The sequence below is a fragment of the Cervus canadensis genome, chromosome 10 (assembly GCF_019320065.1).
Source record: "Cervus canadensis isolate Bull #8, Minnesota chromosome 10, ASM1932006v1, whole genome shotgun sequence".
NCBI classification, from domain to species: domain Eukaryota; kingdom Metazoa; phylum Chordata; class Mammalia; order Artiodactyla; family Cervidae; genus Cervus; species Cervus canadensis.
Window position 1 is genome coordinate 65,073,709 of NC_057395.1, and position 129,217 is coordinate 65,202,925.

Genomic DNA, 129,217 nt, shown 5'->3' on the forward strand with positions numbered 1-129,217 from the left:
CCATGAAGAAGGCTAAGTGCCAAAGAATTGAACTGTGGTGCTGGAGAAGACTCTTCAGAGTCCCTTGGAGAGCCAGGAGATCAAACCAGTCAATCCTAAAGGAAATTAACCCTGAATATTCAATAAGGACTGATGTTGAAGCTGAATCTCCAATACTTTGGCCACCTGATGTGAAGAGCCTACTCATTAGAAAAGACCCTGATCTGGGGAAGATTGCGGGCAGAAGGAGAAGGGGGTGACAGAGGATGAGGTGGTTGAATGGCATCATCGACTCAATCGACACGAGTTTGAGCAAGCTCCAGGAGATACTGAAGGACAGGGAAGCCTGGTGTCCTGCGGTCCATGGGGTCACAAAGAGCTGGACACGACTGAGTGACTGACAAGAAGAAGAAGCATGTGTCATGCTAATCGCCAAGAACCAAAGGAAATGTGTACAGTTACCCCTAGTTTACAAGTGAGACCAGTGAGGATGATAGGGTCAGGTGCCTTGCCCAAGGCCACAGAAATATCCAGGCAGGATTCAAAGCCCTGTCTTCATAGTTGCTCTTAATCATGATGTCTGGCCACCTCATAGGCCCCTTTCCCAGGCCCCCATGTCTGTTTCCATCCAGAAATTCCAGTGAACCGAAGCTCTGAGTCTGCCTTTTACCCGTTCCACTCAGAGGGAAGCTTTGTATTGGGGCCGACAGAATGGGGATTGGGTGGGGTGGGGCAACCCTCTCCATCTCCCCTGCCTGTTCCCTTAATTAAGGCTCCCTGGACGTGGCATTGAAACTTTCCCCTCAGCAACTATGGAAACAACGCTGGCCAGACAAGGGAAGGGACTTGCCCAAGATCACACGATGCAGAGGCCGTATCAGACTTCCGGTTCCCCACCCCGGGTGTGGACAGAGCCTGCAGGATGCACGGGACATAGAGCCTAGAGGCCCCCGCTGCAAAGACAGGGCTCGTGCCAGTCTTGCTCGCTGCTGATCTCCCTGCCAGGCAGGAGGCATGAATGGGCAGAGAGGATCCAGGGACCAGGACGGGTCTCTGCGGAAGGCCTCCGGGAGGAGCTTAGGATGGGCTGAGGAGGGCAACTGAGGTTTGGACCAGCGGAGGGGAGAGGGCTGGCAATCACGGGCAGATGAACGGAGGTAGGAAGGAGAAAGTGTACTTTGGAGGGCAGGGGTGGGACATGAGACCAAGTGTCTGAGTCTTGGAGTGACCAGAGCAGACCCCAGGAGGCTCTGGGCCCAGACTTTGGGGCAGTCCCCCCAACCAGCAGAGCCTGGCCCCGGGTAATTCCTGAACAAGAACAGAAGGAGGAAGTTGTATAAGCGACACTCAGCTGGTGAGTGGGAGGCAGGGCTGGGTTTCATTTCCAGACAGTCCTGGAGTTGTTCAGCTCTGGTGGCCGCCCCCGCCCTCGCCCATCCCCACTGCCTTTGCCCTTGACTCAAGGCAGTGGTGAATCCGAAAGCCCAGGGGAGGCCAGGAAGGAGGCATCAAGGCCGAGAAATGGGGAAGTCCCGTCCCGTGGGAATGCCCTCAGAGAGCAGCTCGATGCGTTTCCTTCTCTGCCAGACCAGGCAGTGAACTCTGGTAGCTGGGGCTGCAGTTTCCACATCCTCTCTCCCTGGCAAACTCCTTCCCATACTTCAAGACCCAATCGAAAGGTCCTTCACCTAGGAAGTGCCCCAGGAAAGCCCCACCAAAGCAACTTGCCAAATCGCTCCCTCTCTGAGCTCTCCAGCACTCAGACTGCACTTGAAAATAAGGAATCATTGTTTATTGAGAAATTTCAGCGCCCAAAGTGCCGTATTAGATCCCCCACAGCTCCAAAACCTTATTTCCTCCTGTCAGCATCGCTGAGCATCACGGAGAGAAGGTTCCATTACCAGCTGCTTTCCATGCAGCAGCATCGTGAGGCTTAGCACGATCACGTGGGTTGCAGACGGTGGGGCTGAATCTTCCGGACATGGAAGTTCATGGCTCTCTGGCTCTCCTGCTCAGAGTGTTTCAGGATCTGTTTCCCCTTCTGGTTTGAGAGCCCTCAATGGGCAGAGTCTGCGTCCCTGCACACCCGGCCAGGGGAGGCGCTGACCTGTGGACAAAACCCTGAAACTCTCAAGGACCTAGGCTGGTGTCTTGTGTACATGAGGTATTTGATAAATACCTGTGCCATCCAGAACCCTTGATCCTAGTTCAGGCTGTCATAAACTTGCATATGACCTTGGGAAAATCTCTTCCATTCCCCAGTCCTTGGTTTTCCAAGTTTTAAAAGGAAATGTTTAGTGACAGTTCTCTTGGCTTCCTGTCTATCCTAAAATTCTGTCCTTTGTTATAGAACATAATATGGCATATGGTGGCGGTGGTTTAGTCACTAAGTCGTGTCTGACTCTTGGGACCCCATGGACTGTCGCCCACCAGGCTCCTCTGTCCATGGGATTTCCCAGGCAAGACTATTGGAATGGGTTGCTATTTCCTTCTCCAGGGGATCTTCCCCGCCCAGGGATTGAACCCTCATCTCGTGCATTGCAGGCAGATTATTTTTTACCACTGAGCCACGAGGGAATCCCAACATGGCATATACTCCCTAACTGGTTTCCTCTATAACTGATATCTTCCATCAGGATGGTAGATTTGTTCCAATGGATGAACCAATCTCAGGGTACTATCGTTAACTAATGTCCATAGTTCATTCAGAGTGCTAAGTTTTCCCCTAATGTCCTTTTTCTGTTCCAGAATCCCAACCAGGATGCCACATTACATTTAATCATCATGTCTCCTTAGGCTCCTCTTGGCTGTGAAAATTTCTTGGACTTTGCTTGTTTTCTATGACCTTGACAGTTTCGAGAACTGGTCTGCTGTCTTGTAAAATGTCTTTGGACTGTGTCTGATGTCTTTCTCATGATTACATTGGGACTGTGGGTTCTGGGAAGGAAGACCACAGAGGTGAAGTGTTATGTTCATCATATCATATCAAGGGTACATATTATCATCGTGACCTATCCCTGTTGATGTAGATCTTGACCACCTGGCTGAGGGAGTTTCTCGGGTCTCTCCAAGGTAATGTTGCTGCCTCCTACCCCATGCAGTCCTCTCTCGGAGGAAGGAAGCCACTGTGAGCACCCCCCATCTAATGAAACTGGGAGTCACGCACCCCTCCTTGAGTTACCATTTTTTTCTTCTTTAGTATCTACTTTTCAAAGTACTCCCACAGAACATTGCTACGTTCCATCTACCCAATAGGCCTGGGAAATGTGGGCGATGGAGACGTTCCATGAGATGGAAGCAGAGGCTCAGGGTAGGAGGGGTCGGGGTGGCGTCCAGTGCTGTGGGTCTTGCCTCTCCCCACTGGACGTGAAATATGCCCAAGGTCTGGGTGGGACAGAACCACAGAGCCTGAGTTTCAGACTCAGGAGGGCTTGAGATCGAGGTCCTGCCCTCCCTCCCCCGGGGCGCATCGCCTTGCCTCGCCTCAGCTTTCTCATCTGTGCAATAGGAATAACAATATCTCCTACCCTGTAGTGCTGTGAAGAACACACTGCTATGCACAGACCCCAGAACAGGGCACTGCCCAGGGAGCTCCGGACACGGTCCCTGTGGGCTGTTGCGACGCTGATTATTTTCACAAGCATTCTTTGAAGCTCTCCTGTTGCAGACTGTCTCCTCTCAGCTCAGCAGGTTTCTCACCCCCTCTGATGTCTGGGGTCACAGCTCTGGCTACAGATTTCCGCCCTGCCCTCTGCCCTGCTGCCAGGCCAGGCAGATCAAGGGCCCTGATTCCTTTTATCTTTTCTCACAAACATTCTGAGATTATGGCGGAAGGAGGCTTGGGGTGGAAGAGGGCTGGTTCTGCTGGCCAGTGACTCTCTGTGTGACCTTGGGAGAGTGTCTGTCCCTCTCTGGGCCTCAACTGAGGGGAGTGATCTGATGAATAGCTGGGTTTCTTAGTGGCGGGGCAAGAGTCGCCCCTATTTTCACACGGGCAGCCTCTGTTCTGCCTCCAGACTACAGGCCGAGAATAGAAATTGGAATCACACATTTCCATCTGTGAAGTGATCGTACAGACCCAGAAGGTGGGCCGCAAGGATTCTAAGTGTGCCAGGTGGCATTCAGAGGTCAGCGCCGTCACTTGTAGGTGTTCGTTTGGGCTCTATCTGCTCAGGTGCCCACTGTCTCCATCCCTCCCCGGAGGTGGGCGGATGTTGCAAGAGCCTTGTGTTGCTGACCACCCCTCCAGAGGCCGGCCTCTGAGGACACATACGCTCACTTGCTCCCAGCTCCTTCTGGCTCTCATGGGATCGCGGGCACTTCCCTGGCGTCCTGGGTCTTAGGCCTTTGGTCCAGTTTGGCCTCACTCCCTGGAATACAGGTTACACACCCTGTAAGCCAGGGGTTCCACCTCTGCTGGTCCTCAGCTGTAGTTGCCATCAGCCCAGAGGCTTCCAGACTGCTCCTCCCACCCCTCCATCTGCCCCCTGCTCAGGGACAGCACCTCTCCACCAACCCTCCATGGGTCCCCGTCGCTTCCAGGACAGAAGCCAAGCCTGACATTCAAGCATCTTCAGGGCTCCCCACAGCTTCCCTTCCCACCTCCCTTCCCCCAGCCCAGGCACCCACTGCTCATTACACTATGCTCCTTCAGCACTGCCTGCTCCTGCTTCCAAACAGGGTTTTCAGCCTCTGTGTCTTTGCTCATGCTGGTCCCTCTGCCAGGAATGCCTTCTCTGCCCATCTTTCACCTGCAACTACTTCCTCCGGCTTCTATATTCTCCATAGACAACCTCCTTCCTTCACCCAGACTCCATCACATATGCAGAGTCAGAGCCCCTTCCCTCCAGCCCCCAGTGCTTGCTCATCACTGTGCCAAGCACCACACCGTCACTCTTCCCTGCTCCTCCAGACTGTGAGCATCTCCAAGGCAGAGACCAGACCTGGCTTGTTCACTACTGAATCCCAGAGGTGAATGCACAGAGCACAGATCCTAGCACATAGTAGATGCTTGGTAAATATTAACTGACCAGAGGAAAGAAGAGTAAGGCTTAGCCAGGGGCTGGCGGGTAGAGGGCATTCCAGGCAGACAGACCAGAGCAGACGCTTCAGGGTAGAACAAGCTGCTGTGATAACAGGGAGGCAGGCTTCCCATAGTCAAAGCTATGGTTTTTCCAGTAGTCATGTATGGATGTGAGAGTTGGACTCTAAAGAAAGCTGAGCGCCGAAGAATTGATGCTTTTGAACTGTGGTGTTGGAGGAGACTCTTGAGAGTCCCTTGGACTGCAAGGAGATCCAACCAGTCCATCCTAAAGGAAATCAGTCCTGAATATTCATTGGAAGGACTGATGTTGAAGCTGAAACTCCAATACTTTGGCCACCTCATGCTAAGAACTGACTTACTGGGAAAGACCCTGATGTTGGGAAAGACTGAAGGCAGGAGGAGAAGGGGACGACAGAGGATGAGGTGATTGGATGGCATCACCGACTCAATGGACATGAGTTTGAGTAAACTCCAGGAGTTGGTGATGGACAGGGAGGCCTGGCGTGTTGCAGTCCATGTGGTTGCAAAGAGTCAGACACGACTGAGCGACTGAACTGAACTGAACTGACTGAGGCTTCCTAAGCGAGGCCTGAGCAGTTGGCAAGGCTGATACACTGGACATCTCTGTGTAAACTGTAAATTGTAGTGCCATGAGAGGGGCCAAACCCATTTCATAGCCTCAGGCAAGAGTCTGTCTTCTTTTCCACCTTGTTCTGCAGCCCTGAGCCTGGTTCTTCGAATCTCAGCAGACTATCCAGGGAATGAGAGGGCGGGTCTGGAATTTCCCACCCAGCGCCTGGGATGGGTCAGCTTCCCAGTGGCTTTCCAAGGATGTGCTGGGCTCAGGGTGGGTGAGGCGAATAGCCTGGGGGAGGTGCAGGCAGTGCCCTGATCCCATGGCATGGGAAAACTCTCGCCACAGGTCTGCTGCCAGCTGTGAAGAGCCAGGCCTCACCCCACATGCTCCATCCTGCCCTCGGTTGTGGCTTTGACCCAGGTTGCGGGGAGGAAAAGAGAGGAGGGTTTCCAGAGACAGAGAACTGTATACAGCTGGTGCTCACCATCTCCACAGTGTTGACATCAATAACATCTGTCATCTGCTGGGTGCGTGGGGTTGGGAAATTATTCCTCTTGGCATTCCAGGCCTGGCACGGGGGTGGGTGTATTACCGGTGACCAGTGTTTGCCGTCCATGGACAAAGATGAATGATTGGCAGGTATGAAGCAATGAGCTGCTGTTTTACTAACAATCTTTTAAGCAAAATAATATACAAAGAGTCACTTACCGGTTCCCCAGGTAGACCGGCAAGCAACTCTTGCACCTGCATAATCCTGGTAAAGTTATTGCTCCCAATTTATTGATGAGTAAATTGAGGCTCAGAGAGGGCAGGAACACATAGTCAATGAATGAAAGAGTTAGAACTCTTGTATGTATATCCCTAACCCCAGTGCTCTCTTGGCCAGAGAGTGTCGCTTGGCAGTGCCTACTCTGTGCCGGGGAACAGGCCAGAGTCCCTGCCCTCTGGGTGGGGACAGACACTCCCAAATGGCTCGGGGTGTGCCTCCAGCAGAGGATTGTCAGGAAACTTATCCTGGAGGAGGCCACACTTACTTAGGACCGTGATGGACAGGGAGGGTTGGGAAGCTAGAGAGGTGGGGCGAACATTCCTGGTCGGGGTTACAGCCTGAGTGAAGACCCAGAGGGGTGGTTGAAAATAACGAACTCTTCCAACACTCAATCATGAAACCACCGTGCTGGCCACATCCTCCTGAAAGACCTCCTGAGAACCTCAGCGGCTGAGCCGAGACACTGGTGGCTCCAGGTGGAAGGCCACATATGTGCTCACAGAGCCAAGAGGCGTCCCAGCTGCCCCCCTCCTTCAAGACGGCGGTAGGGTGTGAAAAGGGCTGAGACACACTGAGGGGGCATCGCTTCATTTCACGTTCACGTGAGTCTTCTGAGGGGAGCACTCTCTTTGGCTCCTTTTGGAGGTTGGCATAGTGAGGCTCAGAGAAATTCTGCTCCCCTCAAGTAACCATGAAGTGGCAGAGACGGGACTTGAACTGAGGTCTGTGGGTCCAAAGTCTATGCTTTTAAGCACTCTTGTCATCCAAGCTTTAGAAGCAGCCCAGAACTTTCGACTGAACTCCTGGGGATGAATCTAGTGATGGGCTGGTAAATATTTAACAACTAACTCTCTGGAATTAAAAAAAAAAAAAAAAAAGCCTTGATTTGTCGTGTCTGCTGGTTTCTGCAGTGTTAAAACTTCCACTTCTGCTGACGTCAAGCTACCAACATGATATCACTGAATGTGGAGTTGGGAAGAGACGAACCCAATCTGCTCCTGCACGAGAGAAGAGCCAGCTTCAGCACACGACTGGATGAACTTCCCACCCTCAGCCCAGGCCCCCCAGCAAAGGCCTGCAGGCCTGTCTGAGAAGTGAATGAGGGCTGAGAAACCTGCTCCTCCAGCTAGGGCCCCGCCCAGTATATCCTAGGAAGCTGTGGTTAATCTTTAAGCCAGCCTTGCAAATACCTGCAGCCATTTCACCAGCCTGGGTTGGCTTCTGGTGCTGGCTCTGTTGCTGGCTTGCTGTGGGACTTCAAGCCGCCCCGTCCCCTTCTGGCCTCAGTTTACCAACCATGAGCACTTTACCTTGGTTGAGCACAACCTCAGCCACCCTCTTGTCGGTTCTAACCTTCCCAGAAGTCGTCTGTGGACATGTTTGCTCCGGTTTCATAGGCGAGGGGACCTGGGCTGGGGAAGGTGATGGACTCGTAGAAGGTAGAGCAGCTGGGCAACCAGTCTAGATTTGAACCCAGATCAGTCTGGCTTAAGGCCTTGCTCATTCTTGGTCTCCCGGATACTGTATTGTACCCTGAGGCCCTTGCCTCCCATAGTTTAGAGTTTCCCTCCCTGTTCCTCTCAGGAGAAGTCCAGGCTTCTACCACTTGACCTGGACTGGGCTTTACATTCCCATCTGTGAAATGGGAAAACTTTCAGAGAAGGAAAACCGAGGCAGATGGTGGCATTTAAAGCTGGATTCAGGCCCACCTTCCCCTGTGCAGTAATCCCAGGAAAGTGAAAGAAAAGAAAGTGAAGTTGGTTAGTCGTGTCCGACTCTTTGCGACCCCGTGGACTCTAGCCTACAGGCTCCTCCATCCATGGGATTCTCCAGGCAAGAATACTGGAGTGGGTTACTATTTCCTTTTCCAGGGGATCTTCCCAACCCAGGGATCGAACCCGGGTCTCCCGCATTGGAGGCAGACACTTTAACCTCTGAGCGACCAGGGAAGCCCCAGTAATCCCAGGAGGACCTGTGAAAAGCCAAGGGCGGGACTAGCACATGTGCTCAGTTGTGTTTGACTCTTTGCGATCCCATGGACTGAACCTGCCACCAGGCTCCTCTGTTCATGGAATTTTCCAGGCAAGAATACTGGAGTGGTTTGCCATTCCCTTCTCCAGGGGATCTTCCCGAGCCAGGGATCGAACCCACATCTCTTGCACTTTCAGGCAGGTTCTTTACCACTGAGTATAATTGCCACTAAATACCTGCTTTGGCCTCTCCTAAGGGGCTATGGCAACCCACTCCAGTATTCTTGCCTGGAGAATCCCATGGACAGAGGGGCCTGGTAGGCTACAGTCCACAGGGTTGCAAAGAGTTGGACACAACTGAGCGATTTCACTTTACTTCACTAAGGGGCTTACTGGAAGCCCCTTGTGAGTTCCTTATCTGGAACTTACTGGCTTCTTAGTTACTTTTTTTTTTTCTGATGCACATTAAAATGAATGCATATCTATTAAGATAAAAGTGTTGCTCCTTACCACACTGTCCTGCCTGCCTCAGTCCCCAGTTTGGGAAATTCAGGTCAAGGCCAGGGTCCAAGACCTGGTTCTTGTGAGTCCCTTCTCTGTGCCTCAGTTTCTTCATCTGTAAAATGGGGGTGATCATTGGCCTACCCAGTCCACTTGGTTGGTAGAAATAGATCCTAAAGTTGACCTGAACAGCTTAGCGTGGCACCTAGTAAGGAATGAGTGCTCCATCAGTGCTGCTGTTACTGATTATTAGTAATAATTTCATGAGAGGTAGATTTGGGGTCAGTTGGATGGATGGGTTGGGAGGAGTCGGGGAGGGCATTTTGGCTTGAGAGCTGATGGGTGGGTGCCCCATGGGTAGGGAGCACTCTCAGGGCGGGGTGGGGGGCGGGGCTTCCGTGCCCGGTTCCCCCGCCCTTCCATTCCCTGGCCCCGGGACCCCGGGCGTGGGGAGGCCGCGCGCGGGACTCTCCCAGGTCACCGGCGGGGACCGGTCCCGGCACGCTTCCTCCTTCCTCCCCCTCCCGGCGGCCTGCCGGGCCCCTCCTCCCAGCCCGCGCGCTCCCTCCCTCCTCTTCCCCTCCCCGGGCCGCCGCCTCCTCCTCCTCCTCCGCCTCCCTTTCTCTCTCGATCTGTCTCTCCCGGCCCGGAATCCATTCCGGCCCGGGAGCCGGAGCGGCCAGGCCGCCGTGTGCCCGAACCCCTGGCCGTCCGGCTGTCCGTCCTCCGGTGCGTCTGTCTGCCCGGTGCGTCCGCCTGCCCGCCGGTCCAGGTGAGCGCCCCCCGCCCCTCCGCTGGCCCCGGCTCCCGGCCCGCGTGAGGGAGTCCCCCGGCCGGGGACCACCCTGGCGTCCGATCGCTGGGCCGCGGGGGCTCCTGCCCCCTCCTCCAACCCTCACCCCTCGAGCCGAGCTGCGATCCCGGAGCGCAGGGCGGGCGCACCGGGACTTGTCTGGCGCGGCCTTTTGTTGTGATGCCGCGAGGGGGAGGGGGCTGGGTGGGGGGCGTAGGGGTCTTGTCCGCGCGAGGATCCCCCCTCCCGCTCACCCTCCCTCTGCGGGCCCCCTGAGAGCAGCGAGCCGGGCCTGAGCCCCCAGGCCAGGTCTAGGCCAAATCTGAAATCTGAACCAGTCGGCGCCGCCTCTGGCCGCCGCTACCCAGCCTGGCGCCCCCAGCCTGGGATGGAAGGTGGAGAGGGGCCGGCAGGGTGGGCCTGGGGGGCGCCGGGCAGGGGATGCCTGGCCAGGACACCAGGATCTCCTTGTCCTCGTGGGGCCTTGGGTAGGGCCTGGTGCTGCTGGCCTGGAAAGGACTGGGCCAAACTGTGTTTGGTCCCAGCTGCCCACAGCCCCCAGGCTCGTCTCTGGGCAGGCCCTACCTCTCCTCTTCTCAGAAGTTGGCAAAAGTTTAAGATTTCGCCACCAGGCTGGTCCATCCGCCTGCCTGGGCTGGGGTTGGTGGTGGGTTTGAGTCCCAGCGGGGGCCACCACTTTCTTGCCCTGCTGTGCTTCCTCAAGCAACTGCCTGCCCTCTCTGAGCTGGGGGCCCTCATCAGGTCCAGCGGCGAGCCTGGCTGGGCTGGTGGAAGGACTGGGTGAACAGAGGGGGCCCACCTGTGGGGTAGCAGTTCAGCCTCTGGGGCCTTCAGGCAGACTTGAAAGTGGACAGAGCCGGTGTGGCCTGTGCTGAGGCGTCCCCGGCTTCAGGGACACTGTCCAGCTGGGGCAGTGGTCTCTGGATCACCTGGGGTGACTCCAGGCCTGGCTTCAGTCAGCTGAGATCAGACTTGATTTCAAGAATGGAGCAGGTTGATGCTATTGCTGACCCTTATCTTGGCTTTCTGGCTGGAGAGACAAGACCTAGGCTTCTGGTCACACTGGGTTACCTGGGCCAAAGGACCGCCCCTCTGAGTCCGCTTGTGTGTGTGGTGGGTATCCCCAGGGGAAACCAGTAGGCACTTCTGCAGGTAGGGCCTTGGCATGTAGTAGGTGTTCAATAAATGAGCACGGTGCTGGATGAATGGCCTGAAACAGATGGGCATGAGATGAGATGGCTGGCTCTTGTGGGGCTTATCCCAGAAGAGGGTGGATTTGTGTCCCCAAAGCCACCTCCTAACCCCTTGAGGAGGAACCAGCTTCAGTGCAGTCTTGCCGCCCAGCACTTGAGACAACTCGCTTCTCCTTCTGGCTTCAGTTTTGTTCAGTATAAAATGGGCCCATGAGAATGATAGCTGCTAACATCTACCGAGGACCTCCTAGGAGGTGGGGACTTTTGTGTATCCCCTTTTCGCTGGGGAAGAGACTGAGGCTCTGAGAGCGGAAGTGACTTGACCGAGCCACACAGTTTGAAGTTGGAATGAGAGCCTAGAGCCCAGAGTCCCCCGGTCTGGCTGCCCTTGTTCCCTTCCCGTGATGGAGGAATGGGTGTTTCTCAGTATGGGACCAGGCACTCGACAGTGTTGGAAAAGACTCCGATGAGTGATTGTGTAGAGGCCACGAGGCCCTTTGGGTGAGGTGGTGTGCCGTGGTGATGTGGTCTTTCCACCCAAGGAAATGATTTACAATGTGTCACCTCTCTCAGCTGACTGCCTGCCTGGGCCCTCCTGTGTGACCCCTGGGCCTTTGCTCCTGAAGGTGTCCCCGCAGGGAGTGCCCTCTCCTCTAAGAGTTGCTTGTCTGCTTTTGCTCTTTAAGGCTTCGTTTAAGGCCCACCTCTTCCAGGAAGGCCTCCCGGCTTTCTCCTCTCCCCTAGCCTCTTCCCAGGTGTGAAGTATCCCCAGCTCATAGCCAGTTCCTGCTTTGGCTTCTACCCTGATTGTGACCTGGGAGTGGTGGGGTGGTGGGTGGGGGGAGGTTGTCTGGCTCTCTCAAACCCCAGGAGCCAGGAAGGAGATGGTTCAGTGGCCTGTGACCAACCACCCATTCCCTGAACCTCAACTGACCCCGTTTTCCCAAACCGGCTGAGATACAAGCATCCATGGCCCTGTATTGAGTACCTATGATGTTCTAGGAGCTTTGATCTTGAGCTGAGCAGTGTGTGATGGGTTAGCAGTGGGAGCTGTAGGAGACCTTGGGAGGCTTCCAGGAGGTGGTGACCAGGGGTGGGGGGGAGCAGCATTTTCCTCAACAAGAAGGGGACACAGTTCTCTTTCTTCCTTTCAGTTCAGACATGTCCCAGGGCCCCTGGGGGAGGCTCTGGGACGTGTGTGGGAGTGGTCAGCCTGGGTGGGTCCTTGCTGGGGAATTGTGAACAGTCCTGGCTGCCCAGAAATGTAAGTCTAGAGGGTGAGCCAAGTATAATAGCAAACAAGTTACCAAGTAAATGAATATATAATCACAAAGGTGATAAGGGTTCAGAGAGAGAGATGTGCGGTGCAGAAGAGTCGTGAAAGAAGCATGGAGGAGTCCGCCAGGCACGGAGTTGGGGGTAGGGCTTACCAGGCAGAGGGAACTCATGTGCAAAGGCCCTGAGGCAGGGAATGTGTGCTGTTCTGGAGAAACAATGGGAAAGCCTGTGAGTCTAGAGCACGGAAAATTAAGGCGAGCAGATGAGAGGTGAAACGAGGGGATATTATCAGCCAGGCTGGGCCATGTGGGGCCACATGGGCCTTGGGAAAGAGTTTGGCCTCCGTCTTCACACGAGGCGCTGATTGGTGTCCCCTGTGCGAACAGCTCCATCTTGGAGACCAGGGGGTTCAGAGCTGACCAGGTCACCTGGGAGAAGTAAATATGTGGGCTGGACTCCATGTATTCTGTGGGGGCCTAGATCAGGTGTCAAGAGGAAGAGGCATTGGAGGCTGGGCTTTGAAAGTAGAGTAGGAGTTCGGTAGCAGGAAAGCAGGCTCAGAGGTTGAGAGCCAGGGGTAGGGGCAGTGCCGCGCAGAGTGGCTGGAGGCTGGGAGCAGGAAGGGGTCGGCTGGGGAAATGCAGACTAAGGTACAGTAAGGACTCAGGAGTCAGACACACCTGCATTCAAGTTCTGACCGTGCCTGCTTGCCACGTGTCCTTGGCTCGTTCATCCTATCTTTCTGAGACTTACCTTCCTTGTCTTGAAAATGGGAAGAATAAATATCTCCCTATGGGTTGAGGGTTCAAGGAGGGCTGTAAGCCTAGTGCCTGGAACCAGCTGGTGCTCAGTGGGACCTGCCTTGTGCGGTGTGAACACTGGGTGGGTCAGTTGCCCTGATGAGTTGACCCCTCCCCAGCTGTCCCGTGAAGGCTTCGAGGGGATGAGCTCGCTAATTCTGAAGGTGCTGACCTCAGAAAGGATATTGGTGGTCAAGGCCATCCGTACACTGGGTGACTAGAGTCCTGCCTTGCCCTGTCTGTGTGAGGAGGCTGAGTTGGGGAGAGCTCTGTGGGTCCAGCCTGTCCCAACTTTTGGAAAGCTTGCCTTCAGTGATATTAGCCCATTTTCCACCTGTGAATACTGAGACCCGGAGAGGGAAGGCACTTGGTAGGGTCTCCCAGTTGCCAAGTGACAGGGCTGAACCTGGGCTTGGGGCTCTGGGCTCCTAGTCCAGGGCAGGGCCTCCCGTGCCTCTGTAGGCCTAAGAGACCCTTCAGAGGCCTCCGCCCCCTGCGCTGGGCCTTTTGACCAGAGCCTCATTTCCTGCCTCAGCTGTGTGGCCACTCGGCCTCTATCTCTCTTGGGCTCCCCCAGCCCTTTACTTCCCCTCCGCTGCTCCTCCCCACTTATCTCCCTGGTAAACCACTCTGGTCTCCAGTTGAGCCCCTAGAGGGTTGGGGGCCACTTCCTTTGGGGGCACCTCAATTTCCTCATCTATGAAGTGGAATGGTATGAGTCACGGCTCCTGGGGTGTCCCAAGGGGACTGAAATAAAGTGTTTAGCACACATTAGCTGGATGAATAGGGGCGGGAACAGCTAGACACATGGTCGAGTCCATCGTTTTCTGGCAGCTAACACCCGCTTCCTGTGCCTCAGTTTCTGAAGCTATAAAATGGGCATGGGGCTTGCACTTAGTAGGGCCAAAAGGAGGAGGAGGTGAGGCCATAACCTAGGCTCTCACCTGGTGGCTGGCTCTGCATCTCTATTTCTGGGGAGGGTGACCCCGGAGGTACCTCCCTTGTGTTCAAGGCCCCGTTCCCAGCTGTCTGTCCAAAGGCAGATCACTCAGCCTCTCTGAACCTCAGCTTGTGCACACCTCCCTCCTTAGGATTAAATCAACAAATGTCTCCCAGCAGTTGAAACTACTGGATGTCCAGTAAATGTTACGTCTTTCTTCCTTCCCCTCCCTTACGTGCATGCTAAAGTCACTTTAGTCGTGTCTGAGTCTTTGCAACCCTATGGCTGTAGCCTACCAGGCTCCTCTGTCCATGGGATTCTCCAGGCAAGAATACTGGAGTGGGTTGCCATGCCCTCATCCAGGGGATCTTCCTGACCCAGGGATCGAACCCGTGTCTCTTATGTCTCCTGCACAGACAAGTGGGTTCTTTGCCACTAGCTCCACCTGTGAAGCCCTCCCCTCCCTTGGGGAGGACTCAGATGTTACCCAATCTAGGAATGGCCCGAGGTCTCAGATCCCCCAGACCTGGACTGCTTTGTTAAAAAACATGCTGAGGCCCAGTCTGAGGCTTCATGGGAAAGAGTGCTGTGATAGATTAGTAACGTCAGATATCACTGTGTATGTGCCGTGCGTTTGTCATTCCTGATCTATTCTGAGCTTCTCTTTTCACAGATGGGGGAATTGAGGCCAGAAAGACCCAGGACATAGTATTCAAGCAGGGTGAAAAATGCACATCTATCTTCATCCAGGGTTCTCCCCACCCAGCCAGCTTGTTCGCAATACAGCCCCACAATACACTGCAGGGGGCGGGGAGGCTGAGTCAAGGAGTCGATGCTTGGGGAAGATCCTGGAGCTGGAAGTCAGAACCCCAATTTCCCCGCTCCTTGCTGCAAGACCTTGAGCAAGTGACTTCCCCTCCAACCTGGGCCTCAGTTCCTCTCCTCCTTTTGAAACTGTCCAGCAAAGTTCCAGAATAAAATGAGAAGCCAGAGAGGAGAAGTAGCCCAGTGATCTTGTCCAAGTCTCTTTGTGATCCGTTCCTCAGGTTCCTTATCTGTCTGGTGAGGGCTCTTCCCTCCTGAGGTTCTGAGACAGGGATCCTAGCCGGGATTCTCCAGGGCCTGGCCCCGGCTGTGTCCTTATTGATGCTGGCTGGGCCTGGGGATGTCAGCGGGGCTGGGGGCTGTTGAGAGGTGGAGGGGGGGTGGGTCTTTGGGGTCCTCAGACCTGCTGGGCTGTGAGGCAGATGCAGGCAGACTCCTGCTGCTAGGGGATGGAAATTGGGGTTGGAGTGGCATCTGGAAGCTTGGTCTACTCTCTCAGGGTCTGCTTATCTTCTCTCTGTCTTGTTTTGTTGTTTAGTCGCTCAGTTGTGTCCGACTCTTTGTGACCCTACAGACTGTAGCCCGCCAGGCTCCTCTGTCCGTGGAATTCTTCAGGCAAAAATACTGGAGTGGGTGGCCATTTCCTTCTCCAGGGGATCTTCCCGACCCAGGGATCGAACCCATGTCTCCTGCATTGGCAGCAGATTCTTTACCACTGAACCACCTGGGGAGCTCCTCTTTCTGGCTGCTTTATCCAAATTCTCGGTCTTGACTTTTACTCTATCTGATGTCAATGTCCAGGTCACAGCAAGGTGACTCATTCCATCCTTTGTGTCATCCGGGGGTGGGAGGAATTTTTGTTTCTATTACACAGAAGAGGAAACTGAGGCTCAGAGAGGCCCAGAGCTGGAGCCACAATCACCCATCCGAGTGTGAGCCCAGATTTCTGGCTTCTGGTTGACGTGTAGCATCTGAGTCCCACTGAATGAGCTCAACTTATCTGAAGTCTTGCCCTGGGAATAGCATGGATGTGTGGCTGGGCTGACAGGCGATCCTGCCTCCCTGAGCTTCCAGCTCTGGCTGGTGGATCTCCACTCAGATCTTGAATCCTGGGACTTGCAGGGATCTCCCAGCTCCCAGGATCAGCATAGCATGGGTGTTCTGTGGACGCTACTTCCACTCAGAGTTTTGGAGCGAATGGGTTCTGGGTTCAAGTCCTGGCTGGGCCCCTTGTCTGCCGTGTGTAATTGCGGGGAAATGATGGCTCTGAGCATGAGTCTCCCCATCTCTGATGTGGGGGTGGCAGGGCCAGTGCAGCTTTGAGCAGGTGGCGTGAGGGTCAGGCGAGCCAATGTGTGTCTGCTCTGGCGCAGGGCCCGCATGCAGTCCCTGCTTACGGTTTCTGAGTGCCTGTGATTGTGAAGGTAATTCCGTGATGAGGCGGGAATTCTGGGTCTCTGCAGGCTGGCGGATCCAGGAACCCTGAGGCCTGAGACTGGACGCCCGTGTCCAGGCTTGTCCACTGGGGCGGGGATGGGGGCGGGGAGGTTAACTATAGACAGACGGGTTTGGTGGCCGCACCAATTGGAAGCCGCCAGCATCCTCCAGCCTCCCTGAGCCCACCTCCCGCCTCAGCGCCTGCCCTCCTGTGGCTTGTGAAGGCCTTTGAGTGTCCTGAGCCCTGGTATTCAAGGACTCGCTTACTGAATGGGTCCATTTCTCCAAAAGTGGCTGCTATTTGAGCGCTGCGTGCTTTGCATCTTTGCCCGCTGGGCCTGGAGTCAGGGACTGTCACCGCTCTTGTGATTTGGGGGAGACACGGCTGAAGCTGAGAGAGGCTGGAGGGGCCCAGGGCCCACAGCAAGGGCTCCTGGACGTGGCGGTGGTCTGGACCGCGCTCTTCCCTCCGTTCCGCCCTGTCGCCTCCCAGTTTCCTCTTTCACTCAGGTGACCCGTTAGCCTTTCTCAACCATCGGCTGTCTTCCTGCCGGCCCCAGGCAGTCCAGCGTCCAGGCTTTGACTCTGCGGGTCCTGCTGCCAAGCGTTCCCGCCCTCTCCCGCCATCTCCATGTGGCTGAGATGTCTCTGCCTCTGGAAAGTTCTGGCTGACCACCCTCTGCCCTAACCCAAGTCTACACTTTCCAAGCTCCTCTGTTCCCCTGCCCCCATTCTCTGTCTTCTCTCGTGGCTCTAGCACATTCTACCTTAGATGGCAAGTCACAGGATTCTTCTTGCCTCTGAGGGAGTACAGTGATCGTCATCACTCTCAAGGGTGCCACGCTTTGCGGTTTACCAAGCACTTTTCACCATCACCTTTGATCATCCCCAGCAGGGCTGGGAGGGGGACAGACCATCTAATAATCTTCATTTGGGGAATTCCCTGGTGATCCAGTGGTTCGGACTCTGTCCTTCCATTGCAGGGGTTCAATCTCTGGTCAGGAAATTAAGATCCTATAAGCCTCGCAGCCAAAATAAAAAACCCAGCAGACTTCATTTGGCAGGATGAAGACATGGAGGTCTCAAGGCAGGATCATGCCAGGCACTGCTCTCTCCGCGTAGGCAGGCTGAACTGAGCCGCCCTCCCTGCATACGCTCTCAATCCTTCCAGGGAGGAACTCCTCCCTCAGGGCCCTGTGAAAGCCTTGACTTAGTAGCAAAAGGAGGAGCCAGAAGTTCAGAGAGGTTAAGTGATTTGTCCGCGATCACACAGCCTGGAAAGCTAGCAGGGCTCGGAGGGTTCCCTTTAGGAATTAGAGAAGAGGTAGGCTGTACCCCACTTCCTGCCCCTGCAGAGCAGAGAATCAGATACAACCCAGATCCTGGAGGAGCAGTGAGCTGTCGGCCCAGCCCTGAAGCTTCTTTCCTGATCACAGAGTTGAGCGCTCGCTCAGTGGCAGATGAATGTCCGTGTCCCGTCCCCACAGCGTCCCTGCGAGGCAGCAGTTCTGGCCCCATTTTACCAAAGAGGAAATAGAGGCTCAGAGGAGCAAAAGGACAGTGGCTTGGGTGCGGACCCAGGGCCTCCTGAATACTGCAGGCCTGCCCTGCCCCATCCTCTCTACCTCCTGCCTGACCCCTAACCTCTCATCCAGCCCCTCCCCACTGTTCCTCTCGGGGCAGCGTGAAGGCCAGGAGACTCCTCTGGAAAGCGCCCCCACCGTCCGCAGCCCCACAGGCCTCTCCTCTGCCTCCATGCTAGCTCTGTGACTTTGTGAGTCAGCTCACCATTCCATGCCTCAGTTTCCCCATTTGAAAAACAGGCCTGATGGCAATATCTGTATCACAGACTTGTTCTAAGGATCAAGTGAGGCATTATGCGTGATGCTCTGAGCAATGCCAGCATGTGGGAAATGCTCAATACGTGTTGGCTGTTGCTTTATTATAATTTGTATCAAGCCTTCCCAGGTGGCACTAGTGGTAAAGAACCTGCCTGCCAATGCCGGAGACGTAAGAAATGCAGATTCGATCCCTGGGTCAAGAAGATCCCCTGGAGGAGGGCATGGCAACCTACTCTAATATTCTTGCCTGGAATATCCCACGGACAGAGGAACTTGGCGGGCTATGGCCCATAGGGTTGCAAAGAGTCGGACAAGATTGAAGCAACTTAGAACACATGGGGAGGAATCACAGCTCCAGTCTCCAAATAGGAAATCTGAGACTCAGAGAAAGGAATAGTATCCACCAGGTCAATCCATAGAGGAATGTCACAGCCAGAGAGTTCCGGGGGCACATCACACTTTCCAGATGGGGAAACTGTCTGCTTGTAGGACTCAGTTTTCTCATCTGTACAGAGGGTCTGTGCATATTTGAGGGGAGACAGTTGTATCACATTGCCCCAGGGTGGTTCCTCAGTCCTCAACCGCCCTAAGGGGAAGGTCAGAAGGATGTAGGGGCTCTTGTTCTATCTGGGGTTCTCTGGCCCTGAGCTATGCCAAGTCCCCAAGGCTGGGCTGACCTAGGAAGGTGAACCAGGCCCTGCCAGGCCTCCTGGGTGGTCCTCTGGCTGCCACCACCCAGGTCCCACCACCTTCCATCTGGGCCGCCTGCCTCCCCTGCTCTGTGTCCTGAGCCAATGGCTTCTCTTTTTGAGCCTCAGTTTTCTTATCTGTGAGATGGGGGCAGGAGTCTCTTCCTCATATGACTGTTGGGAAGATTTGATAAGCTCATTCCCCCCAGGGGCCCGCCTGTGTCAGACTTATTCAAAGTGCCCAGTCGATGGCCACAGTGCCAAGGAGGGGCAGAATTCTGACTGACAGCCAGAGCAACAGATTCTGGGCAGAGGATGCAAGTGAGCAAAGACTGGGCGGTGGGGCAGTTTAGGGAGCACGTGGTGGGTAGGTGGGGGCAAGTGGGATTGGATTGGGACTAACCCTGCGGGAGGTGGGCGGGGTGTCTGCACCATCTCCGGCTGCTGTGGTGTTGACCTCCCCACCCGCCAAACTTTAGATCTCCCCTTGCAGCCTTGGGAGCAGCCACCTGCCCTCCCCACCCCCACCCCTGCCAGGTGTTCCCGGAGGCCCTGGAACCAGATGAGCCTCCGTTCTATTTGGGGACAATTCTGCTGTTCCCATTTCTCTCCTGTGCCCTAGTTTTAGAAACAACGTGGGTTTGGTTACCAGTTGGCCGTTGGTGGAAAGCCCCCCTCCCCCACTCCACCCCTACCTTAGACCTGTGGGCAGTGTGGGCAAAATAGGAGTCAGTCCTGCTTCTGGGAGTTGCTCCTGGCTTCTGCCCGTAGGTTCTCCAGGCAGGGAGTTGGCAGCTGGCCTTTGGACTATCTGCTGGTGAGATCTGGGCCTTGGGCTGGGTGCCGGGGACCTCAAAGAGGCACTCTGGGAGCACCCTACACCCCGGGGAGCCAGACACAGCCCCTGATCATGGCCCCACCACCAGGTAGATGCCATATGAACTGGGGCAGCTGTTATGATGCCAGAAGGGCTTTACAGAGGAGGTGATACCTGGCCTGAAGCTTAAAGTGTGAGCAGGAGCTCATGAGGGAAAGAGAAGGGTGAGGACCTGCCAGCAAGGAGAGACAGGGTGAGCAAAGATCTGGGGAAGTGGGGAGGTCAGATCCAAGGCAGTTAGATGGTGATGAGGTTGGTCAGGCAAGGCTTCGGACTGCGACTTCTGGGAGCAGGGCCAGCTTCTTACAGGAGGTGTGAAGGGAGGGTGGAGAGAAGGATCAGACTGGGCTACTGTTGCCAAGTGAAGGCAGCCCACAGAGGCTGGGGTTCAAGATAGGGATCAAGAGTCCCTAGCTGGGACAGAAGGGAGGGGCTGGCCTGGGGTCTTGGAGGAGTGAGTCAGGGAAGACTTCCTGGAGGAAGCGATACATATGACATCCCTGGAAGGATGGAATGGTTCTCTGGGAGCAGGTAGAACTTGTGAAAGGCCTGAAGGTACAGTGTGAGTAGCTCTGCTCTTGTTGGAGCTCAGAGGAACCGCAGAGTTTTCTCCTGGCAGGTGGCTGGTACCAATCAATGGAGGGCTGGGAGTCCCTCCCTGGGGAGTCTACACACTGCCCATGGGCAGCAAGGAGAAGCCACAGAGGAGGGGGTGGCGGTGGTGATGGGCAGGACTGGTTTGCCTGGCCCTGCGGTTAGCGCCCACTGAGGGTAGGCGTCCCGTTGGCACTGTGGCCTTGGTGAAGTGGCCCTGAGGACTGCCCTGAGAGCAGATGGGCCTGGAGAGAAGGTGGGTGCCAGGGAGGCAGATAGCAGGACTAGGATTGACTGGGGAGCGGCGGGTGAGGGGTGGGGGAAGTCTGCCCCCTGGTCTGTCTGCCCGCCCAGCATTTCCCTGTGGACGCCTGCCTGGCAGGAAGTGGTGGAAACGTGTTGGGGCCTGGCCGGCAGATTGCGAAGACACCCTGGGCATGGGCTGGGCATGGAGCGAGGGTTCCGGGTTCAGAGCCCGCCCCCCCCGCCCCTTGTTGGGTAAACCTCGAAAGGGCAGCAGTCTTCTGCTAAGGGTGAAGGACCAGGTGTGGTTGCCCACTTGTACCTCCAAAAAGGCGCCTCCACCCTTCTGAACCCAGAGACAGGGCTAGTTGAGCGCAGGGGCTGAGGATGCTCGTGCCAGGTGGGCTTGGGCCTGAATCCTGGCTTTGCTCTTTGCTGGCTGGGAGACCTTGGCCAAGTGACTTTGCCTCAGTTTCCCCATATGTAAAAATGGGGATCATCCTAGAATCTCCCTCCTAGGGCTCCCAGGGAGGATTAATGAGATTTTAGAAGGCTGTGCCCAGTACCATGCCAGCCCCTGGGATCTGGCTTTGGAGCTGCTAGCTCAGCTGACCGGGGGTGCTGGGACCTGCTGGATGGCTGAGGGGCAGCTTCCGGTCTGCCCCGGGCTCTCAGCACTGAGGACAAAGCCCCTTTGTGGTGGGACAGATGGAGCCTGGGACCACCCCCCTCTTTGGGAACCAGGGGGCCATCTGCCCCTCCTCCTCACCCATTCCCCGGGGTGGGGGGAAAGGAGCTTCCTTAGACCGAGAGGATGGGAAATGAAAGTCAGGCTGTGCAGGAGCAGAGACTCCAGCTGCAGGGCCTGGCTGGTGAGCTTGGGCGGGCCCTTCCCTTTTGTGGGCCACCTTCTCAGAGCCCCGGGCATCTCTGGTAAGTCTCAGGCCTACGGTGTGTTCACTTATTCATCCATCCATCCCTCCATCCATCCATCCATCCATCCATCCATCCATCCATCTATCCATCATCCATCCATTCATCCATCTATCCATCATCCATCTATCTATCATCCATCCATCATCTATCCATTATCCCTCCATCCATCCACCATCCCTCTATCCGTCCATCGTCCCTCCATCCATCCATTTGTGCATTCATCCAGTAATTGCCAAGTACCGACTCCATGCTAGGCCCTATGCTTTGGCCAGTGTCCATTCTGACCAGATGGCCCCCAAGCATCCCAGCTGTGAACTGTTGTGACTGTTACACCCACTGCAGAGAATTCGGCTGCGAGTGAGACAGAAGTGGCCCCGGTCCTCCTCCTCAGACATGTACTCATCCAGCGTGTTATGTCATCACAGCCATGGTCCCCGCTAGAAGGAGAAGTTGAAGGTTCTCACTTGGGGGAGGTCAGAGAGGCCTCCTGTGAGGAGGTGGCTTTTAAAATGAGACTCAAAGAGAGAGCGGAATTGGCTGAGTGTGTTGCTGTTTAAACCGGTAGTTGGGACTGGCCTCTCTGAGCAGGAGACGTTTGAGTAAAGCCCCTGAAGGAAGTAGGCGCTGGTGGAGGGAACATCAAGTGCCAAGGCTCCAAGGCAAGTGTGTATTGGGTTCTTAGGAAAAGGGGAAGTGGCCAGTGTGGGTGGAGCAGGAGAGAGGGGGCGTGGGGCGGGCAGTGTCCACGGGGGCACCTTGGAGGCCCCCCAAGCCCACTCCAAGTCTTTCGTCTTGGAGTGAGGGCTGTGAGGGGCGTTAAGCAGGAATGATGGGTTCAGACAGACGTTTCAGAGACACTCTCTGCAGGCAACCGGCCAGCCTAGGGGGTTGACCTGAGGGATGACTCTGGTGGGAGGGAAGAAGGTGGATTCAGGCTGTGTTTGGAGGTGGGAGTGACAGGGCTTGGAACTGGGTTTCGTGAGGCACAGGAAGAATCACCCTTCCTCTCTTGGGCTGTTGGTGATGCGGGGCTGAGTCTATACCGCACACCACCGGGCTTCCTGTTCCTGTTTACTCCTCTCCCCGCTGATCCATCTGGAGGCACGGAGGCCAAGCAGCTTCTCCGCCTTGTCCTGAGGGCTGGACTGAGTTTTCTGGCTCCTGAAGCTTTATTTATTTTTATTTACTAGAAGAGGAAATTTATTTATTTTTAAATTTTATTTTAGAAAACATTTTGGCCGTACCATGCGGCATCTTAGTTCCCAGACCAGGGATCGAACCCGTGCCACCTGCAGTGGAAGTCTGAAGTCTTAACCACTAGACCACCAGGAAAGTTCCTCCCTTCTGTGGCTTTAAACAATGGTGTACCTTAGGCTTGGAGAAGGAAATGGCAACCCACTCCAGTGTTCTTGCCTGGAGAATCCCAGGGACGGCAGAGCCTGGTGGGCTGGCGTCTGTGGGGTCGCACAGAGTCAGACACGACTGAAGCAACTTAGCAGCAGCAGCAGCAGCAGTACCTTAGGCTAAACTGGCAGGATCCTACCCATTTTATAGATGAGAAAACTGAGACTCAGAGTGATACACCCATGACCTGGGTTACACAGTAGGGGTAGGGTTAGGGCTTGGCCTCTCAGGATTCAGGAAGGCCTATGGATTATGGAAATATGGACCCTGCCCACCTCCTCCAATTCCAGCTATAGATTTCAGGGGGTACCTGAGATTTCTTTCCTACTTTGAGCTGTCTTCTGGAGAGAGAGGCTGCCTGTGTGACCTCAGGGGTGGGGTTGGGGACCTGGACACCAACTTGCCATGTGATCTGGGCCTCAGTTTCCTCTGCTGGGAAATGGGCACAGTGACAGTCCCTACCTCACAGTGTTGTTGGGAGGACCAGATGAAACAGTGCCAGGCACAGAGTAAAGTGTTCAGTAACTACCAGGTATCTTTATTATTGTTGTTTCTGTGGGGAGTAAGGACATGTGTGCAAGTCTAGGCTCTGGCCATGTCCACCCCAGGGGTGGGCTCTGGGGGAGGGCTGGAGTTGACAAGGTGGCCTCTTCTAGATAACTCTGCAGGTTGGGATGGAAGAGAGTCACTGGAACCCATGCCCAGCGCCACTTTCTAGCTGGGGAAATGGTCTGGACCAGCCCGGATTGGCCGAGAGCTGTGCTGCACCTGGGTGCGGAGCAGGGCTTTACACCAGCTTGCCTGCTGCCTTGTTGAGCTCCGACATCGCCTCCTTCCCCGTTTCGGGCTTCCAGGCTGAGGACAGGTCCTAGGGCTTGGAACTGGGTTTCATGGGGCACAGGAAGAATCGTCCTTACTCTTGGGCTGTTGGTGATTCAGGAAGGGACCCCGCCCTTTACAGAGCAGGTCAGGACCTAGGGTCTGGAAAGGGGGTCTCCTTCCTGTCCAGAAAGAAACCTAAAAGCCGCCTGGACTGGAACAGTTCCGTCTCCACGGGGCCGGGGTTAGTGGGAGCAGCACCATCGCTTGCTGAGCCGTCGTCCTCCCGGGCGGGTGGGTCCCCGCTCAGGCCGTGCCCCTCCATCTGCCCGCCGTGCCAGCCCGAGCCTGCAGTGCCCACCCCGCCCCGGCCGCACTGGCAGAGCCGGTTTGAGGCCTGACTGCTCGCGCCGGGAACACAGGATCAGACATGTCCTGGCTGCCCTGGCCGGTGGATGGCCCCTGGCTCACGCTTCACTCACCCTGGCTCATGCAGCAAGCATCCTTGGTACCCAGTCTGTGCCTGAGCCGTGCAGGGCGGGGCTCGGGGCCTAGAGCTGTCTCAGCCTTGCGTGCTGTCCCGAGTAACCAGGGAGGTCAGAGGCTCAGCCACGGGCACAGGCCAGGCAGTGGCAGGAGAGCGCTGTAGTCAGGGCGTAGGTTGTGGGGCTGGGCAAGCCTGGGATGGAGGCCTGTATCCCTTTATCTTAGGGGGCACTGGATAGGACCCATTCATCCCTCCCTCCCTCTGATCCTCCCTCCATCCCTCGTTCCATCTCTCCCTCCTTCCATCCCTCCCTCCATCTACCCCTACCTCCCACAAATATTTACTGGGTGCCAGGGGGCTTCCCTGGTGGCTCAGATACTAAAGAATCTGCCTGCAGTGCAGGAGACACAGGTTCGATCCCTAGGTCGGGAAGATTCCCCTGGAGGAGGAAATGGCAACCCACTCCAGTATTCTTTTTTTTTTTTTCATTTATTTTTATTAGTTGGAGGCTAATTACTTTACAGTATTGTAGTGGTTTTTGCCATACATTGACGTGAATCAGCCATGGATTTACATGTGTTCCCCAACCCGATCCCCCCTCCCGCCTCCCTCCCCATCCCCTCCCTCAGGGTCTTCCCAGTGCACCAGCCCTGAGCACTTGTCTCATGCGTCCAACCTGGGCTGGTGATCTGTTTCATCCTTGATAGTATACTTGTTTCAATGCTATTCTCTCAGAACATCCCACCCTTGCCTTCTCCCACAGAGTCCACTCCAGTATTCTTGCCTGGAGAATCCCATGGACAGAGGAGCCTGGCGGACTATAGTCCACGGGGTCATAAAGAGTCGGACCTGACTGAGCGACTAACACACACTTTGTGCCAGACAATGTTCTAGAAGTGGGAGATTCCACTTCTAGATTCCACTTCTTTGCTTCCGCAAAGAAGCAACAAGGCAAAAATATGTGTTCTCACAAAGCTGACATTCTAGTCGGGGAGATAAAAGCAGAGCAAATAAGGAAAATACGCACATGGTCTGTAAGAACTTGATAGGCTCAGTCGTGTCCGACTCTCTGCGACCCCAGGGACTGCAGCACGCTAGGCTTCCCTGTCCTTCACCATCTCCTGGAGCTTGCTCAAACTCATGTCCATTGAATCGCTGATGCCACCCCACCATCTCGTCCTCTGTCGTCCACTTCTCCTGCTTTCAATCTTTCCCAGCATGTCATGGGTCAAACATAAAGCTGGGAAGACTGGCTGGGATAGAGAATGGGTTGTGATTAGCTGATTAGATAGGATGGTGAGGGATGGGGGCACGTGGGGAAGACTTCTCCCAGAAGCTCACATCCCAGGAGGGGAGGGAGGAGACAGGTCGTTCCCCGAGGCAAGAGAATCCAGGTAGAGGGAACAGACAGTGCAAAGACCATAAGGTAGGGGTGCACTGGAGTGTTGGAGAAACAGCATGGAGGCCAGGGGAACAGAGTGAGCAAGGGGGAGAATGTCAGGAGGAAAGGACAGAGGGATGGAGGTCAGGGAGGGTCTCCGGATCCTTCTGATGTTGACTCTTACTCCCAGTGAAATGGGGCTTCGGGAGGCTTTCTGAGGGCATCTGGTTGCTGTGTGGGAACCAGACCGTTGGGTCTGAGGATGGAGCCCCCAGACCAGAGAGACGACTACTGCGTTGGTCTAGTGAGTGGAGAGTGTGACATGGTTGGCCTAGCCTGGGGGCAGTTCATGGCAAGGGGTAGGGGCTCAAACATTGCTTTGCCTTATTTTCTTTCATATTCCTTTTTGGTTTTTTCTTTTGGCCATGCCCCATAGCATGTGGGATCTTAGTTCCCTGACCAGGGATTGAGCCCATGTCCCCTGCATTGCAAGACACATTCTTAACTACTGGACCACTAGGGAAGTCTTGACAGTGGTTGTTTTTAATATCTTTTTTATAAGTGAGGAAATGGAAGCACAGAGAGGTAGAGTAACTTTTCCAAGGCCACATAGCTAAGAAGGGTCAGAGCTGGGTTTTGAACCCAGGCAGTCCAACTCTTAATCTCTGTGTGATGGAGGCTATGTGAGCCCAGAAAAATAGGGCTATCTCTCTCAGTTGAAGGCGGGCGGGGTCAAGTGTGGCCTCTTTAGAGGGCACTAGAGTTCATGGAGTTGGCTGGGGCCAGGGATGCGCAGCTTCAGGAGGAAACAGCAGTGTGCAAAGGTCTGGGGGCTGGAGCGTAATTCTGAGTCTAGGGAGGGTCAAGGGGTGGGGAGGAGAGAGCTTGCGGGAGCAAACCGCCACACCACCCCCATCCTTGGCCTTGATCCCATGAACAAATCGTAGGAGCTTTAATGGTTTTGGCCATCTTGCTACCTCTGTCCTTGGCCTCAGGCTTGGATGCCCTCTCCCTCAGAGACCTCCCAGAGGTCCGCATTTCATGGATGAGTAAAAGGAGGCCTGGATCTTCCGGAGGTTACATGTCCAGGGTTGCACCTGCGGGCTCTGAGTGTGGGGGGTTGAGTTCAGGGCCGGCCGTGTGGAGGTGCCTGGCCGCCAGCTGCTCCTGCCCACCCGTGTCCCTGCGGGGGCTGGGGCGGGGGTGGGGAGGAAGGGACACTGTGTGTTCCCAGAGCAGGGACGCAGCCAGAGCTGCTGGCAGGAGTAGCGGGTGCCGTGGGCAGGGGCTGGCTGGCAGCTGTCCCCCCTGAAGCCTGTTAGCCTTCAGCCAGCAGGGCTGGGGGTGCCCGGGAGGCATGACCTTGGAGGAGCTGGAACAGAGCAGAACTGGTCCCCTCAGTGTTCCCTGTGGTCACTCTGATACTGGGGGTGGGGGTTTCTGTTAAAGAATCCTCGGCATGCCAGGGCCTCTGCCCAGGTGCAGATGCTAAGGCCTGTGAGTGGGTGGGACTTGCAGAGATCACATGGAGATTCGGAGGGAAGCCTTCTGCTTAGCCACATTGGGGCCAGGCCAGGTGGTACCTGGCTGGGTCCCTGAGACCAGCCTGATGTGTGGTCCTTTGGGCCCAGCATCTCCTCTTCCAGCTCCTCCTCACCCCAGTGCCCTTAGGTCTGGGGCGCCGAGAATCTTCAGTCCAAGCTTAGTCCCACACCATCTTTCGAAGGCCCACCTCCACCTTAATGTGGTCTCCTGGTCTGTCAGCTGCCCTCCCCATCCGCCTGCTGGGCAGCTTGGCCTGGACTGTGGAGTAGAAGGGTAGGGGGCGGTCAGTGAAGCCTCCCAATCCTGCCAGCCTCAAAGATGCTCCCATGGCAGGAGGACTGGGTGCCAGTGCCCTTCCTCTCGGGTAGGGGCCTTGGAGAAGGGAGGTGGTAGGAAGTGGGGATGGAGACACCCACTGTGTGCCCAACTTTCCCCCCATTTTGCTGCTGGAAAAACTGAGGCCACATGACTTACACTGACCTGGCTCTTTGCCTTTCTTTAAATGGTCCCACCTCTGGGCCTTTGGTTAAGCAATTGCTTCTGCCTGGATCACGCTACCCCTTCCTCTTTTCATAAACTGCTTGCCTTTGGACCGCAGGTAAGATGTCCCCTCCTCCTGGAAGTCCACCATGATTTAGGTGCCTCCTTGGGAGCTGGAGATCACTGTGCTCTGACAGGATCGCTGTAGGATGAAGTCTTAGTAATCTGCCCCCATCCCGCTCAGCATGCTCCAGGGCCTGAGAAAATCTTCATGGGCTTCCCTCTCAATTTTTCAGGTCTTTCTGACCTAAATTGCTGGACGTGTCCCACTCGGGACCTCCTTCAGACCTCCTCATGCCTGGGCCTAAAGCCTGCAGCAATCCAGTTAGGCTGGAACCCACTCAGTCTAGACCTCTCACTTAATAACCCCCTGCACATCTGACCTTCCTGCCTCAGGACCTTTGCGCTGTGTCTGCCTCCCGCATGGCCCTTCCCATGCCTCCTTGCAGGTGCAGTGGAGAGAGGGTGGGCTTTGGTATCCTTGGGCCTGGCTTGGCACCCTGGCTCTCCACTTCCTAGCTGGGGCAGCTTCCTGAGCCCCCATGTGCTGAGATGTAAAGTGAGTGATACATAAAGTGGTTCCAGGGCTGTTGGGAGTATGGAAGGAGTACTGTAAACCCCAAGTGGGAGGACATGAACCCCAGGTGGGATGACATGAGGGGGAGTGGTGTAGGTCTCCACATCGCCATCAGCACGCCCCGTTCCACCCCACCAGCCCGCATTGGAACAGCTGATGGCGGGATATTTTTTAAAATTACTTATTTGACTGTGCTGCATGGCAGGTGGGATCCTAGTTCCCTGATCAGGGATTGAACCTGTGTCCCTTGCTTTGGAAATGTGGCGTCTTAACCTCTGGACTGCTACGGAAGTCCCAAGAGGTGGGATTTTTAAAAAAATATATTTATTTGGCTGCACCAGTTCAGTTGTGGCACATGGGAATCTTTAGTTGCAGCATGCAAACTCTTAATTGCAGCATGTGGGATCTAGTTCCCTGACCAGAGGTGGAACCCAGACCCCTGCTTTGGGAGCGCGAGTCCTAGCCACTGGACCACCAAGGAAGTTCCTCCCTCCCTCTTTTTTTTTTCCTTTCTTTAATAAGAGGTGGGATTTTAATCACGTCATTTAACCTTTCTCTGCTTCCACTTCCTCATCTGTAAAATGGGTTGAAAAGCATAGGATACAGTAGGCACTAAATATGTATTAGCTATTGCTTCCCCTGTTATCTTATTAGTGTCATTATTCATATTCCCTTCTCTGAAGCAGGACGTTTTTCTATATTCTGAATCCACTTGTACAAAACACCTCAGGTGAGCAGGTCATTCTTTTGAAAGGCTGAAGGAAAAAAAGAATGAGAAGATTCCTGCTACACGTGGGAGGTCCCTGGGGAGGCAGGAAGGGGTGGCGGCTCCCTTCTGTGAGATCGGCTTGAGAGCTGGCCCCTCTCCCAGGCTCCCCCAGACTCAACTTCCTCCCCTGTGGACACGGCCAATGCTGGTGGTGCCTGCCCCGCCCCTGTAGGGCTGTTGCGAGGAGGCAGGGGGCATCAGCTGGGGACCCAGCCTTGGAGGTTCAGAGGGCTGAGAGGTTCATTCCAAAATAAGGGTTTTTCTTGGGCTGTGTGGACCCACCCACTCCCCGTGTCTTGGCCTCCATTCCCCTAGCTGGAAATGGACTGGCCGAGGGCCCTGCTTAAGTCCCTGGTGTAATAACTCCCTGCGAGAGCCCAGCTGGGACCGGTGCCCTTGGGGAGAGGAGCCACGGTGGCCCGGGGCCAGGAGAGCCAGCGTCCCCAGCTGGTCCTCTGCTGCCTTGGATAGTGGCCTGAGCACCTGGCTTGGCTTTTCTGAGCCTCTCTCTGTTGCCTCGTCTGGGAGACTGGGCTGATCTTCCCTGTAAAGCAGGGTCCCGGTGAGAACTGGAAAACTCAACAGTAACAATGGAAACTGTAAGGTAGCTGTGATGGTTGGAGCCCCGTTTATCCAGCATGGCCCGTGTGCCCAGGGCACATGTGGTTAGCTCCTTTGCCTTTGTTACTGTCCCGGGATCCTTATGGGTTTTCCATGGTACTGAAGAACCAATTCATTAGGAAAGACCCTGATGCTGGGAAAGATTGAAGGTAGGAGAAGGGGATGACAGAGGACGAGGTGGTTGGATGGCATCACTGACTCAATGGACATGAGTTTGAGCAAGCTCTGGGAGATGGTGAAGGACAGGGAAGCCTGGCGTGCGGCAGTCTGGGGTCGCAAAGAGTCGGACACGACTGAGCGACTGAACAATAGCCATGGTTCTGAAGGAGGCTCTGGTTGACTTGTTCGGAGTCCTCCCATGAGGCTCGGCAGGACCCCTCTTAACAAGGATGCTGCAACCCCCGCCTGGCCCCGGTGGGTACCCGATGGGGCTGTTTTTGCTCCCTTCCCTCCAGAAGCACGACTCAGACGGGCTGGGCCCCTCCCCCACTTCCTCCGCCTCCCCGCTCCTCTACCCCCACTTTCCCCACACAACCTCCGCCAGCCACCCCTCCCACCCCTGGTCCTGTTATCAGGACACATTCCTGGGCTGCCTGAGAACAGCTTCCACCCTGGGCCCTTTTGAGAAGGGGTGTGACTGCTGATACAGGCCCTGGCAGTGGCTCCCTTGGGGGATGGGTCCTGGGACCTGAGACTACGGAGCCCAGATAATCTGCCGGCTGATGCGGTCTCTTTTGAGCTCTGTGACCTTAGGCTAGTCACTTGACCTCTCTGGGTCTCAGTTTCCTCATCTGCAAAATGGGACTGACCACGTAGGGCTGCAGAAGGTTCACTTGGGCTTGTGGACTGTATGTACTTCTCAGCCTGGTGCCTGGTACACAGGAGTCTATCCATCAACCAGGTGCTGTTATCATCTGAGAACCAGTTGTCCCTCCTCTTTGTGATGGCATCTGTATCCACCTTTTGCTGAGCACACCATGGGATGGCCCCTGTAGGCTTCCTCTCCTCCGGGCCTCAGAGACACAGGGAGGGTGGAACTGGGAGGGGCCCTTTCCGGAAGTTGAGAAGATGCCGTGTGATCTTAGGTGGCCTCTCTCCTTTTCTGAGCCTCTTTTTCCTGGTCTGCTCTCTGACCACTTGGACCTGGGTGTGGCTCTGCCCCAGCCCCTTGTCTCCACACACTCTGTAATTCCTCTCTCGGCTGGTCCAGCTACTTGGCTTTGTCTGTCTGTCCCATGACAGTGCCTGGTGCATAGTCAGTATCCAGCTGAGCTTGTTGAAGGAGGCAGTGAGTGCACGATTGAGCAAACACCCAGGGCTTTCTTACTTCCAATCCTTTGCCTGCGTGACTCTCTGCCGGATGCATCATCCCCAGTCATCTCTACTTGTGGACCTCCTTCTGGACTTTGAAGTCCTTCTCACATGCGGCCTCTCCCAGGAAGCCCTTCTGGTTTCTCGCAGGCGGAGGGGATTGCTGATGCTCTGAACACTTGGTCTGAGGCTCTCTGGTGGCACCTGTTACAATCCACCTTGGCGTCCATAGTGACATGTTAACAACCAACGCGGACCACGCACCTACCACTAGGCGCCAGACACAAACAGTGGGGGCCCTGTGCATGCCTGTGGGGCCTTGTCTTATTTAATCCTTCACCACAGCCTTGCAAGGTGGAGACTATTATTAGCCCTCCCTTTGCAGAATCCAGAGATTCAGAGAAGAAGTGACTTGCCCAGCTATGAGAGAGAGCGGCACCAGGATCTGAAACCAGGTAAGCCGGTATTTTTTCTTAAAAAGGAAAGAAAAAGCATTAACACACACAGTGAAAAATAATTCAAGCAGTACAGAGGAAGGCAGGGAAAAGCAAAGCCTCTTTGGCACTCAGATCTCTTTGCCGGAGGCAGCCATGGGGAGGCATTTCCAGTATGTCCTTCCAGGGCGTAAATGGAAGCATGTATGTTAAAAAAATAATAAAAAACCACAAATGATCACACATGGTGCAAACTCTAGTCTACACCTGACTGATCTTGACAGGGTGCCTTGGAGATCATTTTGTGTTGCTGCTTTCTTTTCCCTGGTTACATAGTATTCATTGTGTGGATGGAGACAGTGCTTTATTTAATTAGTGAAGATTGCTTTGCTTATTACAGATGATTCTGTGATGCATACCTTCCATTGTGCATTAGTGGCCCTGTGTGAGAAACACTAGATAATCCCAAGTCGCAGGGTCTGAGAATGTGTGCACTTGTAATTTTGGTAAATGTGGCCAGATGGCCCTTCATGGAAGTGATGCTGATGGACCTTTACACCCCACCCTCTGCTTCCCCTAGCTGTCTCCAACACAGGTTGCTCTAGAATTTGGGAACCTGCCAATCTGATAGGTGAATCTTAATCGATGGCCTCTGGTGTAGTGTTTTGTTTTTTTTAATATCACACCTCTATTGGACTTCCTTGTGGCTCAGCTGGTAAAGAATCTGCCTGCAATGTGGGAGACCTGGGTTTGATCCCTGGGTTGGGAAGATGCCCTGGAGAAGGGAAAGGCTACCCACTCTAGTCTTCTGGCCTGGAGAATTTCATGGACTGTATAGTCCGTGGGGTCGCAAAGAGTTGGACACGACTGAGCGACTTTCACTTCACTCTGTTGGTACAGAATTCACATACCAGACAATTCACTTATTTAAACTGTGCAGTTTGTGTATGTATTTAAATTTTTATTGGAGTAGAGTTGATTTGCAAGGTTGTGTTAGTTTCCGCTATACAGCAAAGTGAATCAGTTGTACATATATCAGCTCTTTGTTTTAGCTTCTTTCCTCATATAGGTCATTACAGAGTATTGAATAGGGTTCTCTGTGCTATATAGCAGGTCCTTATTAGTTATCTGTTTTATCTATAGTAGTGTGTATATGTCAGTCCCAATTTGCCAATTTATCCCCGGCTGGAAGTGTACCATTTAATGGTTTTTAATATAGTCACAGAGTTGTACAACCATCACTGCAGTAAATTTTAGAACAATTTCATTACCCCTCCCCCCAAGAAAGAGACTGTGTAACCCATTTAGTCTGTCCCCACTGCCCTTCAAACCTGTCTCCCCCAGCCCTGCTGCTATGTCACTTCAGTTGTGTCCGACTCTGTGCGACCCCATCCCTGGGATTCTCCAGGCAAGAACACTGGAGTGGGTTGCCATTTCCTTCTCCAATGCAATAACTAATCTACTTTATGTTTCTATAGATTTGTTTATTCTGAATCTTTCATGTAAATGGAATTATGTAACATGTGGTCTTTTGGGTCTGACTTCTTTCACTTGGCATATTCTGAAGATTCATCCAAGTTGTAGCGTGTATCAGTACATCATTTCTTTTTCTTCCCAAATAATATTCTGTTATATGGATATACCACATTTTATTTATCCATTCATCAATTGATGGACATATGACTGTTTCCACTTTTTGGCTATTATGAACAATGCTGTTATGGACACATTCACGTTTTTATGTAGATATATGTTTTCTTTTCTCTTGGGTATATACCTAGGAGTGGGACTTCTGGATTATATAGCAACTCTGTTTAACCTTTTGAGGAACTGCCAGACTGTTTTCCAAAACAGCTACACCATTTCATATTCCCACCAGCAATGTATGAAGTTTCCAATTTCTCTACATCCTCTCCAACCACTTGTTGTTTTCTGTCTTTAATTATAGCCATCCTAGTGGGTGTGAAGCTATATCTCATTGTGGTTTTGATTTGCATTTTCCTGGTGAGGAAGATGTTGAGTATCTTTTCATGCAGTTATTGACTATTTGTATATTTTCTTTGGAGAAATGTCTATTTGAATCCTTTGCCTGTTTTAAAATTGGGTCATTTTGATGATCTGAGAGAATGGCATCGAAACATGTTATTATCAAGTGTGAAACAGATCGCCAGTCCAGGTTGGATGCAAGAGACAAGTGCTCAGGGCTGGTGCACTGGGATGACCCAGAGGGATGGGATGGGGAGGGAGGTGGGAGGGGGGATCGGGATGGGGAACACATGTAAATCCATGGCTGATTCATGTCAATGTATGGCAAAACCCACTATAATATTGTAAAGTAATTAGCCTCCAACTAATAAAAATAAATGAAAAAAAAAATTGGGTCATTTCTCTTTTTGTTTGTTGAGTTGTAAAACTTATTTATATATTCTAAACACAAGTCCCTTATCAGATACATGGTTTGCAAATATTTTCTCCCATTTGGTGGATTCTTTTTACTTTCTCTCTCTTTTAAAATTAATTTATTTTTAATTGGAGGATAATTGCCTTACAGTGTTTTTTTGTTGGTTTCTAGCATCCATCAACGTGAGTCAGTCATAGGTATACACATGTCCCTCCCTCTTGAGTCTTCCTCCCACCTCCCACCCCATCCCACCCTCTAGGTCGTCACAGCACCAGGCTGAGCTCCCTGTGCTATATGCAGTTTCCCACTAGCTATCTGTTTTACACATGGTAATATATTTATTTCAATGCTACTCTCTCAATTCATCCCTTCCCCTCCTTCCCCCACAGTGTCCATAAGTCTGTTTCTCTTTTTTTTCCTTTTAAAAATTTTTTGGTCATGCCATGCAGCTTGTGGGATCCCTGACCAGGGATTGAACCCAGGCCCTCAACAGTGAGAGCATGGAGTCCTAACCACTGGACTGCCAGGGAATTCCCATCTTCCTATCTTTCTGGATGGCCCCCCCCTTTTTTTTAATAATTAAATTTATTTATTTTTAATTGGAGGATAATTGCTTTACAATATTGTGTTTGTTTCTGCCAAACATCACCATGAACAGCCATAGTATACCTATGGTTGATGGTGCACTTTGACACACAAAAATTTTAAATTTTGATGAAATCCAGTTTTATCTGTTTTTTCCTTTGGTTGCTTGTGTCATGTTTAAGAAACCATTGTGATCCAAGGTGTTGAAACTTATGCCTGTATTTTCTTATAAGATTTTTAAGGTTTGACCCTGTACATTTAGATTTGTGATCCATTTTGAGTTAATTTTTGTGTAGGGTTTTGAGGAAGGTGCTCAGCCTGAGTGTATCCAGTTGTTCCCGCAGTCTTCACTGAAAAAATTCTTCTTTCTCCATTGAATTGCCAGCCTTGTCAAAAATCAATTGACCATAAATGTGAGTGCTTATTTCTGGGCTCTTAATTCTCTCCCGTTGATTTATAAATCTGTCCTCATACCAGTACCAGACCGTCTTAATTACCAGCGCTTTGCAGCAAGTTTTGAAACAGAGATGTGTGGTCCCTCAGCTTTATTTTTCTTTTTCAAGATTGTTTTGGTTTTTCTGGGTCCCTTGACCGTCCGCATGAATTTTAGGATCAGTTTGTCTGTTTTTGTAAAGAAGCTAGCTAGGATTTTTTTAAGGATTGTGTTGACTCTATAGACTAGTTTGAGGACTATTACCATTTTAAAATGCATAGTCTTCTGATCCATGAATGTGGGCTCTCATTCTGTTTATTTAGTCCTTTAATTTCTTTCAACAATTTTTGTATTTTTCAGAGTATAAGTTGTGCACTTCTTTTGTTAATTTTATTTATAAGTCTTTTTTGATATTATAATTTATTTTCTTAATTTAATTTTTGGATTGTTTATTGTGTTAGTGTATACATTTTAATTTTATACATTAATTTTGTACTTTGCAACTTGCTGAACTTGTTTATTCAGTTCTTCTAATCTTTTTAGTGTACTCAGGAATTTTTATATACAAAATTCTGACATCTATGAATAGTTTTACTTTCTTGTCAATCTGGATGCCATTTTTGTGTAGTTTAAATGTGATTGATCTGGAACTTATAGGCATGTGGTGTGAGATTGAAATCTAATATGTTTCCTGAAGGGAGATCATTGGTTCCAACTCCATCTTAAAAATAGCCTGCCTTTTCCTCACTGTTATGAAATGCCACCTTCGTAATATATTAAATTCCCATATGTTTGGGGACAATTTTTGGACCCTCTGTTCTGCTCCATTAATTTGTCTATTTTTGTACTGATATCACACAGTTTTCCTTATGTAACTTTTCAGTAAGTTGTACTCTCTGGTTGGGCTACTTGTTCTTTGCTACTCTTCTTTTTATGATTTCCTGGCTATTCTTATACCTTTACTCATAAACTTGAAAACTGACCTGCCTGATTAGAAAAATAATCCTGCTGGGATTTTCACTGAGATCACATTCAATGTTTAGATTTACTTAGGAAGAATTGATATCTTTGTAATGCTAAGCTTTCTTTATTTTATCTCCTGATTGCTGTTGATGTGTAGCTACGTCATTGACTTTTGGATATTTACATTTAATTTCCTTCCATTTTACTTAATTTACTTTTTCTTCAATAGTTTTATAGCAGATTCTCTTGGATTTCTCAGATATACGTTGATAACATCTGCAAATGATGATACTCATCTTCTGTTTTCCAATTCTCTTTATTCCTTCCATTTCTTTTTCTTAGCTGATTGCACTGGCAAGCATCTTAGACCTAAGTTAACTAGTAGACATGCTTGTCTTTTCTGGACTCTTTCCCTATGAAGTGGCTTCTGTAAGCCTTGGCTCCAATCAGTTCTCCCAGATACTCTGTCCAGGGTCATGCACAGGGCTTGGCACATAGTAGGAATTTTGGAAGCTGTTGCCTAGTTATAAGAGTGGTTAGAAAAGAGAGCAAGGATATGAAAAGAAATCTTCCACAGTAATGATAATAACAGCAAGTATTCAGGAAGTACTTCCTGTGTTCCAGGCACTGGATGAGTATTACCTCATGTTTTCCTTGCAAGCTTAATCACGTAGGTGCCGTTATAGATTCCCTTTTTTGATAAGGAGTAAACTGAGGCCCCTGACGGCTGTGGGACTAGAAAGTATCAAATCGGCTTCTGAATCTGGCATTCTGGCTCCAGGCCTTCCATAATGCTTCTTCTTCCCTGGAGGATCCAGAGATATGGAGGGTGATGTCAGAGGCTGACCTCTGACCCGAGTTGCCTCTGTGTTAAGGAGGTGGAGTTGGTGGAGTGGTGGGAGCGCCTGGGGTAGTCAGAGCATCAGTGGGGCCCCAGAGGTACCTTCTGACTGCACCGCCCTGAACCTGAGCATCCCAACTCGGCTGCACTCGCTTGCTGTGTGGCCCCAGGCAAAGTTCCGGCTTCTCTGAACTTTGAGCCCATCTGTAAAGAGGGTGTAGTTGTAGTCCCCCCTTCACTGTGCTGCGTGGACCATCGAGTGTGGACTGCAAGCAGAGTTCTCAGTTCTGCGCTCGGCATTCGGGGCCCTGCCATCCCCTCTTGCTCTGTCTTGCTCTGCTCCCGTCGTCGCCCGTAACGGTAATAACAGCAAATGACAGTGAGTGCTGTTTATTGAGCAATTATTCCCTGCCTGGCACGTGGATTCTCTCACTTAATTCTCAGATATTAAGTTTATTACCACCCCCATTTTATTTTATTTTCTAAAAAGTATTTATATCCAGACTCATCGTGCTGCCCTGGTGGCTCAGATCGTAAAGAATCTGCCTGTAATGCGAGAGACCTGGGTTCGATCCCTGGGTTGGGAAGCTTCCCCTGGAGAAGGAAACGGCCACCCACTCCAGTATTCTGGCCTGCAGAATTCCATGGACAGATCCTTGGTGGGCTACAGTTCATGGGGTTGCAGAGAGTCGGACACGACTAAGCGACTTATTGAGCACTTATTCTCTGCCTGGCACATGGACTCTCTCACTTAATTTCAGATGTTAAGTTTATTACTATCCCCATTTGATTTTTAAAAAAGATACTTATCTATTTATTTTATTTTTGCTGTGTTGGGTCTGAGTTGCGGTGCACGGGCCTCTTTTTAGTTGTGGCGTGTGGGCTCAGCCATTGTGGAGCGTGGGCTTAGTTGCCCCATGACATGTGGGATTTTAGTTCGTGGACCAGGGATCGAACCCACGTCCCCTGCATTGGAAGGTGGATTCTTAAGCACTGGAGCACCAGGGAAGTCCTACCCCCCTTTTAAAGATGAGGAAACTGAGAGGTGAAGTGACTTGCCCGAGAAGATTTAGCTAGTAGGTAGTGGAGCTGGCCCCATTGGGATTTGAATCCAGGTCTGACTGGAGTCCTCACTCTCAATTCCTAAGCTTTTGGCCTTCCTTCCACCCTTGGAGGAGGTGGAGGTGACATTCTTCAGTCAGGAAGGAAGGAGTGGGTATGCCCTGACTGAATTACAGTCTATTTTGGACTCTTCTGGATGTTGTGTCTCTATACGTGGCAGAGGGGCCCGGAGGTGAGAGAGTGTGGTGCCCTCCTGCCGGGGGCTGGGGGGCAGGGCCGCAGCCCCGCTTCAAGGGGCCGCGTGGACTCAGGTGAAGGGTTTAGGCCTCATCCAGAGAGGATGATGGGAAACGCTTATATGTTTCTTTAAGTCTCATTGAAAAAAAAAAAAATGATGAGGGAGTAATTTCTAAATGTCATGTCTGACTCTTTGCGACCCCATGGACTGTAGCCCGCCAGGCTCCTCTGCCCATGGGATGCGCCAGGCAAGAATACTGGAGCGGGTTGCCATTCGCTTCTCCCGGGGGTATTCCCAATCCAGAGATTGAACCCAGGTCTCCTGCATTGCAGGCAGATTCTTTACTGACTGAGCCACCAGGGAAGCCCAAGTGATACAACACTTAACATAAAGAAGGGATTTTCCTTTCCCTTTTTCACACCCTTTGGATGAAATTGTGTGAAGAACTTGGACTTCTTCCAGAACTTTCTCTAAACCTCTATAGCACGTGTGTGTGTGTCCGCACATACACATTCACATGGGAATTTTCTTTACAGAAAGAATTGGAGTTTCTGTGTACTACATGCCAGGCACCCCACTAAGCCCTTGCCTGCATTGTGTCTTTAATCCTTCCACCAACCCTCTGACCTAGGTAGCACTATTGTCCCCATTTTCCAGATGAGGAAACTGAGGCCCCTAATGGCTCAGAGGACCTGCTACACTGCCATCTTCCTCTTTTCACTTGATAGTGTGTATCGTGAGCATCTTCCCAGGCCACACAGAGCACTCAGAAATTCTGTTTATTTAGCTGCACAGCTGCACACTCGGTGAATGGACCGTCCCTTATTTATCCAGTCCCCTTCTGATAAACACTTAGGTCGTGTCCGGTTTTCTGTGGACAGTGTTGAACAAAAGCCCCATTTGTTTGTGTGGATTACAGAGATGCCGCTGGCTTTTGGAGGAGGGGTCCCCGCTTCTGACCCAGGTCAGGATGACAAGGGCCTGGCCTCGAGGGAGTGGAGACAGGGTGAGGGGAGGGATGTGTGTGAGGAAGATGGGAAGGAAGGCTGTGTGAACCAGCCCTGAGAAGGAAACATGGTATGCCGGGCAGTCTTAAAAGAGGATGCTAAGTCAGTTCGGGGCCCACTGAGCATGAAGCCCTGGGGACACTGATGGGGAAGTGCCGTAGGGCAGGGGTCCCCAACCTCCCGGATCTAATACCTGATGATCTGAGATGAAGATAATGTAATAATATTAGAAATAAAGTGCACAGTAAATGTAATGGGCTTGAATCATCCCGAAACCATCCTCAACCCCCCACCGCAGTCCATGGAAAAGTTGTCTTCCATGAAACTGTCCCCTGGACAGTGTTTGGGGACCACTGCCGTAGGCATCCTGGGGCTTGTCACGGTTATTGATAGCGCAGGTCCTCTGTCCTGAGCTTGTGGTCAGGAGCAGGTCCCCAGAGGATAGGGACCGCCTTCTTCTGGGAGCCTCACACATCCTCAGTATGGAGCTCTCCCCACTTCCTCTTGAACCCCAGGGATCTATCTCTGCCTGGGAGTGAGCAAGTGGCGGAAGAGATGTGTGGAGCTGGCCCTTCTCAAATGGGCAGCTCATGGTGACTTAGCGTTTGGGCCCTGAGACAGTGTCCTGCCTCAAGAAAGGAGACCATGGTCCAGAAGGGTGGTCGGTCCCAAGGTGACACAGCCCAGCAGGGACTGGACCCCTCCCTAAATGTGCTGTCCTTCTAGCACACTCTGCTGTGTCAGAGCTTGAAATCTTGGGTCTTCCCTGGTGGTCCAGTGGCTAAGACTTTACACTCCCAATGCAGGGGACCTGGGTTCGATCCCTAGTCAGGGAACTAGATCCCACGTGCCACGACTGAGAGCTGCGATGCAGCCAAATAGATAAATAAAATATATTTTAAAAAAATTTGAAATCTTAGTCTTTCTAGAGGAACGGGGCTCGGCTGCCTTATCCAGTCATGCCCCATCCGCCATGGGCATCTATCTGGCTGTTCGTGTGGAGGAGAGGTCCGGAAGGCAGGAGGTGGACCCCATGAGCAGCCCCTGATTCCTACCTGCTCGATGTGGTTTCATGTCCCCTCTTCTTTTCGTTCTCACCCTCGCTGTGTGACCTCAGGCAGGTGCCTCAACCCTTCTGTGCTTCCGCTTCCACATCAAGAATATAGGGACACTATTAATGTCTACCTCCCGATTATCATGGAGATTTGATGAGTCAATATTTGCCAAGTGCTTAGAGCAGGGCCAGTTCAAGGTCCAGGCTCCAGGAGAGTTTGAATGTCTCAGATATTTGGTCTCGACAATGTGGCACTGCAGGAACAAAGCAGGATGCCAAGTGTTTAGTCTTTGCATTTAGTCTTTTGTCTCTTCCGCAAATATTTCAGAACATCTAGTGGGGATACGGAGATGGATCTGACCTGGTCCTGCCTGCAGGGAGCTTGGAGTCAAACACACTAGCTGGGTCCCTGGATTTGGCCTTATGTTTCTATGACCCTGGAAGGAAGTCCACCGCCACGCCCAGGGGCCGGTCCTCTGGCGGCACATTGCCAGTGGGCCACAGTGTCCCCAGCATGTTCTGTGTACTTCCTCATGGATCCTCCCAGTGGCCCCATGACTGGTGTTATCCTCAGTTGGCAGGGGAGGAAGCGGAGGCACAGGGTCCCACACTGGGCTTGTGGGCCTGGAATTCACAGATGGTCTTCTCCAGTGTTCTAGCCCTTGACCTCAACCCGCCCACCTCTCTGCAAACACAGGGTACTTGTATAATCATTTGTATAACAAAAACCCAAACCCTGCCAACCATCAAACATTACAGTCAGAGGCCCCAGGCCACCTTAGTCGAGTCTTGAAGGCCCTCTTATGCTTTTTCTGAATGCCCCAATGGGGAGTGGTCCTCTTGGTCAGTGTAAGAACTTAGAGGCCAGGAGCTTTTTTCCTTGCTCCTTCCCAAGAGGGCACATGCATCCTCTTGGTGCTGGAAGGGCCTCTGAGGTGCAGCCCTGGCTGTCCCTCGCCCTCCATGGCACGTCAGTCAAAGGACCCTTTTTCTTGTCCTTGATTACCTCTAGTGACAGCAAGCTCACTCTTTATCATTTAGTTCCTTCTAAAGAAAGTTTCGGCTTTTAGAAAGTTCTTCATTAAAATTAAAAAATTACTTTTATATTTTTATTTCCTCTCAAAGTCCTGCAGACAAGTCCACTGTTAGACCATGCACCCCCCGAGACGGGACCTGGCCAGTCCATCTCTGTGTCCCCCTGTGGTGACTGGCAGAGGGCTTGCTGCACAGTTGGTGCTGTGAATACTGTCCTGGGGAGCAGGTGAGTGGGAGGTATGGTGGTTGGGGCTCAGCTTCCATCAAGCCGGGGGCTGTAGGCAACTGGGTCAGTAGGTCCCACAGGACGGCAACCATATGAGTGCTGCTGGGCATCATGACCTCAAGGGATTGAGTTGCCATAGAAATCAGCTTTCCCAGGCCCATTGGCATGTTGCTCCCCTGGTGATCTTTTGAGCAGGTCTCCCCAGGGCCTTCCCAGCCCCACATTCTCTGAGCTGGTTTGCCCCCAGGGAGCATGCAGGCCACACCCCTATTGTGTAGATAGGCAGCCTGAGTCCCAGAGGGTTAGAGGCACTGGCTAAGGTTCACCTCGGGAGGGGCATCGCACAGCTGGGCTTAGTGCTCAGGGCAAACAGTCTTGCCCAAGGCCCCAGCCAGTCTTGGGGACTTCTCCCCATTCATGGGTTCCCAGAGGAATCCTGGACTGATTCCAGGACCTGCTGCATCCCCGAGGGAGTAATTGGAGCTCACGCCACCAGTGTGTCCAGAATCAGTGTCAGTGATAGCTGGTGTGGCAGGGTGATCTAATGCATTCCCAGCACTCTGCCTTGCCTTCAGTTGTCAGTCATTTCCTGATGAAGAAACAGGGCACACAGAGAAGTCAAGTCATTTGCCTGAGGTCACACAGCCAGTTAGGGGCAGAGCTGGGATCCAAGAGTGGGGAGTCTGGCTTTGGAGCCCACCATGTCATACCCGGCCTCGCTCTCTTGCTTTGAGAAGAATGAAGGATATTTCAGGTCTGGGAAGCACTTAGCACTGGGCCTGCCAGAGTCAGAGCCAGATAAATCGTGACCCAAGTGTCAGAGTCTTGGCAATTTCTCTTTCTAAAATCGTTATTTATTTTGCTGTGCTGGTTCTTAGTTGTGGCACGAGGACTCTTAGTTGTGGCATGTAGGATCTGAACCTGGGGTCAGATCCCTGACCAGGGATCGAACCCAGGCACCCTGCATTGGGAGCGCAGTGTCTTAGCCACTGACCACCAGGGGAGTTCCTGATTTCTCTTTCTAATCATATCCCCTCAACAGTCCTGAGAAGTCTGCTTTATCCCTACTTTGCAGATGAGGACACTGAGGCCCAGAGAGGGGAAGTGACTTGCCTAGGGTCACACAGCAGGCAGAGGTGGAGCAGGGCCTCTAGTCTACGACCCCTGACTCCATACCTGGTGTTCGTGCTGTGACCTCAGGCTGCTTCCCAGGTCCCTGCCTTCCACCAGGTGAGGCGATGACCCATCGGGGCTGCCAAATGAGGGAGCTGTGAGGGGTGGCCATGGTAGTGGGGAGACTCTGGCCAGGCTTGGTGGGAGTCAGCACCTGTGGATGGGGACATAGGGAGCAAAAGGGGGTGGTGGGGTGATGGTCATCACTGGGGAGTTTGCAACTTGAGTTTCTTTGTGTTTCCTGGTCTCTAGCCCACCCAGATTCTTGGCTTAGACATCTCCTAACTCTTGAATAGTCACACATTCACTCATTCATTCAGCTGTTTATTGAGCACCTACTATGTGCCACTTCTAGGTACTAGGAGTGCAGCAGTGTGTCTAGACAGACAAAAGCCCATAGAAATAATCATGTAATCACACACACACACACATGGTCACGTGACCCCATGGATTGTAGCCCATCAGGCTCCTCTGTCCATGGAATTTTCCAGGCAAGAATACTAGAGTGGGTAGCCATTCCCTTCTCCAGGGGATCTTCCCAACCCAAGGACATAACCTGGGTCTCCTGCATTTTAGGCAGACTCTTTATTGTCTGAGCCAGCAGGGAAGCCTCATGTTATCAAGAAGAGGCACAAAAGAAAGGGGACAATGAAAGTAGTTCGGGAGCACATCCCAAGGAGGTGAATTTTTTTTTTTCCTTAAGAGCATTATTGAAGTATAATTGACATACAGTAAACTGCACATGTTTAAGGTGTGCAGTCTGATAGATTTTGACACATGGGTGCACTCATTAAACCATCCACATAGTCAAGATAATCCATCACCCCTAAACGTTTCCCTCCCACCCCCCACATGCTGCCTTTGGGCTGAGAATTGAACGACACATGAGTTACTCTGCTGAAATAGTCAAAGAAGAGCATTCAGGTGGCAGGAATAGCATGTGCAAAGGCCCTGGGGCTGGAGTGAGCTATCAGACATCTCTCCTTCCAGCTGCCTGCTATATCCCTGCCCTGGTTGCAACTTTTAGCACCTCTTTCCTTGGTGTGTGACAATTTCAGCCATCATGTATTCACTCAACAAACCCTCAGCCCTCTCCTGGGTGCCTGGAACACAGACATGCCTAAGATACTGTCCCTGTCCAGGAGGGATGGACACAGTGTCCATCCCTGATTATGAGGCATATCTTCTGTGCTTGACCCTATACCAAGGAAGCCCTTTATGAGTGCCATCACTATTCCCATTTTGTAGATGGAGTAACTAAGGTTCTGAAAGGTAACTTACCCAAAGATATCTCTTTGGGCCTCAGTTTTCCCATCTGTAGAATGGGTGGAAGTGCAGGCTAAGGGGCCCAGGTAGCCCTGTCTGCTCCCAGAGTCCTTCACCGCAGGGTCCTCTCTAGTCTGCAGGACCATGGGCAGCAACAAGAGCAAGCCCAAGGATGCCAGTCAGCGGCGCCGCAGCCTGGAGCCTGCCGAGAACACCCACGGAGGCGGTGGCGGTGGCGGCGGCGGTGGGGGTGCCTTCCCCTCCTCACAGACCCCCAGCAAGCCAGCCTCCTCTGATGGCCACCGCGGCCCCAACACGGCCTTCGCCCCTGCAGCCGCTGAGCCCAAGCTGTTCGGAGGCTTCAACTCCTCGGACACAGTCACCTCCCCGCAGAGAGCGGGGCCCCTGGCTGGTCAGTGTGCCTGGGAGTGTGAGTGCTGCGTGGCCCTGGCCCCTTGGGCTGTGTGCCCTGGGGGGCAGCGATGCCCGCTTTCTGGGCTGCTGTTTCTTTCTCTCAGTGATGGGGAGGAGTCTGGGGGTCACTTGGTCTTAGGGGCTATTGGGAGTTTTTTGGAGGCTTTATAAACCGGAAAGTGTGCACACGCTATTGCCTTTAGGACTGAATTCTGATGCACAGTATAAAGGGCCCTAGAGAGAAAGGGCTGCAGCTGGAAACCGAGGCCCAGAGAGCCGGGGGCTTCTTGGGGAGACCCGGGGACAAGGTCTGAGGCTTTGCTTTTTACTCTGGTTAGCCTGGAGGTGGATCAGAACTGGAGGCGGTGAGTGGCCAAAGGGGCGGGGCAGGTTTTAGAGGGAGAGAGCGAGCTCCGGTCTTCAGAGGCCTGGACCTACGAGGTGCGCCCCTGCGCCCTCTGCTGGTACTGAGCGGGTATAGCGGCCCTGGGCGAGTGATGCTTAGTAACAGATGTAGATGTGGTTCTGCAGAGGTAAGACCCTCACACAAAATGGGCATTTCTACCGGGACACCTTCAGACAGACACACACACACAGTCGGCAACTCATTCAGAGACACCCATATAGGACACGTGCACATCTTAGGCTTGAAGATGCCATCGTAAACACAGACACACCAGGGACACAGAGACACACTCAGGGACACAGGAATGGGCACCCTCCAGGCACAGACACACACCCAACGCAGATGCACACAAATACAAATGCACATACGCAGAAACGCCTACTACTCCCAGATGGAGACACAGACATGTGCAGTCAGAGCCCTTCAGAAGTGCACACATGCTCAGCTAGAACCCAGGGACTCGCAGATGCACAAACGTGCAGTGAGAACACACAGACACACACCCAGGCGAGACAGACGGACCCACAAACACAGCCATTCATTCGTTCAAGAGACAGTTGTGGCGCCCCTCTTATGTGCCAGGTCCCTTCTGGTGTCAGGAACACAAGCAACATGTAAAACAGACAAAACCCTCCTGGGGAGGAGATGCGAAGAGCGAGTTGTGGAAAGTGTGCGGTGTGTTTGTGGGTGGTAACTGCTCTGAAAGAACACGGAGGACAGGGAGGGGCGTTGGGGGATGTGTGGGTGGAGGTTGTGACTTAAAACGGGGCACAGAGAGGACTTCAGGAGGGACAGTCACCTGCAGCCAGGATCTTCCCTGACGGCCCGAAGCACCCAGAGTCACAGAGAGTAACAGAAGCACCTCCCCAGGAGCAGTTTCCCCTCATTCACTGCTTCATTCACCCCATGGTTGTTTCTTGAACACCTGCTATGCGCCAGACTCTAGGAACAAAATAAAGATGCCTGTTACTGGGAACTTCGGGTTCTGGGGGGAAGACAGATACCAAACAGAAGCCAACACCCAGTGTCACCTAGAGCCCGTTGGGCTCATCACCTGAACCCACTCAGATGCCCGTGAGAGACCCACGTGCTTCCTATGTGCCCTCACAGGTGTGCCAGACACATAGACACGGGACATGCATAGAGGCACACTGTCTGTGAATGAAAGCAGGCCTCTGGGCTGGCAGTGGGGGACACACCCCCACCCCCAGGGGGCAGGGCTCTCCTCCGCCAGCCAGGGCCTTGGCTGTTCTGACACGCCCGTCTTCTGAGCAGGCGGAGTGACCACCTTCGTGGCCCTCTATGACTATGAGTCACGGACAGAGACTGACCTATCTTTCAAGAAAGGGGAGCGGCTTCAGATTGTCAACAACACGTGAGTGCCCCCTGGGACCCCGATCCGGTCTTGGACCAGAGCCACTTCTGAGCATCCCGGAGCCAGCTTGATGGGCAGCGGGCGGGGCTGGATGTCAAGGCAGCCGAGGTCCAAGGAACCTGTCCTGGGCATCCTGGGGTCTGTGAAGGTGATGAGGCGGGCACCCGGATGAGGTGGGTGGGGCTTCGGGAGGGCCCCAGGGACAGGGATCTGGGTTCGGTAACTGGTCCGCAGAGCACAGTGCTCCAGATCCCAGCACCCACAGAGCGGCGTGTGGTCAGCACAGGACTGGGCCCGGACCCGGGACTATAAACAGCAGGGCCTTTGTAGCTGGAGGCTGTGCCCCCAGAGGTGCTGGAGCACCTGGGGCAGCCTGGAAAGCAAGTCTTCAGCTGTAGAGGGAGGGCCCTGCATTGGCAGGGTTGGGGGACCCATATTAGGGACCCAACGTGAGAGGGGGTCAAGATAGGGCATGAGGAGGATGGGGGCATAGGATGTGGAGGGCAGGGCACCCTAGGGTGGCATCCATGTCCCCTTCCAGGGACTCCAGCCTTGGCATGGGGCATCCTAGGGCCAAGCTGATGAATGGGGGTGCTGGGGGCCCTGCCAGACTCTGGGGCCCCTGTGAGTGATGAGCTGATGAGGGGGTGGGGCCTCAGCCAGGGGGTGGGGAGTGCAGGCTGCGGGTGCCATGCCTGGGGGTGGTCACAGTGGGGGCGGGGCTGCCGACAGAGGGCGGGGCACAGCTCCACACCGGGTCCTTCCTGCCCTTGGCCGCCTGCTCTCCCCTCTCTGCCACCTCCCATCCCTCCCCCCAGCCTCGGGACGCCCCTCCCCACTCCTGGCCGGTGCTTGCCCCCTCCAGCTTTCTCTCAGCCTCTCCCTCTCCGCTTCTCTTTCGCTGGCCCTAGGAGGAAGGTGGATGTCAGGTGTGTACACGCTCCCGGGGCGGCGGGCTGGGTGGGGGCGCTTCACTGGTGGGGGCGGGGCTGCATGCGCTTCCACCTGCACCCCCTCCGGCTTCCCCAGCTTCCGTCCTCACACCCTGGAGTTGGACCAGATCCTGACCTGCACCCTCAGGCTGAGAATGGGGAGGGTCCTCCCCTCACCCCTGTCACTCCCCGTCACAGCTCCTCCCCATCCACCTCCTGCTCGCTCAGCTGCCCCCCCGAGTGCCAGCTGCATGCAGGGCCAGCGCTGGGCCCAGGGAGGCCTGGGTGGAGAAGGCCACGTCCTCCTGGGGCCAGAGTGTAGTGGGACTGGCCCTAGTCCGGGCCCTGTGGCCGGCGGAGGGCAGGGCTGGGGTCAGCTTGGGCTTTAGGGGGCTGCGCTTTGTGCCCCGCTCTGGTGGTGAGCAGGAGCTGGGAGGCTCAAGCTGGACCTCCAAGGAAGCACAGTGAAGCCGAGGTGCTGGAGCGGGGTGGTAGATGGCAGCCCCCCTCACAGAAGGGCAGCTCCTGGGAGGGTGCAGTGCTGGAGCGGGCTAGATGCCTTCAGGGCTAAGGAAGGGCGAGAAGCTTCTAGAAGGTAGAGTGGGGTTGATCCCGGAGCATCCTCGAAGGCCTGGCTAAGGAGGTTGGACATCTCCACCGTCTCCAGGCATTTCTTGCTTGTTCGTGCCTGCCTGCCGTTACTGCATGTTGTTCCCTGTGCCCGAAAGGCCCCTTCTCCCATCGGTCTGGCAAACTCCTATTCATCCCTCAAGATCCAGCTCAGAAGTGCCTTCCTTGTGAGGCAAAGGGGAAAAGAGGAGTAGGCATTTCTACCCACGTCCTTTAGTCTGCCGCCATCCCCAAGGCCTGCAGTGATGGGGGAGGGGCCATCGCCATATTGATTCCTCATGTGGAATGAGGAAACTGAGGCTCAGAGACGTAAAGGCCCTTGCCCAAGGTCACACAGCTACCGAGTAGCAAAGCCAGGGTTGGAACTTGGGCAGCAGCTCTCTCTCTTTAAGCTGCTCTCCCAGGGGGAGGGGGCTTTCCCAGCTCCCCCAAACCCCTGCTGTCTGAGTCCCAATGCCACTCCAGTTCTCCTATGGTTCCAGCTGTTTCCATCTGCCTACCCCCAAAATGGGAGCTCGTTGAGGGCTGCTCTTGTACCTGCCGCATTTTGGGGCCCCCTCTCACCCCATGTTGCTCACCCCACTGGGGGTACCCGGGTGGTACTGGCGCACCGTTTCTTGTGCCCTGCTTGTGGGCCTGGGCTCATGCCGAGCGCTTTCAGCTGCCTTGTTTTATTTAAAAGGCACCATAGCCCTGGGAAGTGGAAATGTTTATTGGCTCCATTTTACAGATGAGGAAACTGAGGCCCAGCGGGGTGAAATGACTTTCTCAAGGTCACACAGCTAGTAGTGGCAGAGCTGGGCGGGGGCGGGGGGGTAGGCATGACCCTGAGCCCTTGGAGGAGGGGGCTCTGTGCAGGTGCAGAGGAGCCGGGAGGAGGGAGGGGCCTGAGCTGGGGGGGATGCTGCCTCAGGCTGGAGGAGACTTTGAAGTGCTGGGGGGATCTCAACTGGCAGTGATGGGAAGGGCTTCTCAGGGGGCTCACAGCTTGAGCAAAGGTGTGACCAGAGGAGAGTTCTGGAAACTTTGATTTTGCTCTTTCACTCATCCTTTGCCAGCCGCTTTCCTTCCTTCTTCCTGCCTTCCAGGATGGACTGGGGGCTGCCAGGAGGGCCGGAAGTGATGGAGACCTGTCCATGGGAAGCCCATGGTGGGCAGTGAGGCGCCCCAATTGGAAGGTGGGAGTGGATCTGGAGCCTTTCCTCATATCACAGCACTCAGCTGCTCCTCTGCCTTAGAAGTCGGGTGATGGTGGAGTTGGGTGGACCTGGCATTAGAGGAAGAGGGTAACAGGATCGGGCATGGGGCAGGGGAGTACACCTGTCCTGCTTCCCTTAGTGGAAGATGGTCCACCCACGTGTGAGGTTTCATACCTCACCCCGGGACCACCCCGCATGTCCTTCTACCATTATCGCTTAAGCTCCATTATTGTGAGCCCCCTGCACCCGCCCCGCACCCTGCAGGAGTGAGGGATTTTCTGAGTCTAGCCTGGGGCTGGGCTGGGAGTCGGGGAGGGAGAGCTTAAGGCCGAGCCTGTTGGGGCTGGGCCAGGGCTGGCCGGGCTGGAGTTCTCACAGCAGCTGCCTGCCACGTGGTCCCGGACCTAGAGCTCTGGGTGCTGTGTGGCCTTGGGTCGGAGGAAGCCCATCTGAGGAGTGACCGCCTTGACCCCTGTCCTGGTGTCTCAGTCCCTCTAGGAGCCAGAGCTCCTCGGGTCTGACTCTGGGGTGCTTCCCAAACTGCCGTTTCCTCCCACCTGGGTTATTCCAGCAGCTTCTCCAGCAGGCACTGATCTCTGCCCCCTTGCCCTGGGCTCTTCGGTTCCACTCCCCGCCATGGGGCGAGGGACCCCTTCCTGCCCTCCTCATACGATCTGCTTCGACCTCATCCTGCTCTCTCCCCAAGGACCAAGCAGGGGTCCAGGCCTCAGGGCTCGGAAACTTGACTGTCTGAACTGTACCCAGCTGCCCTGGCTCGCCTGCAACCCCCAAATCGCTTCTCTGGTCACTTCCAACAGCCCAAAAGAGTTAAATAGAAGGATGCAAGCTGCCCTAGTTCCCCAGGTTCCAAAGCTGCCACCCTCCCAATCCACATGCCAGCCTGAATTAGCCACAAGGATTAGGCTCTAAAAAGAGGATCCTGAGCCTCAGAGAGGTGAGGTCAGTAGCCTGAAGTCACACAGCTAGTGACAGCACTTGGGGTGTAAAATCGTAGTGTGGGGATTCCTGGTCCAGTACTTTCTTTTCTGGCCACATGATGGAAGGTGAGGGGTCAGGCAGGGATGTGTGATTCCCTTCCTTCCCTTCTTCCTGCCTATCTGTTGGGACCCAGGCCCCAGAAAAAGTGTGAGATGCAGTAAATGTGCTCAACATGTGAGGTTAACACCACTGTCACTTCTGAGCTCAGATCAGAGTCCCCACCAGACTGGACTGATCTGGGAAGCTATGGGGCCCCTCATTGTGATGGCAGTCCCTGGCCCTCAGCAGAGCCAGCTCACAGCCACCTGAGGCAGGTTTGAACCTCCCAGACCATTGGCAGCGGAAGATGGGGCTTGATATTTCCATTTCACAGGTGGGCACACTGAGGCTCAGATGATAATCACAGTAATCCACTTACCCAAACTTGATGGCTTGATGCTGACTGATTTATACACTTTGCCTGCAAGGGAGATTTTGTGACTATCATCTCCTTTTTATAGAGGTGCTGAGAAGGTAGGGAACTTGCCCTAAATCACACAGCAAATCCTTATCCGAGACTGGAACTGAGCTGCATGCAGGTTTTTAAAACCGTGTTGGAGAGTGGGGAGGGGTACCATAGAGATGCGGATTTCATTCTTTTTCTTTTTTTAGCCAAATCAAGAGACTAACAGCTCATGCACATTGAGCACCTACTGTGTGCCAGGTATAGTACTGGGATTTCACATCCTCAGAGGGAGGCATGAGTATCCCCATCCTGCAGATGAGGAAACCGAGGTAGGGCCAAGGTCATACCTGCAAGTGCTGAGCTGGGCTGGCGCCAGGATGCTTGGATTCTGGCGCTCAGGCTCTTCGAAACCTCTCAAGCCGGGGCCAGGCTGAAGCTGGACGTTGGATCCTTAGTGAGATTTCAGCATACCTACATCCTTGTCCTTGTGAAATAAACCCCCAAATTGGACTGTGAGCCCAAACTCACACATGGGCTGGTATCGGGGAGCTGGAGGCTCAGCTGGCCCAGCCTGGGTAATGTCAGCAGAGCTGAACCCCCACTTCAGGGGCTTCTGGGGCTGTGCTTGGCCAGCCTCTGGGCACATGCTGCTGCCAGCCTTCCACTGTGAGTAGGTGGCTGGGGCCTTTCCCAAGGCCAGCCAGCTCGCAAACTCTGGCTTTGTCAATCTGCCCCATTTCGTAGTCTCTGACCTAGACCTTGACTCAGTCCCCTGCCCCCAGCCCTGCTGCCTCCTCCTCCACCTTCCCCTGGTTTCCCTGAGGGTCTCTGAGTCTGAGGGGCCTGGGGAGGGCACAGGGGTCAAGGGGGCTGGCCAAGACTGGCTGTGGGCCCACAGGGGCCTTGGTTCTCTCCCTTGCTCTGCTGTTGATTTGCTGTGTGTCTTTGGGCAAATCATCGCCCTTCTCTGTGCCTTATTTTCCCCCTTGGTGAAATGAAGGCTTTGGACTGGAAAATCTCTGCTAGCTTTTGGGAAGTCTCTACCCCATTCTGTGCCTCATTTTCACCAACTCTACAAAGAAAGTGCTGGGTTATTCCAACCTGGGTGCTGTGTGTCCTTGGGCTGGTCCCTAGACATCTCTGAGCCATCTTTTCTTCATCCAGGGGCTGAGGCCTGCCTTTTTTGCAGGGTGGTCTTGAGGGTCAGATAGGACAGACAGTGTGGGATCCCCCCATCTACTGTGGGTACACAGAGAGGTAGATGGAAGTCCTGGGCACCTCCAGGCTTCTTTCCTTGAGGTGGGCATCGCCACCGTACTCTGGAGCCCTCCGTCTCCTGCCAAGATTCCCATGTGAGCCTGTGCCCCGGCCTGAGTGTGCGTGTGTGCAGTGATTGTACTGCTGAGTCAGCCCACACAGCACCAACCTCACTCCATCCAGAAGGGACTCACACTCTCTGGTCGAGCCTGGGGCCCACCTGGCTGACTTTGGGATGCTCACCTGTACTCGTCTCTTCTCAGAGAGCTCCTTTAGCCCCACTCTCTCCTGGCCTCAACTTCTCCATCTTCAAAACAGGCTGAAGCGCACAAGTCAGGGGCAACTCAGAAGAACCCGGAGCCAGGGATCCAGGTTCAAGTCCAGACTGTGGCAGTGGGCAAGGGCCTTTTTCTCTTGGGATCCTGATCGTGGGCAGCAGGGAGCACATCCCTTGGCTGTGTGTCTCCTCAGGGTTGTGATGAGGTCAAAGGCAGCCTTGGGGTGAGAAGCTCAGCAAGGTATCAAGCTCGCCAGCTCCCTGCAGGGAAGGATTCCTCCTCATCTGGGAGTTAGGAACCTGGGCCCGGCCGTGTGACCTTGAGCAGAGGCCCTTGCGTCTCTAGCCCTAGTCTTCCCATCTGTGCAGTGGGAATTGGAGGGGGCTGGGCCCTATTTCCCAGGCAGCCCTTCCCATCGGCCTCCCCTCCCTTCCCATCGACCCTCTCCCTGCCTCCATTGATTGCTTTGGATGCAAGGCCCCTGTGGCTGCCGCCTGGCTCCCCCCGCCCCTGGCACCGCCTGGCCCTCCGCTCTCCCCCTCGCTCTCTCTCTCTCTCACCACCCCCATCTCTGCCTCTTCTTTTCTATTGGGCTCTCGCTTTCTCCTCCCTCCTCTGTGTCTCTGGACCCCCGCTCCAGCCAGACCTGGTTCACATTCAGATGGCTGCAAAGGTACTTCTGCCCCTTCCCCACTGCCCCCCAGACCCAGGGGACCCACCCTGCTGGGGCCTTCTCCTGCCCCATCACCCTGTCCCCATCACACTCCCTGCCTCATGGGGAAATCAGTGTAGAAGGGCCCTGGGCACTGGGGCTCTGCCACTTCAGCTCCCTCTGACATGACTCGCTGTGTGATTTTGGGCAAGTCCCAGCCCCCTCTGGCCTCAGTTTCCCCATAGCTGGGTAGGCTGCAGGAGGAGGCCTGTAGTTTTTAGTCAAGGAGCCTGGTGGGTGTGACCCGTGATTTGTGACAAAGGCAAGCATTGCTCCAGCTGCAGTGGCAGCTCTGCAGAGAGTGCCTGGATTGTCACCAAGCCCCCAAAGGACCACCCTTTGCCTCCACTCAGGTCTTGCCAGTTCCCAGGCTTGGGCTTCCAAATCTCAGGGCTTGGGGGGGTTTTGAAGGTCTGATTTGCCATCCATCTTGGGCAGGAAGCTTCTCCTGTTACAACTTGCTTGCTCCCCAGAGACAGGGAGCTCCCTCCCTAAATTGCAAGGCAGGCTCTTGGCATCTTGAGAGGGTTTGGGGTATCTGCAGGGCACCCGATCGCTTCCCGTCTCAGGACTCTGCCCCTGTGAATTTGGGCCTCATTGTCTGAGTCAGCTTTGGCCAGGAGGCTTCTGGGATAGGGAGGGGAGGAGTCCCAGGCCAGCTCAATTTGGCAGGGGGCGAGTGGCCTGATCTCTGTGTTCCCTGCACCTCACTCAGCCTCGTGAGGCCCCACCACAGCACCTCTGAAGACTGCACGCCCCGGGGCCCATTGCTGATGGTTTCCTTCTCCTTTGCTCCCTCCCTCTCCCCCTGCTCAGAGAGGGAGACTGGTGGCTGGCCCACTCACTCAGCACAGGACAGACGGGCTACATCCCCAGCAACTACGTGGCGCCCTCTGACTCCATCCAGGCCGAAGAGTGAGTATTGACTCTGGCCTCCTGCTTGCTCACCATCATCGCTGCTGGTTCAGAGCTTCTCTCCTGGGCTAGAGTGGGGGGGCTGGCTGCCCCAGCCACATCCCAGGAAGAGATATGGTGGGTGGGTGGAATTCTAGACCACCAGCACCATCCCCCTCCCTCCCACCCCAGGTGGTACTTTGGCAAGATCACCAGACGGGAGTCAGAGCGGTTACTGCTCAATGCGGAGAACCCAAGAGGGACCTTCCTAGTGCGAGAAAGCGAGACCACGAAAGGTATGAGTTCTTCTACTGGGAATTGAACCTTTTGTGGGTTATTTGAGCTGGGCATTGAGGAATGAATAGGAGTTTGGTATATGGAGTGGGATGGGAAGAATCCTCCAGCTGGAGAAAAAGCCAGGATCAACAGCAGGGAGGTACATTTGAAGAGCACTAAATTATCTGGGGTGAGCAAAAGATGCTGCAAAAGGTGCAAAAGGTTTCTCAGATAAGGAATGGACACAGATTGTCAGGAGGCCTGAGGGTCAAAGAACCAAAGGCTGTTCCCAGGGAGGGTGCTGATTCAATGGCTCCCTCTTCTTCCCCTTCCCCAGGGGCCTCAGGGGCTGGACTGGGTACTGGGACCTAGCTTTGCCCTTCTCCCAATAGTCCTGGCCTCTGTTCCTCTCCTGTCCTTCCCCTCTGCCAGAGAATGATCACCTCCTTTCTCTCCAGCCCCTCTGCAAATGGGTTGCAGACTCCATCACCATGGTGACAAAGCTCCTGCTTCCTGTGGGCCTGGGGCTCAGTGGGAGATGGGAAAGAGCGTTCATGTCATGTGTGTGCATTTATGAGCGGTCCTATGGCTGTGCATGCCATGTGTGGGTCCAGGCATGTGAGTGTGTGCACCTGGGGTAGAGTTGTCTGTGTGATGCTGTGTGGGAGTGAATTGTTATGGGTTTGTCCTTGTGCCTGGGGGCCTGGAGAGCGTGAGCCTGTGTGAGCATATGGCCACCGGACATGGGCATGTTTGTGGTGTGTGCACACGTGATCAGGGCTTGGCCTTAGATTTAGGGCTGTGGCTTCCATATGCACATGGCTGGGCCATCTGCAGAAAGTCATGGTTGTCCAGTGCAGGCTTTAGAGACCCAGGCACAGGTTCTGTGTGTGTCTGAATTGCTGGGTGGGTGAACTGAGGCTAGCTGCTTTCCCTCTCTGAGCCTCATTTTCCCTTTTTGACACTGGATATTGTAAACCCCACCTAAGGATTGTCCAGAGGTTGTGGGGGCTGTGGGGGCTTGGGCTTCTAGAATGATGCCTGTATGCTGTTTCCTTAGAAGGGCTTTCCCTGGCCACTGGAGCCTTCTCTCCCACCTCTGGGGCTCAGTCTTTTTCCCTGATGCCACCCCAGGCATCTTTTAGGCTCAGGTTAACAGGCCTGTTGGGCAGAAGGAAACTTTTCGAGTCCAAAGCTTTTCTAGGCTCCAGGGAAGCAGGGAGGGGGCCTCCCGGACTGGCCCAGCTGAGCCTTGGCAACTTTCAGGCCACGCCCAGTATGTGGTCTCCTGCCCAGGGCAGTGGAGAAGGCAATGGCACCCCACTCCAGTACTCTTGCCTGGAAAATCCCCTGGATGGAGGAGCCTGGTGGGCTACAGTCCATGGGGTCGCGAAGAGTCGGACATGACTGAGTGACTTCACTTTCGCTTTTCACTTTCATGCATTGGAGAAGGAAATGGCAACCCACTCCAGTGTTCTTGCCTGGAGAATCCCAGGGACAAGGGAGCCTGGTGGGCTGCCGTCTATGGGGTCGCACAGAGTTGGACACAACTGAAGCGACTTAGCAGCAGCAGCAGCAACCCAGGGCAGCCCAGCCTTAGCCAACCACTGACTCCTGCCTGAGCCTGGAGTCTTCAGGGAGGAGCAGGGCCTGGACCCCAGTGCAGTGGGCAGACCCAGAGAGGAGAGGCAGTTAGGCCAGGGACACACAGCTACCTGTGAGGCTCCCTGCAAACATTTACTGAGTGCCTATTGTGTACCCAGCCTTCTTATATGTGGTCTCTCTGAATCTGCCCAGCTGCCTGGGGAGTAGCCCACTTGTGCAGAGAAGGAAACTGAGGCCCAAAGAGGGCAAGTCACTTGCTCAGGTCACAGAGTGGGGATCATATCTGGGCTTCACAGGTCAAAGGTGCATGAGAGATTCTTGAGTCAGGTGCCCTTTGTCACTTGACTGCCCCAGTGGCCGCCTGGGCGCTGGGTGCTCAGAGACAGCTTGGACCAGACCTGGCTCCGTCCGTGCCTGCTGTCCGTCCTGTGTCGGGGAGGTGTGCTCAGCGCTGCGGCCATGGGCGAGCGGGGTGGTGGTCATGCCCCTCTCCGGCCTGTCCTGCAGGCGCCTACTGCCTCTCGGTGTCCGACTTCGACAATGCCAAGGGCCTCAACGTGAAGCACTACAAGATCCGCAAGCTGGACAGCGGCGGCTTCTACATCACCTCCCGCACCCAGTTCAACAGCCTGCAGCAGCTGGTGGCCTACTACTCCAGTGAGTGCCGGCCGGCTGGCCGCAGGGGAGGGTAGGCCCCGGGAGGGGGTGGGAGGTGGGGGTTTCCATCCATATTGCAGACCCTGAGCTGGGGGCTTTGGAGCCAACCAGGCCCAAGACTCCCGTCACCCTGAGGATGAAGGCTCCTGTTCCCCTCCCCCTTCTTCCTTTCCCCTTTCTCCCTCCTTCCACTCCCCTCCTCTCGTGCCCCTTTTCCCACTTCCCTCCTCCCATGCCCTCCTCCCTGGTTTCCCTCTGCCCTCCCCACCCCCTCCCACCCCTCCAATCTTATTTCGCCTCCTCCGAAGCTGCCTGATGAGGAGGGGGCTGCCTGGAGAAGTGAGCCGGGAAGGAGCGGGGCATAGACTGGTGTCATTTGTCCCTGCAGCCTTAGGACCGGTTAGAACCGGTTACTGGGAGACAAGAAGGGGGCGGCTAGATCGATCGCAGCAGGGAGGAGGAGAGCGAGTGGCAGGCGGGGCGCTCACACACGCAGGTTGTGGGCGTGGGCTAGGCCGTGTGTGCAAGGCTGTGGCCAGTCCGTCTGGATGTCCAGGGCTGCCTGGGGGGACTCCAGTGGTCATGGCCTATGTGCTCCCAGGTGGACAGGTCCTGTGGGCACCTGGGTGTCTGTGGCATGTGGCCATGGCCTTTCACGTGTGGCCTTTCCTGAGAGCACCAGCTCCTTCTCCTCTGTCAGCTGAGCCTCTTGGCTCCCTCAAGGATCTACCACTGTCCACCTCCATCCCTTTGGCAACCACTGCATTTATTCTGAACCCAGTTCCCCCAGATCAAAATGCTCCAGGGGTTACCTTGGAATTTTAGGAGAAAGACACCCATGTGGCCTCAGGTTTTGGGTGGTCTAAACCCAATTGGCCTCCATGCCTTACCTGGGGCCCTCCTTCCCCTACTCACTCCTTGGCAGCTCTCCCCAACCCCCTTGGCCTCCTTTCGGCTTCTCCAACCCACTGGCTTGTTCCTCCCTCAGGGCCTTTGCACATGCATGAGGCAATGTGCCCTCTGCCCAGAGGGCTGTTCCCTAGTTGAGCACTCACCTTCCTGCAGATACAAGCCCAGGTGCCACCTCTTCCAGGAAGCCTTCCAGGATTCCACCCAACCCACCTGCTACTGCATGTACAACTCTCCTCTGTCACACTCGTGGTCCTGGGAGGTGATATGGGAAAGTTGGGTACCCCCCTGGACTGGGAGCTCCATGAGGGCAGGCTTCCAGTGACTCCCTGGCACCCCCTTAAAGTCAGATGAATGAATGAATGAATGACTTGGGGAGCAGATGCTTGAGGCAGTGTGGACCCATGTTGAGGGCAGTGCATACACACAGGTATGGACGCCTGGCCTCGAGGGTGTCCTGTGTGGCCCCGAAGCCTGTGTGCATACAGTGTGTGAGTCTACACACACACACACACACACCGTGGGACACAGCGACCCTGCGCAGATGCCAGGCCTGAACCCCACCACCCTGTCTCTGTCTTCAGAACATGCTGACGGCCTCTGCCACCGCCTCACCACTGTGTGCCCCACGTCCAAGCCGCAGACTCAAGGTCTGGCCAAGGATGCCTGGGAGATCCCCCGGGAGTCACTGCGGCTGGAGGTCAAGCTGGGCCAGGGCTGCTTCGGAGAGGTGTGGATGGGTAAGGCCGTGCCCCCGGCGCCCCCATCCCTGCCTTGTCCCCACTTGAGAACCAGGCAGATGTCTGTCCCATGTGGCTGCTCCAGGCCCCACAAGTTCCCCAACCTTTGCTTCCACGATCTCATCACCTCTGTGAACTGTGGGCCCTACTCTCAACACGGAACTCCTCCATTGGTGGGCAGCGGCAAGCTAGGGCCCCAGCAAGCCACACCTCCGTCTGCCATGGTACCTGTTTTCCGAGAACTGCTTGGGGCTGGGCATCGTGACTCCCCAGTGATGTGGCCTGTGGTCTGGGCTGGGTGGCTTCCTTCTGAGCCTTGATCTTCCCACCTGTAAAATGGGGCTGGGGGACTGAGAGAATGCCGGCCCCATGTGCATCCCCATGTTAACTTTAGCCGTGGGAAGAGAAACCTCAACTCCTAGATGGAGCTCCGGGAGGTGCAGGGTCTAGAGCACTCCTGGCCTGTTAACGATCTGTTTAACTCTGGAGAAATGGCCAAACCGTCCTTGAGAACAAATGCCATGCACCCCTGACAAAACCCAGGCCCCCTTCTGCTGACTGGTTTCTGCAGACATGGGTCGTGGAGGTCGTGGTGTGGGAAGCCTGGCCATTGTGAACCCGCACGTCCGGTGGGGAGATGACCATGTGTGGTTTTCAAGGTGGTTCCATCTGAGCTCCGGTGTATCACTGCCTCCACTTCCTTCCCTTCAGAGGAAGAGATAATGGAGGAGAGCAGAGGGGCTTCCTGGGCGGCTTACTGCAGGGACAGAGGCCTGCAGGCTGGAGGTCAGGCCAGCTCAGGAAAGGGGAGCTGCTGACTTTGAGCTGGGGAGAGGGGGCGGGGATGCGAAGCACAGGCACAAAGAGAGGACCTGATGGGACTTCCCTGGCAGTCCAGTGGCTGAGACTCCATGCTGCCAACACAGGGGCCCAGGTTCAATCCCTAATCAGGGAACTAGATCCCACGAGCCACAACTAAGAGTTCACATGCTTCAACAAAGATCAAAGATCCTGTGTGCCACAACTAAGACCTAGCGCAGCTAAATGCATAAATAAATATTAAAAAAAAAAAAGAGGACCTGAGTAACACCAAGAAATCCACAGCATCAGCCGTTCTCGTGGCTGCAAAGCTCATCCCTGGCTTGGCTGTGCAGTGAAGTCAGTGGGGGAAGGCTCTTGTTCCTCTCTGGATGATCCAGGCAGACTTCTGAAGACCCTGGTACATATCTCCAGAGGGCCTGTGCTGGCGGACTGCAGACATGGGCCTGAGCCCCAGCCCTCAGATGGAGACCCAGAAATGGTGAGGCATGGGCCTAAGGCCACTCATCAAAGGAGCCTCAGGCCTGGCTGGGACCAAACTGGGATTAAACACACTGGTTTAAAACATAGCTTTTCCTGAGCCATCACAGTTTGAAAAGCCATATAATAATAAAATGACAGCTGCAGCTGTTAACTGTGTGCTCACAGTGGGCTTAGCAGCCCTAGCAGCCGCATAGGTGTATATTATAGCATCCCCATTTTCCAGATGAGAAAATCGAGGTTTAGAGGGGCACTGACTCGCCTGTGGTCTCACTGCTGACAGTGGGCAGAGGTGGGAGCCAAACTCCTGCTAGTCTGACCTCTGAGTCTTTGTACTCCGTGTGAGGCTTTAATTACTTTTTGGCGAGTGTGGCTTGAGACAGGTTCTTGTTCTGGTGGCCTTGTTCTGAGGCCAGCTGTCTCACCCCCAGCCCCCACCACGCACACGCGCCATCTGTGAACACCTAGGCCACCTTTCGGTGTGTTACCCAGAAGGAACATGACCACCCCGAGGAGGGCAGTTGAATTGACGAATGGGCTGCTTTTGGAGACATTTCTCATCATAAAGCGTCCTAAGAACAGCTACTGTTTCTTGAGCATGCCCTGTGAGGAGCGTCCTGCCCATTTTGCAGATGGTGACACTGAGGCTCAGAAAGGGGCTGGGCCTTGGCTGAGCTTGTCACCTGGCCTGGGAGCCCAGAGCTGACACTGGTATCCAGACAGGCAGATCCTGCATCCCTGTGGGATGGGAATGGGGGTCCACCCCTGAGGCAACCTGCATGCCTGTCCACACAGGGACCTGGAACGGCACCACCAGGGTGGCCATCAAAACCCTGAAGCCTGGTACGATGTCTCCGGAGGCCTTCCTGCAGGAGGCCCAGGTCATGAAGAAGCTGAGGCATGAGAAACTCGTGCAGCTGTATGCCGTGGTGTCCGAAGAGCCCATCTACATTGTCACGGAGTACATGAGCAAGGGTGAGGGAAGCCGGGACGGCCCTGGTGGGGGTCCTTACAACAGGGCAGGTGGGATGTGCTTAACTTCCCACCACATCTAGAGTGTGTGCCTTTATTTTTTAAAATTTTTATTTATTTATTTTTAACACCAAAAACACTTTGTGTTGGGGTATAGCCGATGAGCAATGTTGTGACAGTTTCAGGTGAAAGGCAAAGAGGTTCAACCATACATAGGCATGTATCCCTTTTCCCCTAGGCCTCCCTCCGTTAAGCTCTCCCATCCACCTGGTTCCAGGTTGGCACATAACACTGAGCAAAGCTCCCTGTTCTATCCAATATGTCTCTGTTGGTTATCCATCTAAAATATAGCAGTGTGTACATGTCCTTCCCCAAGTCCCTAACTATCCCTTTCCCCCAGCAACCATAAGTTTGTTTTCTAGGTCTATGAGTTAGAGCGCATGCCTTTAAAGGTGAAACGAATGAAAAGAATCAACTTCCCATGTCCATGGAACATTAAACTGCAGGTTGCCTTTCTCGGTTCATTTTTCTTTTTTTAGTGATGTCCCACAATGCATCAGTGTCCCCCTATCTGCTGCTTTTTTAAAGCTGTTTGCCATTTCTAGGGCTGGCAGGAAAACTCCCCAAGTCCTCCAAGCTGAGCCACATCTGGGTCAAGTTTCTGGCCTGACTTTTACTAGTTTTGAAAATAATTATTTTTTAAATTTCCACTTTTGGAGGTATAACTTACCACTGGTGGTTCAGTGGTTAAGACTTTGCTTTCCAGTGCAGGGGATGTGGGTTTGATCCCTTGTTGGGGAGCTAAAAATCCCACATGCCTCATGGCCAAAAAGCCAAAACATAAAACAGAAGCAATTGTAACAAATTCAATAAGGACTTTAAAAATAGTCCACATTAAAAAAAAAATCTTTGGAAAAAAAACAACACCCATTTTAAATGTATAGTTCAGTGAGTTTTAATGAATGGATATGCTGTGTATCTCTTAGCATAGTCGAGATAAACACCTCCATCACCCCAGAAAACACCTTTGTATTCCTTTGCAGATAGTATCCTACAGTCCCAAACCCATTCAGCCACTGATGTGCTTTCTGTCTTCACAGATTTCTTTCTTCTAGAACTTCATGTATGAAATCTTTTACATCCAAGAGTTTTCTTTCTTGTTGTGTATGTCAGTAGTCTCTTCCTTTTTTATTGCTTAGTAGTATTCCATTATAGTATGGCTATGCCATTATAGTATGCCTGTACCACAGTTCTGTTCTCGTAGAGGTGAACGTCTGGTTGTTTCCCATCCTGCTTGCCTTTTGAGTGACAAACACAGACTTTATTCAGAGATGGGTTTACATAAAATCTGCTGTATGGTTAAAGCAAGACTGGCCTGCCCCAGTGGACAAGATCTTGGAATCACTGCTTTCTGGCCCAGGGAGGACAGAGCAGGAGCTAGAGCTACTTTCTCTCTGCCCAGGAAGTTTGCTGGACTTTCTCAAGGGGGAGACAGGCAAGTACCTGAGGCTGCCTCAGCTGGTGGACATGGCTGCACAGGTGAGTCAGCCCCTCCCATCTCCTACATCTGGCCTTGAGCTCTCCCGCCCACCTGGCTCTGCCACATCTGGCTCTTGAGTGCCCCCTCCCAAGAAACTTGCCTTGATTGCCCTCACCCTCACTGATCTCATCCCATGAGATTACTGGAACCACTTACAGATGCTGTTGAGTGGTGGTTCGGGGCAGAGGAAAGAGCTCTTACCTGGGCATCAAGAGTCGCTGACTTGCTATGGGAACTTAGACCTCAGTTTTCTTCTCTGTCAAGGTCATTCAGTCACTCAACAAACATGTGTTAGTACTTGCTTGTAGGTGGTGCTCAACAGCCACTTTTTAATCCTTATCACAATCAGGGGAGGTAGGGATGGCTATTATTCCATTTGACAGATGAGAAAACTGAGGCTCAGAAAGGGGACTTGAGACAGCTGGCAGGATCTGGCAGTCATCTGTGTCTCAGGGAGCATCTGGGGTCTCTTTTCATGGTCACCCCACTTCCCTGGCTGCATCTTGTCTTGTGGCACCCTCTTGCCCTATGCTCCCTCCTTAGGCCAGGCACTGGTTCCCCTTTTTGGGTCAATAGGGTTTACTGTAAACTGCTTTCATTGCCTGCAAAACTGGTAAGGGCAGGGCATTTGGTTGGCTGTCCACTCCTGGGGATGACCCTATCCCTGGGCATGTGCCCTGTGGTCTGGGAAGGGCACAGGGTGGCCTCTGAATCAGGCTCCTGGGTTCTGCCTGCAGATCGCCTCGGGCATGGCTTACGTGGAGCGGATGAACTATGTCCACCGAGACCTCCGGGCTGCCAACATCCTGGTGGGAGAGAGCCTCGTGTGCAAAGTGGCTGACTTCGGGCTGGCTCGACTCATTGAAGACAACGAGTACACAGCCCGGCAAGGTGGGCAGACTCCCAGCAGATGCCGTGGGGAGTCACGCCCCTTCTCTGAGCCTCAGTTTCCTCCTCTGTCAAGTGGGGACCAGAACGGTGCCCGACAGAGAGGTCATGATGTTCTCCTGAACTCCCCCGACCGTTCTTGTTCCTACAGGTGCCAAATTCCCCATCAAGTGGACGGCTCCGGAAGCTGCCCTCTATGGCCGGTTCACCATCAAATCAGATGTGTGGTCCTTTGGGATCCTGCTGACGGAGCTCACGACAAAGGGACGAGTGCCCTACCCTGGTAAGAGAACTCCCCGCCGCCCATCTTTAGTCCTTCTGCCCCTGCCCTGGTGACCCCCCTGCTCAGGAGATCTTGGGCACGTAAAAGCCCCTCTTGGGCCTCAGTTTCCCCATCTGCATAACAAAGAGGTGACCCTCTGACCCTAGGCTCTGTCATTGTTCAGGGCTCCCAGGCTTGGGGAGGGCCTTACCTATTGTCACAGCAACTCTGCCCCGAAGCAGGAACCCCTCTTGGTTGTCCCCATCAACGTCCCTCTGCTCCACTTGCCTCCCCTAGCGCCTCACGCCTCCCTCTGCCCGCAGGGATGGTGAACCGCGAGGTGCTGGACCAGGTGGAGCGGGGCTACCGGATGCCCTGCCCGCCTGAGTGTCCCGAGTCCTTGCATGACCTGATGTGCCAGTGCTGGCGGAAGGACCCAGAGGAACGGCCCACCTTCGAGTACCTGCAGGCCTTCCTGGAGGACTATTTCACGTCCACCGAGCCCCAGTACCAGCCCGGAGAGAACCTATAGGGCGGGGCTACCGGGCCAGACTGCCTTCTCGGCTTGGGTCCTGGGCTGGGTGGCCCCTGACGCGGGGTCTTGCCTGCCTCAGCCTGCCCGCGTTCCCTGGAATTGCCAGTGACGAGGCTCCGCCCTCTTCCGTGGCGGGGCGGGGCTTGGGGCCGCCCTGGGGGCGGGGCCTAAGGCTGCCAGTGACTGTGTCCTGGCTCCGCCCACCAACACACCCCCTCCCTGCGTTCTCCCCTGGAGCTCTGCGTGTCTCAGCGGGAGGCCCTGGGAAGAAAGGCTGGGGCTGAGGGTGCCCTTTTCTTAGCCTCAGCCCACCCCGCGCACTGGCTCCTTCCCACTTCCACGCCACCCCAGGTCTGTCTGCAGAGCTGGCCAAAGAGCCTTTCCAAAGAGGAGTGATGGGCCCCTGGCCCCCGGCCTGCCTGCCGCCCTGGCCCATGCCGTCCGTTTCTGAATCGCCTGTTTGCGGAAGGCTCCTGGGTTCAGCCCTCTCCGTTGTGGCTCTCAGGCTGGTGAGGCCTAGCTTGACTTGATGCTCGTGGGTGGGGGTGGACACCCTCCTCAAACCCTGCCCTTCTTAGGCTTGAGGAATCCTCAGAGATCATTAATTCCTTGTCCCCGTATTATCCATGGGGACACTGAGTCCAGAGAGAGGATGTGACTTGCCCGAGGCAGCAGAGCACTGCAGGGTTGAGGTGGGATTGGAACCCGGTGCTCCCTTTGTCTTCCTCAGGAACCAACGCAATTGTCCTTGGACGCATTGTGGACAGACTGGGGCAGCCCAGGGGACAAGGGGCCTGAGAATGGCTCAGAGATAGCAGACAGAGTCCTGCTGCCCCTGCTCGCTCAGTGGGGCTATTGTGGGGGGAGAAAGTGGAGGTGGATGTGGGGCTGAGCTAAAAATGAAGGGTATAAGGGTAGGGAGGCAGGTTTCAATCAGAGTGTGGTTGGTTTTTTATCTTTGGCACTAGCCAATCATGAAAGGGAGCTCACAGGCTCTGGAGGCAATCAAGCAGAAGTAGAAGATCCAAGTGGTTGCGAGACCCTGGCCTCAGGACGGAACCCCAGGTCCTCCTTCCCCCAGTTGGTCCTGTGTCATTTCAATGCCTGGCCTCTGCTCTCCTCTCCAAGTTGGCACCCTTAAACCCATGAGTAGGGAAAGGAGTGCGTAGGCTGGGGTGAGAGAGGACAGATTGTCTATTGCCACATACCAGGACTGGCTGTGTGACCTCGGGCAGCCCCTGCTGCTTCTCTGGGCTTCAGTGTCTGCCTCCATATGTGGCCATGGCCTCTGCAACTGCTCCACGCCTGTCCAGACCCTATGGCCTGGCATCACGTGGTGATTGGTGAGTCTAGCCCATGGCATCAAGAAACCGTGTTTTGGCCCTTGGGTTCTGTGGTGGCTTTTCCCTGGGCCTCATCATGCCCTTCTTAAATGGGGCAGCTGACAGTTTCGTAGGCATTCTGCCAAGGGCCCCTGTGTGTGTGTGTATGTGTGTGTGTGCACGTGTGTGTTCCTCCATGTGTGTTCATATTTAACATGTAAAAATGTCCCCTCCTCTGTCCCCCAGCCATGTACATTTCACCCCCAGCCCCCCATCATAGCAATAACGTTCCTGCTGCCAGGGGTTCTTGAGCCAGCCAGGCCCTGCCAGTGGGGAAGGAGGCCAAGTGGTGCCTGCCTATGAAATTTCAATTTTTCCTTTCATACATGTGTATTACCCAAGTCTTCTCCTGTCTGTCCCAGTCAAAATCTGGGTTCAGTCCAGCGTGCTCTCAAATCCCCTTCCAACTGCCCAGCGCCCTTTGTATAAGGTATCCTAATACTGTCCTTTTGTTTTTTTTTTTTAAACAAACAGTGTTTTGTAGATTTCAGATGACTATGCAGAGGCCTAGGGGACCCCCCGGCTCTGGGCAGGGCCAGGGGGTCCCGCATTCCATGGCCCAGGCCTGGGGGGGGAGGGGGGAATTTGGAATTGGTTGTAAATACTTTGCATATTGTCTGATTAAACACAAACAGACCTCAGAGTTTGGCCAGTGGTTTCTTGAGTATCTATTGTGTGCTGGAGCATGACAGGGGGTGGGATGGGAGGACAGGCTGTGTCAGAGGGGCCTTTGTGCAGGCAGCATCTGTGGCTTGACGGCTTCAGGCCAGGGAGGGACATAATCAGATTGGAGACCTCTGGAGTGTGGCTGTGTGTGAACATCTGTTCCTGTGTTTGGGGACTGACCATGCCTTGCAGCAACCTTGCTTGTGTCTGGGTGAAGCCCAGGACTCTCCCAAGTGTGAGCAGTTGAGGACTCAGATGCCCTGGGTGGATGGTGGCTGTTGACACTCTGGGGGCCCCATGGGGCTGTCATGCACTTGGGGAGTTGTGGATGTCCCCACGGGGAGCTGTGGCTGTGTGTATGCTGTGTGTTTCTCAGGAGTGCCTGGGAGGGTGGGGGTGGTGAGACTGGGTCAGCAAAAGCCCTGGGTATTCTGGAGAAAACTCCAAAGACTCCTCCTCTGTTCCCTTGTCCCCTCCACCAGGGCACACAGCCTGGAAATTCATTTGCAACAGTTTATAGGAAGAAATGTACTTTTTATCAGATCACACACCTATCCATGTGAGTTACCTCTGGCCTAATGAAACTGTTTAATCTGTTTAATTAAAATCAGATTTCAAAATTGGGATGTTTCTCTGTTTGCTCTTATGTTCACAAGCCAAACACTACAATGTCCGGATCTGAATGGACATCTGGAGACTCCATGGGTGTGCGTGTGTCTTGGGAGCAGAGGTAGGAGCATGGGTGTGAGTGTGTGCTCCTGGGAGTGTGTCTTTGTGCTCATGTGGGCCCGCCTGTGGGCCTGTTTGCTCATGAATGCCTGTGCTGGTATATGGACATGTGTCCAGGTGGCCTGTGAGTCTGGGCTCCTGGGGTTGTGTTCGCAAATGTATGAACCTGCTTTTTTTTCCGGCCGTGAGGGTGCGATTTTTGAGTACTGTGTGGCTATCACTTCAGGAGGTTTTGCCTCAATCTGTGGGCTCCTGGAGCCAGGACCCCGAATTGAATGGCGGGGTTCCTCTTGCCTGCATGGTGCATCGTGTGTGTTCACATAGATGCTTGTGGGCTCAGGACGTGCACAGAATGTCGGCCGCTTGGCCAGGGCCCACACACACGGTGGTGGGGGGGTGGGTGCAGTGCAGGGACACGTGCAAGCAGCCCGGGATGTGCCCCAGCCCCCAGTGGGGACAAAGCGCCTGTCCTTGGCATCCTCAGTGGAATGAGGGTTGGGAGTGCGCCTGTGCGGCGCGGCACTGGGCAGAGTGTCGAACCCGGGAGAAGCCCCAGCCCCTATTCTCTCCATGTGATTCAGTGGCCTGTGTTTCTTTCTTTATCTGTGTCTCCCCAGCTCTCTCTCTGGCTCTCTATCCTGACAGTTTTCTGTGCTTCTTTTCCTTCCTTAACCCCCCACCCTCCCCGCACACCACCATGCGCTCTTCTTGGTGTCTGTGTGTCTATATGTGTCTGTCTCTCCTGTTGCTAGTTGCTCTTTTTCTCTGTGCCTCGAGGCCATCTCTATTCCTCTAGTCTCTCTATGTGTTTTTCTGTCTTGGATTTTTTTTTTTTTAACCAATCTCTCAAAGCCTCTGGTTGTTCCCCCAAGCCCTCCCGCCACTCCGTTCTTCTGTCCAGGCTGTTTCCACGACTGAGAATGCTCTTTCTTGCCTCTCTGCAACCTGGCAAACTTCTATTCATCCTTCGAAACACATCTCAGAGGCCACAGGTCACCTCCGGAAGCTCTCTTTGACGCCCCTGGAACTTGCAGAGGTTGTCACAGTGGTTCACACAACTCCCTCAAGAGAATGAAAACAGGGCTGGGGAAATTCTGGCCGAGGCACCCAAATCTGGCAGATAGCAGAGGTGCTATCTGCTCAGGGAAGTGAGGTAGAGGTTCAGTCTGTCTCTCCCACCTATTATCTCTGCTTCCTGCTCCGGTTTTGACTTTCTCACTCCAGGCTTCTGTTCAGTTTGCTTTTTCTCTACCATTCAAGAGAGAGACAGTGAAAAGGCTCAGGACGTCCACTCTGCTGGGACCACCGTCTCCCCTCCTCCTGCCTTCTCCTCCTCTGATGCCGTCTTCAGGGGATTGGAGACCCTGGGACCTCCTCACCCCTCCGCCTTCCCCTCCAGTTTTCAGGGGTTTTTCTTGTTCCACATGCGTTTTCCTCTTTTTGAGGAAAATAAGATGTTTGCAGAAAAAAAAAAATTCCTCACAGCAGGGTAGGGAAGATACAGAAAAGCACATACAAAAAAAAAGGTGGTAATTGGGACTTCCCTGGTGATCCAATGGTTAAGACTCTGTGCTTCCACTGCAGGGGGCGTGGGTTCTATCCCTGGTCAGGGACCTGAGATCCTGCTTGCCATGTGGCAGGAAAACAAAACAAAACAATACGGTAATTTGTGCTATGTACCCCCTCCCACCACCTAGAAAGGATGGAACATGTTTCTGGGTATGTGTCCATCTGCGACTGTCGCTTGTCCTCTACCCACTGGCTTCAGGATCTCCTTGTCTCTTTCTCTCTGTTTCTTCATCCTTTGGCCTATTGTTACTGGCTGTCACTCTGGGCTCTTGGCCTATGGATTCTTTCAGACATTCATATGTAAAACTTACATTAAAGATGGACCCTGAGCCCAGTCCTACCAGGCAGCCTTGGGAGTGTAGGCACTCCCCTGTGTATCTGTCTCAGCTCCACACACCGCCTCTTTTTCTCTATTTTCATTGACCTCCTTCCCACCAATTGCACTTCCAATGTGTGCAGTGTGTGTGTGGTGTGTGAGGTATGTGGTGTGTTATGAAGCTTGTGTGTTCCTGATCCTTCCAGGCTGCACCCCGCCCCCCAATCTGCTGTTGATCCTTTTGCTCATCTTCTGCTCCTTTCATCCCCTCTCTCCTGAAAGTCCAACCAGCCCTTGTGCTGGAAACACACACATACAGACACACACAAGGTCCCTCATCTTTTTCTCCCATCTCTGTCTTCTTTTCCCATTTTTCTCTCCGGGGCTTCAAAAAGCTCTGGTTTGCAGAGAGGAAGGCAGAGAGAAACCTGCAGGGAGAGATGGGAGATGGAGGTAGAGGGTGGTGTGGTAGTGGGGGATCTGGATGGGAGATGAGGCTGTGTCCATCTGTCTGTCCATCCCACTCTCCCCAGCCCTCTCTCGCTGGGGCTTTTACCACCCACTGCCAGACCTGTGCTTCCCTCAGAGTATGTCCAGTGGGACCCAGGGCTCTACCTTCTGCCCATCTGTCCATCCGTCTGTGTGTCTACCTTTGTTGCCCTGCCTCCCCCTTGCTGTGGTCATTAAATGCCTATCTCCTTCTCTGATTGTCCTGTCCCCATGTATGTGTCTGTATATGTGTGTCTATCCGTGTGTCCACGGCTGGGTCTCTGTGCCAATGGGTCTGTCTTTCTCTACCTCCCACCTCCATCTCCCTGCAGATTTATTAAATATCCTTCTCTTCTTCCCTTGCTGGCCGTTCTCTCGATGTATATGCCTCTGTGTGTGTGTGTATGAATGAACCTCCCCCGCCCCCTTTCCCCTTTCCCATTTCTGGGGCTCCTAGGACTTGGTTTTGAGGGTCACTTTCTGCTTGCTCCCCATCCTGGCCCCAGACTCAACCCCTGCTCCCTCCAGCCTCCATCTCAAGGCCTCCCTCCCTGATGGTTTCCCTGGCAACCATCCCCAGGACACTGCACCCTCCACTCCAAACTCAACTCAACTCATATCTGCTCCCTCCCTGGTCCTGGGCCCCACTCAGCCATCACTCAGCCTTGCTCTGCTGTGGTCTTTCATTTTCTCTTCCCACTTCTGGCCCTGCTCAGAAGAATCCTGTCTCTGGTGGAGGAAGCCTCATCTCCCTCACGATTGCCTGACATGTCTTTCCTTCCTGCAGCCTGGACGTCCACATCCTCTGGCAAGGCCTCCTGATCGCCCCTTCCCTGGGTTCCCTAGGCTCCAGCACTCCTTCTGTAGGGTCTTTCTTAGCCTTTGCCTCATGTTACCCCATCCCAGGCTGGTCACCCAACCAGGGCTCCATGATGACTTTCATGGGCCCTGATCAATTTTGCCTTCGTGGACCCTTTGCTCCACAAAAATACCAAAAAATGGTATTTTACAACATTGATATAAAGTGGAATATGTTAACATTATATATGAAAACATTTTCTTTGAGTTAAAGTTCATTTTTTTCTCCTGATTTTGAAAGAAATTAAAACATTTTTCATGGGCCCCTAAAGGGATTGTGGGCTGTAGGTGTACTGAGCGCTTCTCTGTGCTGACCCTGGGCAAAGGCTGTTGCTGGCAGGCTATATGTCCTCTGCACCTTCTACTCCCTCTGGATCTTATGGGCTCCACCCTGCCCCCTGAGGTCTGCCCCTGACTTCCATATGAGAGCATCAAAGCCACATGGTATGTGTAGCACCCCCGCCCCCTGAGTCTCTATTCTTCCCTGTCCATTTCTCTCACCCTGACAGGTTTGTCTTTTGCTCTGGGGTCCCCTGTTCATTAATTCATTCCCCCAACACACATGTGTGGCCCTGGCGTCTGTGTGAGTCCAGGGAGCAGGGGTCTAGCTCCCTGTCTGTCCCCCAGGCCACCTGCCTCCCAGATCTGCTTATTGAATTTCCAGTGTGGGCTGTCTCCCTGCAGCCCCCCTCTTGCTGAGTGCTGGGGGTGGGTGTTTCATTTCATTCCCTGGGCTCTTCAGGCTCTGCATAAAGCACTTGTCATGAAGCAGCTGCCCTCCCAGGTGTGTGTCTGTGTGCGTGCGTGTATTAGCCTGTACCCACCAAGTGCTTCACCCCTCACCCACTGCCCGCCAGCTTCCAGGGCTCCACCCCACCCCCGTACCTCCTTCTAGATTATTCCAGATGTGCCTGCCACATCTTTCCATCCCCCGCCCAGGGCTCTGCCCTCCCCTTTTGCCTGTGGCTTTTCCCTTCCACATTCATCCTAACGCCTTCCAGGTCTGCTGTCACTCAGGTGTGTAAGCATTCATTGTACACGTGGCCACTGAACACCTACTGTGTGCCTGATCCTGGTTGGGGTTCAAGGGTGAGAAAAATCTGCTGGGGAGCAGCCATCGACCAGGCATTTAGTGTCCAGAAGGACAGATGAGCAGAACAGATGCAGAAAGGCCCGCGGTCTGCGGAGAGTAGAGCCGGGGCCCTGAGCTTGAATGGAGGGTCCGGAGGGCCCCCCCCAGAAGGGGGCTGAGTGAGGCCCCAGGGCAGCAGGTGGAGAAGCTAGGGCGGAGATGCGGGAAGGGGAAGCGCTCCTGTAGGCAGGAGGTGGGAGCTGGCGGGCCGGGGTGGGACAGTCACCAAGCCCCTCTTTTCTCTGCCCCTGGTTCGCCCCTTTTCTGGAGAGTGTGATTGTGTGCTGTGGGGGAGGGGCCGAGAGCGAGTGAGAGGGAGACAGACAGACTTACATACCGATCCCGAAGCGGGGAGAGAGGCACCTGGAACCCTGCACTCCCCGCTCCTTGCCTGCTCTCTCCTTCCCCCTTCTCTGGGACTTCTTGAAACCTTGTCTTTTCCCTGGGCTTCCTGCAATTGTTCATGTATTCACACGCCCATGTGGTGTGTATGGGCCATGCGTGTGTTGTGTATGTAGTTCAGCATGTGATGTGTTGTATGGTGTAGTATTTGTGAGGTGTGGGGGTTGTGGTGTGTGTGGTGTGGTATGTGTGGTATGTTACGTGTTATGTGTTGTATGGTTTGGTATATGTGTGTGTGTGGTATGGCGTGTGTTACATGTGATGTGTGTTGTATGTGTGGCATGGTGTGTGTGTGGTATGGTGTGTGTTGTGTGATGTGTGTTGTATGTGTGGTGTGGTGTGTGTGGTGTGGTGTGTATGTGGTGTGTGTGTGGTATGGTGTGTGTTATGTGTGATGTGTGTTGTATGTGTGGTGTAGTGTATGTGTGGTGTGTGTGGTATGGTGTTATGTGTGATATGTGTTGTATGTGTGGTATGGTGTGTGTGTGGTGTGTGTGGTATGGTGTGTGTTATGTGTGATGTGTGTTGTATGTGTGGCATGGTGTGTGTGTGGTATGGTGTGTGTTGTGTGATGTGTATTGTATGTGTGGTGTGGTGTGTATGTCATATGGTGTTATGTGTGATGTGTGTGGTGTGTGTGTGGTATGGTATGTGTTATGTGTGATGTGTGTGTGTGTGGTGTGTGTGTGGTATGGTGTGTGTGATGTGTGATGTGTGTGTGTGTGGTATGGTGTTATGTGTGATGTGTGTGTGTGTGGTGTGTGTGTGGTATGGTGTGTGTGATGTGTGTGTGTGTGTGGTATGGTGTTATATGTGGTGTGTGTGTGGTATGGTGTGTGTTATGTGTGATGTATGTGTGTGTGGTATGGTGTTATGTGTGATGTGTGTTGTATGTGGTGTGTGTGTGTGGTGTGTGTGGTATGGTGTTATATGTGGTGTGTGTGTGGTATGGTGTGTGTTATGTGTGATGTGTGGTATGGTGTTTTGTGTGATGTGTGTTGTATATGTGTGTGTGGTGTGTGTGTGGTATGGTGTGTGTTGTGTGTGATGTGTGTGACGTGTGTGATGTGTGTGTGTGTGTGTGTGGTGTGTCGTACTTGCTTCCCTTGCTGACCCCCTGGCTGCCCGCTGAAGCCAGCCCGGGCTGTGCTGAGGGTCCCTGCCCTCCATTCAGGCATCTCTCTTTCACTTATCCCTTTGCTCATCCTGCCGCTCTGGTGGCCCGGTGCCTCTCCGTCTTCCGCTGACCTTCCTCTCCTCCATTCAGCCTCCATCTCCGTTTGCTCTTTCCAGATTCCCCTCTCTGAGTCTCCCCTCTAGTTCCAGCCATCTGTGTCCCTCCCGCGTCTGTGTCTGTCTCCTCTCCATCCACACCCGCCTCAGCGCCTTTCTCCTTTTCTCTGTTTTCCTGACTTCATCTCTGTGTCTCTGGCTTTCTGTTTGCTTTCTTCTTTCTTTGTCTCTCTCTGTCTCTGCCTCTCAGTTTTAGGTTAGCTCTACGTGTTACCCGGGCTTCTCCGGTGGCTCAATGGTAAAAGAATCTGCCTCCAACGCAGGAGACACAGGTTTGATCCCTGGGTCAGGAAGATCCCCTGGAGGAGGGCATGGCAACCCACTCCAGTATTCTTGCCTGGAGATCCATGGACAGAGGAGCCTGCTGGGCTACAGTCCACAGGGCTGCAAAGAGTCAGACACACCTGAAGTGACCGAGCACGCGTTCACTGTGTTACCTGCATCCTCGTAGTTTTAGGTTAACTCTCTGTGTTATCCACATTAATTCATTTTTTCTGCCAAGATGTGACTTCACGGTTGTCTGTGTGCATGTGTGTTTGGGTCCCAAAACATGTCCCCCCACTCACTTACCCACCACCCCACCGCAAACACTTGTGCGGGGCCCTCAGGCTTGTGCGTGTGTCCGTGTGGCCGAGCCGGGCTCTGACTCATCTGACCCCTGAGCCTCTTGTGGAATTCCCAGTGTGGGCGGACGCCTCCCTCACTGGACTCTGGGGGTCCCTGCTGTCAGAGGGGGCTTTGTTTCCTTTCGCATCTAGGCTCTTCCTAGATCACTCATAGTAAAGCGGCTGCTCCTTTCCTGGCAGGTATGTGTGTGTGTGTGTGAGAGAGAGAGAGAGACACAGAGTGACTAACGGGCCCAGTAGCCCCCTGCCCTGGCCCCTCTCGTTCGGGTCCTTGGCTTTTGTGCTCATTCTCTGAGCGGTGTGCATTTGTCCCTCTGTTCAGTCAGCACTCTGCTGGGTGTGAATGTGTAGCTGCCCAGTCTCTAAGGCGGTTCTGAAAGCTGCCCTGGTCCTGCGTGTGGATTCACAGAGAGAGGTTGTGTGTGTGTGTGTGGATCTGTGTGTGACAAGCCAGCTGTCACTGTGTCCCCTCGGCCACTTTACCTAAATCCTCTGCTCCCACGCTGAGGGGTAGTTCCTTTGTATTTTCTTTCAGTCAGCACACACTGAACACCTCCCGTGAGTGTGAGTGTGTGTGTCAGTGAATGTGTGTGACAGATTCCCCTGCACCCCTTGCTCTCTGCTCCCCCTCCTTTTCTCCAGCTCCGTTTTGCTCTTTCCACACATGCCAACCTGTTTCTCTCCCCACTCCCCTCTCTCTCTCTTTCTCCTTCTCCACCCATTTCTGAGACTCTGTCCAGCGTTTCCTTGCGCTCTGGGCCTGAGCACACCCCTCTATCCATCTGCCTGTCTGTCCGAGCGTTACTTCTGGGCCCTTTTCCTACCTACCCCCTGCCTGGCTCTACTGTGGTCCTCGTCCTGCTGGGCTGTCTCAAGGCCGCCTCGCTCTCAAGCCCCAGAATTGTGAGCTCCAGACCTGATCTCACTGCTGCTCCCGGGCCCCTCTGCAAGCCCGGCCCCGGCACCTCTCAAGTCCACCCCAGACTCAGCACCTTCCTCGCCCCCTTCTCCCCCACATGCTTGCTTCACCCCCACTTCCGATGACCCGTCCTGGCCAGGCTGTTTCACAGCCGGTGGTGGACACCTGCCCTGGGAGCCCCCACCCCTGGTGCCTCCAGCTCAAAGGGCCAAAGTTGGCGATTTCTTTCCTGCCCTGTGGACCCTGCTCCCAATTCAGGTCTCTCTGGGGTCTCTCTCCCTTTCCATGTGGGTTTAGGCATTAGGCTTTCTCTCTCCGTCACATTAGCTTTTTAATTTCTTTCTCTTCAGACTTTGTCAGGGTTTGTTCTTACCTGGACATTGTTACATAGCGCGCGCTCGCGCGTGTGTGTGTGTGTGTGTGTGTGTGTGTGTGTGTGTGTGCGCGCACACGCATGTGCATCTGTTCCTCTCTTGTTGTCTGACATTCATCTTTCCTTCCCTCCCCTATCAACTCTTTCTCTCATTAGAAAAAATTGAGGTGTAACTTGCATACCATAAATGTACAAATCTTAAGTGAAAAACCTTGATGAATTTTACATGGGTCTGCACCTGTGGATCCACATCCTGGAGCAAAAAACAAATCATCTCAGCCCCCAGCAACCCCCTTCTCCCTCAGGACCATCGCCAACCGCCAAGCGAACTGGTTATTCTGATTCTCTTACTGTTTATTCTCATTATTTTAAATACAAAACGCGATCGGGAATTTATTTTTTCTCACTGTGTATACGTGTGACATTCTGTCTATCCGCTTCGGAACTTTCTCAGGCGTAGCTTTCCTTCTGAGAGTCCCTCATCTTTGTTCCTTCATTCGATCAACAATTATTGAATACCTCCTGAGACGGGCTGTGTGTGTCTAACCCACTCCCTCCCTCCCTCCCTCGCTGTTCCCTCCCCGCTCGCTCCGCTCTAAGTCATTATTGAATTCTGCTTCTATTCTGTGCGTGTCACTGCAGGAGTGTATGTGTGCATGAGAGTGTGTTTGTGTGTGTCCTGCTTGCTTCCCCCACCTCTGCCTCTCTCTCCTCCTCTCCCACTCCTGGGGGCTCCATCTAGAATTTTCCAGGTGCGCCTGGCTCTGTTTCTCCCTCCCTCTCTCCTCCTTTCTTCCCTTGCTGTCTCGGAGGGTGGGTGAGCACTGGCTGGTGCTGTGCGTGTGTGTGTGTGTGTGTGTGTGTGTGTGTGTGTGTGTGTGTGCCGGGCCTGACTCCCTCACCTCCTGCCCCTCGAAGCTCTCCAGACCTCTTTGCAAACTCTACTAGCTCCACAGACAACTAGCTGCCATCGGGGTCTCTAGCCGAGCTGAGCCCCAGATCCGTCCACCCACCACTGGTCTGTCTCCCCCATCCTGCAGAGCACCCCTCCTGTTTTCGGCCGTCCCAGAGCTGTCTCTCCGTGCCCCTCCCTCTCATTCCCTGGCTGTCAGCATTGTGTTCCTGACCCCCTGAAATGGCTTCGCTGTGGCCTCTCCCACTCTCCAGCCAACTCGGGTCTGACTCTGCAGACAAGTCCATTCTCTGAACCCCGAGACCACCGGGTCGCTTGACACTACCCCTCCCTGCCTGCTGACTCCTCCTCCGTGTCTGGCCCTGTCACCTGTCACCTGTCGCCATGCTCCAGCCTGCATTTGACTGCAGGAGAATTTGGTCAACAAACACGGTTGCTGTTCCACGACGGGGTGGTGGTGGGGGGCGTGAGGGAGACAAAGGAGCCCTCCACCCCTCAGTCCCCCTGCTGTGGGGTAGAGCTTAGAGTCCAAAGGGTATCCGTGGCCGGGCTCCCTGGTCTGGAGGGGAGCCCCTGAGCCTGGTTGGGCTGCGGTTCAGGCACCTGGCCTCATCTCCCTCTTCTCATCTCCACCGGCTTCCCTGTCCTTCCGTCTTGCCCTTGTGGGTGTCCCTCCCGTCTCTCTCCACATGTCAGTGTGTGTGTGTGTTCCCATCTGACTCAGGTTGAGGGTCTGTGTGTCTCTGTCCCTGTGAGGTCTGTCTGTTTGTCCCCGTGCACTGGAGCGTGTGAGTATCTGGTCATCCAGTCTATGTGTCTGTGGATGCGTTTGTGTATTTATTTGACTGTCTGGTGTCCGTATTTGTGTGTATATGTATATCTGTTTCTCTGGGTTTGTGTGTTTATCTGACGGTCTGTGAGTCCTGACCTGGGATTCTGAAAGTCTCTGCCCCCGAGAATGGGAGTGTGTGCTGGTCTCCTTGTGTGTGTGCGTCTGTGTCTCCTGTCTGTGTGCGGTGTTGCATGTGTGTGTGATGTCCATCCGTGTGTCTCAGGGACAGTCCTTCCTGGTTGTGTCTCCATGTGTTGTGAGAATCACTGTGTCTCTGGCTGTGTCTCTCTGAGTGGAGGGGTCTGTCTGGATGATTTTGTCCATGTGTCCTTTCCTCCCTGTCTGGGGGCTCCTTGTCTGTCTGTCTGGCCCCAGATCCCCCCAGCGCCAGGCTATCCAGCTCACGTGTCTCCCTTCCCTTCCTCTCCCTTCTCTATGTCCACCCTCCTGGGGGCTTTGTCGGGGTATCACGTCACGGTCTGTGCCTGGTGGCTTGAGCGTGGGCTGTGTGTCACATCTCACGCCGCGTGGGCCAACAGCGTGCGTCATCCCGAGCCCCTGGTGGAGTGGGGGTCTCGCCTGGCCGCTTCCGCTTTCCCTCTGCCTCCCTGCTCTCCCTTGGAGCCTTTCTCGAGCTTTCTTCTCCTCTTTCTGCATCTGGCCTGTGTCTCTGTGAGTCTCTCCAAAGCACCTTGCTCTCGTCCCTCCTGTTGCTTTTCTGTTGCTGAGGGAGTCTGTTGGGGAAACTTCCAGGGTTTAACCAAGTCTTAATCAACCAACCCTGCGGGGGGGCAGAGCCAGCAAGGCTGGGGCCTGACCGGTCCTCCTTGTCCTTCTTATTCCTCCTGTCTCATTAGGGTCCGTCTCCCTGAGGGACACTCCCCTTCAGAACCAAGGCACCCTCTGGCACCCACAGGAATGGCCCTTGGCTGCAGACAGGGCTCCGCTACCCCCTACTCCCCCCAGCCCCTGCCCGCTGCCTCTCTGCTCCAGCCACCCTGCCCTTGCCTTTCCTTGAGTGAGATGTGCCACCCCACCCCAGGGCCTTTGCACGTGCTGTTCCAGATGCTCGGGGTGCGCGCTTCTGAGATCTGTGTGCTTGCTCAACTCTCAGATCTCTGCTCCATCGTTCCCTCTTCGGAGAGACCTCCCTGATGACTGAATCTCACACCTCCATTTTAGCTTTCCTTACCTTATTTTGCTGTCTTTGTCTTCAGAGCACTCTTCACTGCAGCTGTCATCTTTTGAAAAGTTTTTATTTATTTTAAACCTTTTATATATATGGGAGTATAGCCAACTAGGAGCTTCCCTGGTGGTTCAGATGGCAAAGAATCTGCCTGCCTTGCGGGAGACCCAGATTCGATCCCTGGGTCAGGAAGATCCCCTGGAGAAGGGCATGGCAACCCACTCCAGTGTACTTGCCTAGAGAATTCCATGGACAGAGGCAGCTGATGAGCTACAGTCCACGAGGTCGCCAAGAGTTGGACACGACTGAGCAACTAACACACACACACACACACACACACAGCCAATTAACCAACAATGTTGTGAGAGTTTCAGGTGAACGGGAAAGGGACTCAGCCATGCATATACATGTATCCCTTCTCCCCCAAACCCCCGCCCATCCAGGCTGTCATCGAGCAGAGTTCCATGTACTATACTGTAGGTCCTTGTTGGTTATCCATTTTAAATATAGCAGTATGTACATGCCCATCCCAAACACCCCAACTGTCCCTCCCCTCCAGGCAACCATAAGCTCATTCTTGAAGTCCTGCAGCTATCATCTTATCCATGAATTTCTTGGTTTATTTTCTTTTTCTCACACCATCCTCTCTGACACTGTGCTGTAGGCCCCCAGAAGAGGCAGGGAGTGTCTGTTCGTTGCTGTGTCTGCAGGTTCAATGTAACAGGGAATGTTATGCCCGGCCCGGGGAAGGCCTTCAGTAGCTGTTCTCTGACTCATCGAACAACCTAATGTATAAGCCCTGCCTGGTTGGGATGCGGGGAAGTGCCTCTTCTTGTCCATCCAGTTCCAGGGAGGCAGCCCCCAGCTCCAGCTTTGGGGACCCCATCAGCTGTCACCTGTGCCCAACTGGTCCCCAAGTCCCGGGACCTTGGCTGAGTCCTCCCTCCACCCCAGTGCCCTCTGCTCACAGCTCATCAGCCCCACTTGAGTGACTGATGCCCGCGTCCTCTCTGGTCTCCTCTGATCTGGACTCCCCAGGCTGTGTCTCCCTTCCTCCCTACCTGAGCTACCTACCATGGCCACCTCTTGAATCTCACTGCCTTTCCCCTTTGCCAGCCTGTCCCCTGCTGCCCCTTGGCTGGCCAACCATCCCCGGTTCCCCAAGATCAAACTTTCTAGACACCAGCTCTTTCTCCAACACGCCTCTGACCACATCTGTCCTACCACGTCTGTCCAGCATCATTCACCCCCCCCCACCCCATCAAAATCCAGGCGTCGGCTCCCACTGTCTCTCTAGCTTTGTCGCTCTTCCAGCTCCCCCACGCCAGCTGCCCAGACCCCTCCCGTGGGGTTCTCACTGCTCGTCCCCAGTGTTGCTTCCTGACCTGCCTCAGAGCTCCAGGAATCAGATCTAAGTCATCTCCCCCACGGCACCCCCACCCCCGGTGGAGTGAGTGTCTTCAGGAAAGAAGGGGCTTCCTGAATAGCTCCTGCCCCACTGTGTGCTGATGGCGTCCTTTTGTCAGTTCAGGCTCTGGGTTGCCTGTGCCCAGGATGGTTCCTCCCCCTGGGGGGACCCTTGCCTACTCCTCTGAGAGCCTCCCGCCCTATGTTCTCTCCTACCTTCCTCTCTGAAGCATTAGGTGGCTTTATGCTCCTTTCATGCATCAGATGATTTGTTGTGTGTGTGTGTGTGTGTGTATGTGTTTTGTGTGTGTGTATGTGTTGGTCTGTCTGTCCATCTGACTGCCCGCCACACTGTACTCCTTGCTTCCTGTCTGCTTCAGCTCCGGGGGTCATTGTCATTCTTTGAACGTGTCTCTCTCTCTCTCTCTCTCACACACACACACACAGCAAGAGAGGGAGAGAGAGACAGACAGAGGAGCCCCCTGCTCGGCCCGGCCCCCCTCTCTGCAGGGTTCTTGCTTTTGTGTTCATTCTGTGAGTCTCCGTCATTCAGCCCTCTATTCAATCAACACGGCTCGAGTCTGTCGCGCTGGGCTGTGTGTGTGTGTGTGTGTGTGTGTGAGAGAGAGACTCTCTTCCCCTCCCTCCAGCCGCTCCCCTCTCTGTCTCTAAGGCGTTAGTGAAGTCTGCCTGGGCTCTGGGAGAAGGAGGTGGAAGGAGTAGGGGCGCCCCTCCCCGCTTCCCTCCCCTCTCTGGTCTGTCTGTCCCCACTGTCCATCTCTCAGCCTCCGGTAACTCAGGCTCTCTCCCGCATCGCTGGCTCTTCATCCCTCTTTCCCTGTCTGCCCAGCACGGTCTACCTCTCTGTCTCTCTGCTCCCTCCACACTCGGCCTTTCGTCTGTCTCTTGGCCTCCCTCTCCTTCCTCCTCGACTTTTCCAGATGTGCCCATGTCTGCCTCTGCCTCATGCCACGTGTTTCCCTCGGCCCCTCCTCCTCTCTCGGGCTCCCCTTCCTCCGGGGCTCTATGTTTCTGTGTGTGAACGGATGTGTGTCTGTGAGTGTGTCTTCACACCCGGGTTTCCTATTCCCTCCACCTGCCCCTAACCTGCTGGAACTCCCAGGGGCGCGCTGCCTGGGGACCAGTGTCTTCCCGATGGCACCCCCAGCTGTGACTTCACTGCCTCCTGGGGCGTCATGCTTGATGGGGTCCTCACGCCCTCACATCTGGCAGGTGCCACCAATCTAACTCCTCCCTCCCAAGCCCTCTTGGAGTTGGGGCTCTCCATCATTCCTCTAGCTGTCCAGGTCAGCTGGGCCCCTCTCCCCCCATAGCAACCCACCCTGCAGACACTGTCCCCCAAGCAGCTCTCAATTCTCAAGGAGAAGGTGCCCTTCTCCTTCCCTGGTCAGGGCACCTCGTCTCTCTTTGGATGGCTCCCCTGGCTTCCTTTCTGTCCTTCCTGCTTCTGCTCCCATCAAGGATCAGAAGCAACCCCCAACCCCTAGACCCCAAATCCCTTCACTCTCATCATGCAAAGAACAAAGCCAGCTTCCGAGGTTTTCCAGGCCCTCCGCCTAGGCTGCGGGGGCCCTGCCGCCTCCTTCTGGTCTCTGCCTCTCTCTCCCTCTGTTTTTTGCTGTCTCTGCCTCTCTCTCTCTCACCAGGCACTTGTGCTCCTCCAAGCCTTTGCCCTGTGCTCAAGTGTTCCCCCTGCCTGCTAAGCGAGGCCCCCTTTTGCCCCAGGCCTTCTGCCCCCTCTGTTTGGCAAACTCTGCTTCCTACCCCCCACCCCACCCCGGACTCTGCTTTGAGCTCTTGGGCTCTGGGACCCTTCTCTGGGAGATGTTCCCTGCCCAGCCTCGGGGTCAGCCCAGACTTGCCCCCCAAGAGTGCAGCAGGCTTGAGGGGACCAGTCTAGCCCTGGGCACACAGTAAGTGATTGATAAATGCGCCCCAGACTCCTCCAGGAGCTTGTTCTCCCTGTGTGACTGCAGGTATGTGTGGAGGTCTGGGGCTCAGAGCCTCAGTTTGCCTATTTGTCCTATTTGCACTGCTCCCTGCTCCTCTTGGTCGGGGGGCTGCCCTCAGTCCCAGGGCTGGGAGGGATGGTGTGTGTGTATGTGTGTGTGTGTGTGCACGCGCACACGTGGATATGTCTGATCACTCCCCTGCTTGTTTTCTGTAGCTTCATCTCCATTCAATCTCTGTACCATTTTTCTTTTGTTTCTTTTTCTTTCAAGGAACATGTTTTCTCCTGATCCCCCAAGTCATACATCCATCTTCATGATTGAGTGATTAGAAAATACAGAGAAGCCTGGAGAAAACAACAGAATTCTCCTATTGATCCCATTTACCGGAGGCGGGGCCCTGGCCCCAGGGCTGAATTGTAGCCCCCCAACACCCCTTCCTCTGTCCCCCCTTCTGTCTCACACTCCCTGCCCCTCTCAGTCCACGCTGCTATCTCTGGGCTGACTCGGAGCCTCTCTCTGGGTCTCTCCCTGTCCGCCCCTCTGTCTCTGGGTGCCTGTCTCTGTCTGCAGGGGCTCTGCTTTCCCCATGGGGGCAGGTCTCTCCCACATCCACACTCATCCATTCAGAAAGCCCGTCCTGCGTGTCTGTGGGATTGCAGGTCCCCTCCCACCGCTCAGGTCTCCCTGCATTTTACCCCTAGTCTCTGTGAGCTCGGGGGCGGGAGGCATGTCGTGCTTGTGTCCGTGTGTCTGGCTCCCTGGACACCCATCTGCCTGACTGTCTGCATGCCACCTCCCTCTCTCCACAGCCTGTTGAAATTGCCATCTTGTTCTTGCCCTGTTACATGCGTGCGCTCGTGGACGTGTGTGTCCCCTCTGCAGGCTCTCGCCTCTCTGACTTCCTCTTGTGATTTCCTCACAGTTTGCTCTCCCTGTGTCTCCGTTGGTCACTCCCATTCATAAGTTCTTTTGCTCATTCAAAAAATAGAGCATCATTTTTTTCTGAATTGTCTGCCAGCAACACAAATTACGTTATTACCATTGTGCTAAAATCTCATGGAAGTTATAACCACAACCACCATCAGAGCAATGAAGGTGTTAGGGGCCTGTTGTCAGTGGCCGTGCTGAGTCATGTCCTGGGCTAGAGGGTCGTGTGTGTGTGTGTGTGTGTGTGTGTGTGTGTGTGTCTGCCTGTCCATCTCTGGCCTTCCCTGGCTGCCTCTCCTTCCTTCTCTTCTCCATCCTTTTCCTTCCTTGGAGACTTCTGGAATTTCACTCTGGTTGTTCACGCTGTGAGCATAAAAAATATGCCTGTGTGTGTGCCTGTTGGGGGCAGTACATGTGAATGTGGAGCGGTGTGTGAGCCCGTGAGTGTGCAGGAGGGTGTGGAGTATATGTGTTTGCGTGTGGTCCACGGTCTCGCTTCTCTGCAGCTTTGGCAGGCTTTGTTCCTCCCCCCACCCTGAGGACATTTTCTCTCTCTCAGAAATGACATTTATTGTTTTCCTTTGGTTTCAGAAGTAATATGTGTTCACCGCAGAGAAGGTGGAAAATACCGGAAAGAACGCGCAGAAGAATATGAAATAAAAATCCCCTGTAATCCCAGCTCCTAGAGAGAAAGGAACCACTATTAACATTTGGATCTTTTCACAATCTTCCTTGTATCTGTGAACCTTTTTTTTTCTCTGTGTGTGTCTTTCTCTGCAGATTCAGTTTCACTCTGTCCTTACTTACCTGTTCCTTCGGAAGCATTTGGGGGTCCCCACTTGGGACACCACTCTGTGTCTTTGTCAGCTGATCTGCATGGTCTGAATGTCTTTGTCTGGGAAGGTCTGTCTGTCTGACAGTCTCCTCCCTCCGTTCCTTCCTCCTTCTGGGGCTTTATCAGATGTGTGTCTCTCTGTGTGTGTGTTTGTATACAAGATGGAGGAGGAGAGGAAGCTAGACAGAGAAACCCAGAGAAAAAAATAGCGGGGGGCATTGATTAGAGACAGAGAAAGACCCACCCTCCCTTCCTCTCCCTTCTCTCTCTTCTGCTGCCTCCATCAGGATGCTGGGGGCCTTCTGTGTCCCACCAACCCTTTTCCTGCCCTGTCCCTTTGTTCTCGGGTTTCTTAAGTTAAAAATCCTCCTGCAATGCGGGAGACCTGGGTTCGATCCCTGGGTTGGGAAGATCCCCTGGAGAAGGGAAAGGCTACCCACTCCAGTATTCTGGCCTGGAGAATTCCATGGACTATACAGTCCATGGGGTCGCAAAGAGTCGGACACGACTGAGCGACTTTCACTTTCAGTAAGAATGTAGGAGAGCTGGTGGGTGGGGGTAGGGGTTGGGTGGATGCTGCAGTTGGAGGGCAGAGCTTCCACCAGCCAGTGGAGCTGGGAAATGGGATGGAGTTTCTAGAAGCTTTCCTTGTGCAGCTGGGGAGAGGAGGCTGGCAGAGGACCAGGGCCCTGGGCATGGAGGGGCTTCACTCTTGTTTCAGCCTCGCAGGGGCTGGGGGCCGGACAGTGGGATGAGGGCAGCAGACGTGGGGCGGTCTGAACCCTCCCAGCCTCTTCTTGCAGCTGGCTCAGAGAACTCAGCCATCTCTTCTCCCTTGGGCTCTGCCTCTGTCTCCTGCCTCTCATCAAGACCCAGTAGGTAAACAAGCCTCTGGACTTTGGTGCCTGACACCTGTTCACATCTCACGCTGGTCCTCAGAGCTCAGTGTCCACACCTGCGAAATGGGGGTAATAAGAGTTCGGAGGCTCCACGCGACGGCTCATGCCAAGGAGGCCCAGCCCGGGGCGGGCGTGTGTTAGAGCCCAGTGCGTGCTGGTCAGCTCTGCTGCTGCTGTGCTGACAGCCCGTCTCTTCTCTGGGGCAGTCCACCCCACCCTGTGGGTCCCTTCTATCTGTTCTTTCCTTCACTCCCTCCTGCCCTCCCACCCAGGAGTGGCTCTTCTGAGTTGTCCAATAGATACTCAAGGAATTAGGGAGCGAGCGGAATCACGGAGGCCTGTGGGCAGCAGGGACGGTGGAGGGAAGGCTGGGGACACGAGTGACCTTCATAACACAGGTGCCCACCTTGAAGGCTTTGGCTGTGACTGCGCCCCGCCTGGGTTGCAGTTCTCCTTCTCTTGTCTTTCCCTCTACCTGGCTCCCTCCTCTGCTCCTTTTTGGTGTCCCTCCCATAACCTTCTGGCCACATCCCTGTGGCTGCTGGTACCACATTCTCCGATCACTATCTGTTTCTCCCATGCTTGCCTTCCCCGTGAGACTGGGGGTGATGTGAAGAGGAACTGGTCTGGTACTCAGGCCCTCTCTGGAGCTTTGGCCGCCAACATTCACACAAGGGCAGGCATGAGTGAGGCACTTAGGGACTGCTGGAGAGTGGCTAGAAGAATGAATAGACCTTTCTTCTCCATCTGCAGACTTGTATGCATCCTTCAAGGCCCAGCTCAAATGATCCTTCCTCACTAACCTCTTTTCTGATGCCCTATCAGTCAGTGGCTTCCTGGGCTCTCTCGCCAGTGTGGCTGTTAAAACAAATCTCAGGTCACATCACTTTTTGTGATGTGTTCTCTTTTTGTATATCTGCCTTCCTAAGGGCTGTGGGTACTCAGGGGCAGAGTGAGACAGAATATAACCACCCCTGAAGGAATAACAGCTCATCTTGTACAGTTACTACATGCTTAAAACTGTCCTAAATGCCTCACATGTGTTTTGCATTTAATCCTTACAATATGATTCTTGATACTATTCTTATCCCCACTTTACAGATGGGGAAACCAAGACTCAGAGAGGTTAAGTGACTTGTCCCAGCTCACGCAGCAAGTAAGTAGTGGAGGTGGGATTTGAACCAGGCTACCTGGGTCCAGAGTCAGCCTCTAAGTGATACAAGGTGGTATGTGTTCAGCACTTTTTCTCTCAGCAATTTTCTCCAGGGCCCTGAAATCCTTCTCTTTTCAGCTTCTCCTGTCTTACCCAGGGCCTGCTGTCTCTTCGCTCTGCCCCCTGTGGCTGGGCAGTACGTCCCCTGCTTCTGTAGTCCACAAGGGTAAAGACATGATGCCAGGGCTGGCCAGGCCTCTCCATGGATGCCTGAAACTCACCACCTTGTCTCTGCAGCCCCCAAACATGTTTTTCTCCTGTTCTCATCAGTGCCCACCTGGGGCTGCAGCCAAGAGTCCAGAGTCATCTCTGATTCCTCAGCTCCCTCCGCCTACAGCCATCTGCCGACTTCCTGCTGCCTCTCCCTCCGGGAGCCCCTCCTGCAGCGCAGCCCCCTCCCCAGCCCCCTACCTCTGCGCTCACCCCTCCACTTCTTGCTCCAACAACTGTCACCTTTCCAAGTCCCTTCTTCTGCCAGTGAAGCCGCTGACAGCACGTTCCTCGTGGGGTGTCACGAGGATTAGATGAATTTTGAAAAGCTGTTACGGCAGGGCCAGGCTCACCATCCGCAGCTGTTATTAAGGATTAAGCGGATAGCTGTTATTAGAGATTTTCTGAATGAATGAATGAATGACCCGGTGGCTGCACCTTCCTTCTCTTGTCCTGCTCTCAGTAACATCTTCCACCTCCTTGTCTCACAGGCTGTACTTTTGGAAGGATGAATACTCTTTCAATTTTGGATCCCTCCAGCCAGCATGCACGTCTCTCCCATCCTAGAAAAGACCTTGGCCCGCATCTCTCCCCCAGTTACAGCTCTATCTCTCTCCTCTCTTCTCAGCAAAGCTTGGGGGAAAGTGTTGACCCCACCCCAGCCAGCCCTTTCCTCCACCCCCACTGGAATCAGCAGTCCCCCCACCCAGTACAGTCACTAGTGTGACCTCCTTGTTGCCAGATTTAATGGACATTTTAATTTTAGTCTTTGCCACATCTCTTCACTGTTCTCAGTTCGCAGGACATTCAACGCCAATCGCCCCCTGCCCCCTCCTGTCCTTCTGGACTAGTTGCTGGAGAAAGCTGGAGAACCCCTTGTAAGTGAAATATTGGCGAGCCCATGGCTCAGTCTTTGGAGATTTTCTCTTTCTGTCTCTCTCTCTCCCTGCTTCCTTAGGAATCTTGATTCATCCAGTCCTATCCTATCCAGTCCCAGCAAGCCTTATGCTCATGACTTCCAGCCAGAGCCCAAATCCCAGACCACCAAATCCACATCTCCATGTGGGAATCTATGGGCAACTCAACTCTAACACACTCCAAATGAGACTTTGACATCCATTCCTCCAGCCTGACCCCCTTCCCCACCTTGCCTCCCTCACTTTAGTAACTGACGCACCCACCACCTGAGCCGAAAACGACGACGTGTTGCCCTCCCTCATTGCCAAGACTGTGTCTCTTCTCATTTCTCCTCTTACCTATTTCTCTGCCCCTTATCTCAGTAACCACCCAAACGCTATGACTCTCAAGTTTTAATTTCCTGCCTCATCATTATCTTGAGCCTCAGATCAGTGTGATTAGCCATTTTCTAGATGCTTCCACCTGGATGTTCTTCCAAGCACATGCCATTCCACGTGTCCCAAAGTGGACTCAGCATCTTCCCCACACGTCCTTCTCCGGCCGGGGTCCCTGGGTCTGCAAACAGGATGTGTCCTGTCATGGAGGGTGGTACCTCCACATCACTCTCAATCCTGCTTTGCTCACTCCACAGCATTTCTCATTGGGGTGGTCATTTTCCAGTGTCCCATTGTACCCACTCAATCACTGAAAATTCTATTTCCTGGTTCTTCTCTCTGTTCCCAGTCCTGTGGTCATCCTTCATGACTTCACCACCCACATGGATGGTGTGTGTATTAGTTGCTCAAATCATGTCCAACTGTTTGAGACCCCATGGACTGTAGCTCACCAGGCTCCTCTGTCCATGGAATTCTCTAGGCAAGAATACTGGAGTGGGTAGCCATTCCCTTCTCCAGAGGATCTTCCTGACCCTGGAATTGAATCCAGTTCTCCTGCATTGCAGGTGGATTCTTTACCACTGAACCATTAAGGAAGCCCATGGTTGGTGCAGCCATTACCAGGGTCTCCCAAGTGCCAACAATCTTGTCCTCAACTCGACCTTAACCATGGTCTCTCTTTGACCTGGCAACAATAGCTCCAGTCCCAAAATCCCAACTTCAAGCCATTCTTTTCCCAAGCTTTCATCACCTGTTGTCATTCCACCTCATTTACTCGAGCATGTCTTGGATCTCAACGAGACTTTGGAAGTCAGCCCCCACCATTCTTTCTCTGACCTCTCTAGTTAGCTTTTCACTCCCACCTTGCTCTTGACATTACTCTTGACAGTGTCCACAGTGACCTCCATCTTCAGATCCAGTGGTCAGTTCTCAGTCTTCATCTTCCTGTCCCATCAGCGGTATTGGATATGGTTGAACACTTTCTCAGTCTTGAAACACTTTCCTTGGCTCTCCTGATATGACATCCTTTTGATTTCTTGGTTTCTTGGTCTCTTTTGCTGGGTTCTCCCACTTCCCCCAACCTCTAAATGGCTCGCTTCTCATCTTCATTTACACAGTCTCTCCAGTTCAACAGTTTCACATACTCTCTGTTCTCTGATGACTCCCAAACTCTACCTTTCCCTTAACTTCAGACCCTACTGCCCATTCAACACCTCTGCAAGGATGGCCAACATACATTTCAAACTCACTGTCCCCAAAGCTGAAACCACCCCATCTTCCCCGAAAACCTGTTCCTGACTCAGTTTCTCCCCCAGATCAATAGATGACAGCACCCTGAAACCCTATAAGTTCTCCAGGAGTCCCTTGTTACCCTCATCATTCATACATACTCATGGTCAGTTCACTGGTTTAAGTCTCACAGACTGAACTTCCAGAGGACCCACAATCATGGGCTTTCTTCACCCCATCTGTTCCAACCTAACTCAAGCACCCACTGTTTCTCTGAGACAATAATAGCCCTGCCTCCTTCCTGGGCTTGCTGCTTCTACTCCTGAATCCAGAACTTGAGGAATCTTATAAGTCAGATCGGGCCACAGCTTGATTAGACCCCTCCAATGGCTTCCCATTGCATTGACTGTAAAACCCAAGCTTTGAGCTGGAGTCTAACATGATCTGGCCCTGATCATGTTAGACTTAGTAGTTAGTTACTAGGGCTTCCCTGATGGCTCAGGTGGTAAAGGATCTGCTTGCCATGTGGGAGACCCAGGTTCAATCCCTGGGTCAGGAAGACCCCCTGGAGAAGGGAACAGCCACCCACTCCAGTGTTCTTGCCTGGAGAATTCCATGGACAGAGGAGCCTGGCAGGCTACAGGCCATGGGGTTGCAAAGAGTCAGACACAACTGAGCAACTAACACTTTCACATCTCACTGACTTACTTGGCTTTTTTCTGTCTTCTGTACTAGAAGATCAGTTCTAGGAGAAGAGGAGCTGTATCTCCTACAGTAGAAATTCCCTGTTTTAATCTACTCATTCAACAGTGTCTGGCACATAGTAGGTGCTCTATAAATGTTCATGGATCACATGCATGAACCCGATTGGTGACCACATCCCTGTCAAGTCTGCTGATTCTCAGTTCTCCTCCTGTACCCTCCACTCCAGCTTACCCCTCGGTGTCCCTGCTTGGCTCTGCAATGTTTGTCCTGCTCTCCTAGCTTCTGAGTTCTCTCTCCAGGCCCCCACAGGTTTGGCCCTCCACTGTGAGTGGATCATCCTCTGTGTGTGTGTGTGTGTGTGTGTGAACTCACACCCATGTCTGGGTATGCCTGTCTCACCATGGTTTATCCTTGAGTCTTACTTACTGAGTTTTAATCTGATTTCTGGTTTGCTTCATTCATTCATTCATTCCTTTGTTAGTTTACTACTTTATTTAGTTATTCCATCTTTAAATACCTTGTGGTGGATGCTATGTGAGGCAATGTATTTGTGTGATATGGGTGTGTAGACATATATGAATCACTCCTATTCAGGGTCCTTTATTAAATTTTGTTCTCATCTCTGGATTACCCATCCATTCATCTATCCACTTACGTATCCATCCACTTATTGATCCCATCCATCCATCCATCCATCCATCCATCCATCAGTTCATTCATCCATCCATCCACCCATTCGTCCATCCAGCCATTCATCATCTAACAAGTGCTGGATTCTGTGCCAATCAGTGAGAATGTGAGTGTGTGTGCAGTGCGCCTATAACTGTGTCCCTGCTGTCTGAGGGTCCCTTTCCCCTCCTTCACGGCCTCTCTTTTTATCTCACTCCAAAGACACATTTCCTTTCTCTCTACAGAGGAGCTTTGTTGAATTTTTGCTCTGAGTCTGTGAGCAGTTCTGTGTATATGTGTGTGTGTGTGCAAGCACCTGCTGACCTTCCCTCTCTGCTCCCTCTCTCTCTGGAGCTTGTGTAGTTTTGTCATTTCTTTGTGACACTCTCACTGTGTGTGTATGTGTGTGTGTGTGTGAACATCTGTTGGTCTCTCACATCTTTTCCCTTGGGGCTTGGGCTTAGGTGGTTCCCAGTCTTTAGGTCACTGTCATTCACAGTTTGTCCAACTATTTATTGATTCATCCACAAGAGGTTTATTAAACACCTGCTTCATGCCAGGGGTGTGTGTCTGTGTGGTGTAAGCTCATGGCTGTCTGCTGTCCACTGCCCCACCTCCCCCTCTCCTGTCCCTCCACCTGCCTTCACAATCAGGGCCCCCAGGTGTGTGTACTGGGCCCCACCCACTCCTCATCATGGGCTCCTGCCCTTGGGACGACAGCCCTGCAGGCCAGACTCCAATTGTGCTCACACGTTGAAAACTCAAAGCCAACTCCCAGCTGGCTTTGGTACCTCAAACCTAGAATATGACAAGCTCACCGCATCATTTCCGCACCTCTAATGGGTTTCTCTCCCTGTTCTCATTAGCACTGAGTGTCATTGCCTGCCTGGGTCCGCAGCCAGGAGCCCCGAGTCATCTCCGAGTCCTCACTCTCCCGCCACCCACAGCCCATCTGTTCTCTTTCCTGTAGCATCTTACTCCAAAAGCTGCTCAGCACCCACCCTCCAATGTCTGATCAGCCCCTCCCTCAGCCGGGCCCAGAAAACTGAAGCCTGGACCACTGCCTTCATACATCCAACCAACAAACTAACCCCAAGCACCTCTGGGTCTCTGATGAGGACACAGACCCCAAAGCCCCAGCCCAAGTCCTGCAGGAGCTCATCAGAGTCCAGGGAAAAAACAGACCATTCATCATTGCTCTATGAGACGTGTGATGGAGCATCCCAAGATTTTCTGTCACTTTAGTCACTACACTCTGTGTTTTGTGGGTGACATCTGTCTTTTTTGCCTTGGCCACTTTTTCAGACCTTCTTCTTCCTTCCAGCCCTCCAGACTAGGCTCTAGGTGCTCCCCAGGGCTGTGTCCTCCTGCTCCTCTCTTTCCAAGAGCTCTCCATGCCCAGGGCTTCTGAGACCCTCCTCCGTACAGAAACTCCCTTTCTGCATACTGGCTGTTCCTTCCTCAGTCCCACTTGGATGCCCCGGCAACATCACAGACTTACCAAGACAAGATCAAGCTCCTCAGTATCCCCACCCTCTCCCTTGTTCAAGATCAGAAATCTAAACGTCACCTTCTCTTTTCCTTTGCCCTCCATTTCCAATTTAGTTCCCATTTCCTGCCAAAATGTTGACTCTTCCTCCAACATCTCTCTCCAGCCTTTCCCCTTGTTCCTGCCCATTCTCATGGCCAATATGGTTGCCCTAGCAACGGCCATGCTCTCTTTCTCTCCAGGCTGCTCTCAGCAGGGGAACGTGCTCACTTTCCTCAAACTTGTGGAGAAATACTCCATCTTGTCCTGTCTCACTCCTGGCTGCTCTCTCCTTCCATCTTCAGAAGCCTTGGCTTCAGCATGTGTGCATGTGTGCTAAGTCACTTCAGTCGTGTCTGACTCTTTGTGATCCTATGGACTATAGTCCACCAGGCTCTCTGCCCACAGGATTCTCCAGGCAAGAATACTGGAGTGGGTTGCCATTTCCTTCTCCAGGGGATCTTCCTGCCCCAGGATCAAACTCGCATTTCTTCCATCTCCTGCTCGTGCAGGCAGATTCTTTACCACTGGCGCCACCTGGGAAGCCCTGGCTTTAGCATAGCCACCTCCAGTTCCTCTGGGTCTGCCATGATGCTCGGCAGATCTCTCTACTGACCTCCTGTCCACCAGATTGGCGGTCTCTATTCTACTGCAAAAAGAAAATCCATCTGCCCAATGGAGAGGCTCCCATGGATGTTCCCCCCTCACTGTCAGCAAGGCTGCAATGGCCTCTTTCCTTTCCCCTCTCAAGCCCATCTTTCAAGAATAAGACACCATATTCTCTTTGATGAAGACCCTGACAGCCTCCTTCCCAATATCCCATCATATCCCAGGAATATTCAGGCATGCCTTTGGTTTGGGTGCCTTTCTCCCCACCAGACTGAGCCTGTGTCTGATTTCTTCTCTGGATGTCAGCACAGAGGTGGGGCTAGGGAACGTTAGGCCTGGGGAAAGAGGAGGGATGGACAGATAGGAGATGTACCTGTGAGTTTCCTCTTTCTCCTTGTTCTTCATCAGTTTCCTTCTCCCCTCTCAGCCACCCTTCACTCTATTCTTTAATAAAAATCACTCTTTGCTCTCTTCTGTGATATACAAATATATTATCTTAAAATATTAAAGCATTACACATGAAACTAAATTCTCTTCTCTCTTTCTCATTAGCTTACATCTTGGTTCTCAATTCCCTTTCCAAGAGGAAAGTAACAATCAAACCAGTGCAAAAAAAATTAATCTCTCTCTCTCTCTCTCTCACACACACACACACACACACACACACGCACACACACATAGAGTATCAAAGCAGCCAAAATAATACCCAGTGGTGAAAGACTTCTTTCCTCCTAAGATCAGAACATGGCAAGGACATCCTCTTTTTATCACTCTTATCACCTCTTTTATCACTCTTATCACCTCCCATTGGAGGTCTTGCTGTTGCTGCTGCTAAGTCACATCAGTCGTGTCCGACTCTGTACGACCCCATAGATGGCAGCCCACCAGGCTCCCGTCCCTGGGATTCTCCAGGCAAGAATACTGGAGTGGGTTGCCATTTCCTTCTCCAGTGCATGGAAGTGAAAAGTGAAAGTGAAGTCGCTCAGTCGTGTCTGACTTAGCGACCCTATGGACTGTAGCCTACCAGGCTCCTCTGTCCATGGAGTTTCCCAGGCAAGAGTACTGGAGTGGGTTGCCATTGCCTTCTCCATTGGAAGTCTTAGCCAGTGCAATATGGCAAGAAAAAAGAAGTAAAAGAACATACAGATGGGAAAGGAAGAAATAAAACTCTCTCTCAGCAGATGACGTTATTGTCTACATAAGAACTTTTAAAGAACATACAAAAGAGACTCCTAGAACTGTTAAGTGAGTTTAGCAAGGCCACAAGATACAAAGTCAATCTACAAAAATCAGTGAATAACTGGAAATGGAAGCATATATATTCCTTTAGAAAATTCAGAGAATAGTTTGGTAAACAGTATTCAAAATACTGTCGCTGTTCTTATTTTTAAAAGAAATTGTTTCGTACTGCGTATATGATTCTCTTGTGGGCTTTTACATTCAACTGTTCTCGGAGGGCTCCTTTTCCTTATTAGAGCGTATATTGCAGTCAATTCTCTTCCTCTGCTCACAGGATTTCTGAGAAGAGCTGCACTGAAGTTTATTTAGCTCTTCCCCACCAAGGATGGACATTTTGGTTATTTTTACCTTCTCATCATTACAGATAAGATGGTACTGAACACGTGCTGTCTCTTCCTGGCTCCTACTTCTCCAGGTCCTAGGGGCACTCCAAACCTTGTCTGTGCGTTCGTCTGTCTCCTGGCTCCCTGAGAGGTCTATGTATCTTCTTCCTTGCTTCATTCTTTCTTAGTTCCTTCTTTATCTTTCTTTATCTTTATCTTTTATCTTCTTTATCTTTTTCGGACTAGTTTGTGTGTGTGTGTGTGTGTGTGTGTGTGTGTGTGTGTATGTGTGTGTGAGTATTTCCATGTTTCCATTCCTCACTCTGTATGTGGATCAGTAAAGGTCCCATCAGGAAATTGATGTCACAATCAAATTAGGATAATCTGAGGAATTTTCCCGTCTCTGGCGACTTTCTCGGGTTTTGTTCTCACCCCCTGGGATACTCAATCCTCTCATCCATCCAGAAAGACACATGGAGGCTGTTCTAGGCCCAGATCTTAGAGAGAGAGTGTGTGTGTATTAGGGGATGTGTGCTGGCGCATGTGCTCACTTCTCTACCTGCTTGCCTGTGGGTCCCCTGAAGGTTTCACCTTCCTTCTTTTTCTTTTCTGTCTAACTTACACATCATCTTGTTCCTCTTGCTTCTGTCTTGATCTGTCTCAGCCATGCTCTTCCCCACTTTCCTGAGAAAATGTTATTCAATTTTGCTCTGCATTTGTGCGTCATTCCTACTGTGAGTATGTGTGTGCGCGCGTGTGCACACAGCCCGCCCCCTCAACTCCGTCTCTTTTTCCTCAAGCTTGTAAAGTTTTTTTACTTTCTCCCTGCCTTACCGTGGGTATGCAGCAGGCACATGTGTACACGTGTTTGGGTCCTGCTTCTCTCTCTGAGGCAGGGTCACCATCGGCTCCCACCCTCTCTGCCATCCTCCACCAGTGTTTGTTCGTCTGCCTGTCCATCTGTCCACAACATTGCTGTTGAGCGTATTAAGGTCTGTCTGTCCTGACCATCTTTCCTCCCTGGGTCCTCCTGCTTCACACGCCCTCACATGGCAGACCCCCAGGTTCCTGTCCTGGATCTTTTGCTCTCCTACTTTTCACCCGCTTCCTGGATGAGTTCGCAGAGTTCTTCTTGGCATGGGCACCCCAGTGTTCTTCCTGCAGCCCCCTCCCTGCTCATCCTCTCCCCCCTCCTGCCGCTGACTCTGGGCTCGCATGCAAACCCAGTGCATCATCTCCCAGTCCTCCAAATGTGCTCATTGCCCCGCTCTCATTAGCACTGTGCATCACACCACCTGGGGCTTCACAGCCGGGAGTTGGAGTCATCTCTGACTCGCTCATTACTGCCGTCCACCCCCATCTGTCCCCTCTTCCTGTCAAGTCTCCCTCTGAGGGGCTGCTCAGTGCTTCCCTCCCCCCACATCCCTTCAGCCTCTCAGAGCTACAGTCATCAGCTCTTTGCTGCCTGGACCATTCATCCATCCATCCACCCATCCTTCCACCTATAACATTAACTTGCCTTAAGTGCCCACTGGGGCTCTACTGAGGACCCGGGTCCTAAAGCCCACATCCTCCAGGAACTCTCAGACAACGTGGGTGACAGGGGCTTCCCACGACTCTGTGTCACTCTCAGCATTGTTGTGTGTGTATGTCTGTGTGTCTGTCTTGGCCACTTTTCCAGACCCTTCTCCCTCCTCCTCATGTGGTTCCAGCATTGATGTTCCTCGAAGCTGCACCCTCTTCCTTCCTGGCCTTGTTGTCCACTCCTGGGGGTTCAAGGGCCCCCTCCACAAGATGCTGCCGCACCTCATGTCTCCTCCCTATCCCCAACCCAGGTTCTCTGTTCAGCTTAACCTCCAGACCCTAAATATCCACAGTTCCCTCCTTGGCTCCAAGTGTATCTACCAACATCACAGATTTATCAAAACAGGACCAAATTCTTCATTCCCCCCATTTTCAAAGCCAGAAATCTGACCATCCAGACCCTCTGATCATCCAGCCCCTCTCTCTGCCCCCACCTCTAATCGGCCCCCAATTCTTCACTGTTCTTTCCCCAAAGGCTTTCTCCCATTTCTCCTTGCTCTTCCCCATATTCAGGGCCCGTGTTGTTGCCCTGGCAATGGTCGTCCTCTGCCCCTCCTCCCAGGTCCTCTTGGTAGGTGGGTTTGCTTGCCTCCATCCCACCTAGGAGAGAAGTCCCTGTCCGCCTCCTGTCTTCTCTCTCTTTCCATCTGCAGATGAGCTGGTGGCGGAACGTCAGGCCCTGCTCGTTTTCTCTCCCGTCCTCTGCAGTTAGACCCCCACTTATGAACCCTGCAGCCCCCCAGCAAGGCCTCCTCCACCTGCTCGTGGATGACCAGCCAGCCGGTTTCACGCGTTACCCCCTCAGCCCTCCAGAAGCCTCTGATGCCGGAAGCCAGCATTGCCCACACTGAGGACACCTGTTTTCTCCCCACCTCTCAGGCCGTGTCCCTGTTGTTTCCTGTGGATGGTTCCCCTCCTACCCTGCCGGCCTCTGCGGGGTCTCAGTGCTCCCCAGGGCCCTCTTCTGGCTCCTGCCTCTCCGGGGCTGTGCTGAGCTCTGCCCAGCCTGCACCCCCATGCTGGCTGATGGAGGCTCCCTTTGGAGTGGGTTACAGGCCCTCTACTCCTTTCAACTTCTACCTTGCGCAGAGAAAAAGGCCTTGGGTTCGGTGTCCTCCCCAGAGAGGCCCCTGCTGACTCCCCCCAGGGCCCTGTGGGACTCAATGAGTGCTCCCAGGGCAGCACCAAGCCCCGCGCTTGCAGTCATCTTTCTCCTGCTGGGTGGCCAGCTCCTTGGGCTGGGCCGGCTTTCTCTTGGGGTCTGCTCTGAAGGGAGGCTGGACAGATAGGTGTCTGTGGGTCTCCTCTTCCACTCTTGTTCTGTCTCCTCTCTGGCTTCATCTCTCCTTTTCAAAAATAATTTTAAAATTCCACAGGTGATAAAAGAACTGATTTGTAGCTGTAAAAAAAAAAAAAATTTAAAGCTTCCTATACAAGAGTGGGGTTTCCCTGGTAGCTCAGCTGGTAAAGAATCTGGCTGCAATGCAGGAGACCTGGGTTCGATCCCTGGGTTGGGAAGATCCCCTGGGTTGGGAAGAACCCACTCCAGTATTCTTGCCTGGAGAATCCCATGGACTGAGGAGCCTGGTGGGCTACAGTCCATGGGGTGGCGAAGAGTCTGACATGACTGAGCGAATAAGCACAGCACAGAACAGCATACAAGACTGAAGTCTCCTTTGACCCCTGTTCCCATTCTGGCCTCAGTCAGGTCCCTACAGGCCTCTCCGCAATGAAGGGAATTGGAGGAGGCTCTGTTGACAAAGGTACCAAGGTATGGATTAGGGGACCGCCGGGCAGGAAGTTAGGGATGGTGGCAGTGAATTGTTACTATCACTGGGAGAAGTTTCCAGAATCGTGTAGAGAGAGCTGCCTCGAGAGGAGGAGGACACAGCAGCCTGAGGTCCAGGGGACCGAACACAATGACCTCCCCAGATGGCCCCACTGGCCAAGCCCAGAGGGAAGCTGGGGGCTCAGGCCAGGAGGCACGGCCCAGCCTCCTGGTGGCTGAGAGCCGGGAGGAGGCTGAGGGCGGCGAGCGGAGGTTTGGGGAGCTGCTCTGCGCCCTGCGGTGCCACAGGGTCTTCCTCTGTCTGGGGTCCTCCTTAGGCTTGGTTCTCGCCCCTTTGGGTTCATCTCTCCCCTTGCAGGCACAAGTGAGCATCTCCTTGGAGGAGGTTTTGGATCAGGCGTGTCTGTGCTGGACTGTGTGTGCCCCACACCTTTACTGCCTCACCTCCCTGGGGGTTCTGCTCCCCTTCTTCGAATTTTGAAACGTTGACGTGCCACTCCCTCTCTTGCTGCTTCTAGCTTCATCTCCTTCAGCTCTCCAGAGGAGCCTGATTGAATTTTCCTCTGTTTGTGCATCATTTCTGCTGTGTGTGTGTGTGTGTGCGCGCGTGCGTGCACGTGTAGCTGCTGCTTCCCCCACAGCTTTCTCTCTCTTGTTTCTGAGGCTCGGGGAGTCTTTCTTTCTCTGTGTCTCACTGTGTGTGTGTGTGTGTGTGTGTGTACATGTGTATTCGTGGTCTGAGTTGATGCCCACCTTTTCTGTCCAGCTTCATCTGTCTCCCTGTCTGTCCATCATCCATCCATCCACTCATCTATCCATTCATCCACTCATTCATTCATTCATCCATCCATCCACTAACCCATCCATCCACTAACCCATCCATCCATCCATCCACTCATCCATCCATCTACTCACCTATCCATTCATCCATCCATCCAGTCATCCATCCATCCATCCACTTGCCCATCCATTCATGGGGTTCTTGGAGAGCTCTGAGCCAGGGTGTCCTGAGTCTCGCCATGTTCTTCTCTAACTCTTGCTCATCCTCCACCCACTTTTCCACCTTGGGGTGCGTCGGTCCACTCCTGTGGCTCCTCTCTCTACTCCATACATATTCCATGGACCATCTTGTCATGTCTTCCCTGTGTGCATCCCCTGTTGTGCTCCTGGAGATGTGATCCTCTCTGAGCCAACACTGGCTGGGACACCCCTCGGGTGTCTAAAATCCAGAGCATCACGACACCCCCACAGCATCTCCAAACCCCACATGGGCATTGCTTTCTGTTCTTATCAGCGCTGAATGTCACTCCACTGCTTGGAATCCCAAATAATCTCTGTCTCTCTCTCTTACCACTCATGACCCACATGGTCCCCTTTCTTTTCAAGTGATCCTTCAGGAGACTGCTCAAGAACCCCTGCCTGATTCTTCAGCCCTGACTCAGCAAGGACACAGGATCTTGGATGACACTCATCCACCCATTTACCTGCCCACCAGTCTACCCACCCATCCACCCGCCTACCCACATACCCAGTAGATATTCAACAAATGCCATTGGGACACCTACCATGTGCGTTGTTGAGAGCAAAGAGCTAAAAGTCCCAAGCTGTGACCTGAGGAGACTCAAGAGTCCAGGGGAAGAAAAAACAGTTATTCCATCAAGAGAAAATGAGGAGGGGAATAAAGGCTCCCTCAGTTTGGTCTCTGAGTCTCACACTTGGGGTGTAGTGGGATCTTTCTGGGTGTCTACTTCTCCAGACAGTATCCCTCCTTATCCCTCTAGTATCACTGTCCCCAGGCTGTGTTTTCTTCTTTCTGTTCATCTCCAGTTACTGCCTGTCCCTGGTCCACACCATCCACATTGGGGGCCACTAACATCCCCTCATTCATGTCTGTGTCCACCCAGGTCCATGTATCTAAATTTTCACCCCCACGTGGGTGTCCCACCAGCATCACAAACTCACCAAAGTCTGGGAGGAAATCCTTGATTTTCCAAACTCCATCCCGCACCGCTCCCTGCCACCCCACCCCAATCTCCGGGAACAGAAATCGAAGTCCCCTTCTCCCATCCTGCCTCCAACCTTTACGTTTGGCTGATTCTTCCTCAGAACCCCCACTCCCATCTTCCCCTTCACTTTTCTCCATCACCCCTGGTCAGTGCGGTTGCCTTGGCAACACCGTGTTTCCTCTCTCCTGGGTTTTTCCGAGACAAACACATTCACCTCCCTCCATTGACCTTTTGTTCCCAATACCTCCTGTCTGCTCTCTCCTTAAGTCCACAAAAGAGCTTGGTTTGGGAAAACACTAGGCTCTCTCTCCCCGTCCTCCCCACCGCCTCCCCGTAACCACCTGCAGCTGAACTTGAGCCCGTCATGGTGCTCCATCGAGGCTTCCACTGACCTTTAAACAGAATCTGATTTTTTCTCCCCACTCCCACCAGTCCAGAGGGACGGTGCCTCTGGAGACTGTTTTTGCCATTTGGACCCTTGTTCTTCCCTCAGCTCCCAGAACAACGAGGGTCCTGATTTTTCTCCCACCTCTCGAGCTGTCTCTGCTCCATTTCTGATGGAAGGTTCTCTTCCTCCCTGGGCTGCAGCATCTCTGCTTTCCACGACCCTTCCCCGTCTTCCTCGCCTGGTTTGCCTGCTTCCTCCAGGTCAGTTCCCCGCCTCCCAGTGTCTGGTGACCGTTCCCACCTTGGCCACATCCGACTGCGTCTGTGGTCCAGCCTCATCCTGCTGAGCCGGGCCCCCAAAATCCATTGACTGGAGGGAATGGCTCCCCTTGGCATGGCCACCACGGGCCTCCCCTTCCCCTCCCAATGTCTATCCAGAGGAAGACCTGTGTTCTTCCCAGAAATGCCTGCTGACCTTTCCCAGGGGGAAGCACCCCCTGGACATCTGGAGCACCCAGACACCCAATCTGGGCTTGGATGTCTTGGGGCAAGGTCCCCATGTCTCAGCACAGAGGAGGGGCTGACCGATAGCTGTGGCAGGAGGGGAGGATGAGGGGGCAGACAGATGGAAGTTGTGTCTGTCTAGAGGTCTCTTCTCTTCTTTCAGCTTTCTTGTTCTCTTGATCCCCTTGCTTCTTCCTCTCCTGTTAAAATCAGTATTTAATTACTTAAGCGACACACAAACACATCATCTTCATATGAACAATGAAGTATCACAGATAAGACCAAGGGGTCCCTTTGAACTTCCTCCCATCCTGTTCTCCAAGCACTTCCTCTGGGGGAGACCACAGGTCCTTACTTTCGCAGGAATTATTCCATCCTAGATACACACACATACATACATATACACACATACCTAGATCCATACACACATACATATATATATGATACTTACATATGTATGTGTACAGATCTTTTTTCCTATGTCTGTGGATGCTTTTTTCCTATGGAAATGGAAAATGTTTTTGGTAGGTTTTAGTTTAGGTTACTTTTCCCAATAGAAATTATTTTGAGCTATGCATATTGTTCAGTGAGATTTTTTTGTGGCTAGGGGGCTTACTGCCTGGCTTGCAGGATCTTAGCTCCCCAGACCAAGGATCAAACGTTCACCCCCTGCAGTGGAAGTGCAGAGTTATAACTGCTGGACCTCCAAGGAATTTCCCAGTGAGATTTTTTTAAAAAATAATTTTAATTATTTATTTCTGGCTGTGCTGGGTCTTCACTGCTGTGCGGGCTTTTCTCTCGTTGTGGCAAGTGGGGGCTACTCTCTAGTAGCAGTGCCGTGGGCTTCTCATTGCGGAGGCTTCTCTTGTTGCAGAGCTTGGGCTGTAGGGCATGCGGGCTTCAGTAGTTGCAGCTTGCAGGGCTCTGGATTACAGGCTCAGTAGTTGTGGAGCATGGGCTTAGTTCCTCCAAGGCATGCGGTATCTTCCTGAATCAGGGATCAAACACGTGTCTCCTGCATTGGCATGTGGATTCTTTATCATTGAGCCACGAGGGAAGACCTCCCCCTCACCAGCTGTGAGATTTTTGACTAAGCAATTTCGGGGGGTCTCTTTCCCTCTCAATACATAAGGATGTACACCAGCCTTTTTACTGGCTGCGTGGTTTCCCAGAGAACAGCCATGAAAGTGAAAGTGAAAGCCGCTCAGTCACGTCCGACTCTTTGCGACCCCGTGGACTGTAGTCCATGGAATTCTCCAGGCCAGAATACTGGAGTGGGTAACCTTTCCCTTCTCCAAAGGATCTTCCCAACTCAGGGATTGAACCCAGGTCTCCCGCATTGCAGGCAGGTTCTTTACCAACTGGGCCACAGAGGAAGCCCAGAGAACAGCCATATCATTGTTTATTTAGCCTTTCTTCTGGTAAAAGACATTTAGATGATTTAGACTTTTTTGCCATTAAAACAAGATTACCATGGACATCCGTGTCCCCACGTGCCTTCTCTGTCTGCCTCCTGGGTCTCTGAGTCACTGTCTCTCCTTGCCTTCCTCATGTACTCAGCTTCTCCAATCTCCCTATTCCTTCTGGATGTGTCATTACTTTGTGTCCCTGGGGGTGAGGATGCGTGTGAGTGTTCACATATATACACATTTATGTTGTCTGCTCTCATTGTGGGTTTGTATTAGTCAGGGTCCCAACAGGAAGGAAATGGAACATTCACAGTTAGGAGCATTCGAGGAGAGTTTGTTTACAGAGACTCTATGTTGCCAAGTGTGGTCATAGAAAAGACTTGAGGGATTTTACAGAGACCCGGAGACAACAGCAGTGAGGCTGAGACCAGCTCTCCTCTTTAGGGGATGAGGGGTGGGTGCAATGACCAGAACCTGTAGGCAATAGTTTTGAAGAGGGGCTGCCCGAGAGGAGCTGCGACATCAGTCTAGGGACTGGCAGGCAGGAGGTGACCCAGGGAATCTCTCTCCTCCTCCACTAGTCTCCTGCCAGGGCAGCCCAGGGGCCAAACCCAACTGGAACCCAGAGAGCAGGGAGGCCACTGGTGGTAGTCAGGGTGGTCAGCCTCCTGGAGCAGAGGAGCAGCGTGGAGCGGGGAACCGAAGGAGCCAACAGGAGACATCTAAATTTTTCTCTGTCCGGGCCTTTTGTCAGCTTTTGTTTCTGGCCTCTGGGTTGCTCCATCCATTCATCTGCCCATCCTCCTCCACTCATCCATCCATTCATCCACCCACCATGGGGCATGTCTCCCCGTGTCCTGAGCGGGGTGGGGTGCCTGGTGAGGTGCGTGTGCGCACACGTGAGCCCTCGCCTCGGTCTCTGCCTGCTCCCCCTCTGTCTGCCCGCGTGTCTTGCCGCCCCTGCTTCTTTTCAACTTTCTTATTGACGTCTAATCCCCCTTCTCTTCCTGTATCTGACTGAGTCTTGCTCATCTCTGCTCTTTCCCTCTCTCCAGAGGAGAATTATTGAATTTTGCTCTGAGGCTGTGCGTCATTCTTGCTGTGTATATGTGTGTGTGTGCTTGGGCTGCCTGCCCTTCCCCCGCAGCTCTCTCTCTCTCTTCTGGGGGCTTGTGGAGTTTTGTTCTAAAGCCCTGAAATTCTCCTTGATCCCCCCATCCTGTTTCCCACCCCTACTTTCCCCGCAGGAAATCTGTTATCAGGAAAGTGACCAGCAGAGTGGCCATGCATGAGTCTTTTTCTTTCGGGTTCCATTATCTGATTTCATTCTTACTCCCTGAGTTACTCCATCTATCTATCCATCCATCCACCCGCCCGTATCCACCCATCCATCATCCACAAGCACACTGCAGCAGGTGCCAGTACCCATGTCCTTGCTCTGCTCCATCTCACCGTGTGTGAACACGTATGGGTCTCATCTTTTCCTCTGAGACATGACTGGAGTTGGCTCTTACCCTCTTTGTCTCTTTCCTTGCCTGTTTATCAGCTGGCTCCTCTACATGTCCATAAACTGCTTAATTAGTGCAGTGTCCGTCTGTCCTGTCCTTCCCTACCTCCTGCTCTCTCACCTCCCAGGTTCTCTGCTCACTACACTTACAATCCTGGACTCACTTGTCCACTGTCCTCTGTGTGGAGTCCCCCCACTGGCAGCCCAGGCCTTCTTTTTCTTTCCCTCCAGCCACAAACTTGAGCTTGAGGAAGCCCTTACCCAGCTCCTCAACCCCATGCACTGTTTCTACACCTCCTTGATGACCTCTGTTCTCATTAGCACTGGGCATCACCATCATCCAGGGCTCCACAGCCAGGAACCCCAAGTCATCTCTGACTGTTCCTATTCTTATCTCCATGGCCCACCTGTTCCCCTCTTCCTGCCAAGTCTCCCCCCAAAGCACAGGTTAAGACTCCCTTTTCATCCCCTGAGCCCCTGCCTCAGCTCAGATGGAAGAATTTTATGCTTGGGTCATATCCATCCATCCATCCATCCATCCTTCCTTCCTTCCTTCTAACCTAACTGAGCATCCACTGGGTTCTTTGCTGAGGACCTCAGAGCCCCGGAGGACACGCGTAAGTTAACACACCATGAGAAGACAGTGATAAAGCAGTTTCAAATCTTTTTGTCACCCTGAGCTGCAGGGGTGTGTTTGTGTGTGTGTGTGTGTGTGTGTGTATACATATGTGGGGAAGGGGAGAGAGAGAAAGAGAGAAAAGGTGGAATCTGCCTGTTTCCTGTCTTGCTCCCTTCTTCACTGGATTCTTCCACGTCTTCCCATTATACTCCCATTACACTGTGCTCCCCAGAACTGTGCGCTCCTGCCTCCTCTCTCTCCGTGACCACATCGTCCAGCTCCAGGGCTTTCAGAGCCCCTCCCCCCAGGGATGGCTGCCTGATTTCTGCGTGCACTCCAGCCCCTGCCGAGGAAGCACTAGACCCACACATCCACGGAGCCTTCCTCAGCCCCAGCAATGCAAGCCAGTGCAGAGTCAGCCTCCTCACCTTCCCATCCCGTGTGCAGGCTCTCTGTGGCCCCAGCTCTGGGTTAAGAAATCCCAAGACCCTCCCCCCGCTACACCTTTACCTCCCACCTCCAGTCTTCCTGCCAACTCCTCCTTTGACTGTCTCTCCCAGAGTTCTTTTCTCTTCTCTGTCCCCAAGGCAACATCCAACATCCAGATGAACACTCAACTCTCTCCTGGAGAAACAGAATCTTTCTCCCCAGCACCTGTCCCCCTCCCCTCCCCTTTCCCCCACCCCACCCCCAGTCCCAGAGGATCTGGGGAGGACCACCCTCCCCTCAGCCTTCCCACTGTGCACCCAGTCAGCCCTGAGCCCACCCCAGTGTGGGAGGATAACCCCACTGGCCTCTCGTTTCTGGGGTCCTGTGGCCCTGCTTCCCCACTCACCTTCCTGCCCACTGAGGGCCTCTGCCTTCGCAACCTCACATCCGGATGCCCTTCCTATTTTGCCTCCTTCTCTCCTCATGGGACACCCTCTACTCACGATTTTCGCCCCACCTCTTGGGCACTCCCTCTTATGGTTTTATTTTTTTAATTAATTAATTAACTAATTATTTTGGGCTGCGCTGGGTCTTTGCTGCTGTGTGAGGGCTTTCTCTAGCTGTGGCGAGCAGAGGCTACTCTCTAGTTGCAGTGCGTGGGCTTCTCATTGCAGTGGCTTTTCTTGTTGCAGAGCATAGGCTCTAGGAGCGCAGACTTCGATAGCTGTGTTCCGTGGGCTCTAGAGCTCAGGCTTGGTAGTTGTGGCGTGTGGGCTTAGTTGCCCCGTGGTATGCAGGATCTTAGTTCCAGGACCAGGGATTGAACCCATATCCCCGGCACTGCACTTCCCTCCATGTTCCCTAGTAGCTCAGTTGGTAAAGAATCTGCCTGCGATGCAGGAGACCCGGGTTTGACCCCTGCATTGGGAAGATCCCCTGGAGAAGGGAACGGCAACCCACTCCAGTAATGTTGCCTGGAGAATTCCATGGACAGAGGACCTGGCGGGCTACAGTCCATGAGATTGCAAAGAGTCAGACACAACTGTGCGATTAACTTTCCTTTCCTTTCCCCTGCCCTGCATGGTAGACTCTTAACTACCCGACCACCAGGGAAGTCCTTACCTCTTATTGTTTTTTAAACAACTTTATTGAGGCTAATTTACATACCCATTAAAGTGATACAATTCAATGGTTTTTAGTATGTTTACATAACTGTGCATCCTTCATCACAATTAACTTCAGGACATTTTCATTATTGCAAAAATGACACCCTCCCACCCTTCAACCATCACCTCCATTCCTTCCCCATTCCCTCCAGCTTGAGGCAAGCATCAGTCTACTTTCTGTCTCTATGAATTTACCTATTCTGGACATTTCATAGAAGTGTAATCATACAATGTATAGTCCTTTGTGACTGGCTCTTTTCACTTAACATCATGTTTTCAGGGTTCATCCGTGGTGTAGCATGTGCCAGACACTCCATTCCTTTCCTTGCCAAATACTATTGCATTGCATGGATAGACCACATACAATTTTTCCATTCACCAGTTGAAAGACATTTCGCTTGTCTCCACTTCTTGGCTCTTAATGAATAATGCTGCTATGAACATCCACGTACAAGTTTTTGTGTGGGCATGTCATGTAGTATTTCATTTCTCTTGGGTATAGACCAATAATTGAATTGCTGGGCCATATGATAACTCTATGTTTGATCTTTTGAGGAACTACCAGACTGTTTTCCAAAGCAACACTCCTTCTGGTGCTGAGGATTCCAATACCTTCACTGAGATTGGTCATTTCTCCACAGCCTCACCAACACTTGTTGTTATATATCTTTCTGACTATAGTTATTTTAGTGGGTGTGAAGTGGTATCATATTGTGGCTTTGATTTGCATTTTCCTGATGACTGATGATGTCGAGCATCTCGCCATGTCCTTACTGGCCGTTTGTATGACTGACTTATTTGGAGAAATGTCTCTTCAGATCCTTTGCTTATCTCTTAAACTGGGCTACTTGACTTTTTAAAATAATTGAATTGTAATAATTTTTTAAAATATATTCTAGACGCAAGTCCCTTATGAGATATATAATTTGCAAAAGATACATTTTCATTCTGTTGGTTGTCTTTCACTTTTTGGTGGTGACTTTTAAAGCACAAAATATTAAATTTTGATGATGTCCAATTTATCTCTTTTCTTTCATTGCTTGTGCTTTTGGTGCTTTGGTATCATATCTAAGAAAACCATTGTGGTTTCATGAAGATTTATGCCTATGTTTCCTTCTGAGAGTTTCATAGCCTCTTTCATGAGCTATGGTCTACGATCTATTTTAAATTAATTTTTGGATATGGCGTGAGATAGGGGTCCAAGTTCCTTCTATTGCCTGTGGATGTCAGGTTGTTCCAGCACCATTTGTTGAAGAGCCTAATCTTTCCCGAAATGTCTTGGCACCCATGTTGACCACCAGGTGACCACATTTGGGCAGTCCCTCCTAGGTTTCCTTTTTGTTTGTTTCTGCATCCATCCACTCCTCATTGTGTTGCTCTCCAGGACTTGATTCTCTTCTTTCTGCACCTCCTGCACTGCCTGATCCCCTGGAGGACATTCCCGCCCCCTAGGTGGCACTACCTGTCCACATGCTAACCTCCCAGTGAGCGCACACACTCTCTCTCTCGGCTCCAGATGCTCTGCAGAGCCCCAGCGGCACATGGAAGAATGCTGTGGACATCCACACGCACCTTCTCACACTTGGTGTGACCACCACAGACCTCATCCTTTCCTTTCCCCAAATCCATGTGCTCCTGCCCCTTCTCACCTGCCCACCTGCCTGGTCAGAACCTATGTTAATCTCCTAGGGCTGCTATAGTAGAGTACCACAAACTGGGTGACTTAAAACAACAGAGATGTGTCCCCTTTTAGTTCTGGAGATTAGAAGTCTAAGATCAAGTTGTGTGCAGGGTTGGTTTTTTTCCTGGGGGTTCAAAGGGAGAGTCGCTTGGACTGCAAGGAGATCCAACCAGTCAATCCTAAAGGAAATCAACCCTGAATACTCATGGGAAGGACTGATGCTGAAGCTGAAGCTCCAATACTTTGGCCACCTGATGCAAAGAGCCTCCTCACTGGAGAAGACCTTGATGCTGGGAAAGATGGAGGGCAGGAGGAGAAGGGGGCAACAGAGGATGAGATGGTTGGATGGCATCACCCAACTCAATGGACACGAATCTGAGCAAACTCCGAGAGACAAGAGGACAGAGGAGCCTGGAGTGCTGTAGTTCATGGGGTTGCAAAGAGTCCGACACAACTTAGTGAATGAACAGCAACAGAGGGAGAATCTGTCCCATGCCTCTCTCCTAGCTTCTGGTGGCTGAGTTATCAGACTCCAATCTCTGCCTCTGCCATCGCATGGCCAACTTCCCTCTTTGTGATAAGGTCCTGTTCTGAGGTTCTGGGAAGGATGTGGATTTGGGGGAACACTATCCAACTTGGTCCAGAATCCCAGGCTACTCCTCCCCTCACACCATCCATCCCATTGCAGCTCAGCCTCTCTACCTCCTGGGTAACTCAAAGCTCTCCCAGTTCTCCTGGCACTGCCTCCCATCAGGCAGCAAGCCTGATCCCTAAACTCAAAGGTCAGTTTCTTCCTGCCATGCCCACTCAAATGCCTGAGTACTCTTTCTAGAAAACTTTTTTCTAATTGAAGTATAGTTGATTTACAACGTTGTGCTTAGTTTCTGGTGTACAACAAAGCGATTCAGTTATACATATATGTATATTTTTTCATATTCTTTTCCATTATGGTGTATCATAGAATACTGAATGTAGTTCCCTGTGCTAGACTGTAGGACCTTGCTGTTTATCCATCCTATATATAATAGTTTGCATCTGCTAATGAAAGTGAAAAAGTGAAAGTGTTATTTGCTCAGTCATGTCCGACTCCACACCAGGCTCCTCTGTCCATGGAATTCTCCATGCAAGAATACTGGAGTGGGTAGCCATTCCCTTCTTCAAGGGATCTTCCTGACCCAGAGACTGAACCCAGGTCTCCTACATTACAGGCAGATGCTTAACCCTCTGAGCCACCGGTGTGCTGTGTTGGGCTATGTCGCTTCAGTGGTGTCTGACTCTTTGTGACCCTATGTACTCTTATCCTCCAGGCTCCTCTGTCCATGGGGATTCTCTAGGCAAGAATACTGGAGTGGGTTGCCATGCCCTCTTCCAGGGGATCTTCCTGACCCAGGGATCAAACCCACATCTCTTACATCTCCTGCACTGGCAGATGGGTTCTTTACCACTAGCTCCACCAGGGAAGCCCCAATATGTAACTCCGATTTCATCACCCCCCACCCACCCCTTCCCCTTGGCAAACACAAGTCTGTTTTCTGTGTTGGTGAGTCTGTCTCTGTTTTGTAGATACATTCATTTGTGTCATATTTTAGATTCCCTGTACAAGTTATATCATATGGCATTTATCTTTCTCTTTCTCATTTGCTTCATCAGTATGATAATTTCTAGTTGTGGCCGTGTTGCTTCAGTGGCATGAATTCGTTCTTTTTCATGGCTAAGTAATATTCCACTGTGTGTTTGGTACCAGGTCTTCTTTATCCATTCATCTGCCAGTGGACATTGAGGTTGTTTTCATGTCTTGGCTACTGTGAATAGTGGGCACCCTTTCTAAGACTTATGGCTGGCCAGCTTGCGCCTCCCAAGCCTGGTCATTACCCAGGGTCTTTCCACCACACGCAGGCCCTTGGCCCAGCTCCAAGGTCTCCCTTGACCAGGTGTCAGTTCCCTTATCCCTGAGTCTCTTGGAGGCACTTCTCTCTTAGCCCAGCTCCCTGAACCACCTATAGTCCTTAGAAAACCTATTTCCCATCTCCAGGCCTTTCCTCATGCTGGATCTTGGCCAGGAATGCCTTTCCCTTGGGTCTGACTTACAGTCTAGCATCCCTGGGGACCCAGCACTCTGTTGTCCCTGAAGGAGCCTTGCCGACCCCTTTCCTCTGGGGACATCCCCAGCCCACATGATCAACACCTAGGGGAGGCCAGATAGCTGCGTGGGGAGGTCTTGCCCGGAACTGGACTGTGAACTCTTGAGGGCAGGGTGTGATTCTTTCCACAAGGCTGTGGGATGTTTGGGCAGAAGGATAAACAGACAGATTGACACAGAAGTTCTGTTTGCCTGCGGTTCTCCATCTTTCTATGTTAGTTTCTCCCTCTTGCCCTCTCTTTCTCTCGCTTTTTCTAAAAAATAATTAACTTTTCTTTACAGAAATAACAAAACTGAACGATTTTTTTTTTACATATTAACATGTTACAGACGAGGGTATGTTTTCTTTGAACATCCAGGGTATGGAGGGGATCGTTGGGTGGGGGTAAAGTCCTCTGACCCTTTTTCTTAGGTGCACATAGAAATGCAGTGTTTTTAGTTCTCCTTCCCCCAAAATCTAAATGCGACTGTAAGTGTGTATGGTTCTGTATGGGGTTTTCACTCTATGACCAGCTGCAATTACTTTCCCTGGCAGCTCATGGGGAGGCTCTGCTGTTCTTAGATCCAAAGCAAAGTGTCCCGAGGACTCTGACAAGAGCGTTTGCTTGGCTGATCCCTCGTTGATGGATGTTTAATTTGTTTCCACTCTTTTCACTTTATCACCATTCCATACAAGGTTGACACCAACTTCCAGGCCCCTTGCCTCCTCTTCTGTCTCCCTCTTCAAGGTTCTGGCCCAGCCTTGTCCAGTAGGAATATGATGCAAGCTATGTATAGAACTTTGCATTTTCTAATAACCATGTGGAAAAGTAAAAAGAGGGACTTCTCTGGTGGACCAGTGGCTCCACACTCCCCATGCAGGGTGCCTGGGTTCAACCCTGGTCGGGGAACTAGATAGATCCCATATGCCACCACAAAGATGGTCAAATAAGACCTGGCACAGCCAAGTAAATAAATAAAAATATTTTTTAAAAGTAAAAAGAAATAGATTACACTAGTTTTAATAAATATTTTATTTAATCCAAAGCATTTAAAACATCACTGTACCCGCATGCAATCAATGTAAATATTTATTAATGAATTATTTTACCTTTTTAAGGTGCAGAGTCTTTGAAATCCAGTGTGTATTTTGCACTTACATCAGATCTCGATTCGGACTAGTCACATTTCAAGTGTTTAAGAACCATGCATGGCTACTGACTCCCATGCTAGCATAGTTCTAGAGGGTTCTCAGCATTTGTCTTTAGCCTACTGTACATGTGTCCCTTTTTGTCTGTCTGTCTGGGCACCACATGTCAGCACTTGTGTCTCTAAGTCACTCTGTCTCTCCTGTCACCCCAAGTGTCCATCCATCCATCCGCCCTGCTTCCAGTCATCACCTCCTATGTGCCACCACGTGTGTGCACCCCCAAGGCTCCTACATCCATGCCTCCTCCTTCCTCTTTGCCTCCCCAAGGATTCTGCCCTCCATCCTTTCTCTGCCCTGTCTTCATCTCTATCAGCCAGGCTCCCTCCTTCTCTCCAAAGGGATCTTGAATTTTGCTCTGAGTCTGCACATCCTCCCAGCTGTGTGACTGTCCGCACGTGCCACCCGCCCCCTCAGCCCACTTTCTGGATCTGTGGCATTTTCTCTAACTTCACGTCAGTCTCACTGTGTGTATGTGGTATATGTATGTGTCCATACCCATTCTCTCCCTAGGATGTGGCCAAGGCCCCTTGTATAAGCTCCATCTGTCCTTCCACTTTCCTGTCTGCACACACAGTGCTCACTGAGCTCCAGGCTCGGTCAGTCCTTGTCCTTTCATCTCCTTGGCCACCTCCCCGCTCTGCCCTTGGATGGGGCCCCTGCTCCCTGTCCTGGCCCTGCTCCTCTGGCTGACACCCTTGTTTCTTTCCCACAGCCTGGACTCTGCCCCAGATGCAGCTTCATATGTGAAACCAATGCAGACCTAGAGCATCTCAAGGCATCTCCACACTTTCTTGTATCCATCCACTCATCTGTTTTTCTCCCTTCCTTCCCTCCCTCTCTCTTTCCCCGCTTCTTTCCTCCCATCCATCCATCCATTCATTATCCATCTATCCAATAAGCATGCACTGAACCTCTACTGGATGCTCTGCTGAAGACACAGATCTCTCACAACCCAGGTTACATCCTGGTGGAGCTGAGTCCATGAGGAAGCAGTTATCTGTAATAAGAATATGGAGGGGGGGTAAGTGCATCAGACTTAGAGAAAGAACCTATGTTTACTGGGGGAAGATTGGACAGAAGGGATAGTTAGGGAGTTTGGGATGGACAGGTACACACTGCTACATTTTAGATGGGGCCTACCATATAGCACAGGGAACTCTGCTACATGTCACTCTGAGGATCAGTGTGTGTGGTTTTATATGTGAAAGAGACGCCCCCATGTCTCTGAGTCCACTCCAGGCCCCTCTTCTGAAGTATCATGCATTGAAGTCCCCACCAGCCTCATCGACTCACCGTCTGCTACCAACTCTCTGTCCCCTGCATGTCCCAAAACGTAGATTAACCCATTCCCTTCTATCTGCCTCCCACGTCCAACTTATGGCTGATTCTGACCCAAAGTCCCATCTTCAGCCTTCTGGTAAATGTGGCTGCCCTGGTAACTGTTGTCCCCTTCTCTCATCCTCCCCAGGCTCTCTCTGTAGGTGGACATGCTCATATCTCTCCCACCTGGGGGTCACATTGTCCCTTGACATTGCGCTCCCCACTCCCTCCTGCCCTTTCTCTTTTCATCCACAGAACAGCTGAGGAGGGGCTCTCAGCTCTGGCCATGTCCCCCACTCCTTCCGCAGCCCTGGGTCCTCTGCAGCCTCCATGGCAGCCTCTCTGTGCTCACTGGGGTGGCTGAGGGAGCCTCTTCTATTTCTTTTGCTGCCTCCTCAGTTTCATCCACCCCTCTGTGCCCGTTCTCCTAGGACCCATCATCCCTCTTCCCTCTGTCTGCTCCCCTGGGTGGTCTCTCTGGAGGGCCTGGGTGACAGCCTCCTGCTGACCCCTCCTTCTCTCTGGAGCTCTGCTGAGCAGAGTCTTGGGTGCTCTCCAGGAGGCCCACATCCTCCTTAAAGAAGTCTTTGCCAGCTTCTCCCTGGGGACCCCACCTTATTGACTGAGGATTCCACACGCCCAGGGCACACAGGAGTATGTGTGTGGCCACCTGGGCGTCTCCCCCAATCTACCCACCACCCTCACCCACCACCTCCCTGGGCTGTGAGCTCCTTGAGGGCAAGGCCTGCATCTGTGTCTCAGCACAGGGGAGGGGATTGAGGAATGTGGTTGGATAGACAGACACATCAAAGATCTAAAGACCTCCTCCTCCTCCTCCTTCCTCTCATTCTCCCCTTTCCCCTCTCCAGTTTTCTTCTATTTCTGATTAAAACAATGCTGAGTTGGCCAAAAAAGTTTGTTCGAGTTTTTGGTAACATCTTAAGGAAAAACCTGAATGGACTTCTTGGTCAACCTAGTAGTTTTTAATTGTACATATGATATGTGAAGGTGTCTTCTTTGCAAAAATTTAAAGCATGATGGGAAAGACTGAAGTCTCTTTGCCCCTCCACCACCCCCAGCCTAGAGGAGTCACTGGGACCCAGTCTATGTCCATTTCATCTTACTTACATAAAATGGAATTGCTCTGTGGGGCAGGGGTAGAGTGTTTTAAATACACATGGTACTTACCATTCCCAGGTTTTGCCAGCAAGCTTTCTTAACCAATGGCGAGTCTTCGAGCTCTTTCGTGAACACGCTGACCCATGACCCCCGTGCTGGAGCTGGCTTGTTCTGGCTGCAACAGCCAACACCAGCCATCTCTTCCCAACTCTGTCCAGTCATGGTTCTTTGGTAGCTTGAAATTGGCCTTGGTAGTTGTACTTACACCACAGAAATCAACAAAAGCTACAAACTGGGAATGCTCTACCCCTCCACCCAGAGAGCCAGCCCAGGATGCACCCTCTTTTAAAAATCTGCTCCAGAGCACAATCCAGAATATAAGTTACCTGTGTTTGCTAAGCTCCCCTTCTGTGGATGGATAGGTAGGCTGTTTTCTCTTTTTCACTGTGACAGATAGAGTTGCCACGAAAGTTTGTGCTCAGACATCCCTTCCTGCTGTTTTCTCTTTTGGTTTCGGGGTTGTCCTCCAGGGTGTGTCCGTATGACCCCAGTACGTGGGTTCTTTTCTGTCTGTCTGAGTTTTCACATGGCTGCCTGTCTGGAGGTCCGCGGGCCTGCCTCTCTCCTTCCCTCCTCCACCTGCCCTATTTCTTCTTCCCTCCAGATCTGGTCCTTGCCCCGAGGGTCACAAGTGGTGTCCGTTTCAGTGTGGACCAAGGATTATGGGGGTCCCTCTCTCTGAGGCTCCATGGCAGGTTTTTCCTCCCACTCCTCCCTCCCTCAACTGCTCATCTGTGTGGGTGTGGGCACACATGTGTCTGTATCTCTGCATCGGCCTGCCTCTGTCTCCCTGAGGGTCCCACCTCCCCCTCTTCATCTTAGTTTTTCACTTTGTTACTGATGTGTCCCACCCCCACCTCCATCTTCATCTCGCTCCCCCGCGCTCCTCCGCCCTCGTGAGCCTCATTGAATGTGGCTTCGAGAGTGTCTGTCATTCCTGCTCTGTGTGTGTGTGTGTGCATGTGGCTGTGTGTACGCTCGTGTGCACCCGCTGCTTTCCCCTCCAGCTCCCTCTCTGTCTTTCTGGAAGCTTGTGGAGTTTTGCTCTTTCTCTGTGTTTCTCAGTATGTGTGTGTGTATGTGCGTGTGTGTACACATTTGTGAATCCTGTCTCTCCAGGGATGGTCAGGGCTGGTCCCCACCCCCTCCATCACCCCTATGGACTTGTCATCTGATGGCACATCCACCCATCTGTCCGCAGAACGTCAGGTGAGCTCTGGACCGGGATCTGTCTGTCTGTCTGGTCTCTCCTCTTCTCCTTCCCTGATGCCCCTCCTCTCACACCACCTGGCCTGTGTCCAAACTTACCTACTACCCGCTGGAAGGACACCCCAATCTCCTCCTGCACCCCAGGACTGCCCCATTCCCTTCTCTTTCTCGAGCCACAGATTGGAGCCAGTGTGGACTGGTCCCCGCCATAGATGCCTCACACTCATCTCATCATCTCCACGCCCCCCAACCAGCCTCTTTCCTGTTCTCATTAACACAGAATGTCACTGCTTCTCTGGTGCCATCCTGCAGCCAGGAGCCCTGAGTTGTCTCTGAATACTCCTGTTTAGCTACCCACGGCCCATCTGTTCCCACTCCCTGCCAACTCTCCATCTAAGGGGCTCCTCAAGCCCCCCATCCTCTCAGCCTCTACTGTGACATCGTGTGGCTGGATGATTGGATGACTGTACCATCCAGGCAGCCAGCCAGTCATCCATCCATCCATCATCCATCTATCCACCAGCAGACATCCATCAGGCACCTGAGCACTCTGAGGATGGGAGTTCCAAAGCCCCAGGATGAGTTCTAAGGAATCCAGGGGGAAGAAAGACCAGTGATGAAATGCTAGATGATGGGGAGATGGGGAATTCTGAAGTCTCTAGGTCACTCTTAGCATCACTCTTGTGTGTGTGTGCATGCTAGTGTATGGTCTGCCTTGGCCATCTCTTCAGACCAGTCTCTCTCCTCCCTCCTCCTGACCTTCCCTAGTAGTGCTCCCGGGGACTGCATCTCTCCAGGCTTGAGCCTTCCCAGGGCTGTGTGTTCCCCTCCAAGTGCTCTCATGTACCGCACTGTCCACTCCATGACTTCAGAGACTTCTACACAAATGCCCCACGTTTCTGTGCTGGCCTCCCCTTCTCCCAGATCTTTCAGCTCCAGCCGCATACACCTGCAGTCCCCTGCCCAGCCCCACTGAGTCATACCGCCAGCATCACAGGCTCACCAAGCCAGACCAGACTTTATCCTCTCCACTGCTCGTCTATGCTCCCCATCCTCCATCTCTAGGAACAAGAATCCAAGCCTTACTGTCTCTCTGCTTCCATCCTTCAAGTCTGGTTGCTTCTTCCTCCAGAGTCTCTCAGCTTTCCTTGGCTCCTCTTCCTTTCCATGGCCCATACGGTTGGCCTGGCAACAGCCATCCTTTCCCCTCTTTCAGGGTCCACTTTCCTCCAACACAAGGAGAGACCTTGTCCACTGTTTCCCTCTCTTGCCCCATGCTCTCTTTCTCCAGCCATACAAGAGCCAGGAAAGGAGCCCTCGGATCTGATTGCCTCTATTTCTGCCCCCACCCCACTCAGTCCTTGGCACTTGACCACAGCGGCCCTGAGTCCTTCGTGGTACTTAAGCGAGCCCTCACAGACTCCTGCTTGCCACGCCCCATGTCCCCTTTGTCTATTCACTTTCGCTGGCCCATCAGTAGCCCAGACTGTGGTGCCTAGCTTTGCTTCCAGACACTCTGTCTTTCTTCAGGACACTGGATGCGCCTGGCTTTTTTCCCATCCCTTGGGCCACTTCTCTGCTGTTTCTCCTCCACCTCCCCCTACCCTCCCACCCCCAGTGCCGATGCTCTCCAGAGCTCCCTGTTCCCTGAACAGGGACATGCTCATCCATGTACCCGAGCAGGGGAGTACGCGATGAAGACTCTTCCCTGCCATTCCCACACTGGTTCTCTCAGCCCCGAGTAAGTCACAGGAGTCTTCTTGAGTCCTGGCCACACCCAGTCCTGCCATAGGGGTGTCAGGAACTTTCTATTACAAACGGGGACCCTCCTCTGTCCCCAGGAGTCCCTCGCTGCCTTACCTGAATGCTCACCTCCAGTCTTGCCCCTTCCATCCACACCGGATGCAGCTGCCCCAGCCACCTCCCTAAATCTCTCATTTGGCAAAATTCTCCCTTTACTGGCCTGACCCCTGCTGGGTCAGTACCCGCCCCCTCCCCCTGCTGCCCTTCTGGGCAAGTTCCCTCTTGCAATGGCAGGAAAGCATGGGCTGTTTCCCTCCTCCCCATCTCTGCTCAAGCGGGCCCTCTGCACAGATGCCCTTTCTCTTGGTCTGCCAGACAAACAGCAAAGCTGCTTTTGACTCGGGCATCTCATCCTTCTTAATGAAGTCCAGCGTCCCCTCTCCCCTGAGAGCCCGCATGGTGCAGTATCACAGGCATCTCCGGGAACGACAGGGCACCTGGGTGTGTTGGAGGCACGTGTTTCTTTCCCATCAGACCATGAACAGCTGGAGGGCAGGACTGACTGAGTTCTCACTGCTCTCAGCACAGAGGAGAGGCTGAGGAATGTTTGTAGCTGGAGGGGAGGATGGATGGACAAATAGGAGACGTATCTGTCTGTGGGTATCTCCTCTCTCTGACTCTGCCTTTGTTTCCTCTTTCATTCACCTTCCTCGGAAAATTAATTTTTAATTATCCAAGTGATGGTGTGAATACATTCAACTTGAAAAATGAGTAAAACATTGCAGGAAGAATTACCCTAAATCCTGGTTTCTAACATATTCTCCTATGTGGATCCGCATTATCAGATTGCTGTGAATTATTCTGGTAGCTAGATGGAAGGAAGGAAGGAAGGAGGAGGAAAGAAAGGAGAGAAGGAAGGAGGAGGGAGCAAGGAAGGGAAGGAGGCAGGCAGGCTTCTACGCACAGCCTCCTTCTGCGTCTCGCTTGTCTGGGGTCCCCATGTCGGGCTGCGGCCCACCTGTTCATCTGCCGTCTGTGTGCAGGCATCCAGCTCTCTGAGTCTCTGACTCTGAGTCTCCTTCCTTTTCCCACTGTCTCTCTTACTGTCTCATTGTCCTTCTAGATTTGGTCCTCATGCCGTGTCGCAATTGTGGCTGTGTGTCTCACAGATCACACTTACGGGTTTTTCTCATTCTAATTCTCATTTGCTCAGTGACTTCAAACCCACTTCCCCTCCCATGAGTTCATCCACTGGCCTCAGACACGGAGCATCTTCCAGGTGCTGGAGCCTGGGCGGGCTTGCCTGTGTGGGTCTCTGTGTGTGTGTGCCCTTCCCGTGGGCTATGTCAGAATCTCACCTGTCCGTGTGTCTGTCTGAGCCCCTCTCCCCCCTCCTTCCCCTCCTCTTGCTGTATCTGGCTTCACCTCGCTCAGCTGCTCGCTCTCCTTCCCGCTTTCCAGAGGAGCCTTATTGAATTTCTGTTTGTGAGTCAATCCTGCTGTGTGTGTGTGTGTGTGTGTGTGTGTGTGTGTGTGTGTGTCTGGGGCCCCTGCTTCACTCCTTCTCTCTTTCTGGAGTTTGTAGAGTTTTGCTCTGTGTGTTTCACCGTGTGTCTCTGTGCATCATATGTGTACCCACCAGTGGGTCACGTCTCTCCGAGGCCCTGGTCTGGGTTGGCTCCTACCCACAGCCACTCTCGCAAGACACTTCATCTGTCTGCCCATCTATCCTTCCACCAACAGCATGTATCAGCTCTGGGTAGGATCTGTCTGTCTGTCTGTCTGTCCTGTGTCTTCCTTTCCTCCCCCTCCTCTAATCCTTACACACTCCCGGGGTGAACTGACTCCCTGCTCTCAGTGCTGGCATCTCCCAGCCTTCAGGGTCTTCAAAATCATGATTCATCTACCCAAACAATAAATAAAACAATTGAAAAACCATGAAGTACATATAAGGTCCGCAGAGTTCTAATTTTTTGCATGTTGACAATTTAAATAATACTTTGAAGTATAATTTTTATCTTGTAAGAAAATTATTATAATATATAAATATATAAAATTTATATAGTATAATAAAGAATAATAAAATATTGAGGTATAACATATATAATGAAATGCCTCCATTTTAAGTGTACATTTTGATGAGTTTTGACAAAGTATTACAGCAGTGTAACCATCACTATAATCAAGATATAGAATTTTCCATCCCTCCAGAAATTCCTCTCAATGCCGCTTGACAGTCACTCTCCCACCACTCCCCACCTCAAGTAATCACTCATCTGTTTTCCATCATTTATAGATTAGATTTTCAGTTTCCTGAGTTTTATATGAATCATGTAGTGTGTATTATTTTGTGTCTGACTGATTTTGCTCAGCATTGCCGGTTCAATGGACCTGAGTTTGAGTAAACTCCGGCAGTTGGTGTTGGACAGGGAAGCCTGGCATGCTGCAGTCCATGGGGTCGTAAAGAGTCAGACACAACTGAGCAACTGAACTGAACTGAATGTTTTTGAGATTTTATCCATTGTTGGATGTATAAGTTTCCTTTCTATTGCTGAGTAGTATTCCCATGTGTAAACAGATAAAATTTTGCTTAACCTTTTGCGTGTTGATGAATGTTTGTTTTTCCCTCTTAGTTTTAGGCTATTACAAATAAAGCTACTGTGATGTTTGTGAGCTGGTCATTGTGTGTTTTATTGTATTCACAAGTTTTTCATTTCTCTTGGGTGACTGTATAGGAGTGGAATTGCTTGACTATAGAAGTGGAATTGCTTGATTGAGTGGTTTGTGCATATTTAACTTTATAAGAAATTGACAAAATGTTTCCCACTAGCTATGCATGAGAATTCTGGTTGTTTCACGGTCTTGCAAACTTTGATATTGTCAGTCTTTTTAACTTTAGCCTTTTAGTGGGTGTGTAGTGGTATCTCCTTGTGGTTTTAATTTACATCTTTAGAATAACCAGTGATGTTGTGCATCTTATCACATGCTTATCTGCCACTCATATATCTCCTTTGGTGAAGTATCTGATCAGATCTTCGCCAATTTAAAAAAAGCTCGACAATCTTATTATTGAGTTGTTGAAGTTCTTTATGTATTCTGAACATAGTGTGAGGTAAGAGTTGAGGTTAATTTTTTTTCACATGGGTTTCCAATTGTTCCCAAACCGTTTGAGAAAAATCATCCTTTCCCCATTGTCTCAGCACTCTTGTCCAAACATCAATAGACTATGTATGTGTGGTTCTATTCCATTTGATCGAATAGAACCACACATAGTCAATTCTGTATATTTATAGTAAGCCTCAGAATCAGGTAGTACAAGTTCTCCTGCATGCGTGCTGTGTGCTCAGTCACTTCAGGGTGTCTGGTTCTTTGCGAGGCTGTGGACTGTAGCCTGCTGGGTTCTTTTGTCCATGAGCTTCTCCAGGCAATATACTGGAGTGGGTTGCCATGCCCGCCTCCAGGGGATCTTCCCCACCCAGGGCGCTGAGAAACGGGGGGAAGCCCCACAAGTCCTCCTACTTTGTTCTTTTATTCATAAAATTGTTTAGATATTCTATGTTCTTTACATTCTTTATCTTCTTTATAATCAGCCTGTCAATGTCTACAAAAAGCCTACTAAGATTTTGATTGCAGTTGTGTTGAATTTATACATCAATTTGGGGAGACATCTTAATGATGTTGAGTCACATACTGTGTGACCCTGGACTAATCACGTGCCATCTCTGAGCCTCTGTTTCCTCCTGATCCCTGGCAGAGAGGCTTCAGGGAGCCCGCAAAGCTGAGCTGAGCAGTTCTGAGCGTGCAAGGGGGTAGGCTCAGTATTTGGGTGATGGGAGGGGCAAGGAGCTGCAAACCAGCAGAACCCAAATAGAGGGTCCAGGTCCCCAGGCTGGGCTCGATCTTACTTCCTTGTTGCAACACCCTGGGTACGTGGTCCCCTCTTCCCGGGCCTTAGTTTCCCCATCTGCAAATCAGAGGCGGCCAAGGTTGCCAGCAGATTGAACTAGACGTGGCTGAGCAGGAGCTCAGAAAACCATCTGTTTTCTCCATTCCACCTCTGGGCTGCCAAGTACGGCAGGCGAAAATCACATCACCATGCTGATTGGCGCCAACATAGATTCATTTTCTCCAACCTCAGCTAGGTCTTAAACGCAGCTCAGCACCCCCTCAAGTGGTCCCCAAACTCCTTCCCTTTCCACCCTTGCAACAGCTGTTCTGCCTGAACCACTCCCACCCCGGCGCCCCTTACTTCCCCAGGCTCCCTCTCTGTGGAGTAAACAGAGGCCTTTTTGTGGGGGCCCCGGTCCCCCCCACTCCCCTCCCAATTGTCTCTAGAGTGCTCTGCCAGCACCTTTTGCAGCTGTCCCCTGCCCTTCTCTTCTTGGCCTTCACACCCACTTTCTTCTTCTTCCTCCATTTCCTCCCTCTCTGCCCATAAAAATTCTCAACAGCCCCCAGGCCGCCTCCTGGGCCTCCCCCAGATCCCTCTCCAGCCGCTGCCATCCTGCCTACTGTCCTCACCTTCTCCCCCTCAGGTTGGTGTTCCCAAGGGCTCCCAGGGACTCGCTGGCCCACTCGCCCACTTGGGGGGCTTCCAACCATGGCCACAATTAAGTGGAGACCCCCAGGCAGGATGCAACTCCCCTTCCCTGGGAGGATTCAGGACCCCAGGAAGTTCACCCAGGACACGGGGATAAAGTTTCCTGCTGAGGACTTAATTAATTCACCTCAGGCAGCTCAGCTTAACACTGAGGTATTGTTTAAAACTAATCCTGCCACCTGGCCTGGATCCTGTCAACATCCCGCCCCCGCCCCCCTCCCCCGCCTACTTCTTCCCTCTTACAACAGCCTCCCTCTCTCCTGCCCCTTCTGCCCTCAGTTCCCCTCCTTCTCAGGCCTGTCTCTGGCTGCCCCTTCTGGGCTTGCTCCAGGTCCTCCGGGCAAGTGAAACCTTCTTGGCCAACGTCATCAGCCCGGTCCATGGGGGCCCAGCCAGGGGCTTCAACCCCGCAGCATCTGAGATGGCCGACAACCTTTACTTCCTCACATCCGTCGCCCCTGGGTTTCCTCAGCATCAACACCTCTCCTGGTCCCTCTCTGGCCACCTTCTCACCGTCTCACCTTCACCTCTCTGGCCACCTTCTCACCGTCTGTGGCTCTTCTTCCTTGCACTCCCGGTGGCTACGTCCTCCTTCTGCCCCCTCTCCACGCCCCTTCCCGTGCCCAGCTCCGAGCACCAGTGTGTGCGTGCTCAATTGCTTCAATCATGTCCGACTCGTTGTGACCCCGTGGACTGTAGCCTGCCAGGCTCCTCTGTCCATGAGATTCTTCCAGGCAAGAATACTGGAGTGGGTTGCCATGCCCTCCTCCAGGGGATCTTCCTGACCCAGGGATCGAACTCATATCTCCTGCGTCTCCTGCATTGCTGGCGGATTCTTTACCCACTGAGACACCTGGTTAGCAAATTGAAATAAAGAGAATTCCAACCATTTGGAATTCCAACTGAGCACCAGGCCCTTAGTTAAAAGCACCCACTGCTCCCTCGCTGCCTCAGGGGCATCAGGCCTCAAACCAAACCCTTCCTTTTTCCTCTTGAATCGGCCCTTCTTCTTGAGTGTCCATCTCACTCAGTCTGAAGGGTTTGTTGAGCATTGGCGAGGTGCCTGCCTTGATCTCGGTGCTATGATGCGCCATTGGGACTGGTCAGTGTGGATACTCTGTCGGCATCCTTCCTGATCCCTTTTGACCAGTTTTTTTGTGCCCTTCAATCCTCACCTTTGGTGTGTCTGGTTTCCCACAACTCACACCTGCAGTTGCTTTTAGGGAGTGATTATTCTTAGGCATCTGTCAGGAGCTATTCACCCCACAGGCATTAAGAACCAAAAGTGCATGGGGATTTAGGGCTCCATCCTCCAGCCCCGCTCTGCACCCCCAAATCCCTCAGCCGATGCCTGACTGGAGCAGGAGTGTGTAAGTCCAGCTGCCTTCCTTGTAAAAGTGATAACTTGGACGTGTGCCTAACCCTGCTCAGCTCCCCAGGGGATCAGGCTGGGTCTCTGCTATGCAGGACCTATCTGAGATGAGTCTGCTTCCCTTTCCTGTCCCATTCCCTTACCAGTTTGTCTTGAGATCACTTCTTTAATAAGCCATTTGTCTCTAAATGTTTGTCCTATGTTTTGCTTCTGGGGACCCTGATCTAGGTCAGTGGGCATCACAACAGCCAAGGCTTACCAGCCCCTCCTGAATACATTCACACCCCTTTCAGATTCTCTCCTTCTCCCATCCTCATAGTCATCCCCGGTGTGGCCTTATCATCCAGACAACGCGCCAACTCCTCCCAGGTCCCAGGGCACAGGCTCATTCACTCTGGTCCCCTCCAGCCAGCCCTCGAACACACATCTGATATCTGATCGTGCCCTTCCTCCACTCAAAACCCTCCCAGTTGACCCAACAAAAATACAGGCAAAAGACATGTATCAATGCACACCCGTGTGTGTGTGCCTACTCAGTCGCTTCAGTTGTGTCCGACTCTTTGCAACGTTATGGACTGTAGGTTATGGTGGCAGTTAGGCAACTATATGCATTTGTCAAAACTGTATACACCAGTTCCATTCATGTGAAGTTCAAGAACAAGCAAAACCACTCTTGGGTGATAGAGAAGTCAGGATAGTAACTGCTACCCTACATAGTAATTACATATAGTTACATAACTGCCACCATAGTTGAGATATAAAACTTTTCATCCACCTCGCCAAATTCCCTCAAGCATTACCATGGTTCTCTGTCCTATACTTTTGCCTTTCCCAGAACGTCATATAAATAGAATCACAGAGTGGATAGCTCTTGAGGTCTGGCTTCTTTTACTTACCATAATGCATTGGAGACTCATCCACGTTGTTGTATGTTTCAGTATTTGTTCTTTTTTTATTGCTGAGAACTGTTCCATTGGATGGATGTACCACAGTTTTGTTGCTGTAGCTGTTTTCTGGCCACACTGCGTACTGGGTGGTGGGTGCTAACTGGAAGATTTCTAGGGGATGGACATTGCTTTTATCTTGACCTGAGTGATGGTTACATGGATGTGTTCACAATTTGACTTCCCTGGTGGTTCAGAAGGTAAAGAATCTGCCTGCAATGCAGAAGATCTGAGTTGGATCCCTGGGTCAGGAAGATCTCTTGGAGAAGGGAATGATAAAAATCATTGAATGCACACCTCAGATTTGCCTGCTGTACTTCTTGTGTACTAAGCTTTTTAATACAAAACTAAATAAGTGGCACAGTGGTAAAGAATCTCCCTGGCAATGCAGGAGATACAAGAGATGTGGGTTCAGTCTCTGGGTCGGGAAGATCCTCTAGAGTATGAAATGGCAACCCACTCCAGTGTTCTTGCCTAGGAAATCCCATGGATGGAGGATCCTGGCAGGCTACAGTCCATGGGGTCACAAAGGGTCAGGCACGATTGAGCACTGAACATAAATAAATTCAGCACTCATTGGTTTTATCGACCATGGCAAGTGGGCAAGGGTGTCAGAAGGTGGGGAACATGTGCCCCCAGCCATGATGAAAGATGGAACTGGTACCTACGTGGGGCCCCATCACCATGGAGAGGAACACAGAAGGGATCAAGCTTTCCTGGAAAAGAGGCAGTTTAATTAAATGTCGAACTTAACACATGTCTGATGATGATAACCTACACCCTTGGCCCCATCTAGTCCCTAATTGTCACATCCCCACTAACTCAATGTCCCTGACGTGTGTTCTCAGAAAACTAGTATATTACATTTCACTTTCTAGACAATAGGGCCCCACTGGCCCGTGCCTCCCCTCTTCTCCCTTTCCTGCCTTCCCTTCTCAGGGTGGGGGGAGTATGTATTCTCAATTGGTTGTCCCCCGACCCCCACTCCTGACCAGCTTCTCTCACAGAGGTCCCCCAAAGCTTCCCAAAGCTTGCCAAGCCTGGAGGTCACCATTCTCTCCTCATCTCCCCATTCCAACCTTCCTGCTACCTTGCTTGGCAGACCACCCTCTCCTGTCCCCTTGGCCCCCATTTAGCCCTTCCCAAGTAGCCTTGCTGGGCTTCTCTCCCTGCATCCAGCGCCCCTTCTGGCAGTGAGTTCCAGGGTAAGGCTCTCAGATTCCTCTCCTCCATGAGTCCTTGCCTCGTGGACTGTCTCCTCCTTCTCTGCCTGAGTTCTAGGTTAGATTTGGTCTCTGAGCTGTAGGCCAAGCCACCTAAGCCCCCCAGATGCCAACCATGCCAGACCCCGCTCAGTCCCCTCCCCACTCGGCTGCATACAGATGGCTCAGGTCTTCTGGCCCATCTCCTCCTTGGTCCCCAGAGCCCTTGACTCCAGAAATCCTGCTGGCCTTCCAGCTCTTCCAGCTCACATGTGGAGCCTGTCCTTCTGTAATGGTGTCTTGTCTCCCATTACATTCCAGTTGGGCCTCCTCGCCCCCTCTCTGGTTGAAAGGGCTCCCACATCCCTCTCCACACAGCAGCCAGAACAAATGTATTTTAAAATATTTATTTGGCTGCACCCAGTCTTCTAGTTGTGGCTATGAGAACTCTTTAGTTGCTGCATGTGGGATCTATTTCCCTGATCAGGGATCAAACACAGGCCCCCGGCGTTGGGAGTGCAGAGTCTTAGACAATGGACCACAAGGGAAGTCCTCAGAAGGGCCTTTACAAATGGAAATCATCTCTCAGACCCACGATGCTCCCCACTGCACTTGGAATAAACACCAATAAGGTTGGGGTGCCTGCCCGTCTCACTCCCAGCCTTGTTCTCTGTTGCAGCCACACTGGCCCCTTTGCCATTCTGGGAGCATAGCAAGTCTGACCAACTGCAGATCCCTTGCTCTAGAGTCTCTCTGTTACGGGTTGAATTGAGTTCCCTCGAATTCATGTGTTGATGTCACAACCCCCAGCATCTCCAAATTTGTCCTTATTTGGAAAAAAGGTCACTGCAGATGTAATAAATTAAAATGAGGTTATACTGATGTCGGATGGGCCCCTAACCCAGTGCAATTGATGTCCTTATAAAAAATCTAGACACAGACAGGCAGATAGGAAGAAAACCAGGTGAAGATGATGGTGGAGATCAGGGTGATGGCTCTGTCTTCAAGCCAAAGAACGCCAAAGAACCTCCAGAAGGCAGGAGGAAGATGTGGGGTAGATCCTCCATTGCAGCCTTGGGATGGAGCTGAGCCTGCCAATGCCTTAAACTTGGACTTCTCGCCCCTGGAACTGTGAGCCAATGAATTTTTGTTGCTGAAATTATAGAACTTGTTATGCAGCCCTAGCAAACTAATACACTCCCTCTTTCTGGCATACCTCCTCCCCCTGGTTCTCACATGACTCACTCCCTCATGTCATTTACATCTCTGACCAAATGTCAACTCCTCAGAGAGGTCTTCTCTGCTTATCCCATCTAAATAGCCCGACCCTTCCCCCAACCCATCAGCAAGGAAAAACTCTGGCTATTCTTAGCCTCTTGCCCTCATCCTGCATTTTGTCATCACATTTATGATCACTGAAGGCGAGGATGTTGTTATTTGTGTGCCTGTTTGCTGTCTGTCTCCCCTACTTGCTTGTGAGCTCCATGTGGTCAAGGGTTTTTGGCATCTTCAGCTGTATCTCTTGCATCTTTGCCTGGCACAGGGGGGCTGCTGGTTAATATCTCGACTTGGATACATTTAGCCAATCAGAAAATACTTAGTGAGAGGGACTTCCCTGGCTGTTCAGTGGTTAAGACTCCTCGCTTCCACTGCAGGGGTCAGGGGCTTGATTTCTGATCAGGAAACTAAAATCCTACATGCCATGTGGCATGGCCAAAAAAAGAAAATAGACTCTATGCTGGGGAATAGAACAGCCCCAGTCCTGGTCCTCATGGAGCATCCCATTTGCAGGGGAAAAGATTCCTATTGACAAGCAATCTTACAAAAAATAAGCAATGAGGGAGACAGACCAGGTGCTTACAGTGGCCTTCAAGGAAGACTCCCCCGAGAAGTGATGTCTGAGCCGAGACAGAACCTTCACCGGTGTTAGCAGGTTGAAGTAGACAGAGTTGTTGCTGTTGTTGTTCACTTGCTCAGTTGTGTCCAACTCTTTGCAAGCCCATGAACAGCAACATGCCAGGCTTCCCCGTCCTTCACCATCTCCTGGAGTTTGCTCAAACTCATGTCCATTGAGTCAGTGATTCCATCAAACCATCCCATCTTCTGTTGTCCCCTTCTCCTACTGCCCTCAATCTTTCCCAGCAAGAGGGTCTTTTCCAGTGAGTTGGCTCTTTTCATCAAATGGCCAAAGTCTTGGAGCTTCAGCTTCAGCATCAGTCCTTGCAATGAATATTTAGAGTTGATTTCCTTTAGGATTGACTGGTTTGATCTCCTTGCAGTCTAAGGGAATCTCAAGAGTCTATTCTAGCACCACAGTTTGAAAGCATCAATTCTTCAGTGCTCAGCTTTCTTTATGGTCCAGCTTTCACATTCAAACATGACTACAGGATAAACCATAGCTTTGACTATGAGATAGAGGCACACTGCAAAGGGAGGTTAGTTCAAACAGCAAAAACAGCAAGCATAAAAGCCCTGAAGCAGGAAGTAGAGGATGACATGTGAGGGATTAACGGGCCCTTGCAGTGGGAGAGTAGTGAGTGAAGGGCAGAATGGTGGGCAATGAGCCCGGAAAAGAGGGCAGAGGGCAGAATCACGCAGTATGGTTTTTATTTTAAGAGCAGTGAGGAGCCACTGATTGTTTGAAGCAGCGGAGATTGTTTTAAGCCAGAGTGAACCTGGGGGCAGAGGTCAGGGGTTGTCACAGTCATGAGCAGAGTGAGAATAGCACCTGGATCAGGTAGTGAGGATGGAAATGAGGGGGCAGGTCTAAGAAATGTCAGCTAGACTGAACAGGCTGGACTTGGTTCTGATTGTCAGGAGAGGCATGGGAGGACTGGGGTTGGGGATGAACCCCACATTTCAGCATGAGTTGGACAGTTGACATCAGGTGGGTGCTATTACCTGGATGTGGAGTCCAGTGCTGGGCTGGGTAGGCTGGATGTCTGGGAATCGGCAGTGTGGTGTCGATGGCCTTTTTTTTTTTTTTTTTTTTTGTGAACCATTGATCTTAATGACTCGGATAACCATGATGGTGTGATCACTGACCTAGAGCCGGACATCCTGGAAGGTGAGGTCAAGTGGGCCGTAAGAAGCATTACTACAAACAAAGCTAGTTTGAGGTGATGGAATTCCAGCTGAGCTATTTCAAATCCTAAAAGATGATGCTGTCAAAGTGCTACTTTCAATATGTCAACAAATTTGGAAAACTCAGCAGTGGCCAAAGGACTGGAAAAGGTCTATTTTCATTTCAGTACCAAAGAATAGCAATGCCAAAGAATGTTCAGACTACCATACAATTGCTTCATTTCACATGCCAGCAAGGTTATGCTTAAAATCCTCCAGGCTAGGCTTGAGCAGTATGTGAACCAAGAACTGCCAGATGTACAAGCTGGGATTAGAAAAGGCAGAGGAACAATCAAATTGCCAACATTCGTTAGATCATGAAGAAAGCAAGGGAGTTCCAGAAAAACATCTACTTCTGCTTCATTGGCTATGCTTACGCCTTTGATTTCGTGGATCACAACCTGTGGAAAATTCTTGAAGAGATGGGGATAGCAGGCCACCTTGCCTGTCTCCTGAGAAACCTGTATGTGGGTCAAGAAGCAGAAGTTAGAACTGGACATGGAAAAACTGACTGGTTCAAAATTGGGAAAGGAGTACCAAAAGGCTGTATATTATCACCCTGCTTATTTAACTTAAATGCAGAGTAAATCATGAGAAATGACAGGATGAATCATAAGCTGGAATCAAGATTGCTGGGAGAAATATCAATAACCTCAGATATGCAGATGTTACCTCTCTAATGGCAGAAAGCCAAGAGGAACTAAAGAGCCTCTTGATGACAGTGAAAGAGGAGAGTGAAAAAGCTGCCTTAAAACTCAACATTCAAAAAACTAAGATCATGGCATCTGGTCCTACCACTTCATGACAAAAAGAAGGGGGAAAAGTGGAAGCAATGACAAATTTTATTTTCTTGGGCTCTAAAATCACTGCGGATGGTGACAACAGATGGAAATTGAGAAATGCTTGCTCTTCGAAAGAAAAGCTATGACAAACCTAGGCATGTGTGCTCAGTCATGTCTGACTCTTTGCAACCGCATGGACTGTATCCAGCCAAGTTCCTCTGTCCATGGAACTTTCCAGGCAAGAATACTGGAGTGGGTTGCCATTTCCTTCTTCAGGGAATCTTCCAGACCCAGGGATCAAACCCACGTCTCTTGTGTCTCTTGCATTGGCAGGCAAATTCTTTATGAGCTAAGCCACTGGGGAAACCCAGACAGTGTGATAAAAACAGATACATCACTTTGCCGACAAAGGTCCATATAGTCAAAGCTGTGGTTTTTCCAGTAGTCATGTACGGATACAAGACTTGGACCATAAAGAAGGCTGAATGCTGAAGAACTGATGGGACCCCAGGTGGGAACCCAGACTCGAGCACCCCACTGCCCTCCCTTCAGCACCCCACATCTGATGGGTCAACTCATTCTGTGCACCTCCAGTCCCTCCACTCCCCTCCTTTTGACATCAGCCTGGTGAGGGTCCCAAAGATTCATGACAACTGGGTGACAGGGGAGGTCTCTGGGGAGGGAGACCAGGGCACTCACTCCATACAGGTATTCATTTTCAATTAAAAATACTAAAATGGGGACTTCTTTGGTGGTCCAGCGTCTAAGACTCTGCACTCCCAATGGCGGGAGGCCCACGTTCAAACCCCGATCGGGGAACTAGATCCCACAAGCCACAGCTAAGACCCAGTGCAGCCAAAAACAAAACAAGCCTAAAATGTACATAAAAAATGTTAGTGCTTCAGAACAGTTTCTCAGGTTCCTCCATCTCAGGGGTCACAGCACTTAATGAGGCCCTGGAAAGCCACTTTCCGAGGTAGCAGGAATGGGGGACCTGGCGTTGCCAGGGTGGCAGGGACCGCACTGGACGGAGCTCTCATCACTCGGTGAGGCTGTGCAAGGCTCACCCATGAACTCCTGGCTCCCCAGGGATGCACTGTCCCCCCACCAGGTTTAGGAGGACCCCAGGGCCCAGCCTTCACCCCTTCAACCTACCAGAAGCTTGTCTTTGGGGAGGCCCACTGACCCCACATGCCCCCTTGCTCTGGTGCCATGATGCTGGAGTGTATTGGACAATGGGGTCCCATGGACAGTGACCTGGGTCCTCAATGGCCACCAGGGCATCACTATAGACAGAGATGGATGCTGGGAGTCCGAGGTGGTCAGGGCAAAAATGGCAGAAGTAGACAAGGAGAGTTCGCCCAGCACAGGCTCTCCCTGCAAACCCCACTCACCGTTTCTACAACCAGAGGACTGAAGCCCAGTGGGTGCGGGCATCACCGGGAGTCACAGAAGGAGGCTGAGGGAATGCACCAGGGGACAGAGTGACCCCAACTCTGAGCGCATCTCAATCCTTTGGGCCTCCTAGTGGTGTAGCCCCTGCCTCTGCTGAAAGGGGCTCTGGCTAAGGTGAGGCGGGCAAACAGCCCACTCACCATGAGAAGGGCCCCGTGACTCTGGAAATGACGCCCCTGCAGCTGCAGCTTCACTTTCTGAGACCACAGGCAGCCGGAGCTTCAGGAACTTTCTGGGTGGGCAGCACGGTCTCTGCCCTGCGTCTTCCCTGCCCCCCCCACCGCCACCTCCTGTCCCTCAGCCCTAGAGCTTCCATTCATGTGCCCTTGACACTCCAATTGGTTTCAGTAATTAAAAAAGAAGATTGAGCTGCCTTTCAGACATCTCATTTCATGTCAGAAAACGTTTCTTGGGCAGCTGGCGGGATTAATTCGGCCGCCAGGTGTGGAGCGTTTCAAAGGCAGCGCCAGGGCTCCAGCTGCGGGGCAGGACAGACTGGGGAGCGGGAGCAGCCGCCGGGGGCGGTCGCCCAGAGGGCCGGGGAGAAGGCTGAGCTCACGGTACTTGGCAGCAGGAGGACGATTTAATTTTGTTCCATTCAATGAAACACGCGTTCTCGTCCAAAACTAATTTCCCTGCTCCCCATGGGACCCCCGGCTCCTGTGTCCCTCTGCTCCATCCCTCGCTTGGCAAGGCGTCCTTTCCCTTCAGTTTCCATACTCTGAGATTTCTTTTTCCTATGAATTCCAGAATTCCACATGGTGACTTTCTTTTCTGCCTCTGGAAGTAGATGCTGGCCACCTTTATGGAGGGGACCAGGGGAACAGACAGGGAGAGAGGCACCCGAGGGACACTTGCCACCTGACATCCATTCCTTTGTAGGTTTTGAATTTTGAATCCCCATCTACCCTATCTATCCTCTGGCCCTGCTTTTTCTTTTGCCCTAAGATCCCACAAAACGGCCCCTCGGTTTGTGGGATCTTAGTTCCCTCACCAGGGATTGAACCCGGGCAGTGAAAGCGTGGAGACCTAACCACTGGACCACCAGGAAAGTCCTCCTCCCTGCCTTTTCAATCTCCCTGATGTGCGTGTGTTCGGTCATGTCTGACTCTTTGCGACCCTATGGACTGCAGCACCCCAGGCTTCCCTGTCCTTCACTATCTCCCGGAGTTTGCTCAAATTCATCTAAATGCTGGTGTGGTCTGGGCTGCAGGATCACCCATCCCTAAAGCTCTGATCCCTTTCTGGACCCAGTGACCCCCAGTGTGTACCCCCTACCAGCACTGGCTGCAGGCAAATCAAGGCCCTCCCCTCAGTGGGGCTGCTCCTATACCTCCAGTCTGAGCTCCCCCCACCCAGCCCCCCACCCCCTCCCCAGCCTGGATCCACCTGCCTCCTTGATCCCCATTTGTTTATCTTGGGGCAGGGGTCGGGGACCTCACACCTACTTGCCTGGATTTGTCTGGCTTCAAATCTGTACTCTGCCCTTCCTTGCTGTGGGCAACTTTCTCCACCTCTGTGTCTGTTTCTTCATGTGTAAATGGTGATAAATGAGTGTGTAGCTATCCTATCCTCGTAGGATAGTTACAAGGATAAACAAAGTCATACAAGTAAAGCTCTTAGAACAGTGTCTGGCACATTTTCAAAGCCAAAACGCGTTCACTAGATAAAGATGTCCCAAACAGATCTTCCTCTTTCAGTGTTACCCACTACTGTCCAGTCCCTTCAGAAGGCCAGAATCCTTGGTGGGGGCGGACAGGGGGGTCCTTGCTAGACACAGTCCCCTCCTCCTCCAATATGCACCCCGTCACCAACTCTGATCCATTTTACCTCCTCGATCCCTTTCTATCTCTCCCCCCTCACTGGCCCACGATCCCCTGAAATTGTTCTTATTAAGCTCATCAATGTCCCTCTAATTGCCAAATCAAAAGAAAATTTTCAGCTTTCATCGGTTTGGAATTTTCTGCTACCTTTGCTCCTGCTGATCCCTCTCTCTTAGAAATGCTTCGCTAGCTCAGTTTCCATGACAACCTGCTCTCAGCTCTGCTCACATGGCCATGTGGCTCTGACATTTCCTTCTCTCCACGGCTTTTATAGGCGCCCCGGGCTCTGTAGCCCCTGAAATGGCGGGTTGGAGATCCTCAGACTCTGGTGGACTCTCTTTACCTCTCAGGCTTCCCAAGTCACAGCCACTGACGGTGACTCCAGGTGACATGTTCACCTGAGAACCGGACTCCTAGCCCTGAATCCCTGCTGGTCACCTCCCCCAGGTGACCACGGGCTCCTCAAAGTCAACTCTGAACTGTGGCAATGACCCCTCCTCAGTCCACCTGCTTCTCTAAGCTCCACTGTTAGTCGCTCAGTCATGTCTGACTCATGGACTGTAGCCCGACAGGCTCCTCTGTCCATGGAATTCTGCAGGCAGGAATAC

The 129,217-nt window shown here is 52.6% G+C and overlaps 1 protein-coding gene and 1 non-coding gene across 6 annotated transcripts; both read left to right on the forward strand.

Moving 5' to 3' along the window:
- The first annotated feature begins 9,285 nt into the window (after window positions 1–9,285).
- SRC (SRC proto-oncogene, non-receptor tyrosine kinase) lies at window positions 9,286–64,728 on the forward strand. Of its 5 annotated transcripts, XM_043479188.1 has the most exons (15): window positions 9,287–9,612; window positions 31,147–31,216; window positions 40,905–41,040; window positions 42,116–42,270; window positions 43,613–43,891; window positions 45,575–45,674; window positions 52,943–53,041; window positions 53,213–53,316; window positions 55,409–55,558; window positions 57,052–57,207; window positions 59,302–59,481; window positions 60,941–61,017; window positions 61,756–61,909; window positions 62,058–62,189; window positions 62,492–64,728. In XM_043479188.1, exons 5-15 carry the CDS (start codon window positions 43,624–43,626, stop codon window positions 62,698–62,700), a joined length of 1,629 nt encoding a protein of 542 aa, XP_043335123.1. In that variant the 5' UTR covers window positions 9,287–9,612; window positions 31,147–31,216; window positions 40,905–41,040; window positions 42,116–42,270; window positions 43,613–43,623; the 3' UTR covers window positions 62,701–64,728. The 5 variants fall into 5 exon arrangements, with proteins under 5 accessions (XP_043335126.1, XP_043335123.1, XP_043335122.1 ...); XM_043479187.1 differs by lacking the exon at window positions 40,905–41,040; XM_043479189.1 differs by lacking the exons at window positions 40,905–41,040; window positions 42,116–42,270.
- On the forward strand, window positions 39,489–39,561 carry TRNAG-CCC. The gene has a single exon. It is a non-coding gene; the product is annotated as a tRNA-Gly (tRNA).
- Window positions 64,729–129,217: the final 64,489 nt, after the last annotated feature.

Excerpts from the sequence above, each read along its gene's own strand:
- SRC (XM_043479191.1), top strand. The coding sequence starts at position 43,624 with ATGGGCAGCAACAAGAGCAAGCCCAAGGATGCCAGTCAGCGGCGCCGC. Across the intron at positions 45,675-52,942 it reads CTTCAGATTGTCAACAACAC|AGAGGGAGACTGGTGGCTGG; the intron begins GTGAGTGCCCCC and ends CCCCCTGCTCAG. Across the intron at positions 53,317-55,408 it reads AGAAAGCGAGACCACGAAAG|GCGCCTACTGCCTCTCGGTG; the intron begins GTATGAGTTCTT and ends CCTGTCCTGCAG.